At 46.2% G+C, this 108713-nt stretch overlaps 2 protein-coding genes and 1 long non-coding RNA gene across 5 annotated transcripts; 2 read left to right on the forward strand and 1 right to left on the reverse strand.

Annotated features, from left to right (window-relative positions):
- Positions 1-2733: 2733 nt before the first annotated feature.
- NDUFB8 (NADH:ubiquinone oxidoreductase subunit B8) lies at positions 2734-7932 on the reverse strand. Its single transcript, XM_058697496.1, has 5 exons — positions 7777-7932; positions 7394-7520; positions 5801-5900; positions 5211-5366; positions 2734-2916 (listed from the first exon to the last, which is right to left on the reverse strand). Exons 1-5 carry the CDS (start codon positions 7859-7861, stop codon positions 2824-2826), a joined length of 561 nt encoding a protein of 186 aa, XP_058553479.1. The 5' UTR covers positions 7862-7932; the 3' UTR covers positions 2734-2823.
- Positions 7933-12486: 4554 nt separating this feature from the next.
- HIF1AN (hypoxia inducible factor 1 subunit alpha inhibitor) lies at positions 12487-42260 on the forward strand. Of its 3 annotated transcripts, XR_009252523.1 has the most exons (9): positions 12490-12721; positions 13003-13253; positions 16694-16842; positions 19238-19383; positions 20219-20325; positions 20746-20809; positions 21043-21153; positions 21960-27798; positions 28494-42260. XR_009252523.1 is itself a non-coding variant. In XM_058697495.1 (8 exons), the coding sequence occupies exons 1-8, from the start codon at positions 12545-12547 to the stop codon at positions 22002-22004; spliced, it is 1050 nt and encodes a 349-aa protein (XP_058553478.1). In that variant the 5' UTR covers positions 12490-12544; the 3' UTR covers positions 22005-42260. The 3 variants fall into 3 exon arrangements, 1 of the variants encoding a protein (XP_058553478.1); XM_058697495.1 differs by having other exon boundaries at positions 21960-42260; XR_009252524.1 differs by lacking the exons at positions 21043-21153; positions 21960-27798; positions 28494-42260 and adding an exon at positions 20439-20616 and having other exon boundaries at positions 12487-12721; positions 20746-20796.
- Positions 42261-74110: 31850 nt separating this feature from the next.
- Positions 74111-89392, forward strand: LOC131493230 (uncharacterized). Its single transcript, XR_009252525.1, has 4 exons — positions 74111-78874; positions 80477-80548; positions 81474-81575; positions 89099-89392. It is a non-coding gene; the product is annotated as an uncharacterized LOC131493230 (long non-coding RNA).
- Positions 89393-108713: the final 19321 nt, after the last annotated feature.

The following is a 108713-nucleotide window of genomic DNA, read 5'->3' on the forward strand; positions in this document are numbered from 1 at the left end:
GACGCACTACAGCCCACCAACAACTGATGCCGAAAAGCTGTTGGCTGAACGAATTAAGGGCTATAGGCATGCAGAGGCCTAGGTACTGTAGACCAGGGGCTTCTGGAGTATTTCAGGGACGCAAGACGGGTGTCATACCTTGCAGCGGCAAGATAGGTGGTGTCTCAGAAAGGAGGAAGGGCCCAACTGGCTAGTAGGCACCCTGGCATTTCCCACACCATGAATGAAAGAGGCGGGAAACAGATTGGGAATAGCAATTCAACTTTGCAGGTAATTGGGGGTTAGTTAAAATTATGGGTAGGGATGCAATAAGATGAATATTGCTTTTTTTTTTTTTTTTTTTTAATGTTTATTATGTGAGAAAGAGACAGCAATCAGGGGAGGGGCAGAGACAGAGGGAGACACAGAATCCGAAGCAGGCTCCAGGCTCTGAGCTGCCAGCCCAGAGCGGACGCGGGGCTCAAATCCACAGACCGCGAGATCATGACCTGAGCTGAAGTCCCCGCCTGACGGACTGAGCCACCCAGGTGCCCCTGAAAATTGTATTTTAAGACAAGCAATATGGATCCCTTTAGAGAGAGACCAGAGCTGAAGGCAGGGACTCAAATTAGAAGACTAATAGAACAGTCCAGGTACCAGGTGATGAAAGCCTGGATTAATATAGTAGCAATGATTGTAAAGGAAAACTGGACAGGCTCTTGTGAGTGATGAAGTTAAAGAGCTGAAGAGGGAGGTGAAAAAATCAGATGGATTTTTTATGTTGACTGAGGGAATTATGGCATTTCCAAATAAAAATATTCTACCAGCAGTTGAAGATGTTAGACCTAAGTTATTGGATTCAAAACTTCGGCCTAATGCAGAAACTCCACTGTATTTTTGCCTCCAAAGATGGTGAGTCAGTTCCATTATTTTACAATGGAGCCTCAAGTCACTGTGATACAAGTCTAGATTTCCTTTTTGTGGGGATTAGAGGGTTTTGAAGTCCAGATGTTAAGACAATTTAGGGTATTGTCTGTGCCTGCCCACTCTTTGTGCGTACTAAGTATTTCTTGAACATGTTAGGCACCTCAACAGTGGATGAAACCCGAGGGCAAGTAAACAGGGCGGAAAACTGAACCTTAGACAACACCTCGAACTACGGAATGAGGCAAAAGCGTCACTGATGGGGGCACTCGGAAAAATTTTAACCAAAAGCAGGTCACAGCTGCAAGCAGGTCAGAATTTAAAAAAAAAAAAAAAAGGTGCACTCTTTTCTCTCAACTTAGCTGTTAATTCTTTTCACTTTGTTTTGTAACTCCCAGTCTTAGCTTCTATACTTGAAGGCAACTATTTTTGTCCTGTTCAATTTTATAGCCCCAGGGCCTATCAATGTCTCATACATATATTAGACACACAGACATTTGTTACATATATTACCAAAGGCAACAGAGGACAGAGAATGAAGACAGATAAAAAGCCAGTGGAAACCCTCAAGTAGTGGCATTTTATTAGAAGTACCCATCCTCTGGTCTCATAAAAGTCTCTTTAGGGGTGCCTGGGTGGCTCCGTCAGTTAAGCATCCAACTTCGGCTCAGGTCATGATCTTGAAGTTCGGGAGTTCAGACCCCGTGTTGGGTTCTGCACGGACAGCTCAGAGCCTGGCACCTGCTTTGAATGTAGTCTCCCTCTCTCTGCTCCTCCCCTGCTTCTGCTCTCTCTCAAAAATAAACATTTAAAAAAAAATTATTAAAAACAAATCCCTCTTTCACTTCCTGGACAACCACTAAAGGTCTGGTAACTTGGGTGGACTTGGTTTCATAGGTCATATTGAAAGTGTGTTGTTTTTTTTTTTTTTTTCCTATGGGACAGGTTTTCAGGCAGTGTAATTTTAAGAAAACGTCTCCAAAGGGACAAAAAGAAAATGAGTTGTTTCACTTAATAGATGCATCGAGATAGACCCTCAAAAACCATAGCAAAAGCCATGCATAGGTTCAGAATAACTCACTGAACTACCCTCTAATTCATAAATGTAGGATTCACAAGTTGCTTTGGAACAAGGAATACTTGTGTGTACTCTTACAACAGAAATGACATTAGAGACAGTCACAGCCTCAGGTGAGTTCAAAAACACCTATTTATCCTATAACATACTTGAAACATGTTAAAGTGTACTTTTTAGGGGCGCCTGGGTGGCTCAGTCAGTTATGCGTCCGACTCTTGGTTTTGACTCAGGTCATGATCTCATGGCTTCGTGGGTTTGAGCTGCTAGCACAGAGCCTGCTTGGGATTCTCTCTCTCCCTCTCTAGCTGCCCTTCCCCCACTCATGCTGTCTCTGTCTCTCTCAAAATAAATAAATAGGCTTAAAAAAAAATTTTTTTAAGTGCACTTTTTCCAAAAAAAAAAAAAACAAAACCAAAAACAAAAACCCTAACCGTTATAAAAAGGTTTCTTATGGAAAATATATCTTGTTCCAACTTGGGAAGTCAGGAACATATCTTCCTTTTTCTTCAACCCTGTAAATGGGAAAAGAAGCTACCCTTACCACCTACTGCACAACTGAAACCCTCAAATACCTTCACAGCCCCAGCAAAATTAACAAAGTACCATTTTCTTGTGCTTAACTCCCCCTACCCTCCCATCTTTCTAATCTCAGAGTGGGTAGGGGGTGGGAACAGATAGCAGGCAGAAAAAAAGGAAAGGAAAAGGATGAGGTCCTCACGGCAGTGGCTATTCCTGGGGAAATGAGGCACAGATACCACAGCACTACGTTTTATTAGGGATTTCATTAAGGTTAAATCTCTAGAAATGAGGAAGTCAGGGGACACAAAGCCGATGAAGCCGTCTCAGATCTCATAATGAACCACCGGCTCAGGCTCTTTGGTGGGATCGCCGCCTCTTTCCAGGTACAGATTGTTATAAGGATACTGCTTTGGCCCCTGAGGAAAAAACACAGGTCAGCAAGATAGCATACATCCAGCCAATACCTGGCTACACCCCACTCTGAGTTAACAATCACACATGGTAAATGGGTATGAGGTGGCCTCTGGTCGGACCCAGCTGGGCTAGAACAGCAGGAACACTGCTCCTCTTCCCTACTCAGCCCAAGGCAGACAGAAAGCCTAGATTGTAAAAGAGGTGGTGCCTACACTGTGTGTGTGTGTGTGTGTGTGTGTGTGTGTGTGTGTGTGTGTGTGAGAGAGAGAGAGAGAGAGAGAGAGAGAGTGAGAGTGTGTCGGGGGAGAGAGGGAGAGAGAGGGAGACAGAGAGAGAGAAAGAAAAGGAAGGAGGGAGGAAGGGAGAGCGCTTTCTAAATGAGACGATGCATCCATCCATCCCACTCTCTCCTGGGGTCGAGACAGACTCAATCTCCTTTAAGTCACTCAGCCTCTAATGGTTCCACCACTAAAGTGGCCTAGCAAATGAGGCGTGCAGGAGCAGCGGTGGGGGAAAGCACAGAGGAGACACGGCTGGGACGTGCTTTAGGGGCTGCTGGCTTTACCAACAAACAGCTGTCAGGGAACACAGCTCAAGGGGAGGAGGAAAGGGTGATGTGCTTACAGAACTGAAAAATGGAAGAGCCACACTGTGTTTCTTGCTCTCCTGAAGAGAAGTTAGTGCTCACACCAGCCCTACGTGCACTCTCCAGCCTGGAGCCCCTGGGGCTTGGTAGGAAGGCTCGTGTCAGTGCACACAGACACGCCAGCTACCATCAGGACATCGATGATCTCTGCAGAGGTAGCACCGAGCAGCCAACTGCAAACACGACAGTCTTCCTGCTTTCAGTTCCTTCCCGGACAATCTACCCTGTAGACTACTCCCAGATCAATCATCCTAAAGTCCTAGCCTTCATTAGATTATGTCATTTTTCTGTTCAAAAACCCAACACAGTTCGGTGCTGACTAGAGGAAGTCCAGGTCATCACTGGGTCCCCAACCCCTAGCCCAATCTGTACATGGAACATAGTAGGGTCTTCATAAATATTTGTTGAATTAATGTCTTACTATGCCACTAGTCTTACTATTAATGCCATTGATGTCTTACTATGCCACGAAGCCCAAATCCCTAGCCATGCAATAAAAGCATCCCAACCTAACTGATCAGCTCACCTCACGATATTTTTTTAACATGGCAATTTCCATACCTAATTTCTGAAATCATCAGAATAACCTGGGAACTTGTTAAATATTGATTTTAGAACCCCACCATGGAGCTACTGAATTAGGCTCTCCAGGAATCTGAATTTTTAGCAGCTCTCTAGGTAACCAATACAGCTGGTTATTCTAGGAATATTTTATATGCCTATTCCATTCCAACTAACTCACTCTCCTCTTCATTCTATTTTGTCCTGCCCCAAATGTTCTCTCCAACTTCTCCCCACCATCCAAAGACTATACATATTTTTAGTATTTAGCACCATCCTTCTTTTTAACAGCATCTCACACGTCTGAACACACACATTCACTATTTACATATATACACTAAAACTGCCAAATTCCTATATCTCTGTTCAAATGTTGCTCACCATTTGCTTATCCAAATTAAACTCCCATAAAGCTAGACAGCATATTTTCTGTGTCCTTTACACTCTCCAAAATAAAATGGTCCATGCTTGTAGTAAATATTTAATTGCTTCCAGTACCCTAAGGGAACTGCCCTTCATGCCTCCAGCAGAGGATAGGTTTCAGCTCTAGATTCCTTGACTCTACCTTGAAAGATCACTTGCTAAAACATAATTAGTGAGTACAGCCCCCAAATGGCAACTCTAGAAGACGAGTTGAGAGGCGCCTGGGTGGCTCAGTCAATTGAGTGTCTGACTCTTGGTTTTGGCTCAGGTCATGATCTCATGGTTTGTGAGATTGAGCCCTGCGTCGGTCAGGCAGCACAGAGCCTGCTTGGGATTCCCTCCCTCCTCTCTCTCTATCCCTCCCTCAATATAAATAAATAAATTTATTTGTTGCTCTCTCAAAATTAACATTTATAGAAGACGAGTTGACTTCCACATTCTCATTCCTCACCTAGTCCTAAACCGTTTCTTCTCTCTTAGGCTGATCCAAGATGTGTGCATGGAACAGTGCTCTGACTCTGGTGCCAGTCCAATGAGTCAGGCCCTCCACAGGCCTCACCAGGAAGACAGGCTTGGTCTTGGCTGGATCCCTACTCTACAGACTTCACTCCCTCAGGAAACAGGGCTAAGCAAATGTGCCTATGGGGACACTTCTCAGATACTCACCACAGGCTGGTAGGTGGGGTAAGTCTCCCCAACCCAAAACATGAACAGCATGAAGGCCACGAAGCCGAAGAGGTGCTTACACATGAGATTCCAGGAAACAGGTGTAGGGGATGTGTCCACACGGTTCCTGATATACATGTCAAGGTCCCAGTGCATCTGAGGCAGAAAAGCAGATAAATACCACATACTGCTCTTCCTGCAAATGGCAGGCAGTCTGCAAAAGGGTGATCAGAGCCTGATATAAAGTTGAATAAAAGCATTCTATTGCCTCAGGACAATACTCTGAGAATCAAGTGTGAGCTACTCTAGCATATAGGACTAGGTGCTGGCTTAGCTCTAGGTTCTGCTGACTAAAGACAGCTCAATCATGGAAGTTCACAATTTTCAAAGTACATAGTTCTGATTATTTCCAGAAGTCCCATTCCATGTACCACACATGGAACCTCAGATCTCAGATCACCGGACCTTGCTTCCTTGGGCAGAAAGCCTTAATGTTATTTAGACAGCAAAGTGCCATTTAGATAAAGAAAGAATCCTCAGGAAGATTTAGGGAGAAGGAAGGAAGGTCAAATGGGATATGGATTTCTCACCGGCTCACCCCAGTTCAACCTCAGGTCTTGGTGGTCCCAGTCATACCATGGATCCCTCTCCTGCTGTGAGCGGTCAGGGAGCTTTGGGTAGTCCCCATATCTGGAGAGATAGAAAAACTTCTGGAAGGGGCTCTGAGCAGCCTCACTCAGAAAACTCAAAGTCCCCTCATGTTAGAGATAAGAACCCAAGTGACAGAAAAAATTGCTTCACCTAAGGACAGAGGAAACCACTTTCAAATCAGTATCTCAATTTATAGTCACTAAGCACAGAACTAACCACAAAAGTCCAAAGTGTAAGTAAAACTTCATGTCAAACTCTGGTTTTTATTTTACCTTTTTAAAGTTTATTTATTTGAGAGTGCACAAGTGAAGGAGAGGCAGAGAGAGAGAGAGAGAATATCCCAAGCCAAATTCCCCCTCCTCCCCCATCCCAGTGTGGGCTCGAACCCACAAACCATGAGATCATGATCTGAGCAGAAACCAAGAGTCAGACTCAACGACTGAGCCACCCAGACGCCCCTAGGTCAAATTCTGCAACATTATAACATATATGCTTGTCCCCCTCTTTCAAAAACAACAAAAAGTCATGCAATGTTATAATGTCAGAGCTGGAAGGGAATTTAGCAATTAATCACTCTGATTTCCTCATTAGACAGAAAATAAAACTGTAGTTTAGTCTGAACCCAAGGTCACCCAGCTAATTGGAATACAAACAAAAGGGGTTCAGATTAGAAAAGCTTTCTCTTCATGGCAACTGTGCTCCCAACCACCAAGTTAGCATGCATCTCCATGTCTCAAACACCTCATGGGATTTCCTGCTAAGCTGGGTTTCCCCCCAACAAATCCAGTTTCAGCTTATACAGACTGCTACCAATGCTACTCTTGTCCACAACAAAATAAGAGGCATAGGAAATGATGACAACTAGTCATGTGTCACAGAAAATGATTGGAAAACAAGAAGAAGAATAGGAGCTGCTAAAACCACTATTGAAAGAGCGATGCTAGGAAAGAAAATGAGGGTGATGGTAATCGCTCCAGATAATTAACCATGGGGATGTTATTTAAAGGGGGGGGGGGGTGGATTGGCGTAGGGGAGTAGGCTGCTTAATCCGCTTGACAGTGACTACAATTTCCACAGCCCTAATAGCAAAGGTATTTTTTTACAAGAAAGATATACACTCGAATATAGAGTACTTCATCTACAAATACGGCTCTCAAGACAGGAGTCCAGCTCCAGCCTGATCACGTGTCTGCATGACAGCACCTGAGCCCAGCAGATGCTCAATCTAAATGAAACCTTGCGCTCTGGATGAAGCCAAGGAAAGTTCCTGCTATTCAGGGGTCCTCAAGGGAGCTATTAAAATCCCGGCTTCCTCATTTGAGGAAACAGCCTGAGCCAAGGAGAAAATTGAAGTCCTCTAGGCTGCAGCTGCTCACCCATCACCTCCCACCTCCCTCCACCGAGAAAAGCACCCACACCACTGACTCTGAGGGATCACGAGAAGGTTCAGGGAAAATGGTCAGAGTGGAGCCACGCAATGGAGCTGGCCATCTCCCATCACTACCCGGCTGCCAGCAGACTCTGCATCTCACCCCATGCCATCATCAGGGTACGGTTGGTAGTCTTCTACTCGCATATTATACTTCTTGGCGGCGGCGGCCCGTTCTTCTGGGGTCTTGGGATAGGGCCCCGGGAGCATGTCCTTGGTAATGTGCGAAGCTGGAAGCAGAAAGGGGCGGGTCAGAAAAGACCTGGTCCCTCCTGCCGCCCCGAAGGCTTCAAGGTGCGGAGGCTGTGGCGGCCCGGGCTTCAAAGGACCAGGTGAGACTTGACTCCTTTCTCTGTGGATATACCTCCGCCCCCTCGCCGGACACGGCCACTGCAGTATCCGCGATACCCCCCCCCCCCCAACCCTCGACACACCAAACCTCAGGCATCCCCTTCCCACATTGAGGCCTCGCCCGTTTTGGCGAACCTGTCCGTGCTCCCAGCGGCACCACGGTCCGGGCTGCCCTTTGCAGCCATCGGACTCCCAGGACCCGCGCCCTGGCCGCCGCCATCTTCACCTTCCTCCAGTTTCACTCTGCACATGCGCAAAGGCTTTGTCACGGCGGCTGAGCCGGGTCAAACGCGACGAGGGAAGCCTGCAGTGAAGGAAAGTCTTAAGGGTTCAACAAGGGCGGGGCTTAAACTGTGTTGGGAAGCCACAGGGAAGATGACCGAATGGATAGAGACAGAAAGCTAGAAGGAGAGAAAATGAATTAAGTCACTACTTTGATATTTCATATTATTGTGTCCCTTTCTCCGTCAGGGGACTCAGACGCTTACAAGGATAATGGGGACTCAACCCGAGCATCTCATGTGGACAGCTAACCTACCCGCCCTGCCCCTCCAGGAGTAGTACACGGGAGATGAGTCCGCCTTAACTTCTTCTCTGCTTGCCCTTTTCCTCTCCTTCACTGACACGTCCTCCTTTCATCCCCAAAGTGATTATTCCTCAAATTCAGCCCTTGGTCTTCCTTGTTCTTGTTCTGTTCTGCAAATTGTTCGATCTTCACGTACAGGCATGGTGCAACACACAAATCGGCCCCAAATTCGCTCCTCAGTTTTACTTCGTGTTTACACTTGAATGTCCCACTCACCTCAATCCAACAAATGTAAAACGAATCCTTGCACCAGAAACAGCTCTTCCCAGACTGGCTAAAACCTCAGATCGGCTAGGACTTGTATTAAATAGATTTCAAGCAGGACGGACCACAGTTACAAACACTCGCTTAACAGAAGAATGGGGGATATTATCATGTTTGCATGTGAATATGTTTTCACTTTCACATAAGTGGGATTTGCATAATTTACGCAATATAAATGTGCACATATCTCCAGCAACTTCTGGTATGATCACTGTTTTGGAGCAGAATCCATTATTATAGACATTCTCAAATATATATTACAGCAATAAAAATTATATGAACTATTTGACATATAAAATTGGGGGAGGACTACTTCATAGCAACTTGCCCTCTTGTAAATGAGCATCTCTAGTTGATGTTCAAAATAATTGTACAATTCCTGCATTCATTCAAAGCAAGCCCTGATCTAATTGGGTCCAGAAACAGAGATGTTCTGATTTATTTAATTATTTTTATCATGATATAATTCATATAACATAAAAGTCATCCCTTTGAAGTGTACAATAGGGGCGCCTGGCTGGCTCAGTCGGTTAAGTGTCTGACTTTGGCTCAGGTCATGATCTCATGACACCCTGCGTCGGGCTCTGTGCTGACAGCTCAGAGCCTGGAGCCTGCTTCGGATTCTGTGTCTCCCTCTCTCTCTGCCCCTCCCCTGCTCACACTCTGTCTCTCAATAATAAATGAATGTTAAAAAAATTGTTTTAAAGTGTAACAATAAAGTGATTTTTGGTATATTTACAAAGTTGAGCAATCATCAGCACTAATTCTAAATCATTTTCATTACCCCCAAGAGAAACCCTGTCCCTGATAGTGTATTCCCCCACCCTCTGGCAACACTAATCTGCTGTCTGTCTGGATGGATTTGCCATATAAATGGAATCATGCAATATGTAACCTTTTGTGTCTGACTTACTTCACATAGCATAATGTTTTCAGGGTTTGTCCATGTTGTAGCATGTGTCAGTTCTCCATTCCTTTTTATGGCCAAATAACATATGGATACACAACCTTTTGTTTATACAGTGGTCAGTTGATAAACATTGGGGTTATTTTCACTTTGAGATTATTGTGAATTATGCTGCTGTGAACATTCCTGTACAAGTTTTTGTGTGGATGTATGTTTTCAATTCTCTTTGCTATATACCTAGCAGTAGAATGGCTGGATTAAAATAAAAAAAAAAAGAATTTCTGGATCATAGGATAACTCTATGTTTAGCTTTCTGCAGAACTGCAAAACTCTTTTTCAAAGAAGCTGTACCACTTTACATTCCCACTAGCAGCATGTAAGCGTTCCAATTTTTCCACATTCTCACCAACATTTGTTACTGTCTTTTTTATTATAGCCATTCTAGTGGCCAGGAATGGTATTTCATTGTGGTTTTGATTTGCATTCCCCTGATGACTACAGATATTGAGCACCTTTTCATGTGCTTATTGGCCATAGTATATCTTTGGAGAAGTGTCTATTCAAGTCTTTCATCCATTTCTTAATTGGGTTGACTTTTTATTGCTAAGTTGTAAGAATTCTCTACGAATTCTAGAGACAAGTCACTTATCAGCTATATGATTTGTAAATATTTTCTCCCATTCTATGCACTGTCTTTCTACTTTCTTGATGGTGTCCTTTCAGACCTTTTTTTTTTTTTTAATCCTGGAAGGTGTTGGAATTTGTCAAAAGCTTTCTCTGTCTATTGAGATGATCATGTGATTTTTTTTTCCTTCTATTAATACGGTTAATTTTCAGACGTTGAACCAATATTGCATCCCTGGAATAAATCCTACTTGGTCATGGTATTTAATCCTTTTTGATATAATGCTGGATTTGGCTTCCTAGTGTTTTGTTGGGGATTTTTGCATCTATATTCATAAGGGATATTGGTCTATAGTTCTTTCTTCTTGTGATATCTTTGCCTCATTTAGGTATCAGGATAATACTTTCCTCATAGTTGGGGAGTGTTCCCCTATTTTTTGGAAGAGTTTGTGAAAGAGTAGTGTTAATACTTTTTAAAATGTTTGGTAGGATTTATCAGTGAATCCATTTAGTCCTGGACTTTTCTTTGTGGAATGTTTTTTTATTCCTATTTTAATCTCTTTACTTGTTGTAAGTCTATTCAGATTTTCTATTTCTTCTTAAATCAGTTATGATAGTATGTGCCTTTCTATGAATTTGTCTATTTCACGTAGGTTATCTAATTTTTTTGGCATACAATTGTATATAGTATTCCCTTGCACTCCTTTTAATTTTTGTGAAGTCAGTAGTAATGACCCTTCTTTCATTCTTGATTTTAGTAATTTGAATCTTCTTATTCTAATTTATTTTTAATTCCCAAGTTTACATATTTAATATACTCTTATAAAAATACAAATATGCAGATAAAACTAGGGTCTTGGTTGGCACCCACAACCCCAAACCCTCCACAGAGGTAACCCCATTATCAGTTTGGTGTAGCATAGTTACATGCAGCATAATTACATAGTTAAGCTAGTGTATTAGTTTTTTTATTGCTGCATAACAAATTACCATAAATTTAGTAGCGGCCCTAAACAACACCAATTAATTATGTCACATTTTCTATGAGTCAGAAGTCCAGACACAGTTTAGCTGGGTCTCAGCTCAGGGTCTCACCAAGTTGAACTTAAGGTATTTGTGGGGGCTATTGTCCTCATCTGAAGCTCTGTGTTTTTTTCCAAGCTCAGTGGTTGTTGGCAGAATTCAGTTCCTTACAGTTGCAGGACTAAGGTCCCTGCCGTCTTGCTGGCTGTCAACCAGGAGACTTTTTCAGCTTCTAGAGCCTACCTGCCATTCTCTGCCACAAGGAGTTTACTCCTTCAAATCCAACAGGAGAGAACTTCTTTGGCTTCAAATCTTTCCAGCTTCTGTCAGTGCCCTCTAGACCCAGATTGGAAGAGTTAGAGTTATTGGGTCAGGCCCACCCAGGGTCAATCTCCCTTTTGATGAACTCACAGTGAACTGATTAGGAACCTTAATTACATTTTTGCTATATAACATAACCTCACGGAAGGAATGATACCCTACCATATTCATAAGATCTGCTCTTATAAAAGTTATAGGGCACGTACACGATGGGATAGAAATCTTTGGATCCATCTTAGAATTTGGCCTCCCAGAACTGGCCGTAAAAACTGTCTAAATAAGCAATAAAAGTCATTGAGAAGGCCTTTTATAACCAATACAAATTGTTGGAAAATGTGAGATGCTCATGGTTGGCCATTAGTAATAATCTCGGTTCCGTGGCAGAAACATCTTTCAATGGGGCACCTGGGTGGCTCAGCTAGTTAAGCGTTCAACTCGATTTTAGCTCAGGTCATGATATCACTGTTGTGAGATTGAGCCCCCCATCAGGCTCCACATTGTAAGTGCAGAACCTGCTTGGGATTCTCTCTCTACCTCTCTCTCTGCCTCTCCCCTGTTCTCTCTTTTTCTCTCTTAAAAATAAATAAATGGGCGCCTGGGTGGCTCAGTCAGTTAAGTGTCCAACTCTTGGTTTTGGCTCGGGTCATGATCTCATGGTTCATGAGTTCGAGCCCCGCTTCAGATCCTCTGTCCCCCTTCCTCTCTGCCCCTCCCCTGCTTGGGCTTTCAACTTGCCATATATCTTTTGTTTAGGCCTTCAGAGCAAACTTTGCCCAACATCTATCAATCTGCCTTTCCCTTCTGACTTCCTTAGGTCAAGGGTTGGCTTCTCTCCCTATCCATGACTGTAAAGCTTAAAGCCCCATTAAATTGGCCTCCTTCTCTGCTTCTTGTGTAGACTTGGGCACACTGAAGCAGAAATAATATTTTGTGGATTGAGTAACCAGGTGATCACCCCTATTCAGTAGGTCTAACCTCTGGGCCCCAAGTCTTCAGGGGCGGAGCTTAGTGTGTAGAGCTGTAGGTCACCATTAGGAGGAGCTCTCCCCAGGCCCCGGTTCCGCTTCCTTTGTGTCTCCGGACCGCTCTCTCTCGAAGTCATCTCTATGGTTTCCGTTGTAGTTTATCCGGAATAGGCGGAGCTTCCGGTTCCGGTGGGGCAGTCTGTAGCGAAGGAGATGGCGGCGACAGCAGCGGAGGCCGTGGCCTCGGGCTCTGGAGAACCCCGGGAAGAAGCTGAAGCCCCCGGCCCAGCCTGGGATGAGTCCCAACTGCGCAATTATAGCTTCCCGACCCGGCCCATCCCGCGTCTGAGTCAGAGCGACCCCCGGGCGGAGGAACTTATCGAGAATGAGGTAGGGGGCGGGGCCCCGCCCGAAGGGGGAGGGGGAAGGGACCAGGTTGAGAAGAGAGGTCAAAGGTGAATGGTGATGGATGTGGGGGACTGGCTGGGCTGTCGCCTAGGACCTAGGGGAAGATGGAGAGGGAGGCGAGGAGACATGGGCCTTAAGGGGTTCGCGCTTGTTCACAGTAGAAATTATTTTGAAGTGGGAAAGTTTTTGGAGTCCTGAGACAACAATGCACCAAATCCTTGGGATGACTTCATTTGTTTTTTTCACTTGGTTTTTCCACTTAGGAGCCTGTGGTGCTGACAGACACAAATCTTGTGTACCCTGCTCTGAAATGGGACCTTGAATATCTGCAGGAGAACATTGGCAACGGAGACTTCTCTGTGTACAGTGCCAGCACCCACAAGTTTTTGTACTACGATGAGAAGAAGATGGCTAATTTCCAGAACTTTAAACCCAAGTCCAACAGGGAGGAAATGAAATTTCATGAGTTTGTTGAGAAACTGCAGGATATACAGCAGCAAGGAGGGGAAGAGAGGTAAGTTCCCAGATCATGATTTCCCACTGAATCTGGGGCATCCATTTTCCTTTCTTGTAGCTGCTTGAGCATATAGAGGAGTTGGACGAGTTCTCTAGCTTGAGAGATGAGAGAATTTATTAGATTTGAATTGGAACTCTGAAGTTCTTCGTCGTCTTTACAAAGTGGGAGAGTTGACTGGAAGGGTCAGATAGGTGAACAAAGCGAGTGAAATTGTTTAGATGAAAACTACAGTGAAGTTGAATGCATATGCCCTGTTCATAGTGAGAAGTCATTACTTGACTCTTGTTTCTATTTGGGAGTGCAGTTTCAGGGTTTGCCAGATACTCTCATTTTTCAAGAAAAGCCAGAAATCAAGATTTTTATTTAAATGTTTGGTGTTTTTTTTTTTTACTCTTATATGTGGGCAACTAATTCACATTTTTGTTTTTTGTATATGTTTTTATGTTAAATTTTTTTTATTAAGTTTATTTTTGGAGAGAGAGAAAGAGTGTGTGTGCACTCATGCTAGGGATGGGCAGAGAGAGAGTGAGAGAATCCCAAGCAGGCTCCGTGCTGTCAGTGCAGAGCCCAGCTCGGGGCTCAAATGCAGGAACCGTGAGATAATGACCTGAGCCAAAACCAAGAGTCTGGTGCTTATAACTGACTGAGCCACCTAGGTGCCCCTAATTCAAATTATTAAAAATGCTGCAGGTCGGGGGCGGGGGGGGGTTGGGACAAGCAAAAACAACTCAATTGGATTTAGCCCTGAGATTGCCAGTTTGTATTCTGTGTCCTAAAATATTGGGCTGGCTGGGGACTGTTGAAACTGTAATGTTTTATAGATTTTCATGATTCTGGGGTGAAGGATACCAGGATCCACTAGATTAGGGAAGATCAGATTCAATGGGGGAGGGGTTGATACAGATTTCCATATTGTACTAGAGATAGCAAACACAAGACACACACAGAAGTGACTCTTTCTCCTCTCATTCTAATATACGAAACGAAGACAGTCTCTGAGGTAGGTCCCAGACAGAATTCAGTTCCATGCTATAACATTGTTTCTAGGAATTGTCACTGAGTGTGTCATGGTGAATGATCATCTCTGTCGCACACTTGGTATCCAGCTCTGGGTTTCTCTTTAGTCTCCTGCCTCAATTCTTTTCCTGACTCTTTGTTAGCAGCATATGGCTGAGTGAATGGATTCAAAATATCTTTTTTTTTTTTTTTTTTTGGCTTCCTGATACTTTGCAGTTATCTTAATGATAGAACTTTAACCAAAAAGAGTTTCCAAGATCTCAACCATGATTGATCTGTTCTTTATGTCTTACAAAGGCTGCTGTAGCTGAATCATCTTGTACATTAGTTTCTTCAGATTTAACGTAGCGTGTACGTGTGTGTGCATACATCCACACATACCCCAACGTTTGGAGAGAGGGCGTTTAAGTGGTGGAGTGTAATTCCACTAAATGAACATTTGTACTGGAAGGAGCTTGAAATTAGACACATGTGCACACATGCTGGGGAGGGACAGAGAGAGAGTGAGAATCCCAAGCAGGCTCTATGCTCTCAGTGCAGAGCCCAGCGCGGGGCTCATACGCAGGAACCGTGAGATCGTGACCTGAGCCGAAACCAAGAGTCAGGGGCTTATAACCGACTGAGCCACCTAGGTGCCCCTAATTCAAATTTTTAAAATTAGACACTTTAAGTTTCTTACTTCCCTTAGGGGGAGCAGTTTGCCTAAGTATAAGCTATGAGTGTAGTCTGTACTTTATGGGTGATTCAAGGAAAATTTCTTTCTTTGTGCAAGTTCTGCCATACCAGCTGACTTTATCACCAGTCAACTCCATTGTGTAATTGTATGGGTCGTTAAGGTTCTAGGAATTCTGAGATTCCTCTTTGAGCTCTTTTGACCAATTACTGTTCAGCTATAATAGGAATTGCTTGGATTCACATTTGGTGAGTGTTCTGCCTCTTTCAAAGTTACTTGGCAAAATTTTTATATGAATATATATTTTATAATCTCTGGAGAGAGTCTGAAGGTTACATTCGAGTCTTGAGGGTTCCTTGTCCCCCAAAAGATCGCTAATGTTTACAACTTGTCAAGATTTCTAGTTAATATTGTCTTAAACATTCTGGTTCTAGGCACTGAGAAACCTTTGAGCTTTTTTTTTTTTTAAGTTCATTTATTTATTTTGAGAGACAGAGACGGGGCGGGGGGGGGGGGGCAGTGAGAGAGGAGGAGTGAGAATCCTAAGCAGCACAGAGCCCGACATGTAGCTCATGTCCTGAGTCAAAACCGAGTTGGACGCTTAATCCACTGAGCCACCCAGGCACCCAATATGCCTTTTGAAGTAATGGTCTCAGGACTAGGATGGGGCTTTTGCATTTTGTCTTCATGTTTGCCCCTTTATTAATATTTCTTGTGGGGCTTGATCAAGTGTGTCTGGGTTTTCGTATCCCTTAAGTAACTTCTGATCTTCTACGGTGTATTAGGAGCCCTGGGTCTGCAGAAAACCTGATGAGGCCTTCAGCTGTAGAAGGCTACTACAGAGAGGTGGCTCAGTTAGTTAAGATAAACTAGGGTTCAAGCCAGAGTCAATGACTTGAAACAGCAAAGGTTTATTTAGCTTTATAACAACAATAGTCATGCTGCATTTCTATCCACACTTCATGTCGAGGTTCTGCTCTTACGTCTTTTTTTTCATTTTGGGACCCAGATTGCCCCAGCAGCTACTATCTGAAACCTTGTAGTTGTTTAGCAGAGAGAAAGGGATGTGGTGGTAGTGTATGCTCGTTCTTCAGATTACAGTTTGGAAGCAACACAAGTCATTTTTGCGGACATTTAGTTGGTCAGAGTAAGTTAAATAAGCAAGCTTGGCTTCAAGAGGGGTACAGAAGAATTAACTCTCCCACAGGGAGGGAACTAGCTCTTGGTGAACAGTAATACAATTTACCATAATGGCCATCGAGGGCCAAAGAGGATGTCTCAGGCCCAGAGAGTCTGTGGAACAAAGCTGATTAATCATTCTAGACTCTATGAGTAGGCTTTGAGGAATCTATGCAATTCTGTGTGTGTGTGCATTTTTATGGAAACCTTCCTTAGATTCTTAGATTTATGCTGTGACCCATCAAGGGTTAAGAATCACTTCTTAAGGGCTCCTGGCTGGCTCAGTTGGTAGAGTACGCAACTGTTGTGAATTCAAGCCTCACATTGGGCATAGAGCTTATTTTAAAAAAAAGAATCACTTCTTTGAAATGTAAGTTTGGTGTTGAACAGAGCTCAGAGAAGGATAGGCAAGGATTCAGTTTTCAGAGAATCTGTCTTGGTTAAGATTTGCATGACTGCAGCTGTTCTGTGGGAGGTGCAGGTGTGGATTTGGATTTCCAGGGGTGGAGAGGCCATGCCAAGGGACTGTGTACGTGCACTAATGGGATCTTCTTCTTGGGGAACATAGGTTGTATCTGCAGCAAACGCTCAATGACACCGTGGGCAGGAAGATTGTCATGGACTTCTTGGGTTTTAACTGGAACTGGATTAATAAACAACAGGGAAAGCGTGGCTGGGGACAGCTGACATCCAACCTGCTGCTCATTGGCATGGAAGGTAAGAAATCTTTCAGAAAGCAGCATAGCTTAGAGTCATACAAACCTGATTTCAAGGCCTGTCTTCACCAGTCATTTGCTTTATGACTTTGAACAAGTCACTTAACTTTCTTAAACAGCCTTCTTATCTGTAAAAGGAACATGATAATATTTTATGAATAACTCTAAAGATTCAATGAGATGATGTATGTTAAGCAAGTAAGCTTGTTTCATGCACTGGAAAAAGAAAATGAGTTCTTTTCCCTTCCTCAGTTGCTTCATGAGTGTGTACATTCAGTTATTAGGGATCTTCCTGAAAAGGTTGCTGTTCTCTATTTGATCTGTCTATATTCAGAAGATTTTTATCCCAGTAGAAGAGGCAAGCTTATTTTTTCAATATAAATTGAACCTTATCTTTTGAATGTTAATATATTTATGGAATTAAATTCAAAAGGCATAAACAGGTGTGTAATGATAAATTTCTATTCCACTCCTGTTTCTCAGCCTCTTGTGTCGCTCTCTGGAGACATCTGCATGTTATTAGTTGCTTGTGTATCCTGCTAGCGGATTTTATGCATACACAAGCAAATATGTGAATACGTTCTTTTATTTTCTTACTCATTTGAATAAAAGGAGAAGCCTTTGAACTCTAGTCAGAAGATGGAGAGCTGCTTACTGGCTGGGGTCGTTGTCTCATTCTTATTTTTATTTCTGGCACTAGCTGAAGGCCACGCCCATAGTAGGTATTTAGTAAATGGTGAATAATTTGTATTGAACAAGGAAGTAATTATTTGTTGTCCTTCACCACTGGGCTCTGAAGTCTCTTCTCCTCCTTTGATTGTCCTTTCTTCAGTTTTGGATTCTTTGCTGCCAGTATTAATAAAGATTTCTAGCATTGCAGCTTATGGATTGTATCCTTAACCTGCCCCTTTGAAAGCAACTCTTGACTGACCTGGCAGGAGCCAGTTGTAGTTTACTTAACTAGGAGTTTTGCTGCTGCCTTCTTGTCCTTTGGTAGAGTGCACAGAAGCGGATCCCTCAGGTAGAGATGAGAGAGCAAATCTTTGACGATGCACATGAACTCTCAGCATGTCAGAGGGCGACTGTCTTGGCCCACCCAGGCTGACCTGGGGAGTGTTTTCTAACCTTCATGCTCTGCAGAGGGCCCCTCAGCTTCCAAGGATTGTGCAAAGAATAAACAACAGATGAGGTCCCAGTTACAAAAGAGTAGATGGAGCGTATATACACTAAGGCAGAAGTAATTCAAGGTGGCATTTTATTTTATTTTATTTTTTTTAATTTTTATTTTTTGAGAGAGAGAGAGAGAGAGAGAGCGCACGCACACAAGTGAGGGAGGAACAGAGAGAGAGGGAGACACAGAATCTGAAACAGGCTCCAGGCTCTGAGCTGTCAGTGCAGAGCCCGATGTGGGGCTCAAACCCAAAAAATGTGAGATCGTGACCTGAGCTGAAGTTGGACACTCAACCAACTGAGCCACCCAGTGCCAAAAGTTGGCATTTAAAATTATTAGCCTTAGGGGTGCCTGGGTGGCTCAGTCGGTTGAGCGTCCGACTTTGGCTCAGGTCATGATCTCACAGTTTGTGGGTTTGAACCCCGCAGCAGGCTCTGTGCTGACTGCTTGCTCAGAGCCTGGAGCCTGTTTCAGATTCTGTGTCTCCTCTCTGTGTCCCTCCCCTGCTCACACTTTGTCTCACTCTGTTTCTCCAAAGTAAGTATAAAAAAATAAATAAATAAATAAATAAAGTTATTAGCCTTATAAAAATTATATAACACTCTTCAGGAGTCCGATCTACTCTCCCGATTCCTTCATGAGAATTAACAGCCCCACTGTTGCTCTAAGAAGTGTTGCGTCCCGTAGATGTGTTGAAGTGGGAGCAAAGGTTGAGAATCTTTGAGCTCCAGAAGAGCTACTCCAGGCAAATACATACTCATACAACTTGGAATGACCGGTTAATCCCATCAAAGAAGTTATGTGTGTGTTGTTGATGCCAGTCATTTCGGTTGTTTCTAACTCTTAGTTTCCTACTCTTGAATTCTTACCATAGTCAAGAAAATTACTAGTATGCACAGTATACTACTTTGCCAGACTTGTGAGTATTATCTTGATGCGCTGCTGCTTCTAGTAAGGACAGAAGCATCATTTATGAAAGTTTGCTTTGCTCCAATTTATGGTGAACTCTTAGCCAGTGATGGTTTCTAAACAACTTACTACCCACTGAAAGCGCAACACCGAATTTGCTGAGAGTTGTAATTGCAGTCTCCCTGATTCTGCTTGAAATTTTGATTGGGAACCCTTAGCTGAGAGGGCAGACTGGGTTTCTCCAGCATTGGGCCTTGTGTTTCAGCCTATGCAGTAGAGCCAATGCTCTGAATAAGACCTGTCTTTCCTCCCACAGGAAACGTGACACCTGCTCACTATGATGAGCAGCAGAACTTCTTTGCCCAGATAAAAGGCTACAAGCGATGCATTTTATTTCCTCCGGATCAGTTTGAATGCCTGTACCCATATCCTGTTCATCACCCGTGTGACAGACAGAGCCAGGTGAGCTTGTGTGGTCTGAGGAGGGTATAGGACTCCTTTGGGATACAAGGTTGGCATGTTTTTCCCCTTCCCCACGGATAAACTCAGGATAATTTTACAGTATAGTTCACATCATCCAGGCCCCTGTGGTGATCCCAAATGTATACAAGGATAAACAGTCCTGTTGCAATTCCGGAGGGCAAACTCCATCACTGATGCTGTGGACTCTGGTTACCCTGTTTGAATGTGTATGTCTCCACTGGGTTTAATAATTGTTTTCTGTTGTCGTGGATGCTTGTTCTTTTTGATAAGGAGAAGGGTGAATAGAATTGAGATATATCATTTACTGTCTTTCCTGCATCTGAAAGAAGTATATGGTTGATTTTATGGCCAACCAGAGAGGTCCTCTCCTTTCTTGAGAAAACTGCCTAGCCACTTAATGTAGGAGTTTTTGCTGGCTAGAACATGTGTGTGGGAGAAAGTTTCAGAAGGTCTGGTTGAAGGCTGCATCCTTAATTCCTCATATTGGCAGGCCATGAGTAGGTTTTCTGACTTGCAAGCTGTGATGATTGGCTTCTAATCTCAGGAGCACTGAGGCCCAGGATTCTTTATCACTTAATCTTTGAGCATGGCCTGTCATAACATTGTTTTTTGAGAGAGAGAGAGAGAGAGAGAGAGAATGTGTTTAATGTTTGTATGATATCTTCCGTCAGGTATGAATTCTAAACGCATCTTTTTTTCTTAAAGCCATCTTTTTTTTTTTTTTTTTTTGACTACCAAACTAGTACATCATAGTTAATAATAAAGATTTGGTGATTGACTGATTTTTTTTTTTTCTTTCTCTTGAACCTCTCAGGTGGACTTTGACAATCCTGACTACGAGAGGTTCCCCAATTTCCAGAACGTGGTTGGTTATGAAACAGTGGTTGGCCCTGGTGATGTTCTTTACATCCCAATGTACTGGTGAGGAGGGGGCTAGGACTGGGGGCTTCTTGGGAGCTTTCTTTCCCATTCCCTGGAAAACTGTATCTTGTCCCTTCTGAGTTGTGGCAGGATTGGTCTTCTTTGATCTACAGGAAGGTTGGCATATCCAGATGTGAGCGTACTGAACATGGAGGAAATGACAACCCTCCCTGTCTCTAGGACAAGATGACAATTCCTCAGGTCAAAAGAGATCCCAGAGGCTTGAGGCTGGAGAAACTGTTCTTGGCTCTTTTGTATTTGGAGACTGAACACCACTGCCTCTGGTCCCGGGTGTGTTTCACAGAATAAGTGTAATGATAACGTCCTTGTTATTTGCCCTAGCTGGAATTTACCACTTTTTTCCATTCCTCTCTCTAAAGAATATTGGTGGCAAACAGGAGCATGTTTATTTTCTTGCAGGTGGCATCACATAGAGTCATTACTAAATGGGGGGATTACCATCACTGTGAACTTCTGGTATAAGGTGAATATGGGTTTTTTCCCCCTAGATGGGATTGGGGTGAGGTAGGTGTAATAAATGATTTGGGGGCAGGGTGGGGAGGTTCGCTATCTCTGCAAGTGACTCCCAGGTCTTTGGGGAGATGAAGAGGGATGGGATTGAACTGGGCTTCTTAAAAGGGAAGAAGCTTCTAGAACGGTGGGTTACACTGAAGCCTGCTGCTAAAGGCATTTCCTGAGCTGCTGCTTCCTTTGCAGGGGGCCCCCACCCCTAAGAGAATTGAATATCCTCTCAAAGCCCATCAGAAAGTGGCCATAATGAGAAACATTGAGAAGATGCTTGGAGAGGCCTTGGGGAACCCACAAGAGGTATGTGGCTGCCCCAAGGTGGCACTCCTGTGGCCCAGTGGGCAGTGACCAAGAAAAGTCAGGATTGGTGTCACGTTCTCCATAGCTCCTCTGTTTCAGTGTCTGGTGTCCTTTCTCTCCATAGAGGTTATGGGTGTGTTCAGAAAATCTTTGTTTTCTGGTGAGAGCTGGGCTTGACTGGTGGATCAATTATAATCTGTTCCATGCTAGTGGTAATGTTCCCCGTGGGGCTTGTGTGCCAGCTGGGGACCCCTGAGGGGATTCTTCTGGAACGGAAAGCGAGCAGTAAAGCATCTCCTCACATTCTCCCAGCTGTGCCAAGGCTGCTCTAGGTAATGTTGAGACCTGCTTCCCACACAGGTGTGCCAGTGGCCCATTGGGTACCCAGGGGAGGTATTTGTAATGCTCTTGCCTTCTTCCTGTGGATAGCCTCAGCATGCAGAGGACCTGTGGGATTGGGAGGTGGCACCAGCCCCAATTGCAGGTGACCGTTTCAGGATACAGAGGCATTTAACCTTCTTAAATCACATTTAAGAAACATGCAGGCACTCTTGGGTGGCTCCTCTGACCTGTCAGTTTGGTGCTGCTTATAAGGTATTGTGAGAGGGAAAGTATTACAAGATGGACCCAGAGGAGGGGACCATGTCCTGGAATATTTTCCAGGAAGAGAGTAGGTTAGAGGGTTTTAAAGATTGAAAGCCTTGTCCCTGCCCTTGGCTGGACATCGAATGCCTCCAGACACACCATGTCTGGTTCCAGGGCCAGGGGACAGGCAGTTCTGACTGGCTCCTCATGTCTCTTCACAGGTGGGGCCCTTGTTGAACACAATGATCAAGGGTCGATACAACTAGCCTGCCAGGAGTCGAGGCCTCCTGCCAGGTGACTGCTAGCCCGTCCACACCGCTTCATTGATGAGGACAGGAGACTCCAGGCGCTAGTATTGCACGCTGCACTTAATGGACTGGACTCTTGCCATGGCCCTGGAGGCAGGTGTTTGGGGCAAGGCAGGGTGGTTGGCACTCCACTCCCATTTGGAGGGACTTCTTGCCCTTGCCTCTGTGCCCCAGCATCTTCCCTCTCTGCCCCCTAAGGTCCTGCATTCAGTGTGTGGAGTCCCAGCTTCTGGTTGTCATCACATCTGTGTGTGTCAGTCTGTCACCCTCAGGATGTGTGTGCGTGTGTGTGCATGCACACGCGTGTATGTATCTGTTTCTTGCTTTCTCCTGGGTCAGGATGGCGCTGCTGGCCCTCAGCCCTGTCTCCTGCAACCTCAGTGCCTCAGCCTGAGAGAGAGGAGATGGTCTTGGATGCCCACCACACCTGGGCTGCAGGGCCAGAGCTCTCCTGACCATCAGGTCAGTCTGCCTCCTTCCAGTTTTTGCAGAGTCAGGCTCTAGGCTGGGTGGGAATGGCCACCGGGACTCTTCGTGGGGAAAGTGAGAGGGAGGCTTGCCTCTATGAGCCTAGGTAGGCTTCCTGTGAGAGAATTAGACAAGGTTCTGACTCGGACCTTTAAGCTCAAGCCATACATAGAAAACAGCCTTGGGATACGAGAACCAAGGATTATGTATAAGTTCCAAATTGCAGACACATACAGCTTCTCTCTTTCAGCACCAGCTCTTGGCTCCCTGTGCTGAGTACCAAGGGAGTCCTCCTGTAGTGGCTTCTCTAGGTTCTAGGGGTATAAGCCTCTGTGGATGTGTGTGTGGTGTGTGTGTGCATGCATGTGTGTGTCCACACTGGCCTGCCTCTCTGCTTACCAGGTTTCTCCACTGCTTAACCTTGTCCAGTGGGACAGACAGTGTGAGCTCCAGGGAAGTACCGCCTGACCTAGCCTAAAGCTTTTATACTTAGTTTTAGCCATTGGACACTCTTCGGGTCTCACTGCAAACTGCCTGAGGCTGACTGGCTAGAGCGTCCAGGCCCTGTGACCCTCACTCCCCAGGCCATGTCCTCTTCTGCAGTCCTTCCTGGCTGAGTAGATGAAATGGGGTCAAGCTTAGGCAGCTAACTTGCCACTGTCATCCACCTCAGGGCAAGGACAAAAATGTAGCCTTGCCTCTTAAAGCCAGCGCCTCTGCCAGACCCCACTGTAATGTTCCACAAACACTCTTGAAAGTCAGGGCAACCGATGGAGCACAGAAGTGGAATTTTTTTTTTTTTTCCTGTTCATTGTTACTTGTGGGAACCCGTGTCAGGGCCGCAGCTTATAGCTGGGCACTGCACCACTTGAAGGGCCATCAGTCACGTGACTCAGTGGAACTGGGGCCCCTGGAATTGGGCAGTGTGGTGGCCCTGTGTCTTCTCACCTCCAGTCCCATCTCCATGCCCCTTCTTCCTGGAAGGAAAGAGGAGCTGGAGTTGGAAAACTGATTTTATTCCCCCCCCCCCTTTTTTTTTTTTTGCCAAAGGTTTACTTTCAGTGTCTGAGCTGTGGCTCTAAGTCCCGAAGCTCAGTTTACAGTTACAGCGCACTGATGGACTGAGAGGGTGTGTGTATGTGTGTGTGCATCTGTGTGTGTATTTTGGGGAGGGGCGTCTATTTGTAGTGCCCCATTCCGGGGTTCTCTGATGCAGCGTGGGTGTGCAAACACGGTACCTTCTCAAGTGTAGTTCTTTCAAATATAGCCAATGCTGGAAAATATGATTGCAGTGATCTCCATCCCTCTATCTCTTTTGGGAAAGAGGAGCGCAGCAAAGAAAATAAGGCAGACAGATGATAAACTTGACCACAGTCAAACTTTGAAAGATAGATTATTTTCATTTTCCTTAGCAGGTCTGCTGCATTCCTGGCTCAGCCCTCAAAGATGAGGGTGACGTACGGCAGGAGGCATGTGCCACTCAGCTGGTCCTTGCTGGGTGCTGTGCTGACACAGGTCTGACCTAAGGCTACCAAGGGGGAGGATCCTTTATAGGATTGGTCCTGATCCATGGATAATATAATAGTGACCCTGATAGTTAGACACCTGCCTAGTGCTCTCATCTTGTTCCTCACTATCCTGCAAGGTGGGTATTCTCACTTCACAGCTAAAGAGATGGGTTCAGAGCAGTTTCAGTGATTAATGGCATTAAGGATTTAAACCTAGTGCTATTTGGCTGCAAACCCCCTGCTCCCTTTCCACCAAATTGTTGGTTCTCCTACCTTTCCTCCTCCTCTGCACTACAAGCCATCCTCGGATCTCACCCCGCTGGGCAGTGCCCAAGAAGATGCATGAGATACAGCTCAGGGTAAAAGCTCTTCTGGGCTCCAGCTAAAGACCTCTTGGGAAAACTACTGGGAAGCCCTGTAGAGTGCTGGGAGGAGCTGTGGGGAAATGGAGTTCTAGATCCTAGTGCATTTTTTGTGTGTCCTTGAATGAGCCCCATAATTTCTCCCAGCACACGTCTGCACCTATGAGATTGAAGGTTCAGTTCTAGATAATAACTAAGAACATTGATTCATGTTCTGCTGCTTCCCTTTCCCCCAAGGAAGAGATCTAGGCTCCTTCCCTCACTTACTTAGATTAGGGCTGTTCGGGCTCAAATTCTCCTTGCAGCTGAGGAAACTTACCTGCTCTGTTGCTTACTCCTGTGCTGGCCAGCAGTGTAGAGGCAGACACACCAAGGGAAGGTGGGCCTTTGGGCCTGAATGGAGGTCAGCCATATTGCAGGCTCCCATTTTTATACCAGCAGGTACACAGGAAACTACTGTTTTGTGAAGTCAAATATTTGTTGGGGGGTTGGAGTTCGGGGGAGGGAGGGGGGCTGTTCTGGGCATCAGTTGAGCAGATGCCCAGGATGCCTGGGGGAGACCAGCTTCCCGTACAAATCAGAGCTCTAAATTACAAGGTTTTTACCAACGCGAACAGTTGGGGGAAGTCGTCTGCTCTCATTTGCGTAATGGTTTCTGTCACTGGTGATTAGACACAGGATGAAGGAAAAGAAATTTGACAATTAGGAATGAGCGATCATTAATCTGAATCTGTTAGGAGACAGAGAGGGGAAGGATCCTTATCAGTGGGCCAGCCCAGTGTGGGGAGGCCCTCCCTCTGCCCCCACCAGAGACTCTTGGGCCACGTACCCTTTCGTTGTTCCCACGAGCCGACTGAGCTGATATTTCTTGACAGGCTAGGTGGGCCCAGTCCCCAGCCTGAGGTGGATACAGGAATGGACGCGTATAGGCATGAGCCATCAAAGAGAGAGAGATGGGTGTCCATTGCAAGTGATAGGGCAAAGGATAACAACAGAATAGTTGTGACATGCTTGCTGTTTGTGGAAAAATTTTTTAATTCAACACCCCAGATACCCTTCTTGTGACAAGTATTTGTTATATTCTAACGCTACAGGGTGTGGAGAAAACCTAGTTTTTATCCTGTAGGAGCTTCTACTTAGTTGGAGAGGAAACCACATGAAACAACCAGGGGTTTTGAAGCCATGAATCGTGCGCCCTGTGAGGACAAGATGAGAGATTGTTGAGAGATGAGGAAGATCAGTAGAGAGCAAACCTCTGGGCTCCCCAGGGAGTAATGTTGATTCTTCCCAGTCAGTTCAGCCGTAGTTGTTGCGTGGAGGGCACTGAGGCCCCACCCAGATATGTGAACAGGTAATGAGATCACCTCCAGTGGGCTGAGTTGTAAGGTGTGGAGAGTCCCAACCTGGATCTTCCCAGGTCTCTGTGGTACCTGTGTTCATTCTTCCTCTGTCTTCAAACTTCAGGGACTGTATTAATTTGCACTAGTTGGTATTTGTTCCTCAGTTTTGTGACTTGTATGTGGTGGGTTCCTTAGATTAGAAGCTCCCTCAAAGATTGGGGAAAAGGGTGGTTCCTTGTCTCCTGTCAGAATGTGAACTTCGCAGACAGGACTGTTTCTCTTCCTTGATAAGTTCCCTACCTCTGTGGCTTCTACCCTTCCAGATCGGATGCAGAGTTTAGTAGGGCTGCAGGGAATGGCCCTCAGTGACTAGTTTTACCCAAATAGGATGGATGCCGGGGTGCACTGAGAAGTGGCTCATGGGGTTCCAGGGGCCCTGGCCTTTCAACCCTGTTCTTGTCCTTCCCTGGGACCTTCGGTGCTCGTTCTCCAGTCCCTGCTGACTTCTCTGGTGTCCTCTCAAGCTTCCTGCATTGAAGAGATGTTCCAGTTTCCCTTTTCAGGGCTCCTCCAGTTTCTCCTACTCAGCCTCCCTCTGTCCAGTCTCCACCAAGGGCCTTTTTCCTGAACGGGTGTTGCCCTCTCTTCAAAAGCTACGTCCATGGCTGCAAGTGTTGGGATAGAGTTTCTCTAGGATCCCTCTCCCTGGGATCAGCCCTGAGCATGTTTGAGTCATCTTCTCTTCTGACCTGCGGTTAGTCTGTTTGTTCTGTGCCTACTCTGCCCACGTAGCATTCCTTTGTTCATTCTGTGTAGCCTGTTTAGCTTTTCTAACTCTGGTGGCTCTTCTGCTAGTCTTCAGCCATCTGTTTAATCCTCACAGGTCTTGGGGTCCTTAGTGGAGACTGAGCACTTTTGGTGCGTTTTTAGGGGACGAGGCCTTAGACACTAGCAACCATGAGGCCTGAGGATCTATGGCCAGTGGCGCCTCCAAAGATGGGTGAGGGGAGGGTACCCAGAGTCTTGGATAACGGAGAATCATGAGGAGGGATTGGGTAGGAGAATCCCCAGGAGTGGGGCCAGGCCTGGCAAGCCAGGGTGGAAGAAGCAGTTTTGTGTTTCCATCCGAATGCATCTGTGTGCCTTACGGTCCAGCAAGCAGTTCAGGGATTGTGGTCATCTTGTGGATGTCTCCTGGTCTGTGATATCTTTGGCTATGCTCTGAGTCACCAAGTTTGGCTGGTCTCCGCATTTCAGCGCTTGCTGGGACGGAAACAGCATGTTGAGTAGTTTTGTGTCTGGAGCGAAGGTCTTCGATGAGACAAGCCACGGAAGCTGGGATAGCAGGTGAGGGACCAGTGGTCAGCTTACCCAGATTGTCTTTCCACTCCTCCAAGTGTTTAGGCACAAAAACTGATTAAAGAAGTGAAAAAAACTAGGCCTTGCCTTCTTCCCCACCCAAAGTCTGGGTTTTAGGTAGTATTTTGGGAAGGGGCATGTGTCCTTACCTTCCAATAGAAGCAACCTAGCATAGTGTTTTAAAGCATGGATTTTGGAGTCAGATGTGTTTGGTTCCGGTTCAGATTTCTAGCTTTGCCACTTATCAGCCAGGTTTGACCTTGTTGATTGACTTTACCTCTCTGAGCCTCAGTTTCCTCAATTACAATGATATGTGTGGGGGGCGAGGGGGAGTGTTGAAAACATCTACCTCAGGGTTGTTGGATTAACTGAAACGATGTTTGTAAAGCTTTAGCACGTACCTGGCAAGCACTTAATAAATGGCTGTGGTGGTGGTGGTTACGTTTATTATGTGACTTATTCAGAAACTTTATTTCAGTGATTTGTGAGCAGATTTCCAGTGATTTTTTTTTTTTTTCTCTCAAGAAAACCATAGGAAAGAACAAGGAACATGCCCTGGAGACACCCACATCGAGTCGCAGGCAGACAGAAGGGCTTTGGTACCCAAACCTGTCCTAGAAGGAGGGAAACAGGGAAATGCCTGATGCCTTCTGTCTAGACAGCCAGACTTTACCACTCTCAACACCAGCCCAAGGCCAGGGTGAGAAGTCATCAGGTATGAGCTCTCCTTACGCTATGTGAGGAGTGAGGGCATCTGAAAGAGTTTCCATCACCCCTGTAGAAGCTCTTGCCAGTTTCCTACTGTGAGACACCAAGGCAGTCAAGTCCGACCTCCTTGGTTCAGTTTTATTCCATGCTCTTCGCTGTATTTAAATTATATGTGTATTAAGATAGCTCTGGGGTAGAGGGGCTTTTAGAAGAGAATCCAGAAAAATATCAGACTAGAATCTTAACAGCTGCCATTTGTGGAGTGCCCTGGAGCATTTCTGTTCCAGACCCGGTGCTAGTTTGTGCCTGTGTGCTCTCAGTTCAGTGGGGGCACCAACCAGGCAGTTAACATTACAGATGTGCAAAGGAGAAGCTAGGTGTTCACAGCAGGCTTCCTGCAGGAAATAACATAGGCTAAGCTGATATCTAGAAGTTAACCAGAGGTTGGGGAGTAGCGAAAGGCATACCTTTCTTCTCTGGCTTCTCTCCCAGTTCCCAAACAAACCCTCTGCTCCTCCATGTTTAAGGGTTCTGTTAATAACACCTAGAAAGGAGCCAGATGATGGACCCTAAAAGAAGAAAACCCTTTGGTTAGCCACAGAAATCTTTGGAAATCATTTTGGTGGCTGGCCCAAGTTTGTCCTGGAGTACAGATGGATTGGACTTGCTCCCTTGCAACCTTTCCACTGTCCTCTTTCTCAGAAATCTGTCTGCATTCTGGCCTCTGGAGCCACTCTGCCACCCTACTTGGAAGAGATGCTGGATACTCAGAAGTCAGCCCGAGGTATATTCTGGCTGCCTGGAATTCTCAGCTTCTTCCACACTGACATCCTCCTGATTTCTTAGGTTTTGTCTCCCACTTTGAGCCACTCCCTTCCTCCCCACTATGAGCTGAGCCTCTCTGTAGTGCCCCCTCTGTAGCCACACACAACCTCTTGCCTCTAACCTTGGTCCCCAGCCCCATGGGTGAAGAAGACCCCTCTCTAGCTTGTGCCAAGTCATTCCTAGACTATAGGCCATTCTGTAGTCGCTTTGCATTCACCTCTTCACTTCTAGATTTCTTTGGCTCCGGGCCCTGAAAGCCTTCTCTTTGGTCCTTAAGGGCAGCTCTACTCCTTAACCCAAAATGTAAGCTATATCTGGGCTGGGTATTTATTACCTCTCCAATATAAAGTGTATAGTGCAACATAGGGTAGTGATTGAGAATGAGGGCTCTGCATACCTGACTTTGAATCCTAGATCTGTCATTCTGTATGACTTGGGCAAAATGACAGACTGCTTGTAACTCCTTCATATATATGGGGATAACTACTACGTTGCCAAGGCTATATGAAATACGGTTTGTAAAGAAAGGCTTAGCAGAGTGACTATTTGATAGCAAGCGTCAGCCCTTCTGTCTTTCAAAGGCTTCACCTCTTCCTCATCTAGCTTTCCAGCAGCAGGTCCTGCTTCCAGTCTCAGGGTAAGTCTAGTTGTCAACTCATGAGCAGAGCAGAGGTATGAACTTTCCTGCTTATGTTACGAGTCCCTGCCCCTTCTCGGTGACCTGATTCACAGAACCCTATCACACCACCATCACTGGGAAATGGTCTTCCAGAATCTCTCTTCTATAATATTAAAACAATGGCAGTGACAGTAGAAAATGTCAGAACTGCTGCCAAGGGGTAAGAGGCACTGAAGGTGTGTGCAAGCTGGCGGCATCACAGGCAGGGACTTTGAGGCAAGGAGATTGGTGCAGAGGCCACCATACTAGTTGATAGGCAGCAGGACCATGGACTTAAGAAGGTTCCCTCTAAGTTTTCAAATAGTGAGCTTTTGACAGTGGTGGTTGAGCAACATCCTACCCACTTTATAGTCAGTTTGTGGTCCTTGATCTCACAAGGGTTTGTGTGATGTCTTAATAAGAATAGAGGCATTAGATGTGCCTCCCGGGTTTGAAATCCCTATTTGCTGCTTCCTGCTTCCATCCTTAGGTGAGTTGAGGGTTCTTGGTCTTGGCTTCTTCACCTGTGAGGGTTGGGAAATAGCACATGGCTTGCAATATTGTTACACGAGTACGTGGGAATGTTGTAAAAATACCAATTCAGTGTGGGCACTTAGGAAGTGGTTTATTATGAAGACCCAAGTGTCTTTGAACGGTGTTCAGTTAGTATTTGGAGAGAAGGAAACTGCTGGCAGCAGGGCCTTTTGGATCCTACTGACTCAGGATACCACACCTGAAGCAGAATCTCACAGGAGATGGCTTGGTGGAAGAGCAAAATGGAAAAGATCATAAGGCTTTGGAAGAGCCTGAATGTCTGTGGGAGGAAGGGCTGGGGACAAAGGTGGTTTTGCCAGGACGGGGTCTTGGGGAACAGAAGCAGAGACCTAAGCTCTAGTTTACCACCTAATTCCCAGAAGGAGAGAGGAAATGGGACAGGAGAGTGTCTGTGGAGGACACTGGCTGAGTGAAAAGGAAACAAGGTTCAAGGGCAGTGAACCTACATGTAGATGTACTTTTCACAGGCTGGTTGACTTTGGGGATGTTTGTGTCTATGCTTCAGTCTTCATATTTAAAATTGGCTAATACTGCTACTACCTTGCTTACAGTATAGATGGGACAGTATACATGAAAATGCCGTCTAAACAGAGTACTGTGTGTTTGTTGTTGGGTGGTTGTTGGGGTGAGGGTCTAGGAGAGCGTTTCCAGAATGGATGAGTTACAGAATTGCAACAGTTCACAGGTTAGAGCCTCCCACGTTTTCAGGAGGAAGTAGTAAAGCAGCGTTTCCCACCAGTACACTGTTCTTTCATCCTGCCAATGTTTGACTAGGAAGGATTTTGATTAAAGAAGAAAAAGCAGTGTGGTGAGAAAGGGCAGTTTTGGAGTTGGCATGGACTCGGTTTGAATCTTGGTTTTACCATTCCCAGCATTGAGATGGTCAGATAACTTACCATCTCTGAGTTTTGGTTTCTTAACAGGCCTCTTCATGTGGCTGTTGGGAATGAATGAGCTGCCTCACTGCCTAGTACCTATCTAGTAAGTGCCCAGTAAATGTTTGTTCCCTTTCTTTCACTTCTTTTCCCCTTAGACAAGAAAGCTTCAGTTTACCCAGCATAAAAGGGTCTCAGTTATCCATACCTTAATAGGAACAAGTAATACCAGATTTCTAGGGTGAGATCAGTTGCCCTTTAAGGCAAGAAAAAGGCAAGGGAAGAATTGTGGAGAAGGGGGCACAATCCCACAGTGTTGAGGGTGCAGTACGGGGACTCTCATTATTGAGTTGGTACAGGGGTGGATGAACAAAGGGTGACGTTGAGAGGTGAGAATTTCAAGAAAGAAGGTGGGTGCTGGGGCACTTGGTTGGCTCAGTCGGTTAAGTGTCTGACTTCGGCTCAGGTCATGATCTTGCAGTTTGTGAGTTCAATCCCCGCATCAGGCTCTGTGCTGATAGCTGGGAGCCTGAAGTCTTCTTCGGATTCTGTGTCTCCCTCTCTTTCTGCCCCTCCTTGCTCACACTCTGTTTCTCTCTCCCTCAAAATAAATATTAAAACATATTAAAAAAAAAAAAAAGGTGGGTGCTGACTGCTAGAGGGAAAGCCATTCGAGCAGAGGCTGTATGGAGTGGAGGACAGAGTGAACTAAGGGTGAGAAGACCAGAGTTCTGCCAGAAGAACCTTAGGAATAGTGACTAAAAGTCAAAGTTATGAAGATGTCTTGCCTTCATCCAGCTATCATTTCAATACCTGTAAGAGTTGTGGTCCTCTCAGAAAGGAAGAATATAAAAAGAAAGCAGTTATCCTCAAGATGGAAAGACATGTTGTTGTTTTTTAAGTAATCTTTATGACCAACGTGGGGCTTGAACTCACAACCCTGAGATCAAGAGTCACATGCTCTACTGAGTGAACCAGCCAGCTGCCTCAAGATGGAAAGACTTCTAGATGTTTTTAGAGCCAAGGATATGCATTACCCCAACCAGGGTATATGGTAGCCCAGTTGGGGTTCTGGTCTTCTGTGAGAAAATGCAGTTAGGTACTGAAGAGCATAGAACTCAGGGATGATTTGAGTGGCCACCTCTTTAAATAATGGAGGTCCTTTGGTAGGTCTTTCCAGAGGCTACAAGTAGGACTTTCTGGGTCCCATCTTACAATTCAGTCACTGGTCCAACCAGAGTTTCTGGTTTACACCTTCAGCCATCTGAGAAGGTGACCTCAAAACTATATAGGGCAGCATCAGTTGCCTCTTTGATAGGTAGGCACGAATCTTTTAGCACTGGAGGACTTAGAATGAAGGCTAGTAGTGTTTAATTAAGAACATCAAAGCCACAGCATTACTACATTTGCTTTTAAGGAATCTATACTTTTTTTTTTCATTTTTAAGTTTATTAATTTTGAGAGAGAGCAGGCCAGCAGGGGAGGGGCAAAGAGAGTGGGAGAGAAAGAATCACAAGCAGGCTCCGAGCATTTGGCACAGAGCCTGTTGCAGGGCTCCATCTCACAATCACAAGATTGTGACCTGAGCCGAAATCCATAGACGCTAAACGACTGAGGTACAGAGGTGCCCCTGTGCCATTTGTATTAAAGAGTGTTGAGTAATTTATTTAGGCTTGAATCTTATGTTGAAATCTTGCTAAGTTTCTATATAGTTTTGGAACATTTTAAATGATTTAAGATTTGCTATATTTATAAACTTAATTTATTGGAGACATAATAAGTACTTGGGAAGGTTTATTTCAGTCAGATAAATGAAGCACTTGAGGAAATCAAATACATTAACCTTCCATTAAACCAAATTCCTTTGTTTCATAAGCAAAACTAAGGTTTATGTAACTCTGAAAGTTGAATATACCTTTTAAAACTAATATCTTAAAACTAATATTCTCTACACAAAAGTCACCCATATGGATATCAGAAAACTCAGGGAATGTAGTATTATCACAAAGCCAAGTCTTTAGCCTCTCCAAGTACCAGGTAACTGGCAGCAGTTAATTTGGCCAACATGGGTCAAATCAGAAATACAGACATGTTTTCTTAAAGTTTTTTTAATTAGCATTTAAAATCAATTTCCATCTAAAAAGCCAGATTTTGGCCTGTCTAGAAAATCAAAAGATCTGACAATAAAATTTATAGGACAATTGGCTGGAGCCGAGTAGCTGCCACTCTTTTGGGGGTGTTTCTTCCAGTTTGCTATAGTCACTGTGTCTCTGGTTTGTCTGGTTTATCCCTGGTTTGTCTCATTTCTGTGGCCTGTCTGGCCCCATAGATTTTTAAGCATGTGACCCCTGAACTAGAGGTTCTGAGGTTTCCAACATCTGGTTCATAGCCTTGGGTAAGGGCTCAGGAAAAGTGCAGGCCCCAACCTCCTCTCTGTTCTTGTCTGCACTCCAGCTAGGCTGTCTTCCCACCTGGATTGGTCCCAGGATGGGATTCAGCCCCTCTAGGAAATATGTGAGAAATTTCCAGGCTCAGACTTCCCTGTTTTGATGCTCTTTTCTATGACCAGACCAGTTCCAGGCCTTTTCTTGCCCAGACATTTTGCCTAGGCACTTAAATCATGTCTCAGTTCTTGTGAATTTCCTGATCACCTTTATAATTTGACCACAGCCTCACTTTGGTTTGGTGTGTGAGGGTTCCTCCCCTCCCCTCCCCCCCCCCCCCCCGCCCCCGCCCGGGTTCTCTGCTTTAGATTATACCTGCTCTCTCTAGCCTGAGGTATGGAAGATTACTGACAGTTCAGGAGACATGAGAGGTGAGTTTTGGATTTTCAAGAGAAAGAGGCAGAGGCCAACCATAGTTTAGGGAGGCAACTAGTAGCTTTTTAGAGGAGGGAGGCTACTGCATATATGTGAAGGCAGAAGAGAAGACAGGAGAGAACTTAGGTGTGAGGATAGGGTCTCAGAAGGCACAGGGTGATAAGATAGGAAATGGCAATAGTTGCTTAAACTCAGGGAGATCCTGAAGCTCAGAAATATCTGCAGAGACAAGAGATACAGGAGGGAGCACCACTGGGGGCCTGTAATCTCCTAATGTTACAATTAAATAAATAGCACTATATACTTTGGAAAGAGGGCATAGTCATGATATTGGGGTCACAGCCTGGGGCAAGAGAAATTTCCACCAGTGCAGCTGATAGCCTCTCACAGTATCTGTAGACATAGCAGAAACATCTGAACCAAATGGTCATGTTGCTTGGTGAAGAGCCGGACCCAGTGAGGGCTGATTAATGGATCCATGTCCTCCTAGGCCAGAGGGAAGTCTCCAGCAGCATGCTGTAGGGATCAGTCTGGGCCTGTGTCCTGTCTGACATTTTTATTGACAACTGACCAAGGCAGCAGGTTCATCAAGTTTGCAGGTGATAGAGCTGGGAGGGGGCAGCTAATACTTTGCATGAGAGAGTCAGGATTCAAAATGATTTCAACAGGCTGGAACACTGGGCTGGAACCAACAAGATTAAATTTAACAGGGATAAATGTAGAGTCCTGCACTTAGGTTAAAACAAAATCAATGACATAAGTACTGGGCGGGGTGCGGGCCCAGCTTGACAGCAGTTCATGAAGAAAGACCTGGTGGTGGGGGGGGGGGGTTAGTTGACTGCAAACTCAATAGGAGTCAACCATGTGATGTGACTGCTAAAACCTCTAATACAGTCACGAATTGCATTAACCAAAAAGCAGCCAGATCAAGGGAGGCCATCACTCCACTGCTTTCTCAGATTGTCAGGCCACCTCTGGAATACTGGGTCCTCTTTTCTAAAGGAGGTCAGTGACAAATGAGAATATTTTGACAAGCAGCCAGCATGGCAGTGGGCCTGACTACCTCCAGAAACTTTCTAGAAACTCGGGTGCTGAGCTTCTGGGATGAAGAGCAGGGGTGTATAATCAGAACCCAAACAAAGATACAAAGTGTATCTCGAGCACTTCTCTGGAGGTTGGGAAAAAATCTGGGAGTCTGCTTTCCTCCCATCCTGTGGGTACCCACAGACATTGGCCTGTGAGTCTCATCCCAGGCCTTTCTTAGTCGGAGGACTAAGGGTTACTTCGATGGGGTCTAGAATGGGGATCAGCATGGGAGTAAGTAGGAAATGGGGTAGTGAAGTGGGAAGGAAGCTGCACATTTGCATCTCCAGCACCACCTTTCATCGTTCTCCCCCGGGATGTGCAGTCCCCATTTTGGTCACAACGTGGCGCCCTCGCTCCACATGGATCCTGAGCCAATGGCGAGAGCGGAGTGGGTGGCCTGGCTGCAACTGCACCTGCACTTTCCGCACTCCCCACTATGGGGAGCCCACGGGGGGGCACTCAGCTTAGTCGTGTTTGACTTGGGACTTCTGTGTGGCCAAGAAGACGACTGAGGTGAGGAAAAGCTTGCCCGGGCACAAACGTGTGGGATCCAGATGTGGCTCCTATTACGGCCACATACTCCAACCTGAGCTACTCCGCACATGACCTCTTGTCTGCCCTGGCACGGAGCACAAGCTGCAGAGGGCTGCTTCTATGGCAGGAGGGTTCCTGGGACACCAAGGACTCCATCACAGTGGGATCTGGGGTGAACCCAAATCCCCCATAGTGACTGGCTGTGTTACTGTCACCAACTTACCTAAGCTTTATATGTCTTGGGTTCCTTAACTGAAGTAGAATAACAATGCCAAGTTCATGGAGTTGTTAAGATTGAATGAGGCATCTAGGGCAATGATTCTGAACCGGTGTAGGAATCATGAGACAAGATTGTAAATGTGATTTCTGACCCCACCACCAGTCATTTAATAGTTCTGGATGGAGCCCAGGAACCTGTTTTTCTAGCCAGTTCCCCAGGTGATTCTGATGTTCATGGTTCTCTGACCACATTTTGAGAAATTGACCTAGGACATGGAAGGTGACCTAGTTAATATGCATTAGTTCTTGGAGCCTGTAGGAGGGACAGTGGGGATCATCGGGCTGGGCTCGCAAGAGTACACAGGCTTGCTCTCCAGATAACTGTAGCCTTGATGGAGAAGGAAGATGGGTCTGGAGATGGGGATATGATATTAAAGCTCAAAATGGATGTTTGAGAACTGAGAAGATTGGGTATACTGAGGGCTATAGAGGAATTGGAGTGTTGGCACTAGGGCTGGGGGCCACTTGATGGGGTGTTGGTGTATTGGAGCACTGGGTGTAATGTGTTGAAGGGAATGGGGTTAGAGCGTACTGGGAGGGGAAGAAGCTGAGAGGTTGAGGTGGAGTACATTGACGTTTTCTTGGAGGACTGGAGATTGAGGTTTGTTCTGTCATGATGGTGCCAAGAAGACATAATGATGGAGACTGCGATGCTCAGTGAAGCCCCGTGGGGGCAGCCATGCTTTGTGATTTGTGATGAGGCATTGAGCTCAGCCTTCTAACTTTTTTTTTTTTTTTTTTTTTTTTTTTTTTTTTTTTTTTTTTGAGTAAGAGGGAGGAGGATGCTCCTTAAGAGCTTCTGGGGGAACTTTCTTGCCCCCAGAGGGCATAAGGGTGTGTGTGTGTGTGTGTGTGTGTGTGTGTGTGTGTGTGTGTGTAGGAGAAGGTTAGCTTATGCAATGAGATTTTCAAAAGTTCCTTTCTGGATTTCATGACTGACTTGAAAGGAGTCAGTCCCCAGGACACACTCATCTCCTCTGCCTACACACACAATAACATTTGACCTGTGTAATTTCTCTTGGGGCTCAACTCCCCAAAAGGGGGCACTCTTGTCAGCAGCTCGCAAGCATGTGGATGTCTGCCAACTGAAAACACCTTCCGGAAACTCTGAAGACCTTCCCAGAGGAACATTCTAGAAAGAATCCTCAAATTCAAATCCTTGAACACTGGAGCTGGAAGAGAACTTAAATACCATCTGATGCAGTCTCCCTCAGCTTGGTCCTGAGGGATAGACACCTGTTGCGGACACTCTGGTTTCTAAGTTTCTGGGGACCCCAGAAGCTGATGTGGGAGACGAGACTCACAGTGAAAAGGGAGACTCAGTAGAGTAGGGTTGTGGGTTCTGCCAGTAAACACCTAGGTCAGAGGGGGATGAACACCTACAAAAGAAGGTTCCCTAGAGCGGGGTGACTAGGCTGCACTTTAAAATGGGTAGGATTTATTTTTAGTTATTTATCTTCTATAATTTTATGAAAAAAAAATACTGGATTAGAGGGTGGGACATGTTCTGCCACAGAGGAGCAAAGCTACAGAGGCCTGGATCCATCTAAGGTTTGGGGAACAATAAAGAGGCCACTTGGTTAGAGGTTACTGATCACTGCTGGGCAGAGTGAGAGAAGGGCAGGAAGGTCTGGGTGCAGCAGGAGGTATGAGGCTGGAGGCCAGAGGAAAGGAACTGGATTGGGCTCATTGCAGGGACACTGAGGATCGAGTCTAAAGAAGCAAATGAGAGTACCCAAGGAGATGGAGAGAAGAGGGCTACAGGGACAGGTGTGAACATGCCAAAGAAGCACTTCCCAGGGCATCAAAAATTTAACCAAGAGAGTAGAGGCAGACATGGGGTGATCACAGGCTTGAACTCTGAAGAGTTTGGAATAGGAGGTGGGGGTAAGGAAGGTCATTAGAGTCGGTGATTAAGAAGTCAGCAGAATGGTAGGGGCTAAAGTGAGTTGGTGGAGAAGAGATCCGGGCAGCAAGGTAGACTATATAGGCTATCCTTTGAAAAATACATGCAGGACTGGAGGCAGTCCATTATTTTGAAAAGCTACAGTGAAGCTTTGTTAGAGGTAGAGAAACAGATTTGTGGACAGAGGAGAAGAAGCCATTGGAGAGGAAGAGACTGATGTCACTAGAAAGACAACACCGGGAAGAACCAGTTATAGAAGGGAAAGGAAGGACATGGAAACAGCCTAAAAGGTCAAAGCCTCAGATGTGAAGAAAGGGGTGAGGTGAGGAACTCCAGTTGGACCCAGGCTTTGATCTAAAAATAGTCATGATTGAGGTCAGCTTATTCAAGTAAAAGTGCCTGGGGTGGGGCTGGGCTGGAGGAACATAGAAGAAGGCAATGGTGGAATCAAAGTAGTCTAATGTCTAACATGTTGCCCAGTGGTGCCAGGACACAGTGGAGCTGGGCTGGGGTTGGTCTTGGGCAGGGTCTGAAGCTGTGCCTTTGGGAGCAGGATGGAGCAAGCCAGTCACAGTGTAACCATATTACAACTGTGTCAGGAGCCTAAAGGCCAGGACACCATGAGGGCAGTGAGGGACCTTGCTAGGGGAACAGAGGGACAGCTGTCAGATCCTGACCTACGGGGGCTTGATGGAACAGCGGCAACCATACAATGTGGGGGTCAAGGGCCTGGATTCAAATGTGAGGAGTTACTGTTACTCCTTTTAAGTATCTGAGATGGATTCTGAGTGGAGAGAAAAATGTAAGGAGATGCATAAAGGGAGCATTGCTTTGTACTAAACACTGTTCTATATAAATGAATTTAATTCTCACAAGCACCCCCCCCCCCCGCCCATGAATTAGGTGCTATTATTATTACCATTTCACAAATGAAGTTCAGAGAGGGAAAGTAGCTTGGCCAAGGTCACATAGCCGGTTGGTAGCAGAATTAGTATTTGAAAGATTTTTTTCTGACTCAAGTGTCTATTTTCTGCTATGCCTTTTATTAGCTGCTTACCAGGTAGGTGACCTTGGATAAGTTAACTTGATTTCTCTCCTCACTTTCCTCATAGAGAGTACTACTTACGTAAGGGGATGCCATTAATTGGTATTATTTTATTGTTGTCTTTGTCCCTTACTGCTTCTCAACAGAAACTGAAGACTTTGAGGAAAGTGAAGGAAGGTCCTGGGGCACAGGTCATTTAGAGAGGGTCAGGTAGTGGGGGAAAGGTAAAAGAATAGGATCCAGCCAGTGGTTCTCAACCAGGGACATTTTTGTTACCAGAGTGGCCTGGAGGAGCTATTGGGTTTTGGCATTTTGGTAGGCAGGACCCAGGAGTGTTAACAGTGGGCAGTCACACCCCACTTGAGAACATTCAGGAGAAACCCATCTGGGAAGGATGCTTTGAGGTTTAACTCCGAAGAGTAGCAGTGCCAGAGATTGGAGCAGCTTGAGCAAGTGCTGGACGTTTGGAATGAACTTAGAGATATGTAGGGGCCTGGGAAGGATCAGACCCTGGTGGAAGCAAGGCTCCCTAGAGGGGAAGGTGGAGAGGTCTGCAAAGGTAGGCTGGGGCCAACCCCCTTAAGGCCAGGCTAAGAGGTCTGGACACCGAGCAGGAGAGGTAGAGAGCTGTGGGGTTCTGGGTGAGGGGCAGGTTATATTTAGGAAGATACTCGTGCAGCCAGGGAAGAGGTTAGGGAGAGTCTGGAGACTCGTTAGGGGATTGAGGCCAAACACTGGCAAGAAACAGCCATGAGCTGGACAGAGTTTGGGGTTGGAGTAAGTGGAAACACTAAGGAAACTCCCAGCATGAAGATGCATGAATGGAGAGTGGCTGGGGCTGGATCTGGCAGGCACTGACCTGGGAGGGAATTCTAGGGGAGGTGGGCTGGTTTGGGACCCATGTCTGGTGTTTGGGACATGGTGATTATGGTGGATTTAAGGTGATGATAGGGAGGAGAGAGATGTGAGGAGCCAGAGACACTGTTCGAAGTCAGGACTGAAGTACAGATTTGGGAGTCAGTAATCCACATCTATTGAGGGCTGTTCTTGTGGGGTTGCTGGTTGAATTTGAAGTCCTACTTGCGGATACATTGGTCATGGGAGAGGATGTGAAGTGCTACAATCTTCAGATAGCCTGGCCTTCTCTGCACATAAGGGAGGAAGAACTGCTGGGAGAGAGGCCAGGATACTAGGAGGCCAAGAGCTTCCTGGAGGCCTCACTAGTGCCAGGCTCCACAGAGAAAAGGCCCAGGGTCTGACTGCTTTCAGAGCAAGTGACTTCAAGACAGCAGCAGGGTGGAGGGCAGAGTCAGGCAATGGAGCCACTGAGGAAAGGGGGTGGTAGGTGAAGGTGGCTGGTGAGTTGGAGGTTTTGGAGTTCAAGATGAGAGGGGCAGAACTGGGGTTCTGAAGGCAGGTTAAGAGGGTGTATTTGAGAGAGGCAGTGGTGAGGCTGATGGAGGGGGGGAAACCAGAAAGGAGGTTCCTCTATGATCTAAGGGGTTCCCAAGTAACTATCCTCAACTTAGGTACAAAGTAATGGATTTTTCCAGACTCAATCCTCTGGCCTTTCTCTGCACACTCCCCAACCCCCCAGTTTAGGCTATTTCCTCTGTTCTTCCTCAAGAAACAGAAAAGAACAGGGAGCCCATGTCCCGTAACTATTCTGATTCATCTGGCTTTCCTACCCAGCCCTCCAGGCTCAGTGATTTCCTGCGCCTTCAGTCTTCCCTTCCCCAGGATACAGTTTGTTCCCATTAGGTGACCTGACCATAGAGTTTTTTCCTATTTGGGAAAACCCAACGTGTGTGGGCTTTTCAGGAAGCTTGTAGACCACCCTGCACTCTGCTCCCCCTTCCTCCATAATCTGCTACTCCCATTCAGGCCAGACTTGCTCTTTATTGACTGGTCAAGTTGATCACCTGTCCTTCTGGGAAGTGGTGCCCTGATCCCTCCCTCATCAGCTCTCTGGTGTCTGAGTCTGTCACCAGAGTTAGAAATCAGCACAAAATGTTGAAAACTCTCTTCTCTAGGACTCCTCCTCCAGTTGGGCTCATTCAGTTCTTATTGGTCTTTTCCTCTGTTGATTCTGCAGGTGGGGTTCCACTTAGGTAACTTTGCAGCATGTGCTCTGGTATCTTACTGTTTTGGAACCATTTTGCTTCTGTTGCATTGTGATATTCTAGAATGGAGCTAGAGATCACCTAGTACAGAAGTTTTAAAGAATATATTTTTTAAAGCTTATTTATTTATATTGACAGAGCAAATGGGGGAGAGGCAGAGAGAGAGGGAGAGAGAGAATTCCAATCAGGCTTCACACTGTCAGTGCAGAGCCCAACACAGGGCTCGAACTCACGGACTGTGAGATCATGACCTGAGTCGAAACCAAGTCAAGACACTCAACCGACTGAGCCACCCAGGCGCCCCTCAAAGAATATTTTAAACTTTAGATTCTTCAATTCTGAAAAAACATACAGCTAAAAGTAGAAGTGGCTTTTATCAGCAAACTTGCTCACCCTTGCCCCAACCTTTGCCCACAGCAGCTTTGATGCTCCTGAGAACCCCTAGAGTCCCACAGAACACATTTTGAAAGTCTGATGCCTTAATTTATAGGTGAAAAAACGGCCCAAAGAGATGAAGGGACTTGCCCAAGGTCACACAACAAGAACAAAAACTCAGGATTTTCTCAGATCCCTCCCAGTTCTAGCATTCTAGGACTTGTTAACTTCTAGCTGAGCTGTCTCTCTGGTGTTCTTTTATGTTCTGTGTTGATCATTCATTTACTTAGCAGATGTTTATTGAGCACCAACTATGCACTGAGTACACAGGCCCTCTGGACTATTAGGTACCAGTCCTGGTAGTGAATGGAAGCAAAAGCAGTCACTGTCTGCCCTCATAGGGCTTTTGGTCTAGTGCCAGAGGTAGAAAAACTACATCTGTGGCAAGTACCACGAAGAAGATCAACGGTGTGAAAAGGAGGACTTGTAAGTGGTTATCAGTCCATTTGAGCTGCTCGAACAAATATACCATAGACTGGGTGGCTTATAAGCAATAGAAATTTATTTCTCTCGGTTCCAGAGGCTGGGAAATCTAAGATCAAGGTACTAGCAGACTTGATGTGTAGTGAGGACACAATTCCTGGATCATGGGATGACCATTCTCACTGTGTCCTCACTTGGTGAAAGGAGAGAGGAGCTCTCGAGTCCCTTTTATAGGGACACTAATCCCATTCATGAGGGCTCTACCTTCATGACCTAATCACTTCTCAAAGGCCCCACCTCCAAATACAATGACATTGGGGATTAGGTTTCAACATATGAATTTGGGGGGGACACAGACATTCAGTCTGTAGTAGCATGTGAGATTTAACCTAGTTAGAAAGTAACCTGGAGGCCAGAGCTAAAAGTAAACTGGGAGAATAGAGAACCGAAGTGTTCCAGGTGGAGGGAGCAGCATATGCAAAGCCCTGTGGCCGGAGGGAGCGAAGTTGGTGGGGGAACAAGCGAGGCCAGAGTGTAGTGTGGGAGGCGGGAATGTGGGCAGACAGGCGGCTGGCTCCGTATACCAGATGAGGCTACAAGGGCTGTTAAAGAGTGCTGGGGCTTTATTCGAGGATTAGATTGTTTCGAAAAGATGTCTCCAGTTGTAAAAGTTAACTGAATGCCCTGTCCCCAACCCTGTCTCAACTGACTTCCTTTCATTCCACCTCCTGTCTGCTTTTCTGACTTCAGTCACATGCTGCTTGGGGTGTTCTCAGCAGGTCTAGTTTCCACTTTTTGTGGCATATGCATTTCAGCTGTAAGGTGTACATGTGCATTTGGTGTGTGAGTGTGTTGCTACTGTATCATTTATTCATTCAATAAATATTAAGTTATTAAGTGCTGCTATGAGGCAGGTACTGTTCACTTGTCACTATGGGCAACCAACATGATGAGTGATAGTGTGTCTTTGTGTGTGATGTTGGTGCATTGTGTCATTACGCATGAGGGCTGTATGTAAATGTGTTGGCCGTATGCTCAAAATGACGGCCACCGTGGGTAACCATGTAAGGCTCCTCTAGGTGTCATTATGTGTGCCTATCATTTTGGGTCTTTTGTCTAACTTGATGTAATAACAGCAGGTGTGGCTGACGTTGTGGGTGGTTCTGTGTGTTGCTGTGTGATGTGAATGTAGGACTGTGATGTGTCTGTGTGTCTGGGAGTGCAGCTTGGGAGACCTTGTCTCCTGCAGTAAATCTAGCGGAGAACAAGCTTCCTGAGACTGTTGGAGGCGCTCTCCACAGCCTCTGGGATGATTGGTGCAGGGAGTGGAGCCTCCCCCGCTGGCTGGAGCTGGAGGCAGAGGGGAGAGGAGGGCGCCTGGGCAGGCCTGGCTGGCCAGACAGGGCCAGATTAATAAAGCAGGACCTGGGAGAGGGCAGGCCAGGGCGGGTGGTTTTGGCAGGAGGCGGCTGAGATGAAAGTGGTCCGACTGGCGGGCAGGCAGGTGGCCTCTCCCCTGCCCTGTCAGCACTTTTTAATGTCCCCTCAGTTAGAACGTGTGGGAGGAGTGGGGTGAGGGAAGCTGGAGCTCACCTTTCCCAGGCCCTGGAGGAGGGGCTGGGGCAGCCAGGAGGTGGGGTGGGAGGAATGCGGTTCTAGGTGTAGCTGAGAGCAAGAGTCCCATGCCTCCTCTGTCCCCTCAGTGTGCCTGACCTCCAACTATCCAGGGAGGCAGGACTAGGAAGCAAATAGAGAAGCAGAAAACAGAGAGGGAATGAAAGGGGTGACTGAGACTGTGCGCCCGCACGTAGGTGACTGTACTGTCAGAGTAAGCATGCGAACCTGCCTAAACAGATGAGAGGAAGGCTGAGGTCGTGAGAGTATGTGAGCAGGACTGTGTGTGTGTGTGTGTGTGTGTGTGTGTGTGTGTGTGTGTTCAGCGCTCTGCTTATGGGAATTGAAATCTTAAAACAGGAGGCTTGCTTCCTGGTGTGGCCTGTTGCTGGTGTGTGGCTTTGGATAGGTCATTTATCCTCCCCGAGCTTCGTCCCTTCATCTCTGAAGTAGGGATGAGGGTACCTGTTCCACAGGATGATTGTTGGGCTTAAATGGACTGAAATAAATGGTCAACTGTAAATCTCTTTATAAACGTGTGGTATCATTGTTAATAATTGCATGTGGGGCGTGTTGGGTGACTGTGTGTGATGGTGTGGGTGTGTCTAGGGGCCTGGATGTCTGTGTGTATCAGTTATAGTGGGTGTCTGGGTGAGAGTAGTAAGCGCGAACTCTGTTTATGATGAGTTTGTTGCAAGAGTGAATACACAGGTGTTAGATGCATGTTTGGTCCTTATAAGCAAAATATATGAAAATATCTGTATGGATCCAAGAGTGGTCAGTGTCTTTGTGTGACCATGAATGCATGTGTTTGTCTGTGGGCATCTGTATCGTTGTGTGTGTCTGTTCACAATAGATGATTTTGTGTCTCGAGGTGTATCTGAGTTGCCCTGGCACCTGAGATAGATGTTTGTGTCTTGGAGAGTGTGCTGGCTATGTGGGGGGGATATGTGGGGTGGGTTTAGTGGGTCTGTGCACCCTGTGTGCGTCTCTGAGTGTGTGTCCCAGTGTGAATGTGGTTGAATGTGCCTTTGTCTTGGTCGTGTGAGTGTGATGGCGGTATGTGGTGCCTTGGTGTGTGTGTGTGTGTGCGTGCATGCGAGTGTGTGTTTGGTGAGCGGCTCTGCTGCCTTAAGCACCTTTCGAATACATTGGCCACAGCTCATTGAATCCTTTAACAATCTGACTCTGCTCTTCCTTCCCCGTTTTTTCTAATTCAGTTCCTCTTATTACAAAAATAAAAAATAAAGCGCTGCCCCTTTCCAGTGGCTGGCCCCGCGGAGCCCCCGCCTCGGGACCAGCCTCGTTTCACTCCATTTCGGAGAAAACGGGAAGTCGGTAATTTTAAAAAATATTTTCTACTTTATTTGGGATTTAATGTTCTTACAGAATCCTGCTGCCTCCCTCTGTCCCCCCTCCCCATCCACCCCCAGCCCCACATGCAAGAGGCGTAATGGCCCGTTCAGCATATTAGGGGAGCCAAGTGCGCGCCTGTGTGTGTATGTATGTGAGTGTGTACACACATACACACTTGGATAAAAACACACAGAGACCCACAGCAGACACACATAGGAATACACAGCAGTTCAAATGTATACTCAGACATGAACTTGAACACCCTAGTACACAAACATCACACAAAGACAGAGACCCATCCCCAGACACTGTCGCACTCTAAAGGGAAACACAAAAGCAGGAGCACTGTCAGGGTGACCCTCTGGAGACAGCCAGACAGACTGAAAGAGGGGGAAGGACAGAGACGTATTTCCAGTGAGAGACTGGAAGCAACTTTTATGGCACAGAGGAACATGAGTAGAGCAGTTCAAAGAACGAGAGGGGTTTGGTCGTCTCTAGGCCAGGCATCGCCCCTTTTGTGCACGGGGACACCATATGGTCAAGAAGTGATGACTCAAGGTCATGCCGGGAGTCCAGACTAGGTGAGGGATTGGAAATAAGAACCTGTGCCACTTTCCTGTGCCCTGCTATTGGGGTCCCAAGGCGGTAAACTCTGTAAGTGTGTGTACGTGTGTGCCTTTGAAAGAAAGATGTGCTTTTCAACAGTACCAATTTAAGTGCCATACATGTATTAGGCTCAACAAATGTTTACAGAGGCTGACAGCCGGAATGTGGCTGTGTATGTCTGTAAATGTATATTTGAGAACTGTGTGTACACACACATGGGAGCATCTATTGTGGTATATAAGCCTATGTAAGTGAGGCTGTGTGGACATGTCTGTGCATAGACTGTAAGCCCAGTAGGGGCAGGAACTATGTATCCCCCTTGTATGCCCATCACCTAAGAAAGGGCTCGGCACGTAGTAAGTACCCAGTATATATTCATTCAAGAATGATGAATGAACAGAATCACTCTGGGAGCTCAGATAGCTTAGGGAGGGCCTGACTACCAGTGGTAGACGTCGTGAACAATCCAGCCTCTGGAAAGGACCTGGGAAGAGGGGATATTGTGCACCATGGGGTGGTGGGGTGAAAAACTCTGGTCCTGAGGTGTGTGCTCTGTTCAGAATGATGATTTCAAGAGTTTCAGACCATTCCATGGTGAAAAAAGGAAACGAGCTATCCGTTTGTTAAATATGGGACAGGTGAGGGATAGAACAGCAATAGTGGGCAGAAACTCAAGATGGATGGATGAACAGAGACAGATAGACATACTGACTGAACACACAAACTGATTAATAGATTTATTTATAGACAGACCAAAAGACAAATAGAGACACGGATAAATAGATGTACAGGTAGGCACACAGGCTGTCGTGAATAGTCAGGCAGGCAGAGGATCTCTAGGAGTCACTGACAGACCAACAGACAGGCAGACCAATCGATAGACAGATAGATGGACAGCTGATTGCACAGAGAAGATGGATGTATAGCTCAGAATACAGAATGGGCCTGTAGCCATGCCCCATATCCCATCTTCCTTCCTTGCTAATAGAACCCATGCTTTTGTTTGGTGTTTAGAGACCAAGTGCTTTGCAGGGGAGGGGTTGAACCCCTCCCTTGTCCCAGAGGTGAATCTTAGTCCAGGAAAATCATGGTAATTCCTTTCAACTTGCTGGGGATTGATTTAGGAATGACATGTTATAATTCTGAAACACTGAAATGTGGGAAGAGGTCTCTTAAGGAGACTTTGGAGAAATTTTATCTCACTTATAAAAGGGTCCAGGGAAGAGAAATGCCCTCTTTTCTCCTATTGGATCTTGGAATTCACTGTATTAAAATGCAACGTGCTGAGCAGCTGCAGCCTTTTTTAAAACCTTGAGGTTCCTCCAGAATCAAGAGCTGACATAACAAGGGTGGCAGAGATGTGAAAAGAATCTGGGTGTTCAATGATACCACTGAGTTACATTAATTTAGGAACCTCCCTGCGCCCAAACTTCTTGTTATGAGAGATAATATTTTTCTTATCATTTAAGCTGCTTTTGGTAGGGCCATCTGTTACTTGCAGCCAAATGCATCTTAATTGCTACACAAATCAACTGACAAATCAGACAAATACTGGAGAATTGAAGAGATACCTAAGTGGAGAGACTAACCAATAGAAAGACATACAGCTAGATGACCAAGAGACCAACAGTTAGACAATAAACAGATTCTTCAAACTGACACAGAGATAGGCAAGATGGTTTGTAGGTGGGTATGAAGTAAATACACAAATGGACAGAGGTGAATTAGACAAATGAAATATGGACTGGAGCATGGTGGGGTAAATGGGAGGACTGGCAGAGACATATGTAGACAAACAGACCATAGACACCTCCAGAAAGTCTTCCCTGACCCACTCTGATTGGGTGTTCCCATGGCCATGTGTATAGAATACCATATCAGCCCTCACCCACTGTATGGTGAAATTGGTTTCCTTATCACTCTTCATGGTAAGTTCCAGGTCACAAGTTCCTTGAGGATAGGAATCACATCTTAGCCACCTTTAATATCCCCAGACTAGCACAGAGCTAAGCATTCAGTAAGTGCTCAATAGCAATTTATTTATCAAATGAATGACTGAATGAACAGCTGTAGATGTGGGGTGGGGGGTGGATGGAAGGAAGGGAGGAGAGGGAGGGAGGGAGAAAGGAAGAAAAAAAAGAAGGGATAACTAGTCCCTCAGGGGACCAGGGGAGTGGTAGAGATGACTTCACACAGATGCAGGCAGTTGGTGGCCCTTGGGGTATTCCTCCTGACTGTTAGAGCCTCCCTCCTCATTGTTGCCCTTCATCTCCTGCTGCCTAGTTATTCTTTCGGAAGCATTACTCTGAGCAAATGCCCATTGTTGAAAATGACTCAGCATGGCATTCAGAGCTCTCCACTACAGGCCCCAATTTACCCCTTCCAACTCCACTCCCACCCCTACAGTCTTTCAAGACTGGTCACCTTCCTTGACAGGGCTGCAGTTTCCTGCTTCTCTACAGACCACATTCCACTTCTTTTTTTTTTTTTTAAAGTTCATTTATTTATTTATTTTGAGAGAGAGAAGAGGGGAGGGGCAGAGAGAGAGGGGCTCTGTCAGCACAGAGCCTGATGTAGTGACATTATGACCCGAGCCTAAGTCAGACGCTTAACCGATTGGGCTACCCAGGTGTCCCCACATTCCACTACTCTTAAAGCTGTACTTAGATGTTATCTGTTCCAGGACACCTTCCCTGGTTTCCCCTTCCCAACTCAGACCCACATGCACCAAATATGCCCTTGTTTATGTACACACTGACCTCCAACTACAAATGTTGACACAAACACCAAGAACTTCCACTGTCATATCTTGTGCTTTCTACCTGGGCTCTGGTCAGAGCCCAGGCTCCTCCAGGCTTATAAACAGCTCATCCCCAAGACCTTTCATATTCTCGGTTCCATTCTGTCCAAGCAGGCCCTGGCATATCCTTTGGGTTACCTGTTTCCTCACCCTTCCTCATTACTTTGCCCAGTGATTCTTTCTTCCTCCCCCTTGCTGTCCTACCTCCCTACTTCTTCCTTAACATCAACAAGCTTCCTTGAGGACTTACTGTGTGCTGAGTATGCTCCTCCCACCCCCAGGGCACAGATCTGGAGCCAGGCTACCTGGGTTCTAATTCTGGCTCCACCTCTTCCTAGCTGTATGATCTCAGGCAAATTACTTAACTTCTCTGTCTCATTTCCTCATCTGCAAAATGAGGTTAATAATGGTACCCACCTCACAGAATTGTTGAAAGAATTGAGTTGGTATAGTAGGGTGCTTAGAATAGTGCCTAGCATATAGTCAGTACTATAGATGTAATAGTTATTATTCTGTTATGCTTTGGCTCTGAGGGTTCTGGATTATCAAGTTTAGAGGAAGAGAACTGTCGGGTACTGAGTGGCCCCTGTGTGCAGAGGGTCTTATATGTGGCATCTCAATTAAAACAAAACAAAACAAAACAAATCCTTATTAGAAGGGGTCATCACCGCATCTGTTCCATGGACAGGAAAATGAAGCTTTAGGTAGCTGATGTGACTTGCCCAAGGTCTCACCACCAACACAGAGAAGATTCAGGAGTTGAATTCAGATTTACTTGACTCCAAAGCTGTGCCTTTTCCAAAACACCATGCTGTTTCTTTGCTTTGAGGATCAGACTGGGAATTGAAGTTTGTACTCAAGGATGTGAGGTCTGAGACTGCTGGTTCTGTGAGGGTCTACGTTATCTTGGCTGGGAGCAATTTAAGTACAAGTAATCCATTTTCATAGTGGTCACAGTATATGACAGAGTACTATATCCTTGTTGCCATATATCCCCGCTTTGTGCCTTCTGAAATCAATGCTCGGGCTTCACAGTATGGTTTGGGGGTTTCTGGGGGGCAGTGGTCAGGGGAGTGCTGGAGGACAGCAGGAGTCACCAAATTAATGACCCACCTGGGGCCAGGAAGTCCAGGGCTACCTGGAAATGAATTATCTGGTTAAGAAGCCATGACCAGGTGGATCAATGGAGACAGAGGGTTTGTCACTTACTGCCCCGCATTCAACGAGCTACACCACTGGGGCTGAGGTTCATGGAGACTGCTGCCTTTCTCCTGTAGTGCCCTAGCCTCAGATCACTGAATCCTCAGGGAGCTCAGAGCCTAGTTGAGTCATAAGCACTAAAAGCTTCTCCAAGAAGCAGATTCTGAAATCAAGATTAATGTGCAAGGTGCTGTCAGGAAGCTCGAGGGATCAAAACCCGTGGGAGAAGAGGAAGGAATCAGGATTAGACAGAGCCGACCTTTTGTGGCACTCAAACTGGAATGGCCCTTCAACTTTTTCCAAACTTGAGGCCAGAGGGCTCAGCTCTTATGCCCCCACATTGATAGTCAGAGGGTGGGTAGCCCTAAGAAGCAGGCATGACCTTGGGCTAGGCAGCTGTCTTCAGCTGAGGCCATTCTCCAGCAGGAGCTGACGGGACTGTCTGATAGCACTCCCAGCAACTAGGGAAAGTTCCTCATTGAAGGGGATCTGGATGGTACATGACAGTGTCCATCATGGGTGCCTACCCAACTGGGAAGGGTGAAGCACTCAAGAAAGCCTTCCTGTATGAGACAATACATGAGCCTTTAGGAGAATAAGTAGGGGGAAAAAACTAGGAAGGGGATGTGTAGGGAAAAGGGGAGTTTCTGGTATAAAGAATAGTATTGCTAAAACCCAAAGGCAATGCTGAGTGTAGAAGTAGGCAGAGCTCATATCTGAAGGTCTGCATTGCTATGCTAAAGAACTTGAGTTTTTGTATTAAGAGGATGCGGAGCCCTTAAGGATTTTAGGGCAATGTGTGAAGATTTGTTTGCATTTTAGAATAATCTTGGCACTGTCCTTTACTAGCCGTGTTACTAACAAGTGACTTAACTTCTCTGTGCCTCAAGTCCCTTGTCTGTAAGATGGGGATAATAATTGTGCCTGCTGGTTAGAGTTGTAAGGATGATGTGAGACGGTGGGGGTGAGGCTGGCATGTGGCAAGCCTCAGGGAAGATGAACTACAGGCCAGCCTGGGCTGGGTGGAGACCAGTGGAAGGTGCATTGTGACAGCTTCTGCAGGTATTCAAGAAACCTATGGTGAGGGCATAGCTAAGACAGATGCAGCAGAGGTGGGGAGGAAGAGGCCAGTTTAAAAGTTTTTAAGAGGCAGGGCGCCTGGGTAGCTCAGTTGATTGAACATCAGACTCTTGATTTTGGCTCCGGTCATGATCCCAGGATCATGGGATCAAGCCCCGTATTGGGCTCTGCACTGAGTGTGGAGCCTGCTTGCGATCCATTCTCTCTCTCTCTCTCTCTCTCTCTCTCTCTCACTCTCACTCTCACTCTCACTCTCACTCTCACTCTCTCACTGTCTCTTGCTCTCTCTCCCTCTCACTCCCTGTCTGCTCCTCTCCCCTGCTTGCATTCTCTCTCTTGCTAAAAAACAAAATTAAATTTAAAAATATAAATATATAAAAGCTTTTAAGAGGCCAAATTCACAGGATTTAGTGATGGTGTGGATGAAAGAGGTGATGAAAAAGATGGCATTCACAGTGACTCCCAGGCTTCTGGTTTGGGTGACTACTTCTGGGAGCACACAAATGGGTTTGGTGTGGGGGAGGTGTTGAAATTAAGATTCTTGAGGAATCCAGCTGGAGGGGCTAGTCAGTTATTCAGAACTGAGCTCTGAGAAAGGCTGGATGGGAAAAAATGTGTGGGGATCGTTTGTGTAAAGGTCAGTGGACCCATGGGCCTGGATTAAGCCACCTAGTGAGTAAATAAAGGGAAGAGTTGGCTGCAGGTGGAACTGACAAGTGTGAGATGGAAGATAAAAGAGATCCCAGAGAAACAGGGTGGGGCAAGGACAAGGAGATGCTGCTGTCCTGAAAGCCCAGGAGGAAGGAGACCCAAAAGGGCCTCAGCCAACACAGCTCAGTGTCACAGAGACAGCAACAAAGATAAAAGTGGCAGAGTCTATTGAAGAGGACAAGGGGTTTCTGGTTGTTGAACTTGAGGACAGCATTTCATCAAAGTGGTGGGTGGAAGGCAAGTTGTGATGGCTTGAAGCATAAAGATGAAGCTGAGGGTTGTACAACTCTGAATGGACAAACATGTAGATAGATTGCCAGGGGTCAGGGTCGAGCCAGTCCAAATGCAATCTTTCCAGACCTTTGCTCGTGCCCCTTCTCTCATGTTTCTCATCACAGACTGTCTGTAGGTATCGTAGTTCTCCCTATCCCTGCCTGCCTCCCCTACCAGATTGTAAGCTCCTTCGTGGTGGGATCCTCATCCATGTTTGGGTCCTTCCCGGAACCAGAGATGGTGCCAATTGGATCTGCAGGTGATCAGCAAGTGCTCATGAATAAATGATCTGAGATGAGACCATGCAAGTTTCCTGGCTTGCAGACTGCTCAGTTAGCAAGGAAGTAGCGAAACTATGTTCTGGAAGAAGATATGTGGTGGGAGAAGGGATGGCTGAGAATTAGGGGGTGTGAATCAAGGCACTTAGGGAAAAATAAATACAACTGACTTTTTAAAATTTAAGTGAACTCTACTCCCAGTGTGGGGCTTGAACTCATCACTCCAAGATCAAGAGTCATATGCACTACTGACTGAGTCAGCCAGGTGTCCCTAAATACAACTGACCTTTGAGCAGAAGTTCTTAACCATTTTTGATCCTGGACCCCATAGAGATGCCAATGTAAATAATGAACACTTGCTCCAGGAAAAACACATGTCAGGAACTCCTATCCAGTCTGCACATGATTTCGGCAGTTTCACAGGCTCCTGAGGCCCATCTACACACCTAGCCAGTGGTCCGTGGGTTACAAGTCAAGAATGTGCTTCCAGAATGGAATATTTACCAGCCCTGTGACCTGGAGTACATCATGTAGCCACTCTGGACCTCAGTTTCTTTATCTGTAAGGTGAGGAGTTATGAGGTGAAGGTGAAAAGTGTAAAGAAATGCACAACTTTGTAAGTCAAAATACCACAAATATTCCACCTTCTTAGTGGGTAGACTTATCCCATTTTGAAAATAGGAAAATGGAAATTCAGTTCAAGAAATTTGACCAAATGTACACACGAGTAGGCAAAGGAGCTAGATTCTATCCAGGTTGTCCAGGTCCAAATCCTGGGCTCTCTCCCGTAGACAGTGCTGCCTACCAGGTATAACATCATCAATGTCTCTCTGCCCAGCCCTGGCACGGTTAACACACTAACATGCATGAAAAGGATTTGGAAACTGGACACCATTTATGGAAGTGCCACATTAGTATCAGCATTGTTGATCACCTCATATCTTAAAATGTCTTCCTTGGCATCTGTTATGTTCCTCCCCCGAACCTCAGATCCCTTTTTCCTTGCTTCTGTCACCTGCTCCTCTTTTTCCTCTGTCTCCTGGGGGTAGGTATTCTGTAGTCTCACCTCTTGCTTTCTGTTTCTTTCCTCTCTAAACCCCCTCATGTTATAACTTCAGCTCTGACCTCTAAGCAGGTCACTCTGAAATCTGTACTCCAGTCCAAAGCCTTATTTCAACCACCTGCTGGGAGTTTGTCACCTAAATCAGTGGTCTCAGATTTTGTTGTGCATCGGAATCACCTGGAGTATTTGTTTAAAAATGGGTTGCTGGGCCCCACTTGCATAGTTTCAGATTCAGTAGGCCTGGGGTGGAGCCAAAGAATATTTTTTACAGCATTATACAAGGTATAATTGACATATAATAAACTGCACATATTTAAAGTGAATAATTTGATAAGTTTTGACATGAATACAATCATGAAACCACCACAATCAAGATAATGAACATATCCTACCCCCCAAAGTCTCCTTGCTTCTTTTATAATCCCTCTTTCCCTCCCCTCAACCTCCTCTCCCACCCCCAGGTAAACTTTAACTTGTTTGTGTCACTACAGATTAGTTTGCATTTCCTAGAATTTTATGTAAATGGAATCACAAAAATGTACTCTATTGTTTCTGGCTTGTTTCACTTAGCATAATTATTTTGAGATTCACCCATGTTGTTGCATGTATCAATAGCTCATTCCTTTTTATTACTGAGTAGTAGTCCATCATATAAATATACAATAGTTTGTTTCTCTATTCACTAGTTAATGGACATTTGAGTTTCCAGTTTGGGGCTATTACAAATAAAGGTACCAAGAACATTTGCATAAAAATCTTTGTGCTCTTATTTCTCTTGAAAGTAGAATGGCTAGGTCATATGGTAAATGTATATTTAACTTTTTAAGGAACTGCCAGATTGTTTTTCAGATTGGTTGTACTATTACACACAGCCACCAGCAGTGTATGAGAATTCCAACTGCTCTATATCTTTGCCAGTATCTGGTATGATCAGTCTCCCCCCAGCCTTTTTAATCTTAGCCATTCCAGGGGCATCTGGGTGGCTCAGTCCATTAAGCATCCAACTTCAGCTCAGGTCATGATCTCCCGGTTCGTGAGTTCAAGCCCCACGTTGTGCTCGGTGCTGACAGCTCAGAGCCTGGAGCCTGCTTCAGATTCTGTTCCCTCTCTCTCTATCCCTCCCCCGCTCACACTCTGTCTCTCTCTCTCTCTCTCTCTCTCTCTCAAAAATAAATAAACATTTAAAAAATCTTATTAAAAAAAATCTTAGCCATTCCAGTGGGTATGTGGGTATGTCGAGGGTATGTAATGTAGTGGTTTTAATTTGTATTTCCTTAATAACATGATGTTGAGCAGCTTTTCAGGGTGCTTATTTGCTTTCCAGATATCTTCTCGGGTTTAGTGTTTGTTCAAATCTTTTGCTTATTTTGAAGATAAGATGGTTGTCTTTTTACTATTGAGCTGTATGTGTTCTTTATTTATTCCAGGACAGATGTGCTTTGTTGGATATTTGCTTTGCAAATAATTTCTCCCAGTATATGACTTACTTTTTCATTTGTTAAACAGTATCTTTTGAAGAGCAAACATTTTTAACTTGATGAAGTCAAATTTGTTATTTTACTTCTTTATTTACTTACTTACTTACTTACTTACTTACTTACTTACTTACTTAAAGTAATCTCTACACTCAACGTGGGACTTGAACTTATGACCCTGAGATCAAGAGTCGCATACTCTTCAGACTCAGCCAGCCAGGCGCCCCTTGATTTTTTTTTTTTAATACTTTGCACTTTTATGGTCATATTTAGAAATCTTTGCCAAACCCAAGGTCTCCAAGATTTTCTCTGTGTTTTCTTATAGAAGTTTTATGGTTTTAGCTCTCATATTAGGTCTATGATCCTTTTCAAGTTAATTTTTGTATATGGTGTGAGGTAAGAATTGAGGTTCTTTTTTTTTTCTTCTTGCATATGGCTATTCAATTATTCCAGCATCATTCGTTGAAAAGATTCTCCTTTCCCCATTGAATTACCATGGTACTTTTTTCAAAAATCAATTGATCATTTATGCATGGGTTTATTTCTGGACTCTGTATTCTGCTCCACTGAACTGTTGTCTATATTTATACCAGCACCATGCTATATTGCTGCATCTTTATAAGTCTTAAAATCAGGTAGTGTAAGCCTTTCAACTTTGTTCTTTTTCAAAATTGTTTTGGCTATTCTATTGTATTTCCATATGCATTTTAGAATTCATTTGTCAGTGTCTAAAAATAAACAGCCTACTGGGATTTTAAGATTGCATTTAATCTATAGATCAATTTGGGGAGTATTGACATCTTAACAATATTGCATTTTCCAATGCATGGGCATAATATTTCTTTGTTTACTTGGGTTTTCTTTAATTTCTCTCAGCAGTGTTGTTTAGTTTTCAGAGTATGAGTCTTGCATATCTTTGGTCAAATTAATCTCAACAAGTGTTTAATATTTTTTGATGTTGTTGTAAATGGCATGTTTTAAAATGTTATTTCCTATAGTTTATTGCTAGTATATAAAAATACCGTATGTGTTACTGTACTAACAGATAGTTAGGCCCCAACCCTACGGTTTCTGATTCCGTAGGTCTGGCATGTGGTCCCAGAATTTGCATTTCTAATAAGTTCCCAGGTGATGCCTATGCTGTCTGGGCACACATTTTGAGAACCACTGGCATAAGCGTTCTGCCTAAATCTCTTGTTTCAAACTAAAATCATCACCTGGACCCAAATAAACTCTTCCTCAGATTTTTCCTCTTTCCAGAAATGGCCCCATCATCCAATTCCATGTCTATTGGTCAAGTGACTGAGTTTCCCATTGCAAAATCAATCCACAGAATCACATCCAATCAGCCACCACTCTAATAATATACTCCTGAAATATGTCTCCCCTCTGTCCCCTTCACTTTCCATCTCATATCTTCATCCCTTTCCTGCTTGACCAGTGAAATCACCTACTTACTAATCTCTCTGCCTCTAGTTTCTTTCTACTACAATATAGTCTTCACAGTTCCAGGCTAATCTTTCTAGTCAGCAGCTTGGATTGTGCCAGTCTCCTGTTAAACAATCCCCACGGGGCTCTCACTGCCAGATTAATTACATCTAAACTCTTTACTCTGATGTAAGGGTTTAGTAAGAGACTTCCAGTTGTCTGTATACTTTCATCTTTAGTAATAGAACTTATATCTTATCCAGGGGAGCAATCTGCCCAGAGGTTTCAGTTTATTTTTCTCAGCAGATGAATGGTATGTTTTTCTCTCACAGATAAATGGCCATGTGACTAAGTTCAGGCCAATAAGATATTAATACAGGTTGTTGGGTGTCACTTCCTGAAGGTTCCATAAAGGTTCCATAAAGAAGGCAGATAGCTGGGTAGATTGCCTCTCTTCCCTTCCTTTCTCTCCATGTCTGGAATGCTGGAGCTCCAGCAGCAATCTTGGACCATGGTCCAATCTTGGACCAACTTGAAAGATGGAAGCACTTGCTAAGGATATAAGGAGCCTGGGCCTCTGATGATAGTAGAGCTGCCAAACCAACCCCAGATCACCAAACTCTGAAGTTATTTTACTTAGAGAAAAATAAACCTTTATGTGTTTAAGCTAATGTAATTTGGGTGCTTGCAGTCAACCCTAACCCTGACTGATACACCCGATATTCAAAGCTCTCCAAATAATTAGCCACCTCTGACTCTATCCACCACCCCCCCACACACACACAAATACATTATGTTCTAGCCAAACCATACTATTTTCTGTTTTCTAAGGACAACTTGTACCCTCTTTTCTCTTTTCCTATGCTCATCTCATGCACTTCCTCCATGTTTACCTATTGAAGTCAAGTTCAGATGCACTCTTCTTATGAATTCCTCCCTGTTCTTCTATCCAAATATGATTTCTCTGTCTTCCGAGCTCTCAGAGTATTCCAATCATATCTTTCTTGGCACATAGAGTCTGCCCCAAATGATCATTACTTAGATGCCTCTCCTGCTGGATTGTAAGTTCCTTCATGTTGCCAACCACAGGGTTATTGTTCAACAAAGATTTGCTAAAGGAATTCATGAATAAATAAGGGAATGAATGAGTGAAAACAAATAGTAAACATCTGCTCCCCCCTCATCATGTGCAACATCCATCTCAACACTTTCAAAGAGACCACATGAAGTTAAAAAGATTCCCACAGTTGATAAGAAGAGAGAGGCAGTGGGCACAGAGTAAGCCAAAAGACCTGCTCTGTCTGGAGAGGACTAAGGCTAAGGACTAGGCTATAATAACAAATTATTATACCTAGCCTAGCCTGTCTTGTAACAACAACAAGAGCAGCAGCAACAACAGCAACAACTAATATTTACTAAGCATTTGCTATGTGATGACATCCTGCAAAATGATATACATGCACTATTTTATTTAATTTAATCCATCAACAGCCTATGATATTGGTGCTAGTATTTCCCCTGTTTTTGTTTTCTTTTTTCTTTCTTTCTTTTTTTTTTTTTTAAGTAGGGTCTGTGCCCAGCATGGAGCCTAATGTGGGGCTTGAACTCATAACACTGAGACCAAGACCTGAGTTGATATCAAGAGTTGGACGCTCAACTGACTGAGCCCCTCAGGCACCCCTTTCCCCTGTTTTACAAGTAAAAAGACAGTATCAGAGAGGTTAACTCACTTACCCAGGGTCACAGAGCTTGGATGTAGCAGAGCTGGAATTGGGACTCAGTCCTGATTCTAAGCCACGCTGTTAACAATGAGCCAGACTATATGAGACGTGGCTGTCTGTCTCACCAAATGGTGAGGTCCTGGCATACAGGAGCTATAATCTATATATTATGCTCCCCCTGAAGTGCCTACACAGTACCTGGGTCCTGAAGACCCAGCAAGTGGGTTGGTTTCAAAATCATCAAAGAAGTTCTATCCTAGAAAGATAGCATAGAATAGGTGGAATAGACATACTTTCGTTTATTCTTTCCAATAAGCACAACTAAAATTCTTGGATGTTATACATAAAGCAAACATAAGAGTCTGAAAGGTGGAGAGAAGAAGGCAGATCAGCTAGGGACCTTGGAATCCAAGGAACAACATATTAAGTTCTCTGAGTTTTCTTTTTGTCCCACCTCATCTATCTTAGACGTGGAGCTGAGGAAGCTGGCCACCCAGAAACACCAATAAGCACACACATACCAAAAAAATCCTCATGAAAGCTGCTCTCTCTAGTCAAACAAGCAGGAAAAGGGCAACTAAGTGAGACAGCTTTTAGACAATAACTGATCTACTTCAGCCAAATTCCACAGAAAAAAATCTGTGGCCCCACTCTCACCCATGCCAGCAAAGATGAGTGCTGAGCCTAGACTTCTAAGTAGGCTGTAATGAGGCATTCCAACCACTGGCAGGATGGTGTCAGAGAAGGCCAAGTAGAGAGTGTGAACACTTGTACTTGCCAGAGGTAACAAGCTCCCCACCCCACCCCACGTGTCAGTGGAGATCACATGAGGATCCTGGACTTCAACTGCCACCCAGCAGTTATGAGGTGACCCTCCTTTACTTTGGAGTGGTGTTGGAGGAGGCCTAGTACAGTTTAAGGACTTTCATTCCTTCCATGGTGTCAATGAAAGCTATGTGGATAGCAGTAACAAAGCACTCCTAACCCCTCTCAGCCAGGGAGGTATCAGAGAAGGCCTAGTGGAGAGGTGGAGATTTTACCTCCACCCAGCAGTAATAAGGAGAAAGGCCAAGTGGGGAACCTGGATTTCTACCCAACCTTGCACTAACAATGAAATGTTCTCCTTATGCCTCTGCTAGAGGAGTGCCAGTGGAAGCCAGCTAAAACAGAGGTTTAAGTAAAATCAAGAGTCTTATAATACCCCAAATTCCCAGTTTCAATAAAAAAATCACTTATCATACCAAGAACAAGTAAGATCTCAAACTGAATGAAAAAAAGAAAGAAAGAAAGAAAGAAAGAAAGAAAGAAAGAAAGAAAGAAAGAAAGAAAGAAAGAAATAGATGCCAACACTGAGTTGTCAAAAATGTTAGAATTATCAGAACAAGATTTTGAAACAACATCACAAAAAATGCTTTAATGAACAATTATGAACACACTTGAAACAAATGAAAAAACAAAAAGTCTTAGCAAAGATATAGAAAGTCTTAGCAGAAATAGAAAGTCTTAGCAAAGAAATAGAAATATAAAGAACCAAAAGAAATTTTGGAATTCTAAAATATCATAACAGAACTAAAGACCTCAATGAATGGGCTTGAAAGCAGAATAGAGAAGAACAGAGGAAGATAAAACAGTAGAAGTTACCCAATCTGAACAACAAAGAGAAAAAAAAATACCAAAAATAAACTGTAGGACTATAACAAAAGATCTAACATTTTTGTCATTGGAGTCTCAGAAGGAGAATAGAGAGTAGGACTGAACAAGCATTCAAAGATGGCAGAAACTCTCCAGAATTTGGCAAAAGATGTAAACATACAGATTCAAGTAGTTGAGTGAATTCCAAACGGGATAAACCTAAAGAAGCTCACACCAAGACACATTATAGTCAAAATTCTAAACACTGAAGACAAAGAAAACTCTTGAAAGTAATGAGAGAGAAGTGACACCTTACCTGGAGGAGAACCCAATTCAAATGCAGTGGGTTTTTCATCAGCAACCATGAAGACAAGAAAGAAGTGGCACAACTTTTTCAAGTGCTAAAAGAAAAGAACTCTGAATCCAGAGTATCCAGTGGAAATATCCTTCAGAAATGAAAGGAAAAACAAGACATCAGCAGATAAAGGAAAACTAAGAGAATGTGTTACTAGCAGACTTACCCTAAAAGAATGGCTAAAGAAAATTCTCTAAACACAAAGGAATTGATAAAAGAAGAAACCTTGAAACACCAGAAAGGAATAAAAAACATGGTAAGCAAAAATATGCATAAACACAGTAGATTTTCCTTCTCTTCTTGAGTTTTGTAACTTATGTTTGACTGTTGAAACAAAAATTACATATGCATAGAACGGAAATGTTTTACATCATTATATTATAAATGGGCGAAGATAAAGGGATGTAAAATGAGATAAGAGGTGTACACTTCACTGAAACTAGTAAAATGATGACACTTGTAGACTGTGATAGTTTTGCATATTTAATGTAATACCTAAAGATGCCATTTAAAAAAAGAGTTACACTCAAAAACACTATAGAGAAATAAAAACAGAATTCCTTTCTTTTTAAAGCTCTACATTTAGTGTGGGACTTGAACTCATGACCCCGAGATCAAAAGTCTAAAAGCAGAATCCAAAGGGTGCATGGGTGGCTCAGTCAGTTGGGCATCTGACTTCGGCTCAGGTCATGATCTCACAGTTTGTGGGTTCAAGACCCGTGTCAGTCTCTGAGCTCTCAGATCCTGCTTTGGATTCTGTGTTTCCCTCTATCTCTGCCCCTTCCCCCACTTGTGTTTCTCTATCTCTCAAAAATAAATAAATAAACATTAAAACAAATTTAAAGCGGAATTCTAAAAAGTGTTCCAGTAACCACAAAAAGGCAGGGAAAAGAAAATGGAAATGAAAAACAGAACAAATAGAAAACAAAAAATAAGAGATCAGACTCTAATAGATCAATAATTACATTAACTATAAATGGTATAAATACACAAATTAGAAGACACATTGGCAGAATGATTAAAAATCATGACCTAAATACATATGTGTGTATATGTATATACATATGTATATATGTATATGTGTATACACACACACACACAAATATAGAGAGAGAAACAGCAAGTGAGAGTGTGTGGAGGGGTGGAGAAAGCAAAAGATGGAAAAAGATATATCATGAAAACATTAAAACAAAGAAGAATTCCATATGTGTATCAGTCCATATGCCATATTAGTAGCAGATAAAGCAGACTTCAGAGTAAATAAAATTACTAGAGACAGAGAGGGATATGATATAATGATTAAAAGATCAACTCATCAAGAAGATAGATATACAGTTCTACTTGTGTAGCACTGTAGCACCAAGCAACAGAACTGCAAAATATGTAAATCAAAACCTGATAGAACTGAAAGGAGAAACAGACAAATACACAATTATAGTTGAAGATTTCAACACCCCTCTCAAAAACTGATAGGATAACTAGATAGAACTAAATACCACCATCAACCAACAGGATCTGATTGACATGTACATAACACTCCAACAACAGCAGAATGCATATTATTTTCAAGTGTACATGGGACATACACCAAGATAGACCATATCCTGAGCCATAAGACAAACCTCAACAAATTTAAAAGAACTGAAATAATACATGGTACATTCATTGACTACAATTTTTTAAAAGAATTTGTAACATAAAAATAACAATAAACTCTTCAGGCACTCAGAAGCAAAACAACACACTTGTAAATAATCCATGAGTCAAAGGGAGTCTCAAGGGAAATTTTTAAAAATAAATTGAACTGAATGAAAATACAACATATCAAAATTTGTGGGCCACAGTTAAAGCAGTGCTGACAGGCAAATGTATACACTAAAGTCTTGCATCAGAAAATAGGAAAAGTCTTGACATTATAAACTCCTACATCAGGTATTTAGAAAAAGAAAAGCAAAATAAACACAAAGCATGCAGAAGAAGAAAATAATAAAGAGAAAAGAAGAAATCAATAATTTTTAAACAGAAAAATAGAGAAAATCCATGAAACAAAGATTTGGTTCTTTGAAAGTATCAATACAATTGATAAGCCTTTAGCAAGACCAACAAAAGAAAAAGAGAGAAGATACAAATTACCAATTTCAGGAGTGAAACAGGCAATATCACTACAGGCCCTGCAAACATCAACTGGATAAGTGAATAGTATGAACAACCTTAAACACACTGAAAAACACAAACTACCACAACTCACACAATATGAAATTGGTCATTTTAATAATTTTCTAACAAGGAAGTGGAATTAATCATTTTTAAATTCCTATAAAGGATATATCCAGGCCCAGACAGTTTTACTAGAGAATTCTACCAAATATTTAAAGAAAAAAGAAGAGCAGAGCTACACATTCTCTTCCAGAAAATGGGAAAGGAAGTAACACTTCCCAATTAATTTTATGAAGCTAATATTACTTGGATATCACTAGACAAAGACAGTACCAAAAAGAGAAAACTACACACCAATATTCCTCATGAATATAGATGCAAAAATCCTTTAGAAAATACTAGCAAACTAAATCCAGAAATATGTGAAAAGAATTATACACTATGACCAACTGGTGTTTATTCTAGTCATGAAAGTCTGGTTCAATTAATTAAAAACTAACGAATGCATTCTACTCTATGCACAGGCTAAAGGACAGTCACATGAACATATTGGTTGATGCAGAAAAAATATTTGACAAAATTCAACACCCATTCATGATAAAAACTCTGAAAAATAGGAGGAGAGAGGGAGAGGAACCAAAAAAAACAAAAACAAAAACAAAAAAAACCCCAAAACTCTGAAAAATAGGAATAGAGGGGAACTTTCTCAATTTGATAAAGAGAATTCTTAAAAATCCTAGAGGTAAAATTACAATAAGTGGTGAAAGACTGAATGTTTTACCCTAAGACCAGGAACAAGACAAAGATGTTCACTCTCGCCACCAATTCAGTGTAGTCTGTGAAGTTCTAGCTACGACAATAAGGCAAGAAAAGGAAATAAGAGCTATACATATCAGAAAGGAAGACATTACTGTCTACTTAGGAAATCCCAAGAAATGTTAAAAAACAAAAAAAGCAAACGACCTCACAAAAAAACAAAAAACAAAAACCTTTTAGAACTAATGCATAAGTTTACCAAAGTTGAAGAATGCAAGATAAAGTCTACAAAAATCAATTGTATTTCTATACTCTAGCAATGCATATATGGACACTGAAATTAAAAATAAAAATTTATTCATTTACTTATTTATTTACTTAGAGTGGGGGAGAGGGGCGGAGGGAGAGAGAGAATCTTTTTTTATTTAAAATAAAAAAATTTTAATGTTTTTTTATTTATTTTTGAGAGAAAGATCACAAGCAGGGGAGGGCCACAGAGAAAGCCACACACAGAAACTGAAACAGGCTCCAGCTCTGAGCTGTCAACACAGAGCCTGATGTGGCGCTCAAACTGCGAGATCATGACCTGAGCCAAAGTTAGACACTTAACTGACTGAGCCACCTAGGTGCTGAGAGAGAGAGGGGGGGGGGGGGGGGAGAGGGAGAGTGAGAGAGAGAACCTTCAGCAGGTCCCACGCTCAGCATGGAGCCCGATGGGAGCTTGATCCCATGATCCTAGAATCATGACCTAAGCCAAAATCAAGAGTCAGATGCTCAACTGACTGAGCCACCCAGGTGCCCCTAAAATACCATTTATAATTGCTCAAAAATAAAATGAAATACTCAGGTGTAAATCTAACAAAATGTGGGCAGGAATGGTATCCTGAAACTACAAAGTGCTGATGAAAGAAATTTAAAAATATTTTTTAATGGAGAGACAAACCATATTCACAAGTTGGAAGACTAAAGATGTCAGTTCTCAAATTGATATATAGGTTTAACACAATTCTTATGAAAATCCCGGCAAGATGGTGGTTTTTTATTTTTGTTTTTGTTTTTGTAAATATAGGCAAGATTATTCTAAAGTTGTATGAAAAGGCAGAGGAGCTAAAATAGCTAAAACATTTTGAAAAAGAAGAATAAAGTGGGAGGAGTGCATCTGTGGAATTTCAAGTTTTATTATGTAGCTACAATAATCAAAACTATTAAGTTTGTCAACTTCCACATATGAGTGAAAACGTGATATCTATCTTTCTCTGACTGACTTATTTTACTTAGCATAATACCCTCCAGTTCCATCCATCTTGTTGCAAATGGCAATATTTCATTCTTTCTCATTGCCAAGTAGTAGTCCATTGTATATATAAACCACATCTTCTTTATCCACTCATCAGTAGATGGACATTTTGGCTCTTTCCATAATTTGGCTATTGTTGGTAGTGTTGCTATAAACATTGGTGTACATGTGCCCCTATAAATCAGCATCCTGTATCCTTTGGATAAATTCCTAGTAGTGCTATTGCTGGGTTGTAGGGTAATTCTATTTTTAATTTTTTGAGGAAACTCCACACTTAACAAAAGAACATGGAGGAAGGGAAAGGGAAAAAATAGTTTCAAACAGAGAGGGAGGCAAACCATAAGAGACTCTTAAATACAGAGAATAAACTGAGGGTTACTGGGGGGGTTGGGGTAGGGGGTAGGGGAAAATGTGTGGTGGGCATTGAGGAGGGCACTTGGGATGAGCACTAGGTGTTGTATGTAAGCGATGAATCATGGGAATCTACTCCTTAAGCCAAGAGCACACGATGTGTTAGCTAACTTGACAATAAATTATATTAAAAGAATAACCAAAACTATATGGTATTGATAGAGGTATGGACACATAGATCAATGGAACAGAATAAAGAATCCAGAAGTAGACCACACAAATATGCCCAACTTATGGTGCAAAAACAATTCAATGGAGGAAAAGATATTCTCTCTAAAAAATGTTTATTTTGGGGCGCCTGGGTGGCGCAGTCGGTTAAGCGTCCGACTTCAGCCAGGTCACGATCTCGCGGTCCGTGAGTTCGAGCCCCGCGTCAGGCTCTGGGCTGATGGCTCGGAGCCTGGAGCCTGTTTCCAATTCTGTGTCTCCCTCTCTCTCTGCCCCTCCCCCGTTCATGCTCTGTCTCTCTCTGTCCCAAAAATAAATAAAAAACGTTGAAAAAAAAAATGTTTATTTTGAGAGAGAGAAAGAGTAGGGGGGGGGGGGCATGCAGAGAGAGAGGGAGAGAGAGAATCCTAAGCAGGCCCCAGGCTCAGTGCAGAGCCTGAAATGGGACTAGATCTCATAACCATGAGATCATGACCTGAGATGAAATCAAGAGTCAGATGTTTAACTGACTGAACCACCCAGGCACACTGGAAAGACAGTCTTTTCAACAAATGATGCTAGAGCAAGTGGGTATCCATACGTTAAAAAAGAAAAACAAAAACAAAAAAAGAACCTTGAACTAAGTCTGACACCTTATACAAAGATTAATTCAAAATGAATTATAGACTCAAGTGTAAAATATAAAATTATAAAGCATTTAGAAAAGAACATAGGAAATTGTCAGGATCTAGGACTAAGCAAAGAGTTCTTAGACTTGACACCAAAAGTATGATCCATACAAGGAAAAATTGATAAATTGGACTCTATAAAAATTTAAGACTTTAGCTCTGTGAAAGACTCTGTTAAGAAGATGAAAAGACAAACTACAAACTGGGATAAAATATTTGCAAACCACATACCCAACAAATGATTAGTTTATAGAACATGTAAGGAACTCTTAAAACTCAACAGTAAAAACAAACAAACAAGCAATTCAATTAGACAATGGGGCTAAAAACATGAAGAGAGACATTTCACTGAAGAAGATATACATATGGCAAATAATCACATGAAAAGATATTCAAAGTAATGCAAAACCAGGGGCACCTGGGTGGCTCAGTTGGTGAAGTGTCCAACTCTTGATCTCAGCTCAGGTCTTGATCTCACAATCATGAGTTCAAGCCCTGCATTAGGCTCTGTGTTGGGCTCCATGCTGGGCATGACGCCTACTTGAAAAAAAAAGTAATGCAAAAACAAAACCAAAATGAGAGATCATTATATATGTCTCAAAATGGCTTTTAAAAAAAAGCAATACCAAATGCTGGCAAAGTGCAGAGAAATGATACATAGCTGTTGGAAATGTAAAATGGTATAGTCACTCTAGAAAATAGTTTGGCAGTTACTTAAAAAAACTAAATATACACTTTTCATATGACCTGCCGCAATTGTACATGTAGGCATATATCCCAGAGAAATGATAACTTATATCCACACAATACCTGTACACCATTGTTCATAGCAGCTCTATTCACAATAACCCCAAACTGGAAACAAACCCAGATGCCCTTCAATGGGAGAATGCTCTTCAATGGGGAAATAATTGTGGTACATTCACACTATAGAATAATACTTAGCAATAAAAAGGAGTGAGCTACTGATATACACCACAACCTGGATAACTCTCCAGAGAATTATGTTGAGTTAAAAAAAAAAAAGCCAATCCCCAAATCCCCATATATACTCTATGATTCCATTTATATATTCTTGAAATAATGAAATCATTTAATTGGAGAAAAGATTGGTGGTTGCCAGGGGTTAAGGAAGGAGTGAGGGGCTGGAGGGAAATGGGTATGGCCATAAAAGGGCAACATGAAAGATCCCTGTGGTGATAGAAATGTCTTGTAGCTTCCCTATATCAATGTCAATATCCTGGTTGTGATACTGTGCTATAGTTTTGTAAGATATTATCATTGGTCAGAACTGGGTAAAGAGTATTCTATTATTTCCTACAATTGCATGTGAATTATCTTAAAATAAAAACGTTACTTTTTTAAAAGAGTTTTGTACAAGCTCTTTATAGACCTCACCCTGGGAGATGGAGCATTGCTGAAAATATATACAGAACACAGAAGGTCTTAATAAATGCACGTATGACAAATCCCTAAGATCCTTGGGGTTCTTATTGTCAGGGAGGGTAGCCATGTCCCCTCTAACATTCTTTGTGAATCTGTCGATACTGGGACCTGAATAAGGGAGCCATCAGGCAAAGCTGGAGGGCAAGTCCCAGCTTTTTATGTTGCAGAAAGATTTGAAAGGAGTTGAGGGACAGATGTGAGGAAGGACAGAGCAAGCTCAAGAGCCACCTCCTCCAGGTAGCCTCTGCACTGTTGTCCAAGTTAGGTATCCCTTCCCTCTGCTCCATTAACCTTCATTATAGTCTACTGTGATCAACAACTTACTTTTCTGTCTTCCCTGTCTATACTGTATATTTCTTGAGGGCTGAGATCACCTCTCAACTTGCCTCTCCATACCCTAAATGTTTTGTTTTTAGATTAAAACAAATAAAAGACTATCTACTCTAATTTTTAGTTGTAGGGCCAAGACCTTCTTTTGTGTGGGGGTGTACTGATTGCCTTTTTCAGTTTTGATTTCTTTAACATGGGTTGGAAACCGGAAAGTATTTGAGAAGCTATCTGAATGCAGAATGCTAGATTTTTTAATGATTTTCCCCTTCTTTTTCAGTTGTCTCACTAATACATAATTTGATAAAATTTTTAAGCAACTCGCTGTTACAGAATCTTTCTAAACAGCAACATTAGTTTAGTACTCATATTTTATTGGTTTATGTAACATTTAGTTAAATTATATAATAAGAATAATATGCACAGCTGGCATAAACAGGCTGAGTTAAAAACAAATGACTCTTGGTAAGCATGCAATTCAACCAAATGGGGGAGCGCAAGTGCACTGCATCCTAGCCATGAAGGTTTGATGAGCCATGAGTATAAGTCAGTATGTTTTACAAAAGAATTGATGGTGTCACTTAAGCCAGTGAGCCAGGTAAGTACAGGTTGTTTAAAGTTCTATTTTAATAGTATCAGTAATAATAACTAACACTTACTGAGTGCGTAATAAGTGCCAGGCATCGCACTAAATGCTTCTATACATATCTCAATTAATCATTACCTGAAGAAAATATTATCATCCCCATTTTATAGATAAGGAAACTGAAGCTCAATGAAGTTCTTCCAAGTTCTCATAGCAATTAGGTAGTAGAGCTGAGTTTCTGTCCAATTCCAAAATCCATGCCTTTATACACTGTACTATGCTATTTCTAGTATTTGTCTTGTGGATGAACAAAGGAATGCAGGCAAGTATGCAGGGGACAGGGAAAGGCTGAGAGTTGGGAGACATTTTCCTACAGTTGAGAAAGTGTCCCTTGAAAAGGAAATGAGAGAGGTTCCTAAGGAGAGGGTTGGATGTTCTTAGAGGGGTTGGTAGTGGGGAGGAGGCCCACAGAGAGTGACGGAGGAAACCTAGACCTGGTACTGGAACATGTAGGTCCTGTTTCCTGTATCTGTTCCAGACTTCTGAACACCATTAACATTGACCTCCCTTTAATTCAATCCTGGCTCCTTTTCTTTCAGTTGAATCTGGCTGGAATCTTTAAACTTAATTATAAAATGAAAGGAAAACAACAAAGCTACACTCTCAGTGCCTGAACTCATGACCCCAAGCATACTAGCAGCTGAACCACAGACCAGCTTGGCTGCCAAGGCTCACGGGCCAAACACCTCCCCATTTCAATTTCTCACCTCAGTCCTGAGTGGAGCATGATGGACTCAGGCAGCACCATGGCTGGAGCTGGGGGGCCTCAGGTCTTCCCCAAACCTCCTTCTTAGCCACCCTCTCTGATCATCTGTCCTCTGACCAGCTGTACACCTCTGTGCCTCAGAGCTGCCTAACTGCAGGGGTCCTGGTCTCCTAGTAAGGAAAACAGTCAAGGTCTGGCTCCTCCTATGTTGGATTTCAGTCCCTCCTCCCTCCTTGCTCCTATCCATTCCCAATTCTCCTGCTTCCTGGGTGACTCTTATCCTTAGAAGAAGAGGCCCTGCTCCCATTCTTGGCCCCATTTGCCCCTGCCCTGTTAAATCCTGTTACCTGAATCATACCTACTGGCTGAGATTTACGCTACTTTTCTTCCTCACTCAGGTTCCCAGCTGATATCTGGGTCTGGTCTCTCCTCTACCTCGTACCTTAGAGAAGGCACTATGCTCCCTGGTGCTTCACTGTCTCCTGCTGGGTCCCTTCCATAACCTGGAGCAGATTCTTCACCTCCAGCAACTTGTTCTCTCTGCTTGGAATGCTCTTCTATTCTTTCTTATGTGGCTACTTTTCAACGTTTTTTTGTTGTTTTTTTTTTTTTTTTTTTTTTTTTTTTTTGGGACAGAGAGAGACAAAGCATGAACGGGGCAGGGGCAGAGAGAGAGGGAGACACAGAATCGGAAACAGGCTCCAGGCTCCGAGCCATCAGCCCAGAGCCTGACGCGGGGCTCGAACTCACGGACCGCGAGATCGTGACCTGGCTGAAGTCGGACGCTTAACCGACTGCGCCACCCAGGCGCCCCTTATGTGGCTACTTTTAAAATTATCCTCTGGATCATAGCTTAGATGTCATCTCCTCCAAGAAGCTCCTCCAATCCCACATCTGCTTTGGGAGCCTTCTCTCTGTGTTGGGTGCCTTTTTAGCTCTTAAAACACCATACTGGAATTGACTGTTTGCTTGTATGTCTTCCACCCTGGTCTCTGAGCCCTGAGAACCTATATCTTGTTCACTGGTGTGTACTAGCACCTAACAGTATTTGTCATGTGGTAGGTGCCCAATGAATGTTGTTTATTTAGCTTATTAATCAATCAATGATTAAATGCCTTCTGGTTTGAAAGCCTGACCTACTACCAATCAACTTTCATCTGCTGTATGATGATAGTTTTGTCTCCCTGGTCATGTGTGGGGCAGAATGATTCTAGTAAATGAGGTCACCTGGTCACCCACCTCCTCAATGGACCCATCTAGGTTCCCAGAAACCTTCTGGCCTCCTATCTATAGATTTTCCAATATCAAAAATACTATATATGGACAATGTATTCCTAGTCAAGGTAGACTAAGTTTGTGGCTGTAACAACCCCCATCCAGTGGTTTAAGGCAAGGAAGATTTATTTCTCCTTCATACTGTGTGTGGATCATGGTTGGGCTGGGGGCTCTGCTTTGCACTGGCATCTCTCAAGGACCCAAGCATGGATCTAAGAAGTCTTATAGTTAGGAAAAAAAAGTTAAAATCCTTTTAACCTGTTTAACCTGTTTCTCAAATTATTTGACCCTAAAATCCTTTCTGTTGTATAACACCTATTTCTATCCTATGGACAACCCCATGTTCAGAAATGCCAGTCTAAAGGAGTTGAAGCATAACAGATTTCTGTGGACATCTAATCGGTGATAAAATGAGTAAAGCAGTCTCTGCTCGCATTTATTGATATTTAAAATGTGTTCAAATATCTGTGGAGGCTTTACTTTGTGCCAAGTGAAGTGCTCTGCCAGGTGCTGGGGATACAGGACTTGTGAAATGTATATGGTCTTTGCTCTCATCAAGCTTCCCTTCCAATGGGAAAGACACATATTCAATCACTAATGGCCACCCTCACTATGCACATAAAGTAAATGTGTTCCAAAGTGCTGTGGAAGAAAGGCACAGGGTATGCAATGAGAGTGTGTAATAGAATGACCTTGCCTAGTCATGTAAGGCTGCCCCAAGGAAATTTATCTGCCATTTAACAGGCTGAACAGTTAGTTAGGCAAAGTGGGGGTGGGGAGTAGAGGTTGTGGGTAGAGGTGAGAAATATATCAGGCAGAGAAAACAGCATGTTCAAAGGCCCTGAGATAGGAACAGAGAAGTCAGTAAATTTGGAACACTTGAGAAAGGGGGAGGAAACAAAGGGCTATATTGTACAGGCCTCGCTGGTCAAGTAGGCATTTTGGGTTTTATTCTAAGAGCAATGGAAGCCAATGAAAGGGCTCCCAATCCAACAGGGAAAATGCAGACACATTCAGCTAATTAATTGTATGGCTTTTTAGAGTATTTCGTTGGCATAGCATATTATGCTTTACAAAATGCTTTCATGTCATTATTTTATGTCTTCCTTGTAGCAGCCTCCTGACAGAGATAGTCCGCGTATTAGCGTGGATGGAATCTGAGGCTCAGAGATGTAAGCAACTTGTCCAGGGAGCTAGCCAGGGAGAAGGCATCTACATCCTGGTCATTTTACTTCTTAGGCCAGTCATGCAGAGAAAGCACTGGCTCTGCATGAGTTGGCCTTAGAATCTATGTCCTTGTTGGCAGAGAGGGCTTTTACTGAAGGGCTGTAGAGTGGGAATAGTGGTCAAGAGCCTGCCAAACTGAAGTTCAAATTCCACCGCAGCAACAATTTACTAGCTAGGTGACCTCTAGCAAGTTACTTAACCTCTCTGACCCTAAAGTTATTTGGGTAACCTCATAGAGTTACTATAAAGATTAAATGAGATCATTCAAAAGGTGTAAATGTCTGACACTTAGTAGGAGCTCAGTGGATATCAGTTTGATTTTTTAGAGATGACTCTTTCTTTTATTTTGGAACCTTGGGATATACTGAATGTGGAAGCTAAATGAGGCTAAAATCCCTTCATACCAGGGTTCATTGTAAATGAAATGGGTTGAATCCTTGTGTGATTTTCAGACATTCAGGATGGTACAGCGGAAGAAGAAGTGCTGGGGCCTTTCTCAATAACAATGCTGATGCTCAAAGTAAAGACTTTACAGCTGGCACTTCTACTTTCTATACTGTGTAGGGGACTTCCGCAGATGATAATTTCCCTGGGAGCTAAGTGCAGGGGAGTAATTGCCTAGGTGTTCTCCCAGGTGGCTATTTTATGGTGGCCTTGAGAGCCACATTCAAGCAGCTGTCTAGGGGTCAAGACCCTGGAGAAACAGCACTTAAGAGTCTCAAAGTCCTGCTAAACATCAGCTGAAAGGCCTTCCCAGGGAGTTGATATTAGGCTGAAGTACAGAGTCCTGGGGCACAGGGAATATCTGTGATTCACTGGGTATCCTTGACCATTTGTGGGGCTTGTAATTCAGGGCAGTATAGAAACTTGTGAGATCTGCCCTCCTCCCTAGGGTATGATGTTGTACTCTAAGAACTTTATATGGAGAAGATAGGCCTTGAGTTTTCCTAAGGCTTATCTTCTTGCAATTAATCTTTGCTCTTGAAGGTGGGCCTGCCAAAAGTGGGTAGTAGGTTGAGTAGGGTCTCAGAGAAAGGTCCAAATCAGTGACCTTCAAACATGTCTACCCTGAATCACGGGCTGAAATATATTTTGCATGATGACCCAGCATATACACATACACACATCCCTCTGAAACAAAATTTCAGTAAGCAGTACCTATACTTACATATGTGATGTACCTTGGTATTTTATTTTCTATTTTATTTCATTAAATTGATTTCCTGACCCACTAATGGATTGCAACCTGCATTTTGAGCAACATAGGTCTTATAGATGATGATTTATCCTTGAAGGTGATTGAAGAATACGTTATCCACGAATAACAAAATTCAGATGAACAATGGCAAAAGTTGAACAGACTGGCTGTATTGAACAGACTGGCTGTATACTTTAAATGCTCATAGCAGGGGTGCCTTGGTGCTTCAGTCAGTTAAGCCTCCAGCTCTTGGTTTTGGCTTTGGTCATGATTTCATGGTCATTAGATTGAGCCCCACATAGGGCTCCATGCTCACAGCACAGAGCCTGCTTTGGATTCTCTCTCCTCCCTCTCTCTCTGCTCCTCCCCTGCTTGCACTTTCTCTCTCTCTCTCTCAAAATAAATAAACATTAAAAAATAATTTCTAGAAATAAAATATTGAAATAAAAACAACTCAGTGGAGTGGTTAAGCAGTTGATAACACTGCTGAAGAAGGAATTAGTAAATTGGAAAGCGAATTGGAAAGTACCCAAAATGCCTCTCACAGAGTTACGGTCATGGAAAATATGAAGAAGTTAAGACATGAGAAATAAAATGAGAAGGTACAATAGAGATATTAGAAATTCCAGAAGAAGAGAACAGAGAGAAAAGAGAGAGAAGAAATATAAAGATTCAATGGTGGCAAATTGACTGGTATTGAATGCAAAAAAAAAAAAAAAAAAAAAAAAAAGTTCTCAGTAAGAAGGAACACAACTGGATTCCCAAGCAGAATAAGTAAAAAGAGATTTACACCTAAAACTGTTAGTGACTCTGCAGAACATCTAAGAGAAAAATCTTACAAGCTAGCAGCATAATGACAATCAGGCAACAGGCTTCTCATTAGGAGCAATGGAAACCAGAAGATAAATAATTATAGCCTCAAAATTCTGAAGGAAAATAACTGTCAACTTAGAACCCAGGGGTGCCTGGGTGGCTTAGTCAGTTAAGCATCTGACTCTTAACTTTGGCTCAGGTCATGATCTCGCAGTTCATGGGTTCAGTCCCCTTGTAGGGCTCTGCATAGACAGTGTAGAGCCTGCTTGCGCTCTCTCTGTCTCTGTCTCTGTCTCTGTCTCTCTCTCTCTCTCAATAAATAAACTTTAAAAAATTATTTAAAAATTTTTTTAAAAAGAAAATTCACCATCTTATAACTACTAAAGGTATAATTAATTGATTCGAGCAAGATAATCAATGGATGCTAAAATCCCTGGATCAAAAATATTTAGAGGACAGGATATTCACAGTCTCAAATCCTGCCCCTACCCACATCATAATGTATTACTCAGAGAGAGCAAAGGACACCTTTACAATGGAGAATCTTGAATGATGCTACCTTAAAAATGATCAAACGTATCATCACAAATAATGAGAGAAACTGATATCATATGCCTGTTGATATGATGCACTGAGAAGGAAACATCACCTACATGGTATTCCTGCCCAAAATGTTTAGCCTGAATTTAACCATGAGGAAACCATTAGATAAATCCAAATTGAGGGACAATCTGCTGCATGGACTTTTCAAAACTCATAAAAGACAAAAAACAAAAACAAAACCTTGGAGAACTATTCCAGAATAAAGGAGATTAAAAAGACAAAATAAATACAATGAAAGATCTTACACTGGGATGAGGGAGGGGCAGTTATAAAGAACATTACTGGGAGAATAGAAGGGTTTTGAATATGAACTCATCTATCAGGCAAATGTTAAATTTCCTGAAAGTGATCATTACACTGTGCAGTACAGACGAATGTCCTTGTTCTTAAAAGATATCTGAAGTATTTAGGGATGAAGTGTCATTTATGTCAGCAACTAACACACAAGTGTTTTAGAACAAGAAAGGGAGAGTTAAACCAAATGTGGAAATAGTTACAAATTGTTCATCTGTATCAGAGTATATGAGCATTCATTGCAACAGTGAACTTTGCTGTACAGTTTTAAATTTGTCAAAATAAAAAGCTGGAAGAATAGAAGCAGTTTCAAAACAAATACAACAACACCTAATGAAAGAATGGATCTAGTCAATGATAGTAAATGGCTGTTAAAACCATTAAGTGAAAAGCTGATGGAGGGAAAAAAGCTGAACGTGAACTTTATAATGGATAGATCCAGCTGACAGCAACTGAGCCCACTGATTAATCTTGATATTTAAAAAGAAAAACGACGAGGAGTTATGTGGTCCTGACGTGATGCAATAGGAAGTTCACACCAACTGTAAAATATTCTAGCCAAAAAATCAAATCTGAAGCCAAGCAACTCTGGAATCTACCATTTTAAAGGGACAGAGAAACATGTTAAATGATACCACAGGGGTGCTATCAGCAAAATCCAGAATGAAGGAAATTCCATAGGACAAATGGCCCACAGTTTCTTCAATAAATAAATGGCAAGAAGAGGAAAGAAAGTATAGCCTAGGAGTGCCTGCGTGGCTCAGATGGTTGAGTATCAAGCTCTTGATCTCTGCTTAGGTCATGATCTCACCCGTGACAGGCTCTGTGCTGATAGTGCAGAGGCTGCTTGGGATTCTGTCTGTCCTCTCTCTCTGCCCCTCCCCCACCTCTTTCAAAAACAAAATAAACATTAATAAAATTTTTTATTTTTTTTTATTTTTTTTTATTAAATTTTTTTTCAACGTTTTTTTATTTATTTTTGGGACAGAGAGAGACAGAGCATGAACGGGGGAGGGGCAGAGAGAGAGGGAGACACAGAATCGGAAGCAGGCTCCAGGCTCCGAGCCATCAGCCCAGAGCCCGACGCGGGGCTCGAACTCACGGACCGCGAGATCGTGACCTGGCTGAAGTCGGACGCTTAACCGACTGCGCCACCCAGGCGCCCCTAATAAAATTTTTTAAAGAAATTTTCAACAATTTAAAAAGAAAGTGTAGCCTATAGAACTGAATAGATATTTGATGAGAGTAAGGAATTATAGTTAATTTTTATTTAAGTGAGATAATGCTATTGAGGTAATGCTAAAAGTGTCCTTAACTTTTAGAAATGCATGTTAAATTATCGACAGGTGAGGTGATTTGATGTCTGTGTCCAGATAGTCCTGGCAGATAGAAGAAATAAGATTGGCCCTATGTTGATAATTATTGAAACTAGTTGATAGGTAGAAAGATCTTTTAAGGGACGTCTGGGTGGCTCAACTGGTTGAGCATCTCACTCTTGATTTTGCCTCAGGTCATGATCTCATGGTTCCTGAGTTTGAACTCCACATCAGGCTCTGCGCTGATAGCAGAGGGATTCTCTCTCTCCCTCTCTCTCTCTCTCTCTCTCTGCCCCTCCCCCGCCCGTGCACCATGCTTTCTCTCTAAATAAATGAATAAATAAACATTTAAATCTATCTATCTACCTATCTATCTATGTATCTATGTATATTTATATTTGAAACCCTTCAGAATAACTTTTAACAAATAAGTAAACCCAAGTCACTCCAATATTTTCCCAGTATATTCTCCCAAAGAAGGCTCTTCAGTGTTAGAATGGTTGTTCCCTCACAAGTAGTACGCAGGTTGAGACCAGAGAAAGAATTCCAAGTGGCGGGTAAAACCCCAGGCCATCATGGGGGGGCCAAACCCTCTTTCAAATGGAGTGCTATTTACTTAGGGGGTGAGGGGCTCTGTCTTGTGTGTCTTAAACCAGACTGTTCCCTGTTGGGTGGAAGCAACATATTACACCTGGACAGCTCCCTGCCCCAACCTAGGTTAAGAAATGGGATTTGTAAAGACTAGTAGGTTGGGTCCAAGGCAGAGGGAGGAGGTAAAATTAGGTGTCTCTTTTTGTGAGGCTTGGATGAGGTTGAGGTCTGAGATCAGAGGTCAAGGATGGGGCTGGAGGGATGGGCGTGTCACTAAGGTGAGTGTGCTGTGCCAAGACCTAAGAGGCTTCGGGAGCTGACCTTCCTGGCCTTCATGCCTTTCTCCTTGGTGCCAGTTCTCTGGGATGGAGACAGAGCTCCTACCCATCTCCCCCTCAACCCCCCTGCCCATCTCCCTCCCACACCATTCTCCTCTCTTCTCTGTCCAGTTCTCTGATCCATTTCCATTCTCTCCTTCCTCAAGCCCCTTCCTCATCTCCATTTGCCATTCCCTGTCCTCCGCCCTGCCAGACACCCCAGTTCAGGGTCCAGGAGAAGGACAGCTTTTATGTGGCTTGTAAAATTCTATTATATCTGTATTCAAAACCTAGCAGCTGAGAAACACTGGTAATAAGCGTGTTATTAAGCGTGTAAATACACTTCCACTCCAAGGCCTCTAAGGGGCAAGGGCTGGATTCTCAGGCTGGGCATCTCCCCTGCTTGTAAGTCCCTCCCCACCTGGCCTCCACCCCAGACTTGGACCTTGTGCCAAGGCCCAGGTCTCCTCCAGTCTCCAACCACCACCGTCCTGCAAAACCCAGACTCTTGGAGAAAGGGGGCGGGGGAAGGGGCCGAAGAAAAAAAACATTAGGAAAAAAACTCCCACCCAGAGAGCATTCTTTCTGCAGCACTCAGGAAAAAGGATGTCTCACAGGGGACGGGAAGGCGAAATTTTTTCACATCCAAATGGATTGCAATTTCCCTCCATTTAGCACCTGAAGGTAATTAGCTCGAAGAGACTGCCGAGTGCGAAACACGTTCACGGAACATTAACTCTCACACATTCTCCAGTTGCAGGGAATTAATAGGAAAGATTAAAGTTTAAAGAGAGCAAAATGCCATTACCTCGCCAGCCACCTCTCTCCGCGGCAGTCTCCAGCCCCCGAAAACCTTCGGCCAGTGCTTGGGCCGGGGCTCGGGTCTCAGCCTCCAGCCTGGCTGGCTGGGGCATCTGGGTGTGCCTCACCAAGAAGGCTAGCATGTGCTGATGTGCACGCACGTGTGCAAAACAGGGCAGCTCTGCAAGGCCAGTGCAGCCCCCCTTCCATCCCCGAGAAGTTTGGGGTGGACAGGGCAGGTGTGTTCTCATAGGCTGACTCCTGGAATTGGTGTGTATGGTGGCCCTGGGCGGATGGGGGAGACACTAGGAAGGGTTATTAGCTTGGGTGTGCCCTGTGATTTCGGTGCAGAGGGCGAGATCTGGCAGCTTGGCCGGCAATAGAGAAATGGAGGGTGTCAGTCCCACCTTGGGTGTGTAGAGAGGCACTGGGTGAAGTGATGGAGAGAGTTGCTTCCACTCTTGTGCGGCAGGCAGGAGCCACAAACATACGCGTGCATGCATACGCAGGCTCCCACGACCACACACAGACGGCCTTTGTCACTCTGCTTTTTTCAAAGTTTATGTAGGCTTCAAATTGGAAAGGTTTCTGTGTTGCTTCAGTATTTTAGGAAAAGATGAAAGACAGAGAGAGGGAGACAGAGAGTGGGGGAGAGAGAGAGTGAGGGAGAGAGAGAGGGGCAGAGGCAGGCAGGAGAGAGAGAGCGCGAGATGAAATTGAGACATGGAAGAATTTATTGCCCAGAAAATTCCATTCTGCTATCTGATTCAAAAAGTCCAGTCCCCCCAGCTTCGGAAAATCTATTTTCCACATTTTAATACCCTGCAGAACAGTCCTCATAACTCATCCGAGTGTGTTAAGCACAGTTTTATTAGATCTGAAACAAATTTTGGTGGGGAGATACTATAGGTCATTAACCATGGAGTAATTTTATCCTTGTTTCCCTAATGATGCCATAATGGCGAGCGAATTTCTTAACTAAAGACCAAAGAACATTTTGAAGGTCAGTTTCATCTGTGAGCTCCTTCAAGCGCTTCTCAGAGAAGATTGGAAAACTCGCCGATTTTTTGAAGAGTCATTAATAATGTGAAAGCTGAAAGCACCCTCCATTTGCGTTCCTGCTTTTTACCTTTTAATTTTATATCGTCCCCGCTCAGAGCCCCGCTCCCACTCCCTCACCCTCCTCTGGACCTCCCGCCTGCCTACCCACCCCACGCAGGGAACAAGGCTGCCCCATACCAGGTACCAGGCTAGCTGTGAGGGGCAGACAGGGGCTGCAGGAGGGGAGGCAGAAGAGCTAGAGAGGCCAGGGCCCCAAAGAGACGGGGGCCTTTGCTAAATTCCCAGAATGTGGTGTACTGTGTGAGGGTATTGTTATAGGCATGGTACACGTGTGCGTGTGTGCATGTGTGCAAATGTGCAGTGCAGGAGACTGGGGTCTCTGGACTGCATGCTGGCTGTGCACACACATGCTAGGGACCAATGGGGACTTAGTAGTCTCTATAGGTGGGTGCCCTCTGTTGGACGCAGGTGGGGAAAGAGAACTGGAAACCAGCACTGGGTCCAGTGGCTTGGGCAGTGGGTCAGCTGGGGGACTTGAGGTATCTCCCAACAGAGATGGACAACACGTGCAAGGCATGAAACAATTGATAGCGCATTGTGAGCCCTGATTACAATGTGTGCACATGAGCGTATATGTCCTGGGGGTGGTGAGGTCATCAAGGCAAGAGCCCCAAGGGCCCTCTCTACTGGCAAATATTTAGACACTTGAAACAGTGACCATTGTCTGCCCATCCCTCACTCCTTGGACCACTCACTCCTTGCTCCCCAGGCCTGGAGCCCTTCATTTGCCCAGTTTACTCCCTCCTAATCTCCAGTCTCTGGCTCCTTGGACCCCCCCCCCCCACCTCCCAGTTCCACCCCTTCCCCTGAACACTCCTCCCTCCAGCTCCTCACCTATCTGATGGCTATCATTGCAGGGTGCCCAGCCAGGAGCTGGGGTGGGACAGCATCTCTGTGTGTGTGCAGGTTTGGGGAGGAGGGGGCGGTGTGGTGACACTCCATGCTCCCAGATGTGGTGGCAGCGATAATTCCAATTTTATGCCTTTGTTATGGCTTTAATCACTTTCTTTATGCGTTTTGTTCCAGCGATCAGGGAGAGACACCTGATAGGCAAAGAGGATACCAGGGGAACCATTTTTATTTGGAATGTGGTGAGAAGTCTAATTAGAATCTGAATTCTGCTGAGCCTTGAAATGGCCAGCACTTTATCCTGATCGCCTTAGATATTGTTTCGAGTCAATCATCTGTCATGGTGCGGCAGGAGAGCCTCTCCCTTCACACCGCACCCCTCCCGCCACGGGGCCAGCCCAGGCACACTGGGGGAGGGGAGGCTCAGGCTTCCGCCCTCGTAGGGGTCTGTGCCTCCTTCTGGGGAGGGGGTGCTGTTTGGTATAGCCAACCCTCCATTGGTGAGGGCTGTCTTTGCTGGGTGCTGAGTTTCAGCTCATGGGGGTGGAGAGAGGGGCTGCAGAAAGAGGGGCCTGAGAGGCCTGTATTAGAATTAGGAAATATTGAGGTGAGGCCAAGCTAGTCTGGGGCACCTCCTAAATGCTCTCAGTACACTGACCACCCCACCTCCTATCAATGGCTCACAGCGACTCTCCTCTCTTTACTGTCCCCTGGACATATTGTATCTCTGCCACCTGCTCACTGTCCCTCAAACTCACTGCTCCCATTGCCAACCCCTCCCTGACCAACACTTGCCACAAGTTCAGCTCCTGGTCTCCGACTTTCCTTCCTCCAGTCCTGCCGCTGGACCACCAATCCGGCTTGTTCTGCCATCTGTCGAGTCCCTGGACTGGTTCCACCTCCTCCAGAAAGCCTTCCCTGACTACCTGAACCCACACAGGTGAGCTCCTCGAGAGGTGGACAATTACAACACAGGCCCCATCTGGCGATGGCCGCGCTGACTGCTGACACTCCTCCCACAAGACCCCGCTCCATTTATCTTTCCAGTTGTCCTCTCTCTTTTTCTAAACTGTTTTGGGGTGTGTGTGTGTGTGTGTGTGTGTGTGTGTGTGTGTGTGTGTGTCCTAAATCTGCTCAAACCCTTTTTGAGCATAGCAAAATGTAAAATAGAAATAAATATTACTCTGAATGATAATTTCACCTCCCCAATCACATCTTGTGCTCCCAAAGTCTGACCATTTCTTCCCTGTATCCTGCCTTTTCCACTAACTATAAGCACACAGGACCAGGCACAGAGTGGGGAGCTGTGCATTGCCTCCAGAAGTCAGAGATTCACGGAAGCTTTCTGCTTCCTGCTTCCCCTCATACATAACCCCCAATACATACCTACTATGTGACAGATGTAGGCATAGTTGGGGGACTATTAGTAGCCAAAGGAAGTGCCATTTCTGGCAGGAAAGAGGAGCATGTGCTCTATGAATAATGTTTCCATGGGAGATGGCCAATGTGGGTCCTTTTTAGATGGTTGGGGCACTCAGTGGCCCTCTAGCCACTTAGTGTGCCCCATAAAGCAGAATGTCCTCATTGATGTCAGTATCACTGGGCCTCCTGGATGGTCACTGCCCTCTCGAGATTATCTATGTAGCCAGGGTACCTTATGTATGGTCCAAGGGGCAGTGTGACCAGATGCTGCCATAGAAAAATACAGACTCAGAGGGTCCCCAGAATACCCTTCTCAATCTGCTCACTTCCCCATCCCTATCTGGACCCAAGCTTGAATGCAATCCTGACTCATTTTATTTGAGGATGGTCTCTTTCCCTCCTTGCACCTCAGTTCTTCCTGGTCCCTGAGCTGTGGGCAAGGAGTGGGGATGGCACTAACCATAGTCCAGCAAATCATGGGGCTTGTTGGGAGACGGTCCTCTGGAATGCATTGCCAGGACTCTATTCCTTTCTCCCTCCCAGCAGCCCCTATCCAGAGGCATGGCTGTACTGACACCACACTGATGGATGGAGAGTGAAGAGATACAGGGAGATGGAGAAGGAATCCATAGCCAGGGGTCCTCATTTATAGGGGAAGGCAGGACAGTGGCCGGAGGGACTTAGGAGCAAGCTTCCTAGTGGGAAATTGCAAGCTGCCATTAGCGTTTAGGTACAAGTTAATATATCTGAGGGAGTGTGTGTGTGTGTGTGTGTGTGTGCGTGCGCGCGCACGCGCATGCATGCACGCACGTGCACACACACACACACCCGCATATGATGGAGGGTCAGTAGGTGAGGGGTTAAGGTCCCTGTAGGGAAGAAGCAGAACGCTGGCACACTTGGTCTGCCCATAGAGAAGGGTGGGAGTTCAAGGGTGGCTCATGCTCCAACTACTGTTTCTCCATCTATACAAACAGTGGGGAGATGGAGCTCCTGGCCCAGGGAGCACATGTGTTGGGTGAGGGTGGCGGGCGGGAGGACAGAGATGCCAAAGCTACTAAAGGCCTAGTCTCTTCCCATCTCAGACACCCTCAAGGCACTGTCCTCTCTCTACATCCAGAGCTCGGCTGCAGCGGGGGGAGATGAAAAGGAGGAGAAACTGTTGGATAAAAAGAAATTCAAAAAAAAAAAAGTAAGTGAAATATTCAAACTGGAAAGTGATATTATAGAAACTGCAGCCCACGGCTCAGTGCATTCAAATTTATTCAAACTCGGCGCCTGACAGTGATGGATGCAGCAGCTTTTCCCACAATATGGAGAAGGCGCGGGGGCATTTAGGACTGCGGGTCCCCTCCGGGAGGGTGGGGGCCCACACCACCTCCCATGCTTTGCTCCTCCTAAATGGAAAATGAGGTTCTGGGTCCTGTCCCCTCTACTTCCTAAACCCCACGGTTCCGGGGATGCTGGGGGACCTGGGCATCGCTGGCCCAGGTGCTGGGGTATGGCCCAAGATAGAGGTAGCCAGCTGTGCTCTAGATAGAGTGCGCTCTAGTGCCAAGGAAGAGGGTGGTCAACCCTGTCCAGGGGATGACCCGACGAGGGTGTCACCTACATCAAAAACAAGAGCATGGCTGTGTGGTTTGTAGCCAAGTAAACAGCATGAACCTTAGAAACCCCTGAGTATGCTGAGATCTAAGGGTCTCAGGAATCCCAAGTCAGGGGGCATTCGGTCCCAGTGGCTCCCACTTTCCTGCCCATTGACTCCCACCTTTGCTCCATCCAGGAGAGGGACAAGAGGGCCTCTGGTGAAACTCAAATCTGGGGGCTTGGTGTGAGCAGTGGGCAGGTGATAGACTACCCTGCATGCTGTGCCCCGGAGTGGCCCTTGCTCCCAGGAGCACCCTCCAACCTCACTTCTCCCCCGACAAGGTTGCTCCCGGCCTCCCGTCCAACCTCTTGACCACCAGGCCCCACTTCTGATTCTCAGGCCCCATCCCCTGGGAAGCCTTGGAATACCAGTCACTCGAGGAGAACTACCCATCTCCTGGCTGCCTTGTCCACTGCACTCTCCTCCGGCGTCTCTAACCCTCCTTCTCTGTCTCTTTCTTCCCCTACAGTCTCTCCCAAATGTAGCCACAGTGCAAAGCTCTCCACTGTTCTCTCCAGTCTCTCAGGAGATCTTAGTCACTTGGGAACTTGCAGCTGTCACCCCCGAGCAGGTAATGGGAGCACTGATCTCTAACCCCCAAGCGTCTCTTGAGATCCAAGCCCACAACCCGGGCAGCGCAAGGCTCATACTCAAAAAGCAGCCTGCATGCCTCTCCTAAAGCCAGCAACAGCATGTAACTCCCCACTTTGTTGGTAGCCCTGTTGCCCACCCACTTACCCTCACAGAAGCCTTGGAGCCCCTAGTCCCCTGCCGCCCTCATCTCTACTTTCAATTAGGGTACAAATTCAGAGATGCTTCCTTATTTCTTTGGTACCCATCTTTGCCTCGCCATCACCACTGTCTCCAGGAAGGCCCTTGTCACAGCTCTCCCAAGCCTCTTCACTTCAACCAACAAACCCTGTTGAGTGCAAGCCATGCACCAAGTCTCCAAGTGTGGCTTCTTTCTCCCAGCGGGGCTCTCTGCCTCTGAGTTCCAGGTCTCCGATTGTTCTACACACTGCTGCCAGATTCATTTTCCTAAAGCACAGCTCTGATCGTGCCACTCTCCTGCTCAAAAACCTTCAATGGTTCCCCACTGCATACTAAATAAAGTACAAACTCCTGACTCCTATATTCATGGCCCTTTGTGACCTGGCCCCTTCCTCCCCCTCTCTCCAAGACTTCCCATTACTCTCCTTCATGCTCATACTTGCCAGCCAAATTGGACTCTGAGTGGTTCCCTTGCACACTCCCCACCCAGCAACTTCCCACCTCTGTGGGCTGGTCCATTCTCCTCTTCTGCCTGCGATGCTGTCCTTCTGGGATGGTATCACTGCCCAACACCCAGCTTATCTCTGCCCATCAATATCCTAATTTTCTGCAAGACCTGATTCAAGTAAAGCCATCTTCTGAATACTCCCTATAAATTGCTTAGCAAGGTGCCTGCTGGTTTTGTTGTTGTTGTTGTTGTTGTTGTTGTTGTTGTTGTTCACCACCACCACCCCCGGCAGTGGTTTCTCTTCCCTGTGAAATTTCTAGTCCTCTACAGCTTTCTTGGCTCTTATTTTCCCAATAGTCATTACTAGAATGTTTGCCCTACAGCTGTCCTGGACTATAAACCTCTTGAGAGCCAGGCCTAAGTAACGTTCATTTGAGAATCGTCCTCAGCCCCTGGCCCAGGAGGCTCAGTAAACGCCTGTTGAATAAATAAATGAATGAGTGAATGAATGATGGAATGAATGAGCCAATACAGAAAGACTGGCTTGGACATGACTGTGTGACACAGACTTGGCTCTTCTGAGCCTCCATTTCTGGGCAGTGACCACCTAAAATTTCCCAGTCATTACTCCTGGCCCTCCTGACATGTGTCCAGGTGAGCTGGGACATGCGTGTGCAGGTTATATGACAGGTGTGTCACCGCTCTAAAGAGAGAGAGGAGTGTGGCAGAGTTCAGCCTTCCCAACTCATCAATCACAGGGCACTTACTGACAGCTCTTGAGAGCTGGCTCCAGGCTCTGCTGGGGTTGGGGGCGGGACGGGTGGGGGATGAGGCCTGCCCTCTGGAAGTTCACAGTCTGGTTGCTCCTTCACTCCTCCTGGGACTTTCAGGCCACAGGAAGTCAAAGGGCTCCACCAGGGACTGCGGACAGGGATGTCATGCTGATGGGTGGGGTGAGCCCTTTCCTCCAAGCTGTCCTGAAATGCTACTTAATCCAGAAGTGGCTCTTTTACCCTCTTGGTGTAGATCTTAGTGCCCCATCCCAACTGGAGCTCCCCTGGGAGGTCTGTTGCCTTCTGCAGAATTCTCCACCACAGAGGCCAGAACCACACAGCTTGAAGCTGCTGAATGGATGGGTGGATGGGTGCTGTGAATAGTTGACAAAATAAATGAGTAAATGAGCAACTAGCTAAACACACGGATGAACAAAGTGCTGGGCAGATTGGCACAAATCACACAGTCGGCATTCACTGAGCATCTACTATGTACCAGGCACGGTGCTAAATCCTTCAGCTGCATTGATTCATTTCATCTTCCCTTCAGCCCCTGGGGTAGGAGCTATCAGGACCCTGCAAGGGAGAGGCAACTGCTGCTCAGGGGAGTGAAATAAAGTGTGAGAGGCCCTAGCTCTGCAGGGAGGAACCTTGGTCTCCTGCCCCAAACTCTTCCTGGCAGGGGGCGGGGGTCATCTGCTCCCTCCCCAGACCACAGACCACAGGCCCTCGGAGAAGGGACGGGGAAGTGAAGCTCCTGGGGAGGAGGCTCACAGGTGGTGGGGGGTATTGTGGGGTCTCCGTCCCGCGCGCGCGCTGGGGTTGGGGCGGGGTGGGGGGAGCTCTGGGCCCCACGTTTTCTCTCCGTCCCCCTGTGAGATTAGGCGGAGTTCAGAAGAGGCACAGCCGAGGAGCCTCTGTTTCCCAAAAGGCGGCTTCCCAGCCCCCCTTCACCCACCTCCATTGCAAGAGGGAGCGCCCTCTCCCGAGGGGTCCCCGGCGCTGGGGGGCGCCCCCTCCCGCCGGCCCCCAGCCCTGGCGGCCGGTCCCTCCCCTCGCGGCCTGATACAAACAAGCGCGCTAAACTCCGGGAGATTTACAGCGGACGGCTGGGCGGCGCGGGCCCCCGGCCGCCGGTGAGATATCTCCAAACAGCGCACTAACCACTTTCCATTTTATACCTCACCAGCTTTATAGCATCTTAAGGATTTCTGTGCACGGCTGGCTTCCCGCCCAGGGAAAAAACCCAGCCTTGTAAATAAATACTAAATATATATGAACAGAGACGACAGCGAGAGCCGCGGAGGAGGGGGAGGGGCGGGGGTGCCGCAGGGTGGGGGTGCGGGTGGCGGCTCAGGGCCTGGCGACCGACGGGGAGGAGGGGGGCAGGACATATTGGGGTGCCCGAGACAAAGGCGACAGGGAAAAAGCACTTGACAGGCAAAGTGAGGGAAACTGAGACAGCGCCAGAGAGGGAGGCAGAGAGAAATGGAAAGATGGAGGCTGGCTGGAAGTGCTCCGGGGTGTGTGTGTGTGTGTGTGTGTGTGTGTGTGTGTATACGGAGGACTCCCTTAAAGCCTAGGGAGAAAGAGAAGGCTCTTCCAACCCTGCCTCTCTCCTTCCCACAATTTCTGAGGGGTTGGGGCTCAGGGATGGTATTACCATCCGTGTGTGTGTGTGTGTGTGTGTGTGTGTGTGTGTGTGTGTCAGGAGTATGTCACGATGTGCTCCAAGGAAAGAGTTTATGTTAGTGTGTGTGAACCCATGTATGTGCAGATGTGTGTTTGGGGTGTTTGGTGTGGGTAGGACTGTGCCCAGTGGGCACTGGGCTTTTGGGGGGGAAGAATGCCTGTGGTGTGGTCAGGGTGCGAAGCGGGTTTAGGACATATTGGGGGTGGCGATGAGGCAGGCGAGTTCGGAGAACGTGTGCAGCTTTGACGTTGAGTTGAGGGCTGAGCAAGCATATGTGATCAAATGTGTTTGGGTGTCTTGAGGTGTGTGGGGATCTGGGGGGAGATGAGTCGTGAGCTCAAGTAAGCCAGGGTGGACCTTCAAAGGAGCATGTGTTGGGTCTGGAAGCAAGTACCCACTTGTGTGTTGGGGTCTGTCAGGGGTGAGATATGACATGCTACCAGGTGGTTACATCACCTCTTCCTCATCCTCCCTCTCTGGGTCTTTCTAGGGGCTCTGGGACTCTCTGCCATGGCCACCAAAGAGAGGGTCCCCAGTGCTGACTGAAGCCCCATACTACCCCAGCCCCCAGCTCTGAGGTCTCTGGACAGGAGCCAGATTTGAACCGGGGAGCAGGAGGGAACATCCTCTTCCCCTCTCAGGGGACCCAGCGATCCCTTTTTGTTCCCCCCCCTTGTCTTCGATATTAAGTATTCAAACCTCATTTACATCCTTATTTTTCAATTTGCTGCCACAGTAGTTTAATTTATTCGATATAATTTCTTTTTCTGAGGGGACATTAATCATTGCCCTGTGCTTTTGGGCGCCTGTGGGATCTCTGCGTGTGTATGTGTGTGTGCGCATACGCATCTGTGGGGGGGGGGGCTCTGTGTGCAAGTGTGCATCTGCGTCCGTGTGTATCTGTGCCTGCTCACACTTGTGTCTGTGTGTGAGTGAGGTGCAAGTTTGTCGTGTGGGTGTGAGAGAGTGTGTGGGTCTTTGTGAGAGGGTTTTGAGTGTGAGAGGGTCGGGGTGGGGAGGAGGTGTGGGAGGGTGGTGTAAGTGTGCTACATTGATCAGGTCCTCTTCCTCCTGGTCCTTCGTAGGATGTCAGCAAGAAGGGGAAGTGGGGCACACTCAAGGTGGGGTCCTCCCAGTACCCCCGGTCAGCTTTCCTTTCTTGAGAGTGTGCCCTGGACAGTTGTAGCTGGAAATGTTCTAGAATCCCTGGTCTCTGAAGAAAGAGAACTAAGAGAGGTGGAAACACACCGAGATAGGGAGAGACAGACAGATGAGAGAAAGGCCGGCCATGGCAAGGGAGGAAAGAAAGAGGGGGAAAGAAACATGGAGAATGATGGAGAGAGACGCAGGAGAGAGGGAGAAGTGAGCAAGCCGGCAGCGTCTCAGCCCATAAAGTCCCTGGAATGGGAGGAAGGGGCGCGAGACTCCCGCCTCAGCTCAGGCCCAGTCATGGCTCAGTGCAGTGATGGGGGGCGGAGGGGTGGGTGGGGGTGGGAGGACTGGTTGCTCCCAGGAGCTGAGATGAGTGGAGTGGCTTGGGGGAGGCTTGTTTGGAGAGAAGAGGCAAGAGGAAGGGGTAAGGGAGAGGGGGGAAGAGAGAAAACCCCTCTTGGTGATATAACTCAGGGGAATGAAGCCAAGGAAAAATTCCAGTGTTGTTGAAGGGATAAAAGGGAGGAAGCTCCCAGATGCTAGCTCCCCTCTCTACCCTCAGTATATCTGGGCAAATCCATGGCTTCCTAAGACCCTCTTTTGGTTCCTAGCCCCTGAACCCCTCAGTTTTCCTTATCTGGCATGTTTTTGGAACTGCCAGGAGCTAATGGTAAGGTCACCATGACATCTCACTTAATCTTTGTAACAACTTGAGGTAAGAGTCGGTCTCCCCACTTCAGAGAGGAGGAGAGGAGAGGTCAGAGCTTATCCAAAGTCCAGAGGAGGTCCAGAGCCAGGATTTATGGCATATCTGCCTAAGGGCACATGCTGAGATTTCCCCCTCCCTCAGCTGCCTCCTAGGGTCGTGTCCACCCCAAACCTTCCTTTCTCACCACTATACAGGTATGACACACACACAAAACAATATCTGGGACCCAAGGGTAAAGGAGGTGGCCTTTTGGGGGCAGGAGTCAGGAGGCTGGGGGGGTGACCTACTATAGCCTTAGCCCAGCTACCCCCAGCTGTGAGGACATTGAAGCCCAGGACCTGAGTGCCCCCAGGGCTCATATGGACCCTGTCTTTCCTCTCATCCAAGGGTCAGAGTCCCCTTAAGGATCCCTTCCAGGGGGCGCCTGGGTGGCTCAGTTGGCTGACTTGGGCTCAGGTCATGATCTCACAGTTCGTGAGTTCAAGCCCCGCATTGGGCTCTGTGCTGACAGCTTGGAACCTGGAGCCTGCTTTGGATTCTGTGTCTCCCTCTTTCTCTGCCCCTCCCCCCACTTTCAAAAAATAAACATTTTAAAAAAATAAAAGAAAGAAAGAAAAGACCCCTTCCAGAAGGTGGAGGCCAAAACCCACTTAGGCTTGGACTGGCTGACTGCTTGGGGCCTGGTTTCTCCACCCAGGACCAGTTTCAAACAGCTATGACCTGCCCATTATAGCCTTACCCAGATAGTGGCCCAAGGCTCAGGGTTTAGGGAGAGAAGCTTCTTTCTCTGAAATTATAAAAGTGAAATTTTGAAAAATGGTCTGAAATTGGACTTCATGGGGCCTCAGCATTTGAGCCTCCAGATACCTGACTATCTTGAGGTCTATAGATTTAAATAGTCTAATACCAAATCCCTGTGATCTGAATGTCCCCAACAACCAAGCATTTGAGTGCATAGGTGGGACCTAGGGCTGATAATGAGCGTCTAGGTGGGAAATCCGAGATGGAAGAGTCTGCATCATTCCAGCCTCAGATCTTCAGCCCCACCCCCACCTTCCTTGTGCTGTCTCCCAACCCAGAGAGGCCATTCTTTGATCCTTACCCTCCAGGAGTTGGGCTCAGGCCTCACACCCAGGCCCCAAGCACAGACATGTCACACGGAAACCATCACCCACTAGGGTCAGTGATAACTGGGTGGCGGTGAGAGAGGGGGTCCCTGGGCATGTGGGGAGGGGGCAAGGGGACAGGCCTGGGGCCGAGGAGAAGGTAGCGCGTTCATTTGAATAATGGGCAAAATCAAATTAATTCTACATTAAATAGTTGTGAATAAAGGGTTGAAGTCAGCAGTTTCAAACTTGTTTTCCTTAATTACTTTCCGTGTTTAATGTCATTAAGAAGATTAAAAATTCATTAACAAGAGTACTAAAGTGGCAAATCAGGAAAGCGATCACTCCAGGTTAGAAACTCCGCTGAGGCCGCACAGTGAGCCTTCTGCAGGGGGCATGGGTGGGGGTGGGGGCCGAGAGGGTTGGGGACAGACAGGCGCTCACACACTTACACACTGATACACAACAGCTCCATAAACACACGTCCATAATATCGGTGGGCATCCACACATGGATACACGCACACTCAGATATTTTCACTCATCCATACCCAGGACTTCTGTGATTGTGGGGAGACAGTGTTTTGGGGTCTGTAGCTAATCGGGTCACAACTCCATAAATCCCTCGCCTAAGAAGGAGAATTAAAGATCAAACTTTCCTGACAGACAGTGCAAGGTCATAAGAATCAGTGTCAGCTCAGTGGTGTCCGAGTTCACTTTCCTGTCTCCTGGTCTTGTCTGTCTGTCCCTGTCTCCCCTCCCTTCACCATCCCTCCCGCACTAAAGGGCTCTCTCAGGGCAAACCTGATCAGTTTCCTGGGAGGAGCTGCTGACTTTGAAGCTTAATTATCCTGGAAAAGGATCCCCTTTGTCTCCTTAGCTTGTTGGGGAGGGGGGAAGAGTCACGTTACCTCTGGGAGAAGGAACAAGGAGACAAAGGGTAACATGGGTGGGGAGAGGAGAAGGCAGAAACAGCTGGGGAAGTAGCACCCAAGTGTCCTGGTCTTCAGAGTGGATCCTCACTCAGTCACCCATCGCTAACCTCACCCTTTCACCCTACCTTTTCGCCCACCATGTTGGCTAAACCCCTTCCTCCCCAGTGCCATACTTTACCCCCTTCACCATGAAAGGACCCTCCTTGAGTCAGGACAATGTTCCCTGTGGCTATCACAATCTCTCTGACTGCATTTCTGTTTTTTTCTCTAGGCCCCAAACTCAGGACCAAGTCCCTGAAGGGGTCTAGGCTGCCTTGGGTGCACCTGTGCCTTTGTGGCTATGTTATGTGTCTGATGGCCGTGTTGGTAATTGTGTGTGTGAGTGTGTGTGGGTCTGGTTACATGAGGAGAACCATAGTCTCAGCTGGAGAACTCCATATTAATCATAAACAAGTACACCTGGACAGCCTTGCGATTCTAATGGAATGAATTCCCTCTCATTTTATAGGTGGGAGAGCCAAACTCTGGGAAGATGAAGTTCTCCTCAAGAGAAATGAAAACGTGGGCCTACACAAAAACTTGTACAACGATGGTTGGAGCAGTATTTTTCATAATGGCCCAAAAGTGGAAAGAACCCAAATATCCATCAACTGGTGAATACGTAAATAAAATGTAGTATATCCATACAATGGGATATTATTTGGTCATGAAAAGTAATGAAGTACTGATTCATGTTACAACATGGGTGAATATTGAAGACTCTATGTTAAGTAAAAGAAGCCAATCACCAAAAAACCCCAAACACCATGCATTCTTTTAGTTCCTTTACACAACGTGTCCAGAGTCAGCAAATATACAGAAAAAGAAAATAGATTAAGAGTTGCTTAGGGGCGCCTGGGTGGCTCGGTCGGTTAGGCGTCCAACTTCGGCTCAGGTCACGATCTTGCGGTCTGTGAGTTCGAGCCCCGCGTCAGGCTCTGTGCTGACAGCTCAGAGCCTGGAGCCTGTTTCGGATTCTGTGTCTCCCTCTCTCTCTGCCCCTCCCCTGTTCATGCTCTGTCTCTCTCTGTCTCAAAAATAAACGTTAAAAAAAAAAATTAAAAAAAAAAAAAGAGTTGCTTAGATCTGGGGGTGGGGAGTATTGGGGGAAGAGGAGAGACTGCCAATGGGTATGGGGTTGGGGGGAGATGGTTCAAATGTCCTAAAATGTCTCACAGTGAGGGGTGCTGGTTTGATTAAGCGTCTCACTTCGGCTCGGGTCACAATCTCATGGTTTTGTGGGTTTCAGCCCCACGTTGGGCTCTGCTGCTTCAGAGCCTGTCACCCTCTCTCTTTGCCCCTCCACTCTCTCTCTCTGTCTCTGTCTCAAAAATAAAGAAACATTTTCCAAAAAATCTTAAATGGCTTACGGTGATGGTTGCACGACCCTATAGATCTACTAAAAACCATTGACTTGAACACTTTAGATAGATGAATTGCATGATATGAGAATTATATCTTGATAAAGCTGTTATTTTTAAAAAGTAACATGACTTGCTTAGGGTCTCCCAGCAACTGGGAGGTGGCACTGGTACTAGAATGTGGTCTCTTGACCCTAAGCTCGGTGCTCTTTCCACGAGCCCTACAGTGCCTCAAAAATCCTGCCATGGAGACTCGAAGGCCAAATCCTATACGTGCAGGGGTGTCCACATCACATCTCGGCTTTTCTGTGGGGTTGTCAAATTTCTGTCTCTGAGAGTGCGACTTGTTATGCGTGTGCACATAAAGATTTGTGGTCTCACAACTGTGTGGGCCTCACCAAGCATGGCTCTGCACATCTGCGTGTAGGCCCGTGGATCTCTCGATTGTGAGTGTTGTCTGTGCCCATGAACTTCTGCTCGCTGGCGCACCGTGTCTTGGGGTGTTTGCATTTGCAGGTATATATCAGGTTGCGCCCAAGTCTCTGAATGTCAGCGCATGCGTCTGGGCCCACGAAGCCAGGGGACTTCATGGGAGTCTGTGTTCATGTGTTCTTGCATGGCAGTGTTTCTACCTGTGTAATGTGTCTCAGTGGGCGCCCGTGGATTTCTAAATGCATCAGCCTATGAGTCTGGGCTCGTATGCCTTCACCTCTGGGGTTCTGCCTGTGATATGTGTTAATGTGTCAGTGCATCTGTACACATGTCCATCCACATGTTGGTATGCTGGCGTCCACACAGGTCCATCTGTGGGCGTTTGCACCTATGTGGCAGGGGCCCATGGGCCTGTCCATCTGAGTCTGTGTCTGAACCCCTCCTGCAGGCACCAGCCCCAGAAGGCGCCTGCCTCCCCACCCCCGCCTCTGACAGCCGTGGAGAGAGCTACACAGTAAATTCATGGCCGCCCGGCTGGGAAACAGGCGGCTGCAATGGAAAGGAAGCATGGATTTGCATATTGAATTAAAATTAAGAGCTAATTATGCAAATAAATTATGACATTTGGCAGGAGAATTTGCTTCAAGATCATTTATTACGTTCTTTTTATAACAGTGTGAGCATTTAACGGTCAAAGACAATATTTTAAGGGAAAATTAACGCAAGATTATTAACCTAAAAACAATTCCACATTAATGAGATGGTGAGCTGGTCCCCCCCACACACCTGGGCAGGTCTAACGCCTAGACTGGGAAGGCCTTTTTCTCCTCCTCTCCTTCCTTCTCCCAGTCCGCAGGGGTGCAGGTGGCAGGGGGCTGGGAAAGGGTGAGTGTGCCTGGGTTTGTATTTCTCGATGGGGAGGTCTTGCTGAGCTGAAACTCCCACCTAAGATCGGAGCTCTGGGCTGCATTTAGGAGGCGACACAGAGGATGAGTTAAGCCCCACCCCCAAACATGCCTAGTCGTGAAAAACATGATCTTGGCCTTGGGAAGCCCCCATTCTAAGGAGAAAGGCAGAGCCCCACCGTAGAAATGGCTCTGTAAATACCAGTTGGATGGGACCTGGAAAGTAGGGGTTAAACAGTGTGGTTGTGCCCCACCTTATCCAGCCCCCTCTCCCTCCTCCCAGATTCCCTGGTGTCCTCCAGTCACTCAGTGCTCCAGAGCTCTGAGCTCTACATCCCTCCAGGTCCCATTGTCTCGATTTTCCCTACAACCTTAATCTGTCAGCCTCGCTTTCATTTTTGCGAAGTGGCAAGGAAAGCGGGGCTCTAATCTGGGTTTCCCTGGGATGCCCTAACACATCCTACACCAGTGGGGAGTAAGCCCCAAAGGAAGTGGTGGGTGATGTCATACGTGGGCCCCAATTTTCTCTTTGCCAGTGTGTGTGTGTGTGTGTGTGTGTGTGTACACGTGCGTGTATGGCATCTACTGACCCCTGTGCAAGCTCTGTGGTGCGCAGACTCTTAGGGCAGACCTTTGCAGTGTGGTTCCGTGGAAGGGAGCCCAAGATCTTCCCATGGGCTTCCCTGCTAGGTGAAAGCCTTTGGTTTCCGGAAGGCCCCTGTTCCGATGCAAACAAGCTCCACGGGAGACAAGATGGTATATCACCTGCCATCACATGATGCCAGTATTTGGTTCTTCCTAGAGTGGCCACAGGAAGGGACAGCCATTCCTCATGCTTGGCTATACCTCCAGGCCCAGCATTTCCTTTGGGTTGTGCCAAACAACTTTGAGACAGGGGTCGGGTATCGCTGGGGCAGAGCAGGGTGGCGGAAAAGACTGTGGCTTTGGACTAAGAAGACCTGAGGTCATCTCCTCTGCCATTTACTGGCAAGTCCCCTCTCCGGCCCCCATGCTGGGTGTCCACCCTTCTCCACCCTGTTGTGGACTTGGGAGGCTGGCCTGCAATCCGCATCTGCAGGCTCCCTTGGGTTTGACCAAAAGGGGGCGCCAGCGAGAGATGAGAGGGAATTGGAGTTTACTCCTTGAATCCCTTCTGTGCTGGCTGCTGCTGCTGCCTCTCCCTGCGGCCCTCCCTCCTGGTTCTGGTCACCCGGGTTGGGCATGGCTTCCCCCTGTTACCGGCCCTGTGACACTGCATCACTACTTCCACTTTTTCTAATCCTCGCCCCTACTTTTGTAAATAGTTATTTTATTAAACTCTCCTCAGATGAACCAACAGAGTATACTCCTTATGTTTCCCGTTGAAACTCTGGTTGGGACATTCCCAGAGCCCCTCAACCTCCTCATCTGTAAAACAGGGATGGTAAGATACAGCTGACAAATTACTAGTACACATCCAGGGAGATCATGTGTACCAAGGGGCTTTGTGATTTTTAGATCCCAAATCCGAACGCATGTCTCCAGGTAGAAAACGAGACCAAGAATTAGGCTGATGTCAAAACCACCTCTGCTGTGAAGATCCTGTGTGCCTTTGGATGACTCATTTTGCCTCTCGGGGTCTGATTTCTCACTGACAACATGCGAGGCCTGAACTCCTAACTTTAAGGTGCAGTTGTAGAAAGTGGTGATTCTATGTTCATTTTGCTGTTGAGAAAAAAGAGGTCGGGTGACATGCCCAAGGTCACACAGCAGGTTCATGGCCATCTGCCTGAGAATCTACCTGGGGTGTAGGAGCCTGGGTGGGGTCCATTTTTGGACCTTGGAGGCCTGATGGAGCAGACAGGCCTGGCCAGAGGAGCCCAGGGCTGGGGGCCTGTCCCCACGTCTGAGTGGCTCACTCTGCCTCCGCAGGCAGGGTGGACCATCCCCTGGAGAGAAAGGGTGGGATTATTAATAACGGCGCTAATAAGAGAGAGAAAACAAAGCCAGCAGGGCCTGAGCATTTTTTAAATAAAGAAATTTCCCTCATCTCGTGGTTAATTTAAAAGGTTTATTTCTTGAAATGAACCCTCTTCATCAAACCCCCGATCCTTGAAGATCGGAGGCGACTGCGAGTGCCGGTAATGAATTGATTTGTAACGTGAGCGACACGGCGCCCTCCCGCCCGTGCCCACTGCGGGCCTTTAATCTGCGGTGTTTAAGGGGAAATGAGCTTCTCCATCTTTTGGCCTGAAACCCAGCACCAGGCACCGGAGCCAGCAGGCAAGGCCCAGGCACAGTAGATGCCCCCAACCGGACGGGTCTGGGTAGCAGGCCACCAGCTCCCGGCTCCTAGCACCTCTTTCCCTTCCTCTTAGGAGGGAATCAGAAGAGCCCCTCAAACCGATACAAACCAAACCACACGGACCCACAATCAGCTGAGCAGAGGTACCGCCATACCCACACGCATGGTTTCACTGAGCCATCACCAGACCACGGCTGCGCTTAACTGCACAATCCTCAGCGTCACATAAATGGTCTTCCTTCAGGTAGAAGAAGCAGGAATAGAGTTACACAGACCCCCCTCTACTTATTATCATAAGCATCCGTAGAACTGCCTCCAGGCCCGGACATCCAGCCACACGGGAGCACATACTCTGGACAGAAGACCTGCATTTCTACAGGCACGACAATGCATTTGGGAATATTTGGCAATGCAGAGGTAGTGGCATGGCGTGGTAGGGACTCCATGGGCTTTGAGCCATAGAGCAGGATTTGAATCGAAGTCCCGTTATTTCCAATCCGCTAGGCCTTTCTCAATCTTGATCTCCTCATCTGCGGAACTAGAGCAACATCTCCCTCATGGGGTTCTTGGGAGGGTGACATTATGTATCGCATGTAAAGTTGTCGATATACAATTTTATTATTACGTAAATTGGTAGCTTCCGGGGGGGGGGGGGGGGCACCTGGCTGGCTCAGTTGGAAGAGCACGAAACTCTTGATCTTGGGGTTGTGAGTTTGAGCCCCATGTTGGGTGTCGTGATTCCTTTAATACATTTTTTTTTTTAAAAACTTCAAAAACGTTTAAATTGTGGGGCGCTTGTGTGGCTCAGTCGGTTAAGCGTCCAACTCTTGATTTTGGCTCAGGTCATGACCTCACAATTTGGTCTGTGAGATCGAGCCTTGCATCAGGCTCTGTGCTGACTACACGGAGACTGCTTAGGATTCTCTCTCTCCGCCCCGCCCCTCTCTGCCCCTCCTCTGCTCACGTGTACATATGCATGCACACACACCCTCTCCCTCAAAATAAATAAATAAATAAACAAATAAATAAATAAATAAAATCAAGACAATTTTTTGAATTGTTAGCTTCATGAAGACAATAACATTTGCGAGTGAAGTAATATATGTCGAGTATTTAGAACTTTGGCATAGGGTAGGTGCTTGGTAAATGCTAGCTAATAGCATACTCGTCACCCTCTACGGGAATCCTCAATACCTACTACAGTGCCTGGTATACATCTTAAAGTAGAGTTATGTTAAATTATCCCTCACACATCGTTGATATTAATGGAAAGGTAAGTATGAGAAAGAGAGAGGTGCAGTAACATGATCACTTAGTGAGTGAATTGAACCCTCTCAGCCAGCCTTTGAGATTATTCTAATATGTACCCATTTGCAAATGATGAAGCTGGGCCCCGAGAAGTTAAGTGGCTTGCCCAAGGTCACATAGCTGGTAAATGGAGAAGAAGGGATTTGAACCCAGGTAGCCAGACTCCAGAGTCTGCTTGCGTTATGAGTGATGTTGAAAAAAAAAAAAATTCAGGAACAGCCTTGCTCTTTGCGGGGACCCATGTGTGCTTGGGGCAGAACCGGGTACGCCTGGAGACTGCCTCCTTGGAAGTCACCTTGAAGCTCCCACTAATCCCCTCCAAGCTGTAGGCCAGAGGCTTGGAGTCATCTCTGGTGGCGGGTCTGCGGCAGGTAAATGAGTGATGCTGGCTCTGGGTGGCTCTCAGACCTGTCGCCCGGCTAGAGTTTTTCTGTGCTTTCAGCTTCGCCACCTCCTCTGGCTCTAACTGATCTCTGGTGCCAGTCTGGACGGCTCAATTTTGAAATATGTGTAAAGTGGGTGAACCCAAACCCAAAATGGCCCTGGGCACATGCACGTGGCCAAATACTGCCTTCTACGTTCCACCTTCCTGCTTTGGCCACTGCCACATTTGCCACCACCACTTGGAGGCCAGGAGAACCACCACAGCTCTTCTCCTTATCCTCATGGTCCCCTTCTTGCCCAGGGAGTGAGACAGCTGAGACAGTGGTTTGGTCCCAGGCTGGATTCAGGTTGGAGAAGCCACAAATCTTCCACATGGCCTCAAGGCCAGTCTTTATCTGGGTCTGACTCTCCTGGGCTTCTGAAGGGCTTCTCTCTTCCTCCACGTTCCACGGCCCCTTCCCAATCTCAGTCCTGGAGACAGTGAAGGCTCACGGACCTTCCTGAATGGCCCTCCAGGCGTCAGTTTGACCAGAGTCTCAAGGTAGCCCCAAGAAGTGAGACACCATGTGCCCAACCCAGGAAGACTCTGGGGGCCTCTGCCCATGCCCATGCTCCTCTATACATCCACGTCTCTCCTCATTCCGCACTATGGCGCTGAGTGGGCACAGGGCGGGGGTGAGGGGTACGTGCTCCCCTCCTACGACTTCCTAGAAGAAAATCATTTTTTGTAACTGTTGGAATCCTGATTGAGCTGTCAAAAGTACATGAAACCAGCCACATGAATGGTAAACTATCCATCAGTCACAGGCCTATTTGTTCTGAGACAGTATAAACATCACACATTTTTCTTCAAAATAGAAAATAATACTTACCCCATCACATCCAGGTAATGTGGTCCCCACCCCACCAAGAAAACTTATCGGTCACACTGGTCTATTCCCTTCGTGTCTCCCAAATCTTTCTATTCTTTTGTCCACCGATCCCACTTTCCTGGAAGCATTACCTCAGTTCTGCCTTTCAGCTTTCTCTCTTTTTAAAACCAGATTTAGCACCCCCTCCCCCAAGTTAGTAAATGTTAAGGAGAAACATGAAGCAAATCACCCTTGAAGAGACAACCTAGTTTGGACCCAATGCACAGATTCTGGTCCCTTGAATGAGCACTGACACAGACAGATGTACGGTCCCTATTTGCCTTCGGAGAGTGTGATGAGGGCCCCTCTGTGCCTGCCTAATGCCTGCCCACTGGCCTGGGGTGATGGCGATGAGAAAAGGGGTGCACCCACCCTTTTAGGTAAGGCCTCTCCCCCTGCAAGCCTCAGCAGGGCTTTGACCCTTAGAGGGACTCTAGAGTCAAGGGTACGCATGACAGGAACCTGGGTATTTTTTGAGCCAGCTGAAAGAGACCACAGCTCTCTCTCTTACCTCTCCTCCAGGGCCCCATACATTGGTTTCCAGAAAATTCCATCCTGGGCAATGACCCCAGGTGACAATAACAGATAAGTAGGGATGGATGGATGGATGGATGGATGGATTGGCAGCAGAAGAGGCAGACAAATGATGGACAGAAAGACAGACACGTACATGCAAACGCACCCTGACATACACATCCCCACACCAATCATAGAGACACATTCAGTGCAGCATAGGAGTTAAGAGTAAAGGCTCTGAAGGCGTCCATTTAAATCTACCTGCCCCGCTCGTCTTGAGGCATGTGACCTTGGATAAGTTAGTTGACCTCACTCAGCATGCCTCAACAGAAGATGGGAGTAATAGTAGGGTCTACTGTGTGGGGCGGTAGGAACTCGGCGATAGCTTTGGTCAGCACAGTGCCCAGCAGAGAGGAGTAAATGCGCAATAACTCATCACTGTCACTCTTATCATCACGTTGCACACACTTGGCGCACACACGTAACCACTCATGGGAAGCAGAACCTCTCGCAAAGTCAGATAACACACACGCAGGCAAAGGCACACACACTGACAGAAATATAGGCCGACACACAGAGGTGGCACAGGGTGGGGGTGAGCAGTACACTCAGGAGCCACAGTTCGAACCCAAGCTCAGCCGTTTGCTGGCTGCGTGATTTGGAGCAAGTTACTCAACCTCGGTTTTCACATCTATAAGCTGAGAATCATCATCCTAATAATAAGTTCCTCCTTGATAGGATTATGGTGATGGACAAATGAGTTAATATTTATAAAGCACTTAAAACACTGTGTGACACATAGTAAACACTGCGGGTCTGATAAACACAATAAATCTCACAACCTCGCAAGCTAATACCTGTCTAGCTCCTAGAGTTTACAAAGCGCTTTCACAGGCATAATAATCTTATTAGATCCACCCAATAAACTCGCAGTCAGGATTATTATCATCCTTATTTACAGAGGAGGAAACTGAGGCTACAAGAGGCTTGTACAAAGCCTGGCAGCCTGCGAAAGGGCAGGTGGTGGGTAATCCAAGTCTCTCGGCTTTAAGTTCCGTGATCTTTGTACTAAGCAACACGCCGTGAGTGTGTGTGTGAGTGTGTTTACCGAAGAGGCTTTCTCTGCCTTTGTACCGGGCTTCTCAACCCTCTTCACCCTTCCCATCTCCCCCCTTAAGAGTCCCATGCCTAGGGAATGATTCAAGTCAGCTGTTCTCCTGTACCTACAGCATCAGCATCATCCGGGAGCTTGTTGGCCATGCAAATTCTCAGACCCCCTTCGACAACTGAATCACATGGGGGGGGCGGGGTGGGGAGGTGGGTAAGGAGGTGAGGAGGGCTGGGGAAAGCTTCTGGAAGAAAAGAACCTCAACCTGGGCCTCAAATGATGGATAGAGGAGAAAACTCTGAAGAGGTCTGGACGAACACCATCTGGGGAGAGAGGGGGTGGAGTGTGGCTTGTTGGAGTGAGGGTTGAGGGTTGAGGGTGCTGGGGGCTGACGCTGAAGCCATTGGATGTGTGTCTTTTGGTCTCTCCTAGACGCTACACCCAGTTATGTGATCTGTCTTGAATACCTAGAAAGAGGCTTTGTGAGAATTTATCCGCTATAGACAAACCCCAGTGACCCTTCTCCCACAGAGTCAGAGCATTGCTGAAGTATTCCCTCCCCTTACCTCACTCCCTAGATTTGCCCCCAGTGTGACAGCTCCAGACCTGAATGGCTGCCGGGGCTCCCAGCCTCACTCCCATTGGGCCAGGAATCATAAAGTGAGGGGGTGTTTTGCAAGGGAGATGGGGGGGAAGCTGTGGCCTTCTCCCCGCTTCTCTTCCGGGGCCGAGCCAGGGCCGCCAGCAGAGTCACCAGCACATTAGGAGGCCTGGCGGCCTGGCGCTCCTTCCACGACCCCCATGTGCGCACTCGAGGCTGATACTCTGCGCTGGGAAGAGTCCAGGGTGAGCTGGCCAGGGGCTCCAAGGCTGGAGAAGAACAAGCCAAACCCAGCCCCCCTCCCAGCCCCCCGTGTCCTGCCCGGGGCTGCCACTAGGAGGCTAATGAAAAGGGAAGAGGCAGGCCAGGGCTTGGGCCAGCAGGCGACAGCAAGGGGACAATGTGAGGCAGGAGGGGGGCGGCCCTCAGGCAGGGACAGACAAAGTCCCCATATGGGAAGCAGACGGAGCCGCCCCGCCCCCCTCGGTCCTGGGGCCTCGGCAGCGGCAGGCAGCCTCTCAGCTAAATGTCGGGGCCTGGGTAGTTTGTGCCTGAGGAAGATGAGCCCACGGGGCTGCGGCAGGAAAAGGAGAAGGAGGGAAACTCTCGGTTCAGCAAGAGCCCCCACGGAGGACTCTGCAGGAGGACGGAGAGCCAGGAGCGCACAGCACTCACGTGCACACACGCACACGGCAACCACGTTCCCACTTTCCTAAATACTTGTGAAGTAAACCGTTAATCCGGGCCCAAAGTGGAAGAGTAAACAATACAGAAGTGTGCGGAGTGAAAGGTGAAACTCCCCTGTAGCCTGCAACCCCGCTGACTTCCTTCTTCAGAAGCAATTATTTGGAATACGTGCCTTCAGGCAAAGGCCACTTTCTGGTGTAAATCCGGGTGAGTCTGTGGCCGGTCACATTCTCGTCAAGCGGGGGGGGGGGGGGGGGGGGGGGGGGGTGCCTTGGAGCAGAGCCCCGTGGAGGGCGGCAGGGACAAGATGATGCGCACACAGGCCTGCCTGCCCGCGATCCCCGGCTGTAAATCATCTGGAGTGGTTCTGCTGCTACCCAACTTTACCGTCTCTCGAGAATTTTAAAAATCTTCTGTCTTTATGAACGCCAAGCTCCCTTCTTAGTTTTGTGTCTCCCTGTCTTTAAGTTTTCATTCGGCTTGTTTGTTTTTTGCTCATGAATTATTTGTGCTCATAATCAGGAGGTAGGGATGAAATTTTTAGAATTCCACACTCAGCTGAGGGCTGAAGCGTTTTCAGCGTGGGGCCCCAGCCAGGCTGCCCCCTCATCTCCCAGATGTGAAAATCTGAAAATTGAACGAAGGTTCTGTTCCTTTCTGGGACACCCTCTCTGGGACTCGGAAGTACACTCGTCTCTTCCCTGGAGGAGGGAACTAGCAATGATTGTGTTCTTACTCTGTGTCAGACCCTTCATGTGCTATGCCAGTCAGGACCTGCTGGGCTGCAGGTGATAGAAACCCAGTTTGAACCAGTGTAGGCGAAGAGGGGAATGTACGGGAAGTGATGTGGACACCCCAGGTAATAAAAGCAAGGTTCAAATAATCAAAGAGCCGGAAGGGCGGAGTTGGTACAGAACCTCAGGAACCCTCAGAAGGGGACCTGGATGGACACCAGGATGCTCTGTGTCTGAACTCTCACCTGCAGCTCCCACCACAAGGGGAGGATCAACTCTCCTCTCTTCCAGGGCGAAGGATCCCAAAGAGGGACCTGATTGGTCCCCACAGGTCAAGTGTATAGTCTAGGACCAGGTGACGCTGGCCGGGGATAGGATAGGGTCAGAAGACCCTGAGACTACACGTTGGTTTCCAGAAGAAGAGAACCACCATGCTCAGTGGAGCTTGGCCATTAGTACTGGACGTCTACTACAGTAGGTGGGTTCTTCTCATCTTCACAAGTCTGTGAGGTAAGAATTGTTATCATCCCATTTTTCAGGTGAGTAAATTGAGACTTGGGACACAGACTGGTTAGCCTAGAACCCAGATCCAAAGCCAAGTCTGTTTGACTCCAAAAACCCATGCCCTTGACAGGTATAATGCTGGTTTTCTTGAAGAAAGGAAATAGCACACAGCACATCAATGTGAAATATATTTCTGGCAGGCGAGCTGTATGCCAGGCAGTGTGCTAAGCTGTGTGGGGCAGTCAGAGATGGGCCAGATGGCGTTACGTCCCAATAAGATCACATTCACATGTACAAGGGGTTAGGATTTATTTGGACACATTTTTTTCTTGGAGGGGAGGGACAGCGATCAACCCATAACAGACACAGTCAGAGCTGTGCTTTGGATAGACTGCTTTTATAGAGGTGACCAGCCCAAACTACATCCTAGACAGGTGGCGAGGAGACTGCTCGGGAAACAGGAAATAAGGCGATCTGCTTTGGGCCAGTGACAATGGGGGATGAAGATTTTCTAGGACCTGACATTGCTGGGGTGGGGAGGGATGAGGAAGTGGAGAGAAAAGGCTCTACCAGCAGAAGGATGAAGGCATGAGCCGGGGGCGGGGGGTGGGTGGTCCAGTAAACTCTAAACTCTTGGAGGGCAGGAACCGTGTCCTCCACTTCGTGTCCTCAGTGCGTGGCACAGAGTCTGGGCATACTCAGTGCTTGCCGAATGTTTGTGAAAGAAATGGATGTGTTCAGTTTTGCACGTGGTGAATTCGACATACCAGTTTGACGCAGGCAGGTGGAAATTCAAGCTGGTCATTCGGTAGGTAGAATTTGGGGGTTAGAAACCTCAATTGGGCATCTATATCCAGACCGATTACGGTCAAGTTGCAATTGATAGAGACTATGAAAATGCAGAGAGGGGAGAGAAGGGGTGGGAGGGCTGAATCCGTGGGGCCCTGTCACACTTAGGGGATGGGAGAAGGCAGAGGAGCTGGTAGGAGGCCAGCAAAGGAAGTTCAGGGATGGAGGAGGGGCAGTGGGAAGGTGCAATGTCATGGAAATCAAGAAAGGAGACTGTTTCAAGGAGGAGGGGTGGAACTTCTGCCAAACGCGCAGAGGTCGCAGAGAAGAAATACTGAGAGGAGCCTGTGGATTTGCTAATTAAGAGACTAGCAGCAGTGTCCCCACCTGGTTAGGGCAGGAGGTGAGGGGAGCCTACTCGGGGGCAAAGAACCTAAGAAGGGAAGGAGTCGGTGCACGTGTGTACGTGTGTGCGTGTGCGCATATGCTCTTGCACTCCTCACAGCTGTGTGGACGTGGTCGGGCTCCAAGAGACAGAATAAAAACAAAAACGGGGCGCCTGGCTGGCTCAGTAGGTGGAGCAGGCAACTTTTTAGCTCAGAGTTGTGAGTTCGAGCCCCACGTTGGGTGTAGAGATTACTTAAAAATAAAATCTTTAAACAAACAAAGAACAGCAACAATAACAACAACAAAGCCAAAAAGCTGGGGGAGAGGTTGGCACGTCAGGGTTCACAAGTGGGGAGATGACTCGATACGGGGTAGAAGAGAGATGGCCCCGGAAAAGGGAGAGTAATCCTTCTTGCCAGGAGAATCTTCTGTGATGGTTGAGGACAAGGACGGCCCAGGCAGGTGAGAAAACAATGCCCAGCCCAGCCCAGCCCAGCCCTCAGATCCCTGAGGCGGCTTGTTGGTTGAGGTTTCTGTGGAACCTGCCCTTCGGTGGGGGGTGGGGACCGGGGCCTTGTCCTCAGTCCCTTAGTCCATATGGAGTCCTACTACTCTCGGTCTCATTTATCACAGTATCGCTAAGGCCTGAATTCATGTCTGGCACATACACAGGGGCTCAGTAAATACTTACGGTTGGGAATAACAAGGACCGCGAACAAAGATCAGCGAAGCACCTACTGTGTGCCAGGCACTCTGCATGGCATTTACCTCATTTGATACTCATAGAACCTCACAGGTAGGTACTGTTATTATCCATTTCCACTAGGAAATGGTAGGAGCAGGATTTGAACCCAAATCTGTGTGACCCCGGAACTCTCACTCTTGACCATGATGATTATCACACTGCAGGAACGTATGAGTCTGTCATGGAGGTAACCTGTGTCTGTGTTCTGTGCTATTCTGCGTGTACTTGTGGTGTCCACAGGTGCATGCATTGGTAGGTCCTTGTGCATGCGTGTGTCCCTGTGTGAAGGGGGTGCCTGTATTCAGTTGTGTGTTCTCGTGGTTTTGTGAGTACATCCCACCCCCAGGTTTGAGCTTCCAGTTTCTTTCTGCTTGAGGCAGTAATGGTTGGATTTAGCTCTCGGGTGTGTTCAGAGCTCAGTCCTGGGCCTGGTTCCCCCTTCAGAGGGCCCATGGGGGGTCTCTGCCCCCCACGGTTCTGCCCATAATTCTCCTTTCTTGTTTAAAGGGGCCAGTGGGTTTAATGATTAGTTACTGCCTTGTCGATATTCTCACCCAGGGAGAGGATGAATGTTGAGGCTGCCCCCGCCCCTCACACACACACACACACACACACACACACACACCCATTCTGTGGCAGATTAAGGATGAGGGAAGGGACCCTTCAGCAAGGAGATCTGGGGGAGGACAGCTCCAGAGAAGCTCTGCAGGGATCTTGGAAGGACCTTTCCTTATGATTCTCCTTCTCTTCCTTATGATTCTCTTTCTCATGACTGGAAAGTAGGTATGGTGTAGGTATGTTCCCGTGTCTTTGGGAGTTTCCACCTTCCTGTGCTTTGGTGACTGGTCATCTATGTAGCCAAACGTGTAACAGTGCATAAGCATATGTGGTTCCTGGTGTCCTTCCATGTTCATATGTGGCTGTATATGCCCATGACTATGTGCATGCCCACACCGGTACCCACAGGCAATACATCTGTGTCGTGTGGGTGTGGGTGTGGATGTGCACACACAGATGTGTGTGTGTGGATGGGAGCACCTGCATCCTGCCATGTGTACTTCTGTCTCTGCCCTTCAGTTGTCAGAGGAGGCCTTCTTCCCATCCTGTTCTGGGTCCTCAACCCCAGTCCCACTCAGATCGGAAGCTACCCCATACCCATGTAGTGACTGGCCCTATGACATAAATGTCTCTGGAGGCAAATTCCACACTTTGTAGCTTCTGATCCCTAACCACCCTAACCATTAAGCCCGCAACTTTGACCCTCTCCCCTGTGACTTTCAGCTTCTGCCCCCCAATCTAACTTCACTGGATCCTGCCCTGGAAGAAAGGGGAAGGAGAGAGGGACTCAGAGGCCAGTTCCCCTGTCAGGACGCAGAACCTGGGGAGGGGAGCCTGGGGGCCTGGGGCAGCTGAGGGGAGGGATAGGGAGGAGGAGGCAGGGCGGGGCTGAGCCCAGCAGGAAAGAAACGTTAGGACTCAGGTCCATCCTGCAATCCCCCTGCCCCGCCACACACACACTCACACACACACTCACACACACTCACCCTGTTGGAAGGTGACATTTGCTATTAACCTTATATTGGGCCATTTTGTAAATCAATGTCACTTACATTTAATAACAAGTGTAATCAAAGGAATTATGCAAATTTAATTTGATGCTTCTTGAATTATGCAAATCCTCGGTGCACATAATGTTCTCTGACATGTGCCCGTTGGAGACAGAGAGAGAGAGAGAGAAGAGAGAGAGAGCATGCAAGGGAGAAAGTGGGGAGGAGCTAAGAGAGGGAGGAGGATGGGGGTGGGCTGAGACTTGGGACTGGGGGAGAGGAAGGCAGCTGTGGCCCAGGTGCTCTCCGTCATGGATGGAAAGGGGTGGACAGGTCGAAAACCTCCACCTTCCCCCTGAGATCCCCTCTCCAGCTCTAGTATTCCCTCTCCCCTATCCACACACAGCACGACCTTGCTGACCATTTGTCCTCAATGTCTCCTTCTGTGAAATGGGAGTGACCAAAAAGTGCTGGCCACTCATCGGACCAAGGCTCCTGATACAGCTTGATCCTCTCAGAGGTCAGTGTCTCAACCCCCACCCCCCATGGCAAGGTGACCTGTTGTGGCACTAGGCAATATGATTGCCTTTTTTGTTCTTCATGGTCTTGAGGTCCTGGCGGAAAGAACTGCACCATCTACCACGTGATGATAAAAACCCGCCGATCTACTCCCAGGCACGTATCATGACAACCTTAACATGGTGACAATACACTTGTGTTGACACATGCATTTATATCCAAGATAACACAGCCACAAACACCCCATGCAAACAGTATGTGTAAACATACAAGACAATCAAGCTTGGACCCAGTTGCTCCCAGAAACCCACGTAAAGGCTACGAAGATACACAAACAGTCAGGGGAGCCCTTTAATACCTAGGCATTTAAAATGTCACCCGGACACACCTGGGCCCAAGAGACATTGATTCCTAGTGGTATACCTACCCCAACACATGCTGATGCTCGTGGCCAACACATACTGATCCTGACATGTGAACGTACGAGGCACATTCCCTGATGATGGCACACCTTCACCGACTCCTAAAGCAAACCAAGTAGTCCAGGAAGCTCCTAGCTGCAACAGTGTCCCTCTTTACTGTGAGGCTCTGTCTGATGTTTATGTGGCCCTGCCTTCAATGTTGTCTGGAACAGGGCAAAGATCATGACACTAGCAGAAGTGATTCTGCAGTGAGATGGGCCAAAGTGAGAGGGAAAGACCACCCAAGCCACGAAACTGTTCCCCAAACTCTGAATGCTGGTTCAAGCTGCAAAGGGACACCTCAGGAGGTTCCGTCAAGGTCCGAGGTGTGGACCAGCTTCCCCCAGACTCTCACCTATTCCACAGCCCCCACTCACCACTAAGGTCATCACAGACTGGCCCAGGGCCCTGTCTGTGTGAGGGGGACAGAGCAATGGTGGGTCCCTCTTCCCTGGGCAGTGGAAGAAGAGAAGAGATCTGTTCCCTGAGACGTCAACATGAATCCTCAAGGGCTCTAGTGAAGAGCACAGGACACACACTCTATAGTCAAGAGTCACCATAATCAGTGTTCATGCTATTTTCCTTTCCCGTGTAAGTTCTGTCTTGGGTTTACAGATGATGTCTTAATTCTCTCTATTCCTGGGGCGCCTGGGTGGCTCAGTCGGTTAAGCGGCCGACTTCACCTCAGGTCACGATCTCACGGTCCGTGAGTTCGAGCCCCGCGTCGGGCTCTGGGCTGATGGCTCAGAGCCTGGAGCCTGCTTCCGATTCTGTGTCTCCCTCTCTCTCTGCCCCTCCCCCGTTCATGCTCTGTCTCTGTCTCAAAAATAAATAAAACGTTAAAAAAAAAAATTCTCTCTATTCCTTTTTCAGCCCTACCCTCATGCTTAGAGTCTAGAGGCCTATTCCTACCGAGGCATCCTGCGTACTATTAATTGAATGGAGTGACCAGGGGTTTAGTGGGGCTCGGAAGGACCAGGGGTCAGCGCATATCTAACAATAAGGGTGTGATGGTGGCAGTATACTTGTGCTTAAGTGTTTCTACTTATCTGTCATGTGTCATTGTGTCTTAAAGTGTTTTTCCCTGTCACTCATGTGTCATTGGCTTATTTGCACGTCCATGAATTAGAGTAGGTTCATGTTTACTGTTTCAGCTTTTCATTTCTGTATCGACTCACCAGAATATTTTGTTCCAACACACTGTCTTCATGTGTGACATATACCATGGATGTGTCTCACCCTGTCCGTGAGTCAGCGTGTTCAAATTGTCACCGAGTGTGTGTTCCTATGCTCTATTTCACACAACATGTGAGTAAATGCGTACTTGATATGTTGGGATTTTTACAATGTCGAGTTGCCAAAATATGGATGTCATCACACTGTATCCGGGTGGTATGAGGGTGTCTGAGTTGATATAATGTGTGCCTAAATCTATCTCGCTGTGTCTGAATGGCCCCAGTGTGTGTTCCCATGCCTGAATTGTCATCATGTGTTCTTGTGAGCAAGCATGTTTCAGCGAGCAGAGTGTGAGTCATTATGTTTAAATCGTCCACGAGTATATCACTGTATTTGCATTGTTGCAAGGTAAGGCTCTATGTGTTGCCAGGTTTGAGTTATCAGGTCCTCACTGTGGCCCCTGCGTCACCATGCATAATTGGTTTTGAGTTGATACACTATGTATCACATATTACACAATCCGTGTAATTATTTCACCTTTCTTTTAATTGTCCCCCAATTGTGAGGATATCTCCAGGTTTGAATGATCCTTGTGTGTCTCTTTGTATGACTCAAACTTCGAATTGTCATGGGTTATCTTTGTGTGGCAATGTATTTGCATTTTAACAACAGGGTGTGTATCTCTCTGAGTTGGCACGATGCAGATGCCGTGACATTGGAGCATCGTGTCATCAAATGTTGACATTGTTACAACGTGTGTCTGTGTGAATCGTTGTGTTTCAATTGTCACAATGTAAGCTTATATATCACCATGTATGTGTAACGCATCTGTATTTATGGTGCAGTGTTATACTATGTGTCTGGGACTGTCGTGATTAAGTTGTCACAACGTGTATTGCCACGTGGGAGGTGTTACAAAGCCTGTTTGTCACAACTGTTGAGTGCATTAACATGTTTGGGTTGTCGGAACGTGTCCACGTGTTGCCGTGTTGAGGCATCGCAGTGTTTTATCCTGTGGCTTTGCACACTTGTGTATCTGAACATGTTTGAGGTGTCACAATACCTGTGTGTTGCCATGTTTGAGGTGTCTCTTAAAATGCGTCTGACAACCTGCCTCACGGCATGGGTTCGAAAGTGAGAGACTGAAAAGGAGAGGGAAAGAAGGAGAGCTGGAGAAGGAAGGAGGCTGGGTCATAATCAAGACGGGATGAGATGGGGGCTGGTGGAGGTTAGGGACAGAGTGAGCTCTAATTGGCCCGCGGTGAATTATTCACATGTATAATCCTCGCAGAATTTCAGCGCGGGCAGTGCCAGTAAATGCTGTGCATGTTTAAAAGTCATTTCCATAAGTAAGTGCAATTTCTCTACTGTTTGCCCCTGTTTAATGAAGTGAAATCTTGTTTGCATTCCTCCCAATTTCCCAACGAAAGGCGCCCAACCGTTCGCACCAAAATTACACCGCCCAAATTAAAAGTCGGGCTCCAAGGGAGGTGAGGGGACGGCAGCACTGGGCCCTTCTGGGAGGGCCTGTGGAGGGGTGGGGGGCAGGCAGGAGCCGGGCCTGGGTTTTCAGCTCATTGCCTCCCTGCAGTTCTCGCAATTTCAAGTGCTCCCCCCGCCATGTTCCCCACCCCTACTTGCCCCTATCAGGTTCTTGCTCTCCTTTGCCTCCCCCTTCTTTAAATGAACCCCTAGGGTACAGGGACTGGGGCAAGAGGTTTGCTCATGTATATGTAAATGCACTCCTATAAGCATTTATATACATGGTCATCTATATACTTGTGAAGCTGTGATATACAGTATACACTGTGACCACCGAAACACAATGATTCACACAAACACACCGGGTATCAACAAAACACAAATGAGTACGTGTGTTTATGGATACAGCCCTGCCCGTATATGTATGTGGATCTGTGTATGCATCTAGCTTTGTGTGTTTGGCGTGTTGTATCTGAGATGGATGGGTATACGAATGATGTAGCTAAAGGGAGAGAGGAGATGGTGGGTGTTTGTGTAGTGTCTCTGGGTGCCCAGAGGGAGGCTCAGCTTTGTTGCCTAGGGCCCACCGCTTTCTGAGAGGCACATGGTCAACTCCTCACCCGCCCCATAGTTGGCTGCACTGGGGCCCCGCCGGATCAGAGGAATCATTGCTTCCACTCCATATGTGACAGCGCTGTGTGGCCCTGTGGGGACCAGTGAGACGACTGACCTTCCGGCGCTAGCTCCCGTATGACGCCTGAACAAAGGTGCTGCTGGATGGGCTGGCAGGGGACCCCTCAGGGCTCTCAGAGCTCCACCCCTTCCTAGTGCCACATGGCCCCTGCAAGGGGGTCGACTGGCCTGGAGACTAAAACAGCGCTGCAGATTGCCCTTATTTGGATCAGCTACAAGAGAGTTGGGAAGGGGGTGAGGTGGAGTTGAGGAGAGGAAAAGGTGGTCCCACCCACCAGAGCCTCCCAGCGACCCGTGGAATCCCCACCAAGGGCTCTTGAGGCTTTAGAATTCCGAGAGCTCAAGCTCTGGAGGCAAAAGAATGGTATTGTGTCCCTGTGTGAGGTTGTGTTCTGGTCTCTGTGGATATAACCACCCTCACCAGTTCAATCATCTTCTGCTGCCTACCTCCTCCCAGTTTACCTTGCCAGCCAGCCTGAACAGGACAGACAAATAAGTGACATGACGACAACGATACTATCACCTTCACATCCACAGACGTGAAGACCAC

Source organism: Neofelis nebulosa, chromosome 13 (genome assembly GCF_028018385.1).
Source record: "Neofelis nebulosa isolate mNeoNeb1 chromosome 13, mNeoNeb1.pri, whole genome shotgun sequence".
Taxonomy (NCBI): Eukaryota; Metazoa; Chordata; class Mammalia; order Carnivora; family Felidae; genus Neofelis; species Neofelis nebulosa.

Bases quoted from the DNA above. Each gene is read 5' to 3' on its own strand.
- NDUFB8 (XM_058697496.1), bottom strand. From the start codon at position 7,861: ATGGCGGCGGCCAGGGCGCGGGTCCTGGGAGTCCGATGGCTGCAAAGG. The intron at 5,901-7,393 runs GTGAGATGCAGA...CTATCTCTCCAG, and splicing joins TACCCTGATGATGGCATGGG to ATATGGGGACTACCCAAAGC. The intron at 5,367-5,800 runs GTGAGAAATCCA...TTTCTGCCTCAG, and splicing joins GGTTGAACTGGGGTGAGCCG to ATGCACTGGGACCTTGACAT.
- HIF1AN (XM_058697495.1), top strand. From the start codon at position 12,545: ATGGCGGCGACAGCAGCGGAGGCCGTGGCCTCGGGCTCTGGAGAACCC. The intron at 16,843-19,237 runs GTAAGAAATCTT...TTCCTCCCACAG, and splicing joins GCTGCTCATTGGCATGGAAG to GAAACGTGACACCTGCTCAC. The intron at 20,810-21,042 runs GTGAATATGGGT...CTTCCTTTGCAG, and splicing joins CTGTGAACTTCTGGTATAAG to GGGGCCCCCACCCCTAAGAG.